Source organism: Coptis chinensis, chromosome 7 (genome assembly GCF_015680905.1).
Source record: "Coptis chinensis isolate HL-2020 chromosome 7, ASM1568090v1, whole genome shotgun sequence".
Lineage (NCBI taxonomy): Eukaryota > Viridiplantae > Streptophyta > Magnoliopsida > Ranunculales > Ranunculaceae > Coptis > Coptis chinensis.
Window position 1 is genome coordinate 81,820,627 of NC_141462.1, and position 107,823 is coordinate 81,928,449.

General features: G+C 36.1%; 5 protein-coding genes, 1 non-coding gene and 1 pseudogene across 8 annotated transcripts; 4 read left to right on the forward strand and 3 right to left on the reverse strand.

Annotated features, from left to right (window-relative positions):
* Positions 1 to 30,762: 30,762 nt before the first annotated feature.
* Positions 30,763 to 33,178, forward strand: LOC147489314 (beta-fructofuranosidase, insoluble isoenzyme 1-like). Its single transcript, XM_086570240.1, has 6 exons — positions 30,763 to 30,928; positions 31,023 to 31,879; positions 31,969 to 32,127; positions 32,237 to 32,475; positions 32,573 to 32,663; positions 32,769 to 33,178. Exons 2-6 carry the CDS (start codon positions 31,028 to 31,030, stop codon positions 32,946 to 32,948), a joined length of 1,521 nt encoding a protein of 506 aa, XP_086426366.1. The 5' UTR covers positions 30,763 to 30,928; positions 31,023 to 31,027; the 3' UTR covers positions 32,949 to 33,178.
* Positions 33,179 to 43,130: 9,952 nt separating this feature from the next.
* LOC147489315 (beta-fructofuranosidase, insoluble isoenzyme 1-like) lies at positions 43,131 to 67,820 on the forward strand (annotated as a pseudogene). Its single transcript, XR_015202337.1, has 7 exons — positions 43,131 to 43,320; positions 43,762 to 43,978; positions 58,637 to 58,672; positions 65,909 to 66,275; positions 66,540 to 66,591; positions 66,859 to 67,100; positions 67,359 to 67,820. The product of XR_015202337.1 is annotated as a beta-fructofuranosidase, insoluble isoenzyme 1-like (transcript).
* LOC147489316 (uncharacterized) lies at positions 47,898 to 52,545 on the reverse strand. The gene is made up of 6 exons (XM_086571030.1): positions 52,495 to 52,545; positions 52,285 to 52,401; positions 48,741 to 49,148; positions 48,589 to 48,654; positions 48,388 to 48,450; positions 47,898 to 48,038 (listed from the first exon to the last, which is right to left on the reverse strand). Exons 1-6 carry the CDS (start codon positions 52,543 to 52,545, stop codon positions 47,898 to 47,900), a joined length of 846 nt encoding a protein of 281 aa, XP_086427156.1.
* A 5,797-nt stretch (positions 67,821 to 73,617) lies between the features above and the next one.
* Positions 73,618 to 75,547, forward strand: LOC147489317 (large ribosomal subunit protein eL42). 2 transcript variants are annotated; one of them, XM_086569979.1, is made up of 5 exons: positions 73,618 to 73,755; positions 74,631 to 74,810; positions 74,896 to 74,948; positions 75,018 to 75,092; positions 75,196 to 75,547. In XM_086569979.1, exons 1-4 carry the CDS (start codon positions 73,753 to 73,755, stop codon positions 75,043 to 75,045), a joined length of 264 nt encoding a protein of 87 aa, XP_086426105.1. In that variant the 5' UTR covers positions 73,618 to 73,752; the 3' UTR covers positions 75,046 to 75,092; positions 75,196 to 75,547. The 2 variants fall into 2 exon arrangements, with proteins under 2 accessions (XP_086426105.1, XP_086426104.1); XM_086569978.1 differs by lacking the exon at positions 74,896 to 74,948.
* Positions 75,548 to 77,085: 1,538 nt separating this feature from the next.
* On the reverse strand, positions 77,086 to 77,165 carry TRNAL-UAG (transfer RNA leucine (anticodon UAG)). Its single transcript has one exon. It is a non-coding gene; the product is annotated as a tRNA-Leu (tRNA).
* A 590-nt stretch (positions 77,166 to 77,755) lies between these two features.
* LOC147489319 (uncharacterized) lies at positions 77,756 to 87,736 on the reverse strand. The gene is made up of 3 exons (XM_086569980.1): positions 87,296 to 87,736; positions 86,705 to 86,758; positions 77,756 to 78,181 (listed from the first exon to the last, which is right to left on the reverse strand). Exons 1-3 carry the CDS (start codon positions 87,614 to 87,616, stop codon positions 77,948 to 77,950), a joined length of 609 nt encoding a protein of 202 aa, XP_086426106.1. The 5' UTR covers positions 87,617 to 87,736; the 3' UTR covers positions 77,756 to 77,947.
* A 4,409-nt stretch (positions 87,737 to 92,145) lies between these two features.
* On the forward strand, positions 92,146 to 93,274 carry LOC147489320 (uncharacterized). The gene has a single exon (XM_086574613.1). The coding sequence runs from the start codon at positions 92,146 to 92,148 to the stop codon at positions 92,827 to 92,829; it is 684 nt and encodes a 227-aa protein (XP_086430739.1). The 3' UTR covers positions 92,830 to 93,274.
* The last annotated feature ends 14,549 nt before the right edge of the window (positions 93,275 to 107,823 follow it).

Sequence of the window (107,823 nt, forward strand, 5' to 3'; positions counted from 1 at the left end):
GTACACTCTGTGACTCTGAAATGTCAATTGAGGTAATATATTTTTTTTTTCCGTTGATTAGGGTAACGTACCTAAGTAATTCGTCAATAAGGATAACCTGTTACCATTCCGTCCAAATTTAGCATACATGGCAATGATTTTCACATGTGTCATTCATTTTTTTTTTCAAATATACACAAATAATAAGTAAAAAAAAGCAATTACACATAAGATAAATTTAACACGTGTTTATCACAAAAAAATAAAAAAAGGTCAACACAACAAAAAAGTCAACACGTGGCAAATAATACATATTTTGTATCATCGTACTACATGTCATGTATTATCGTGATATATGTCATGTATCATTGTGTAAGAGGATGAGACATGTTATATATCATGATGATACATGACACGTATCATCTGCCACGTTAGTTGACTATTTCTGATTGTCAATTTGCTGAGCTGTAAATAATTAAACAATTAAAAGATTTAAAAAATATTTTTTAATAAAAGATAATGGTAAATTTGGATGGAAAGATAACGGGTTACTCTTATTGACGAATTACTTAAGTACGTTACTCTAATTGGCAGAAAAAAAAATATGTTACCTCAATTGAAATTTCAAGATAAATTCATGTATCTTTCTGGCTATTTTTTTCTATATATAACAAAGATAAATGGAAAACACTGGAATTATGAAATGGGGGTGACAGTCTGACAGATATCAAGCTAATATTATATAGCTACTTAAAATTGCACTGCAAACGTTAAAAATTATTGCATGAGCTCTTAATATTTGGTAGTCTCGAATTCTCAATACACATGCTACATATGGAGGTTCAGTAAATTTACAACTCTTATTTATTTATTTTTTATACTAATCTTCAGTTCCATTCATTGGCAAACTTGTGCAAAAACAAAAAAACTTATTATATTTGTTCATCAATTACAACTCTGAAAAAACAAAAAACGTATTATATTTGTTCGTCAATTACACTAGCTTGTTAATGATGCCCACCCTGAATAATCTAGCTTGTTTATGATGACTAGCCGGAATAATCTAGTTTGTTAATGATGACTACCGAAAAAACTTAAGGATTTTCATATTTACACTACTGATTTTACCAAGAGCACCACACACTAATTAACCACAAATTAAATAAATGGGTCATAGAATAATTAGGACTGAAAAGAATAATTCTTTAAAATAGTTTATTAATAATCAAAACACAAATTTTTTTTTATGAAGTTTCCTAATATTCAAAATCAAACAAAAAAAAATTATATAATTTATTACTTATTGAAGATACTCATTGATATATTTATTTTATTTTCTTAAAAAAAATTGATTGAATTATAAAATTTATCAAAGTTTGGAGGAACCCCAACATGAAAATAAATAAGTCTCATATTAATTTACGAATCAAATCCATAATCTTTTCTCCACATTATTATAGTTGAAATCAAAGCAAAACTTTTCATGAAATTATTTAATCGCGCATTTGAATGTACCTATTCATTCAATTTTATAGAAGATGATTAAAATTTTGAATTTGTCAACATTATATTGAAAAGGCATATTGATTCAATGGAACGTAAGATAAAACCAAACTAATCAAAATTAAACAATTTTTCTTTATAAAAAACATAAAAATCTAGTGGTGCCTAGTCAATTTTCAAGTGGTGCCCATTTGGTCTTAGGATATGTTTGGTTTTTGTTTTGGTTGGTAAAATAAATGGTGCATTTATGAAAACCCAAAATTAATTACCAAATAATACATCAAATTCTTCTAAAGGTGCCACAAAAAATTCTAGAAAGACAAATTGAGCTAGCATTTTTTTTTTTTTTTTTTTGTGAATAGATATGTTATTTGATATCCAAAAAAATTCATACAAAGGATTTAGAGATCACGCGCTACAAATTGTGTCGCAAACACTTTCTGAATATCTTAATTAATAGCAAAACCAGTTCTCCTAAATACATATGTACATATTATTTAGTAGTCATTACTAGTTGTCATGTCATCACATCATTGTTGAATACTATCTAGAACCTCCTAAGCAGCTCGATCAACCACTTTTGATCGATGCCAAAAAACAAGTCTTAAAATGTGTTTATGATGAGTGAGATTCAATAAAAGGCGAGATAAAATGTGAGACTTTTAAGGTTCTATAAAGTGTAGATTTTGATTAAGTCTTGCTTCTGTCACTTCAATCTACATTATTTGGTATCAAAGTATGTTGATTTTTGGGAGATTTGTGCAGAAACATTGTTCACCCGGTTACTGTTCACGGCGAAACGTTTACAAGTATTAAAAAAAAATTGATTTTTTAAAAAAAAAATATGGTGAACAAGTAAGAGAAAGTCTTTGGCATGCATACTCAGACCTCAAGCAGTCAACAACAATTTTTTGACGAGTAAACAACTCAAATTCCTTTTCAAAATCTTTCGTAACGTTACCATAGTTACTTCAATTCCGTTAACACATGTTGTGGTTTATAGGGGGCAACATCGATTTAGGATTTTAGGCTAGAGTACTGATTGATATCAAAATCAGGAATTGAAAACAAAGTTGTAGTTCACTAATGACATTGTCAAAAACATCACTCATAGAAGTATCACTGCAGCTTCTAAGAATATGATTATGACGCTATTTTGTTAGGACTCGGGAGGCTAGAAATAGACACCAATACCACCATGGCATTGTGAGAGTGTAGATAAACGCCATTAGAGATCCCAAATTAAAAACTAGGACTAACCATTAGACACTATAATGCTATGAAGAGTCGAGCGGAGCAGTCACCAACCATCAAAAAGCTTAGTTGCTTCTAAAAAGCTTAGAGCATCATCAACGCATTTCTATTTTTTGTTGTGACACGTCATCATTTTTCAGCGAATAAAATTACCAAATCAAAGTTAAGTAACAGCGCAAAAAATCTGAAATTTTGATTTTGTTTTCTAGACGGCACAACTTGTCCCGTGCGAAACTTTTTTTATTTGGCACGGATAAACTTGTCTCGTGCCAGTGGAATCCAATTCGTTCTCCGCTTCGAGACTTCCAGTACTCATTCCATTCCATTTCAAGTTTTCATCATCCCCTTTCAAGTTCTCCACTCCCTTCAATCACCAAATAAATATTCGTTTTTCAACCAAATTTGTTTATGTTTTTTGCAATGGACTAATTTCGTCGAGCTGGACATAAGAAGAGCATTTTGCATGGGTCAGGGAGTTCAAATCCTCGGGAAAATGAGGGTGAACTCGTACTAGAAAATGATTTCAATTTTCCACTAAGATTGAGTATTGTTGATCATCCGATGTTGGCTCCTGATTCAAACAAGCATGTTTCGTGTTTATATAACACTGACGGAGTAAGTATGAGTTTATGAACGTTGTTCAATTGATTTTGATTTAAAATCGTGTTTAAAATTTATCGTATACTAACTGTTTGATTAAATGCCTCAACGTGTAGAAAATGAGTTCGACGAAATGGAGATGCGCAATGCCGAGTATTAAAGACTTCTGGAGTCACCTAGTGGAAAGAGGGGACGAAATGGAGCACGTAAGAGCTCGAATTTTGGGAACACCTTTTGGTCCACTGATATCATGTACGAGCATTCGGATTGATCCGTCCACTGATATTTGCATTGGCGGAACGATGGTGGCACACCACACACACTTTTCACCTTCCATGTGGTGAGATTGGTATCACACCACTTGACTTTACAATGCTAACGGGTTTAAGTGTGGGCGAGAAGAAGCCAGTTTTGTTTGATTCAAGTATCGAAGATAGATGATTTTGAAAGGTTGAAGACTCTACTGCCTTCGTTGTTTGATTTTGAAGTTATATTTGTTCTAGGGAATATGGATGGCAGATACATTTTGAACCTGCCCATCAGAGAAATATTCATGCACCGATTAGATTATGAATATTGTTTAGAACACGAAGTTGACGCTTTATATTTGTACCCAAACTCTGCGGAAGAATATGAGTTTATCAGGATTTTTTTGTTATATTTTTTGGGCCAAGTGGGTTTTACAACAGGAAAATCTGGGATTCGGGCTGGTTGGTTAGCGTCTTTGGTAGACCTTGATAACTTGGAAGATTTTGACTGGAGAGGTGCTTTCATGGCACATCTATATACAGGGCTTGATTTGTTTGTACAAACAAATGAAATGGGGAAGCAATACAACGAAAATAATTACTTGGATATGATAAAACATAAAAATGATAATGTTTACCTACGAAATGAACAATAAAACTCAAAACGTAAGTAAACTAAAACTTCTTACGTGCCTATGATTTATCAAAGATTTCTACTCTCAATCCTATGTAGATATAGTGGAGTAGGAAGTTCGTTCCACTCCTAGTCCTTCCGCATGCTGTGTTTTCTAGTCTAATTAATCTTAACTAAAGTCTAATGAGAGATTTACGAAATGGTAACTAGACTACGATGCAACTACCCACAAGATGCAATTAGTCGACTATTTAAACAACTCTGGGAATACTACGTCGATTCTATGATAAGGAGTTAGAGGGGGATTGATTCCACCTTAGCTCAACTTAATCCACTAACGACGAATCGTCGTAATCCGAATTGAACTGCTTCACAGAACAATTTGGTGATTCCTAATCCCTAATTACACATGGCATTTCTACCAATTCATAACTAGCATGTGAACGATTACACCCATTCTCATGGTGAACTAATCATTTCTAGAGTGGAAAGGAAATTATGACGACTCTACGATAATCGGAATCAAGTTTTAATCAAGGCTTCTCAACCCCCTCTAATGGAGGTTTAGCCAAAAATCATCACGCTATCATCCCCAATCAAATTTGAACAAGACATGATATAAAGATTGAAACTTTACTTGTTTAAACTCAAATGGAAACTACTCATGCAAAAAATCTATTCAATCTAATAAAGACAAATAATTAATTACGTGTATTGAACTAAATAAGTAAATGGAAAAATGAAACTAGATTACCAAGAACACTATTTTATTAATCTAATGAATAATAAAACAATGATTCAAATACTAAATTAATAATCTACTTTGTTCTAAAGTAATTAATTAAGCATGAAACTAGATCTAAAACAAGATATGAAAAACTAATTAATTAACTAATTGAAATTCTAAAACTAAGTTCTAAAACTAATTAATGGAGGATAACTAATCTAGGTCTAACTATCTACCATTAACAAAGAGCTAAACTTTTGTTTTTATATGTTCAGATCCAAAAATCGTGCATGGGCTTGGAGCCATGTTTTGGGCCAGAGAATCAAGCCCAAAACCAATTCTTTTAGTCTAGAAAGGCCTCTTCAGCTATAGTTGGATTTGATAGATTTTTTGTCCACTTCCGCTTCTCTGATTGGGCCAAAGCTTGAACCATTGGAAAGCTCTTTCCGAACCGGTCGTTTTGACATAAGGTAGACCCAATTCCGAGGTCTGAGTCCAAAAGACGGCCGCGGAAGTTCTGGCGACTTGTGTCTTTGTTTTACGCCCGCGTTGACTTTGACTTTTCAGCTTTGACCGGGCTTTAGAAAGGCTTTGTCTTCTTGAATCTTGGCCTTTAATCACAGAACTCCTTAGCAACCAACCATTGCTCCTTTATCTCATCAAAGTGGCACATTTCTGCACATAATTGACTTTGAAGCCTGAAACGCATAAAAACACGTAATCAGTATTAACTCTTAATTATTACTCACATAATTGGTCTAAAAGTATGATGGTTAAGGGGTTAAAACTACAATTTTGGGCTCTTATCAAACCACCCCCAAATAGCATTTTGCTTGTCCTCAAGCAAAGATGAGAAATTAGAATAAGTGACAAAAATGGAGTTCTATCTATCTCGTTTTATTTGAGTCGCGATTGCATTGACCATATGCAACAAGGCCTTAAACCACTAGGAATTCCCTAGTGGTCGAAGTTATAACCTCGTGAGAGTTTTCAGTGAAGGTACTCACAAACTTCATCTATACTACAACGACTAAGAAATAAAACTATTGTTTCCTTATTCATGCTCTAAATTAACTATACCTCTTACTAGCAATGCATATAGAGTAATCAAGTCAAAACCTAAGCTAATATATGCATAATAATCAATCATCTACAATAAACATATATACAATGAGTAATACTATGAAATGCCTAGCAGGTTAGTTTTACGAAACTTCGGAATAAGCGCCCTTAAGTAGGTTTTCACAATAATAGTCAAGATCAACACTCTGATTTTTCCACTCAAGTTTAGCTACTCCGGTGTGTAGTGGGCACACTTTACCTTACAATCTCAATGACAACAAAGGAAGCGGAGTTGATCAAACACATCTGCCACTTACTATCACACTAACCTATTCCTAATTGAGCTAGAGGTCTTTTATTAGGTGTTGCGGGGATTAGGAGATGGTTTAAGAAGGAAGGAAATGGATATTCAAAAGGACAAGTCGAGATAATAAGTCTTCATATTATGTAACTAGAGAAGACCTTGTTATTTACTTTTGCTTCTACACTTTGTTTCCGTCCTTAGCCATATTTTTTTTTCTTTTTCTTTGGCTTTTGACTCCTTTTATTCTATTTTTTTTTGGAGTTTTTATTTTATTTCTATTTTTATTTTTCTTTTCTTTGGATGGAAACTTCTTTTCTTTATTTTCTGAAGCAATTAACTAACTTTTGTTTACACAGGTTGTTCTCTTCTTCTTTCTTTCTCATTCTATTCTCAGACTTATCTAAATTGGGTAGGTTGATTTTTTTTATTTTGTTTTGTTTTGTAACAGGGTAAAGGATTTGTGGTTTATAAAAGGCTAAAGGCTATAAGAGTTCCTCCCATTATATGGTTAACAAGAATCAAATTGCTTGGGACATAAGCAGATACTAACTAGAATGAAAACTTACCTTATCTCCCGCTTTATTCATCATCCTCTTCTTCTATAAAGAAGTGAGGTTCCTTCGCGTCCTGCCATGCCATGATAATTTGACAGGCTTCCCGCCATTTATCATCTATTATTGCTAACCTATTAAAGCCGCCACTTGGTCGGACGGGGTGTAGGATGCAACCCGATGAGGTTGTATCCTCCACCCTTGCCAAGTCATTACCGCGAAAAAGCGAATAATACTATTGGTGGGTCGTGACGATGTCGACCGTAATCCAATCCGCGGAAGCGTGTAAAAAAAAAGCGAGGAAAGAAATATAGCATAATCACGGAATTAGAGCAGGCATAAGAAGGTACTTATGCCTCATGCTATGGGCTCGTGCTAAACTAGACATCAAGGTTCCGGGAAGGTCATGGCACATACGTCCGTGGCTAAAAAAGGAAGACGCCGCAAGTGGCATCATTCACGAAGAAAAATGCCATTCCCTAAAATGTTTAGCATGATCCAAAACATAACAGTTCCTATGTTCATGGACCGGGCTACCAAAGGCGACGTTATATTCCCCTTGGTCCTCGATCACGGAAAATGCCCCGCCCCCATATACGACTCATGCAAAAACTCATAAGTGTAGACATGCATATTATCTACCTAATAGCACCATGGGTCTTGTATTTCAGCGGGCATAGCAAGTCCAAGAACAAATGCTAGCAAGAACAGTCTCTCAAAGAAAATGCAGTTATCGTAAAAATAAGATGCTAGTGTTGGAGAATAAAGTTCAGCAGGTCTTACCATAAGCGGTTCCTAGCCTACGTATGTGATCGCCTCGCGAAACCAAGCACCATAAGTAGTGCTTTGGAACAAATCTTTGAAAGAATGTTTCGATATTATTGTAGGAGATGTCATCTCAAAACGATGCTCGAACAGTTGCAAATGATCGGGAACAACCCACGGAAAACCGGAAATTTTTCTGCGGAGGTGAGGTCGTAGCAGTGCGCTCCACTTGAAGCCAGATCGCTCGATGATTTTCGAGTTCCAGTGTTTGAGCGTGAGTCGCGCTCACCTTGGGCGCAGGTGCGCTCTGTGCAAAATTTCAGAAAAATGAGTAGGGGCGAAAGTACGGCTCCTGCAGGCAGCGAAAGCCCGAGGTGTCTTGATGGTTGAAAAATGAGACGAAACGTGGGAAACGTGGGAGTGAAAGGTGATTGATGGAAGTTTGGTGTAGTGTGGGTTGTGAGTGTAGAATGAATGAAGTTTATATAGGTTTTCAGTTGCTAAAACGGATCAGGAAGTTGCCAACAAGTTTTTATGGCAGTTTCCGGAAATACTAAAATTTCCAAACCAGAAAACGGAAACAACTCATATTCTTGATTCTTAAACAACCCTAGTATCTTTTAGGTTGAATTTAGGATAGAACTTACCTATTTTATCGAGATTTCATCCTACCATGATATTTATTCATAGATATGCCTAATCGGCTATATTCTCACCCTGACTCCGAAATAACTTCTAAAAACGAGGGTCATATAAAAATCATGCTGAAATAGATAACACCACCCCCAAACAATTTGGGAAGGTGGGATCAATATTAAACAACCACGCATAATGAAAATAACCGCATTATATTAAAATTGGCATTAAATGCCCTTTCACTACAAAATTCAAATTACGGAATTAAAACTTACATTAAAATAACTAACAATAATAAAACTACAAATAAAAATTATCAAGCTATACTATCCCTAAACACTTCGGTATTGGTAGCGGAGGGCACACGCTCAGGAGATGGCTCCTGAGCTCTCGATAGGCCAGCACCATTCGTCTTTCGGCGACGACGCTCGTGCCTCGATGATGTATCCTCAGAAGGAGAATCCCCGTGAGGTGGGAAGCCTTATAAAGCATATCGGCTCGAACCGGGCCGAGCTTCTAGCGATCCTTATCTGTTCCCACCGCTCATCCTCTTGCTGGGTATAAATCTCGAAGTTATGGTGGATAGTAGCCTGTCGAGTCCGGAGGTCTTTGCAGATAGTATTGAGTGAACGCATGCCACGATGAATCACAGCCATGCGTTCTGCATCTGACCAACACCTCTCCAAGGCATCAACATCAAAACATGTCAAGTCATCCTCGTCCTCCGAGTCATTCTCATTTCCGACGTCCTCCTCGTCCTCTACCCTATCCTCAGGCAACCTCCAAACTCGTTGGACACAATCCTTATAAATACGAGGATTTCGGTGTAGGGTGAGGTAAATCCTATCAGACGTCAGAGTCGCTCTCAACTTCAGCATGATCTTGGTTATCAAAACAGGGAGAGGTGCAATAGACTTCCCTACTCCCCTAATCATGTTAAGCAAAAACTCCAAGATGCAGAACTCGTACTTCTGCTCCTGGAGTATCCATAGAATGTGGAGGTAGTTCAGACCTATGTCACTGACCTTCTCCTTCCCTAGGACGTTCCGACCAATCCATCGAAGCCGCGGCCAATTTGGTTGGTTTCGAGGATGCTGGGCGAACACAATGCGAGCTCGCATTGTAGTTCCCTTCGGTAACAGTCGCGTTCATCAACGGCTCGACCCCAGTATATTGGGACTCCTGTAACGTGGCATCAAGATGGATTCTAGGCAGAATGCCTAGAATCTCAGCCAACAACCCAGCAGTTACTTCCTTCCTCCTCTTTGTCACCGTAACAAAAATTCTACTCCCCTCCAACTCCCTCGTGTTGTAAAACCGTCGGACTAACTCTTCGTGGTAAAAGTCGTCAGTCGAGTACCACAAGCTATTCCAATCTCTACTAATCATTTCGTCACCGTAAAACGGCGCAAAGTGGTCGCCAGTAAATGCTTGCTCCGGCAAAATTCGACGTTGTTGAGCCATTGGAGTGTTTGGAATGTAGTGGGGAAGCAATGAGGGACAACCTTACAAAAAAAAACGATGGTGGTGGTGGTGTGGTGGCGCGGCAGCTTGAATTTTTTTTATTTTTCGGTGGTTTTTGATGATTTAAATTGGTGGAGGTGGTGGTGGTATGGTTTTGAGAAGATTTGGAGTTAATTTGAACTGTGGGAGTGGGTTTAATTAGTTTTTTTTTTTTTTTTTTTTAAGGGTTTGAAGCTTTGTTGGTCGATAATGGTGGTTTGGAGAAGTGAAGAACGCGACTGTTGGTGTGAAGGTAAGGGCTAGGTCTTGTATGAGTGAGTTCCAAGCCCAATTCGAATTTTTCGAATTTTTTCGATTTTTAGCGCGACTTCAAACTAACATTGCCGCTTCGTTACCGATCCGATTTTTGCGAATGAGATATGGAAATGATCAGGAGAGAATTTCCAGTCCAATGATCCATAAATTACTCTATTCCAACCGTGGATGACATATAAGATAGTGGAAAATACCTTGAAGTGCGTGCATGACGTACGTTATGCGAACAAATGAACTCTAAATTCATAGATTATATCAACCCAAATCGAAATACAATTAAACAGCCTAAGCAACTCTAATGGGACATAAAACATTCTAGGACGGAAACACGAACACCCCACCCCCTAAACAAATTTTTTACAACAGAGTTTTTTTTTTTTTTTTTTTTTTTAAGTGGGCCTTTTAAAGTCAGATTCCCGAGACTTTCTAGATTACTATGTTTATTTTATTTATATATATATATATATATATATATATATATATATATATATATATATATATATATATATATATATATACTTTTAAAAGGAAAAACAATAAGAAATAAGGACATAATTCACCACATAGAGAAACATTACTCAAAAATCCGAGAAAACATGCAAGAGTGGAAAACGTGAATTATGTTAAATGTGGACTTAGGATCCGGTACTTACAGCCACACACTCCATAGGGAGGGCCCGGTTACCTTAATGGTGCACTCACCAATATATGAAAATGAAAGGAAATGCACCAAACACAAAAAAATTGAGTCATTTATAGTCAGATACTTGAGACTTTATCTAAACATATGTATGAACATGCAGTTTATCATATATCAACAACCGAAATAGTTGAGGATCATTCCATAAATAAATATCACAAAAAACATACCCAAACACGATTAAGCACCAAGATTTCCTATGACGCAACCTAGTGAAATGACAGCGAAGTCGGATAGACCTATAACGTAACCTAGCATTCACCTTCTTTTTCATCTTTGAACGAGAGGGTGTCCTAGTGAATAAGTGTGGAAAAGGGAATGGTTGTGGAAGATATGGTGGATATGGATAAGTTGTAGAAGGAAAGCATGTAAACAATGAGGATGTTGGTTTAGCACAAAACTCATTCATGGTGTAGGTAGGGACTGTCTCAAGTCTGAAAATGAAGGTGTCAAATGGTTTGTCCTTCTGAAGTATTTGTTTACTAGGTGGATTTAAAAAATTATGAAGCACAGGGAGAAAGCGGAAGGATCGAAAGTGCAAACTCGAGATTCCTTTGAAAGGGTGGAAGGAGGGGAGTCGAGGTGGATGTTGTGCAAAGTAGTTCTTGATAGGGTGAATCATCACCTGCTCTAAGAAACTCATCGAATTCCTCATCTAGATTGGTCATATCCACATTACTATGGTAGTCTTCTATATCTTTGAGAAAGTCATCTATCTCGTCCTCATCCATAATATGTGTATCGACTAGTGTAGGGATGAAAATGTTGGAGTCTGAACTTCCAAAGGAAAAAAATTTGGGCATATGATTATCAGGAAACGTGTTGTTGAAATAATCTCGGTTTAAGCTCTCGATCATGCTAACCTCTCCATTCATAGATCTAATCGGGTAAATGTGTCTTTGTTTTAAAAATATTTACTTCAACAGCAAGATGGCCAAAAGACATGGAGATCAAACCATCGCGGCAATTAATGAGCGCATTGGCAGTTGTCAGGAAAGGACGCCCTAAGATGATCGGGACAGAGTCGTTAGCGACTTCTGTATCGAGGATGACAAAATCAGCCCGGATAGTAGAAATCCTCGAACTTTTACCAAAGACATTTTCGACCACACCCTTAGGATACTTAATAGACCGATCAGCTAATTGCAACGTCATTTTAGTGGGTTGCATCTCCTCTAGACCTATTTGTCTATACAAATAAAACGGGAGTAAGTTAACACTAGCCCCCAGGTCTAATAACGCGGTCGTCGTATAGGAATCTCCTAAGGTGCATTGTATAGTAGGACGACCAGGGTCCTTGTACTTAACAATTCTATTATGTTCAGATAGAGTTGGGAATTGTTATGTTAAAAAGGCATATTTTGGTATATTGGTCTTACGCCTAGTAGTACACAACTCCTTAAGAAACTTAGCATGGTGTGGTAGCTTTTTAATAGCTTCGAGGAAGGGAAGGTTTATAGTTAGATTCTTGAAAACGTCCCTAATCTCCTCATAATTTGTATCCCTAGTTAACATGGCTAATTTTTGTGGAAACGGTGGTTTCTCTCTATATTTAGCATATGTAACACCTGGATATTTAACCTTGGCTTTCTCGTTTCTTAGGTTGTGTTTAACCGGTACCTCTACAGGTGGTAGGCTCTTCAGTTTCTATTTTGGTATCTAATAAAATAGCAGGTGTGTAGGGAGGACTCTTGGTGGGGTAACTATAGGCATAGTTACTTTGTTATCAACCACTGCGCCGTAAGGAGAGTGGTGATGGCATTTAGCTCACCTACATTTTCATATTCATTACTAGTATTATCGGTTACCTCAAAGGCTGTGTTTGTTGTTTTAGGATTAGGTATTGTGTGACTCGGAAACACACCTTTGGGTTTTTTTTATCTTGGGCCAACTGTTGGCTTTAAATTATTAACGGATTGTAGAAGGCCGTTGGTTAGATTGAGCCATGGTTTGGAAAAGTTTTGGCTCACTTGTATGAAGGTGTCAAGACGATCCGGTTGTGTGGGTGTAGTAGTCACGGGTGGTATGGATTGGAATTATCTCGCCGCGGAATTATTTATGGGCGGATTTTGATAGTTATTATTTACCTAACGATACCTCTATTAGCATTATAATTATTATAACTACCTTGACCTTGTGCTTGACCTTGTCGAGGTTGCACTTTGGTTGTTATAATTATTATAATTACCCCGACCGCCCTTGTCGTGGTGGAGCTTGGTTATAACGCGGCGTTGGCCTAACATATTGATTATTGTACCCTGCAGGTGTGACGTGTTGGTTATTTCTCCAACCCGAAGTTGGGATTTTATCTCCAAAGGGCGTTAGGTTCACTATTAATGGAACAAGCCTGTTCATAGGCTATAGACGATGGGAGTCGGGGATGCTCGGGACTCCAACGTAAACTACATGGATTTGAATTTACATTCATGACGGGGATATGCTTTTGTTGAACGAAATGGCCTCTACCTTTTTAGTGAGTGATTCGATTAGAGTTTTAAGCTCGGGATCGTGTTTAATTTCAAAACATATCGGCGGCCTTAATCGTATTAGAAGAACTAGCGGAGCGGTGGATATCGCCACTACCCCAGTTGTTATTTCGCTTTAGTTTGATCCTCTAAAATTTATAAGCCTCCGAGGCTCCTTTACTTAAGAAACTACCCCATTCATTATGTCAAGGACTTTTTTTATGGTGGTGTAGAAGTCCTTTGAAAAGGCAAGAACTAACGGTCTTTCGCTAGGTTATGATGTGGACACTCTATAAGGAGATCGGTGAAACGATTCCAAGCCTCTCGAAAATGATTCGTGAGGATTTTGTCGAAAAGAAATGAATCTTGGAAAGCATCTCATCCGCCTTTAGGGGTGGGTAAAAATGTTCCATAAACAATTTGAACAAGTTTAGCCCACGAGTCCATCGTAATTAGGCCAGCTTTGGGCGCTTAACCAAGACGCCGCCTTTATCGGGCTAAGGTGAAAGGGAATACCCCCGGTTTAATTTGTTCCGCACCAACCGTAGGATGGTGGAATGTTGTTAGGACTTGTTCAATCCCACGCGTGTGCCGATAAGGTTTTTCATAGTCTAAACCATGAAAAATGGGTAACAAATTAAAATATTTGGGGATTCGAAATCCCCAATCGGGTCCGCTAGAACGATGCAAGATTTGGGGCTATCGCCAAGGCTTTATAAAAGTCCAAGAGAAGAGTCTCTCCTTCGTCGGGCATCAGGTCGCAGAGTATGGTGAATAGTAGCTAGAGGTGCAATGAGTGGTATACTAGATAGCGCGTGTTTGTTGATGTTGGCGTGTAATTATGTTAGGTGTTTTGTTCGACCGCACCTTAATCTCATACAAGATTAAGACCAAACTTAACTAAACACGCCAACACTCCAAACAATCTCGATATACTAGTATAAACCTCTAACAGGAGACGCGAGGTGTGGAAGAAAGGAATACCGACAAGGCCCTTGCTTTCACTTATGAATAACGCCTTGTTTACTGGCGTGTTCAGTGTATATAACAAGTTAGAACACCAAAAAACTTGAAAAACCGGTTCGAATCAAACCCGTGGAAATCTGGCAAAATTCATTTTCGGCGCTGGTGCGCCACTTTGAAGCGCGGTGCGCTCAGTAAACTTCGAAGTTACAGTTGTTTGGAGCTGGGTGGCTTCGGTTTGGCGCTGGTTGTGCTTTCGGCTTCCAAGAAACTTTAGCGCATGTGCGCTCCGTGCAAATTTTTTTTTACGAGGAAGTTTAATGCTAAAAAAGACAACCACAGTTAGAATCGAACAAGGGTGGGTGGGTGAAATGGGACTTTAAGAAGAGTACTTATACTACGAAAACAATGCGAAAGTAAAACTAAGATGGCAGCGACGCCATTTGATAAAACATAAAAAAATGATAATGTTTACCTATGAAATGAACGATAAAACTCAAAACGTAAGTAAACTAAAACTTCTTACGTGCCTATAATTTATCAAAGATTTCTACTCTCAATCCTATGGAGATATAGTGGAGTAGGAAGTTCGTTCCACTCCTAGTCCTTCTGCATGCTGTGTTTTCTAGTCTAATTAATCTTAACTAAAGTCTAATGAGAGATTTACGAAATGATAACTAGACTACGATGCAACTACCCACAAGATGCAACTAGTCGACTATTTAAACAACTCTGGGAATACTACGTCGATTCTATGATAAGGAGTTAGAGGGGGATTGATTCCACCTTAGCTCAACTTAATCCACTAACGATTTAATCATCATAATCCGAATTGAATCGCTTGAGCAGAACAATGGGTGATTCCTAATCCCTAATTACACATGACATTTCTACCAATTCATAACTAACATGTGAACGATTACACCCATTCTCATGGTGAACTAATCATTTCTAGAGTGGAAAGGAAATTACTTAATTTACTTTCTAACGATAATCGAATCAAGCTTTCATCAGGGCTTCTCAATCCCCTCTAATGGAAGTTTAGCCAAAAATCATCACGCTATCATCGCCAATCAAATTCGAACAAGACATGATATAAAGATTGAAACTTTACTTGTTTAAACTCAAATGGAAACTACTCATGCAAAAAATCTATTCAATCTAATAAAGACAAATAATTAATTACGTGTATTGAACTAATAAGTAAATGGAAAATGAAACTAGATTACCAAGAACACTATTTTATTAATCTAATAAATAATAAAACAATGATTCAAATACTAAATTAATAATCTACTTTGTTCTAAAGTAATTAATTAAGCATGAAACTAGATCTAAAACAAGATATGAAAAACTAATTAATTAACTAATTGAAATTCTAAAACTAAGTTCTAAAACTAATTAATGGAGGCTAACTAATCTAGGTCTAACTATCTACCATTAACAAAGAGCTAAGCTTTTGTTTTTATATGTTCAGATCCAAAAATCGTGTATGGGCTTGGAGCCATGTTTTGGGCCAGAGAATCAGGCCCAAAACCCAATTCTTTCAGTCCAAAAAGGTCTCTTCAGCTGCAGTTGGCTTCGACAGACTTTTCATCCACTTCTGCTCCTCTGATTGGGCCAAGGCTTGGACCATTAGAAAGCTCTTTCCGAGCCGGTCGTTTTGACATAAGGTAGACCCAATTCCGAGGTCTGAGTCCAAAGATACGGCCTTCGAAGTTCTCACGACTTTGTGTCTTTTTTACGCCGCATTGACTTTGACTTTTCAGCTTTGACCGGGCTTTAGAAAGGCTTTGTCTTCTTGAATCTTGGCCTTTAATCACAGAACTCCTTAGCAACCAACCATTGCTCCTTTATCTCATCAAAGTGGCACATTTATGCACATAATTGACTTTGAAGCCTGAAACGTATAAAAACACGTAATCAGTATTAACTCTTAATTATTACTCACATAATTGGTTTAAAAGTATGATGGTTAAGGTGTTAAAACTACAGTTTTGGGCTCTTATCAGGATACTACAGGTAATTCAATAGGATTTAACTTTTAAGATATAAGCTTTTATTTTGTTAGTTAAATATTATATAATTTAAATTAGATACACTTTCATTTGATTATTTCAATACTGGCGGTATGAGTATTTGGCTTGCTTAAATCCTATACTAAAAGAGGATTGGGATAATGACTTATGGCCTCGCCCACAGGGATGGGCTGCAGATGGTCATGCTAGATTAAGGGATGAGATCCATAATGATCTTCAAGCTGCTAGGATCCAAATAGAGACGAAAAGTGTGAGATCTATTGTTTGGAGTCCGTGGCAAGGTTCTCAATTTGAGAATATGTATATCTATCAGCATAGTACTCTAATGTCATTAAAAAGATTCATATTGCAAGCCCCTGATATACGTGCTTGGTTCCTTGGAGATAGGATGACTATGCAGACCATTGGATATAGATACATTCCTGCTCCCCCACCCACAGATATACGTGCTATGGATGTATTAGAGAATTTGATTGAACGGTATCGCGTTGAGAGTGCGTGGCCGTGTTTTACTGATTATGTTAATGTGAACTCCAGTCTTGATTATGACACTTATTGGCAGAAAGTTTCTAGGGGAAGCCTATTTGCGGGTCCACTTTATAGAGGTGCAAACATGTATGTCGCAACTAGTCAGAGTTTTAGACGAGACGTTGAATTCCCAGAACCTGCAAGTTCTACAAGAACATCTGGAGTCTATCATGGTTATACACCCCTACCTAGTGATCCATACGACCCATGGTCATACCACATTGTTAGTTCTCAGGGAATAGAGAGCACAGTTCACTTGGAGCGTTCGGTGCTTGTACCTGACTTACAACAGTTTAATGAGGTATATTTATATTTCATTATGTTAATTTAAACACACTATGTATATTTTACTTATATACAATATTGACACAATGCAGGAAACAGTGCGTGCTCGATTATCAAATGAAATGCAAATCAACCAGGGGCTTCGAGCTAGTTTAATTGAGCACACTCAACAGTATTATGACTATTTAGACGAAGAACGAACGCAAAGAGCAAACGCTGAGCATAGGATGACTGAGATGACAAACGAGTTGGCAGCCTTGGTAATTTTATTATATGTTTTATATTTTCAAATATATTTTTTATATATCCAATTTTAGATTTCAATTGCATTGTGTTGATGTTTCAGAGATTAGCTACCGATATCATGCAGCAAAACAATGCTCCTAATAAGAGAGGGCGAAAACGGAGAGGGAGTGGCCAGAGTAGTCAGGGCAGTGCTCCATAGTGCTATATTGCACTATTTTGTAATAATTTAGTGATGTAATTATTGTTGTTGTTGTTTTTTAGGGTTTGAATAGGTTTTTGAGAATCTTAACAGGTTTAAGTATATGAATTATGTTGATTAAACAAAGGAGGCTATGTCCAATTTTTTTTATGCATTAAATTAATTATTACATTACGTTAATTTAAAGTCAAGATATTTGGGGGCTAGTGAATATATTCATTGCGTTAATTATTATATTGTTTTAATTATTATAGCAAGTTTATAATCTATACATGTTTTTTGTTATGTAGACAAAGAAATTCTCATGTGAACAATCAAGCCCATGTGAACGTGACTAATAAGCCCATGGGCCTCCAAGCCAAAACTGCATTGCATAATAAAGGACAAATATACTAAAACAAAGGGATCAATTTATATCCGTTGGCATTAATCCCAAGTGGGATCAATTTATATCTGTTGGCATTATTCCCAATAGATATATTTCTATCCATTGGAATTTATTCCCAACGAATATATTTCTATCCGTTGGGCCTTTGCCTATATATTCAAAGTCATGTTTATTCCTCACTTCAGCTTCTCATTTTCATTCTCTAATCTTTCTCAACTTCAATTTCTATCTCAATTTCAACTACCAATATTGGCGGATCAAATATTATCTACATTTCTACACCTAAGATTTGTCAGTGGTATAAAGAAGTTGGTCATTACGCTACTTTATGTCCATACATTAACATCAAATGCCCAAAACCTGAATGCAACGGCATGATGATAGTGGTCATAGCTAGCAATGATGATGGAACATTAGTCGACAAACTTCTAAAGTGTGATGTTGATGATTGTCCCTCAAATATCAACATCTATCATTCAAAAAATGTTGACATACCTGTATGTCATTTTTGCAAGGAAGTAGTAGATTTCTGCCCTAGGTGTGGCTTGTGCGATCAATGCAATCCTTCAATGTGTGGTGGAGAAACAAGTCATACCTCTTAGAATTTAAGTGTAGGATATATAATATTTGTACATTGTTTAATTCCGTAGTGTATTGTCTTTAATTGTTTTACATGTGTTTTTAATTCTGTAGAATTTTATAAGATGTTTTGTGTTTTTATTTCAAATTAAGTTGTAATGTTTTTCATTTCTAGTTGAGTTGATTTGTTTTTAATTTCAACTTATAAACAAACACATTTTTTCAATAAAATATACTTTCATTAAAACAAAATACAATTTTATTTAAAGAAAAACATACATGTAAACGATAAAAACATATTACAACATAAAACTTAAATAAATTAGTATGCTAAAACATAATCTAATACCACTCAAGTACATGTCCAAGAATATCCAAACAATATTCATGAACAAATTCAACTCTTTTAATTCTAGAAACATATGTTTCGCCGCAGTTTTTTGCTCTTCATTGCTATTGAAAGCACCAACAATCCTAAGTGCACAATGCAAGGTAAGATATTTCTTACAATTTTTGCAAATCCTCTCAAATCGTTCTAATAAGACTTTATTAGTTCTACCACCACGATTGTCATTCTATCTGAATATTTCACAAGTTGTATTCCAAATAACTCGCCTAGGTCCATAATTTGACAACGCAATATTACACTCCATTACTTCAAGTGCAACCATATGTGCTCGACACAATAATTCATCTTCAACAGGGATGAATTCCAAATTACGTATTGGACGAAGATGACGCTCCATATTTTGTGAATTGGCGAAAAAAAGATTAATTAGTGAATTGGTGATCCATTTAATGAAATAAGAAAGATGATAGAAATATGAGTGAATTGGTGAAAAATAAGTGAGGTAGTGAAACAATATATATAGGCCACAAGGCCAATGGATGTAAATATATCCATTCAGGCCCAACGGTACAAAAGACCAATGGTACAAAATCGACCCATTTGAATTTTTTGTTAAAAAAAAAGGAAAAAATGTTGGATGGCAAAACTTGTCCCGTCCCACTCTTAGACGAGACAACTTGTCCCATGCGAGTTATTTCTATATTCTTAACGAATTTGGTTTCAGATTTGACAATTGTTAAAATGAAAACGATATTTTAACAGCGTGCTGGTGACGAAAATTGCCAAATAAATTGTGAACTGTCACATTGGAAATGGATTATAACATCAATGCGTTGATGATGCTCTTAGTTGCTTCTATAAAGTATGGGACCATATTAGAAATAACACTCTTATGAGTATGTGTATGGTCATCAAAATTGGTATTTGATTTTCATAATCATATTGAGTTTTTAACTATTTAGTACCACGAACCCGAACTTTTTTTCCTCACCTATTAGTACTATTAACTTTCAATTTTTACGATTTGATACATTTAGACATTTATCTTACCAAAATGCCCTTACCTTTATATATATATATATATATATATATATATATATATATATATATATATATATATATATATATATATATAATTTGCAACTAAGAGCATCTTTAGGTAAGATACTATCTTAGCATCAACCACCAAAATTTCAATAATTTGGTGTTTTTTCATCTTCAGGAGAGACATATGTTGATGAAAACACCAAAAAAACAATAAACCAAACACCAAATCGGCCAAAATTTGGTTCCAACTTTGGTGTTGTATCAAATCTCTTTTGCAGTTTTGGAAAAACCGTACGGTTTTTTGAACACCACATGGGCTTGGGCTAGAGTGTAGGCTTCAATCACGTGGTTTTGCAAAAACCGTGTGAGAGATTTGGAAAGAGAAAAAAGAAGAAAGTTGATGTGCGACACATCACACGGTTTCTGGAAAACCATGCATGAGATTGGGATTTTAATATGGGCTTCAGTGACGCGGTTTAGAGAAAGTCGCGTGGGCTATATGGTGCGGTTTATCCAAAATTGCGTCATTTGATGTCGAATATTTGATGTTTCTCCTAAAGTTGGTTGGTGTTTTTTGGTTTGGTGTTTGGTTTGGTTCAAAATTTTGGTGTTTTCTTGGTTTCTTTCCTAAAGATGCTCTAAGTGTATCTTTCTTCATCCACCCTTGCCACAACCAACCAATTTTTATTTATTATTATTTTTTTTAATCTAAAAAGTGGGGTGGTTTAATCACCATCGGATTCACAGATTCACTCTATTGGGATTTGGGACTAGTTATTAGATGACCATAGTAACTTAAGTGATGGAGCGACAATTTGGAAATTAAAGACATGAAGACATTTTGGTCATCAGAAAATAGAAATTGGATATTTAGTACAAAATCGTAAGAAATTGGAAGATTATGGTACTGATAGGTGAGAAAAAAAATTCGAGTATGTGGTACTAAATAGTTAAAAACTATTATATATATATTTTTTAATGTAACTTCTCTTTTCTCACAGATACCACATTGTGTTGCTCCAACTCAAATAATTGGTCAGAGGATGTGTAAAAAAGCTAGAAATCACTATTTTCCGAAACAAAAGCAACTTGTGTTGACAAAATCAGTATAGTAATTGATTTGAAAACACCAATGACGTCTAAAATTTCTATTAAGGGTACTTAGGGTTGCTCTCAGTCCTATTTTTATCGGTTCCTATAAAAACCGTAGAAACCGAACTGATATACTCAGTTTTCTAAAAGTTTAAACCGAAACCAAACTGAATTTGAATAAAAACCAAGATAAAACCGCACCGGATGCCTTCGGTTGTCGGTTTAGACCTTGCCATTTGGGCCTTCTATCAAGTTTCAAATCAAAGCATATATAGGCCTACTGATCACCAGCCAAGTGAATTGTAATAAATATATTGAATAGTATTGATGCCAATTTAGATATGTTGACAAGTTATAATGTGAATCACAATAAACAAATATTCAAGTGTTCAAAAACATGAACCATTTAGCTATATATATATATATAACTCACTGTTGGATCACCCAATCTAAATTAGAAATCAAAGGCCCAAATATTGCCTTAACTAAATAGAATAGGGGTATTTCGGTAAATTATTTTCTTTCTCTCCCAATTTTCATTTATATTTTACGATCAAAACCCTTACCTTCTCGCTCTCTCTCTCTCTCTCCAAAAACTGAAAATTTCTATTTTAACTATCAAAAATCAAAATCAAACCGAACCCAAAACAAACGCCTCTCCTCCAACAAACTATTCTATTTCATTCACGTACCCAAATTTGAAATCAAAAGATCCCAGAACTCCCTATTTTCAATTTTCAGCACCCAAATTTGAAGAACCCATTTTCGATTTGTGGACCTCATCTTCAAATCCTTGTGTGCACACCGATTTTCATGCAAGAACTGGAACCCTTTCACAACTTCTCTCAAAATCGTACAAACCTCAATTTCCGTTAACCCAGAGTTCAACTTTGATGCAAGATTGCTGAAAGACCCACGGTTCATTAGGGGCATAACTACCCAATAGTTATCTTCAGTGATTTTGATATGTAGATGAGGAAGAATGTTGGGGTGTGGTGGTAGGTCTTCAATCGAGTAGAAAGTTGAAGCAGGTTTGGCTTAGGTCAAGAATCTTGATAGCAAGGTCGCTGACATTTTTGGTCTTTTAATTTGGCTTGGTGTACTTCCGATGTCACATTGCCACAGCTGAGTTTCTTTTCAATGATGTACGAAGTTCGTAACTTGGGATCAAAGTTGTTTGCCATGGCTGGCTTTCACGTTTCAAGAAAGCATGGTGAGGAAGAAAAATCAAGAAACAGGAGAGAGAAGAGGAAAGGACGAGAAAACCAAACTTTGAATTGCATTTTCGATGTTGAAGCGGGCTCGGTTCGATTGTTGTTTTAGAGATGAACTTAAACGATACAAACACGTGCACTTCTTCTAAGTTCAAGCAATGGTCACCTTTCTTGGTTTTGGACGAACAGAATCTTAAAGGTTTCTGGAAGTTGAATGTCCAACAAGAGTATGAACATTCAGTGTTCATAGTGTATGAACAAATGTTCATAGTCCAACAAGAGTATGAACATTCAGTGTTCATGTTCATAGTCCACTAGGAGTATGAACACTAAATGTTCATAGTCCAACAAGAGTATGGACATTCAGTGTTCATAGCTGATGCAGTACAATTTGCCAATGCATATGTCAATGAACTTGGCATATGATGGGTATGTCAATGAAGTTGGCATATGATGCGTATGTCAATGAAATTGGCATACGTCAATGAACTGGAAAAGTGGGTTACAAAGTCGGAAAGACATGGACGCGGCCATATTTGATTGGAAACATCAAAATAAGAAGAACCCACTGCTTTGCCATGGGCACCACCCTCTCAGGCCCTAAATCCATCGTTTTATGAAAGTTTTGTTTTTGCTATATCTTTTGATAGGAGAGTCCGTTTTCGATTTGGTCAGTTGGGTTAGTTATATTTTGATTAATAGTTTTTTAATACGTGGTTATCTCAAAACTTTTCATTTTTGGAAAATTTCGAGTTTTGTGGTAATTGGACTATGAACAATGAATGTTCATACTCTCGAACATTCATATTAAAAAACTACCCGAAATACCCTAATTACCACAAAACTCGAAATTTTCCAAAAATGGAAAGTTTTGAGATAACCACATATTAATAAACTATTAATCAAAATAGAACTAACCCAACTGACCAAATAGAAAATGGACTCTCCTACCAAAAGATATAGCAAAAATAAAACTTTCCTAAAACGGCAAAAATGTGATTTTGAAAGCCTAAATGATGGATTTAGGGCCCGAGAGGGTGGTGCCCACTGCAAAGCTATGGGTTATGCTTATTTTGACGCTTCCAATCAAATATGGCCGCGTCCATGTCTTTCCGACTTTGTTACCCAATTTTCCAGTTCATTGACGTATGCCAACTTCATTAACATACACATCATATGCCAACTTCATTGACATATGCATTGGCAAACTGTACTGCATCAACTATGAACAATGAATGTTCATACTTTTGTTGGACTATGAACATTCAATGTTCATAGTCCACATTAACTATGAACAATGAATGTTCATACTCTTGTTGGACTATGAACATTCAATGTTCATACTCCTAGTGGACTATGAACATGAACACTGAATGTTCATATTCTTGTTAGACTATGAACATTCAGTGTTCATACGTTCATACTCTCGTTAGAGTATGAACACTGAATGTTCATAGTCTAACAAGAGTATGAACATTCAGTGTTCATAGTCCACTAGGAGTATGAACACTGAATGTTCATGGGGTCAATTTGAGATACCCCTCTGTTATCTCTTCCACCTCATTACCTTCACATACTACTTCAAACAATTCACCATCCCCAATTGAAAATCTTTTAGGAGGCACAACAACAAATTCCACAAATAAATTCAAAAACCCAGTATCATCAACATCAGAATCATTCACAAACATGATACAATCACTGTCATTCTTTATACTTAGTCTATCCCCATTTAAGCAATATATTGGGTCACCATTAATCTCAAGTTCATAACGAAATGGGTTCGGGACAAGCATAAGAATCAATGCATTCAATTGAACCAAGCACAAATTTTTTGCATCAACATTAAAAATTCAATAATCAGACCCATTAATATAATCTTTAGCAGTAGTCACTATAGTCAATGAATTTTCCCCCATGGTGCACCCTCATTTGTATCTTGGGCAATGGAGTTTCAACAATTCAATTTAACTCAAAGATCTAGTTTATCATTTTCCATCTCAATCATAATTAAAACAAACATCCATATCACAAGTTCAAAAGAAAACAAGATATATATACTATGAACGAAAACTATTTCTATCTACTCTCTTAATAATCATTATCTTTAACTCTGCTTATATCAGTATCCTTAACTCTGACACCTTTAACTCTGATAGAACTCAAAACTCTGATAGACTTCAGCTTGCATCAGTATCCTTAATAATAGACTATGAAAATGCAATCAATAACAAAAAATACTTACATTTTACAGATTATGTATTCTTTTTCTCTGGACAATTTCTCGAGTCATGGTTAGCAATATTTCCACAGTTTCTACACATACTTCCTAGATTGTTTAGGACTATCTCCTTAGGGGATTTAAATCTCTCCGCGTTCTTCTTTCCCCCTTTTGTTTGGGAAATGTTAGGATTCAAAATCAATATCTGAAATAAAGATTTGAAAGTCCAAATGAAATAAATATTAATATCAAATTAAATATTAAACCTATATCAAATTAAACATTAAAATCAATTAACCTGTGAGGTATCAATCGAAGGCTCTTCAACTGGAGGCTCTTCATTATTTGCGACTCCTTCGGAAGTTTCATTCAACTTTGAAACTCCAATAGCCATTTCACCCATCTTTTCTATAAAATATGAATAAGCCCGAACAAGTATTCCCCGTGATCGTAAGCCAGCCACTTGAGAAGCAACCTTAATACAATAAGCCACTCTCAAAGGTTCATGGTTTTCATGGTCGACCACTAATCCAGTATCAAACTCCGCTCTATACGTGTTTGCTTTTTGCATCCACCGCTTCAAAAGAAAATGCATTGGAATCTCTTCGATCTCGTAACGCTGAAAAAGTTTTAACATGTGACCACAAAGTAACCCCATAAACTGAAAATGCTTACATTCACAGTCTCCCTCTTAGGTTCTTCTATTGAAACTCATTTTCCAAATGGACTTCTTTTGCGGGTCTCTGAATTTCACCATGTAGCTTCCGGTTCCATTGTTGACAATCTCGTCCCCATCAAATTTGTACTCCGTCTTTGCCTTCTCTAATTGCTCCTTAAATTTATTGAATGGATTAATTGTATAGACCTTCGTAACATGCATAAGGAGAAAAACATCTTTAGGCACAATTCGTGAACTATGCTCGGTGCGGTAATCAGAATCTCTTTCATTCCTAGCAATCAAAGCCAAAGACCTCTCATTACCATGTACAAACTCCATCAGCCTAATTGTCGAATTTACAAATTAGTCATAATGAGAATTCATCAATTCACTTCTCCCAATCGCGTATACATACCAGCAAAAAATGTGTCACTGAGATAACAAGGCACCCATTTCTACCGTATATTATACATTTTTGTCAACCAAGGATTTTCAGACAACTCATCATTCTCTATTATTGTACACCATCTTCTTTCAAAATCACTAATCCTATACGAGAAAGAAATAGTGTTCTTCAAGTCAGTTACCAGTGTCTCAATTTTAGTAAATGACAGCTTCTCTTGAAATTTTTGCATAATATGTCAAAGACAGTAACGATGACGAGTATCAGGGAACACTTTGACAATATATAGCTGTAGTCATCGCTCTATCCTAGTCAGTGATGATTGCTGTTGGCGCACGACCACCCATGACTGCAAGCCAGACCTTAAATAGCCATGTGAATGTATCTTCTGTCTCATCAAGTAACAATGCGCAACCAAACTGAATTGACTGCATATAATGGTTGACTCCAGTAAAAGGGGCAAAAGGCATAGAGTATGCATTGGTACGATATGTGGTATCAAAAGAGACAACATCCCCGAAATACTCATACTGCACTCGAGACCTCCTATCAACCTAGAAAAAGTTTACTGCAATCCCATTTTGATCTAGAGTAATGGCGTAGTAGAATTGGGGATTCTCGGCACTCTTCTGCATAAAATAGTTAAGCACGGCAGTTGTATCACCTTCTTTAGGCATTTTTTTGGTCGAACCGTAATGATGGTTCCAGCAATCCCTCTTTGTAAACCCAAGTTCTTCCCCATTAAAAACAGTTGCAACTTTGCCGACTGGTAAATCATTTTCACCAAAAATTTCAGTCAACCTCTTCGCCACTTCAGGCATATTTTTGTTTAATCTCATGCAATTTCTCTTTACTCAACTAACCAAACCGTGGCTATGGTCATTTTCATCACAACTTACATAGTATATATCTTCGTGTTTTCTTTTTGTAACACGTATTCTAGCAGGGCAACTACACCTGATAGTGATAGTATTTCTAGAAACACCCACTTCTCCCACTTCTCTTTTGTTATGGAGCCCTTCACGAGAGTAAACCATTAAACATCCCGTAGCCAAATCCACACCAATTTTTTTCCGATCCGTCGACCGAACACGAGTCTCAAATCTCTCTTGTTGACCATATTGTTTGTAATAAGTCTTTGCGTTGTCAACACTACTAAAAACCATTCCTACAAACGGAGCAACTAGTTTATGCATTTCTCTGTCCGGGGATTTATTGGAAGAAGACCCAACAACTACGTCTTCTTCCATACTGATAGCTATATTTTCTGTCATTGACTTTATTATACATGTATTTCAGTTTGATTAAATTATTTAATCAAAAGAGTGATTAAATTCAGTTTAATCACTCAATTATTTGGGTTTGATTAAATTAGTTTAATCACTCAATTATTTGGGTTTGATTCAATTATTTAATCAGTTTTGATTCTCGACACTCTTCTGATTAAAATCAATTTTGGGTTTGATTTTGAGTTTGATTTCAGTAGTGGAGAAGAGAGTGAGAGCGCGCGAGAAGGTAAGAGTTTGTTTTGGGTTCGGTTTGATTTTGATTTTTGATAGTTTAAATGAAAATTTTCGGTTTTTGGAGAGAGAGAGCAAGAAGGTAAGGGTTTTGATCGCAAAATAGAAATGAAAATTAGGAGAGAAAGAAAATAATTTACAAAAATACTCCTGTTCTATTTAGTTAAAGCAATATTTGGGCATTTGATTTCTAATTTAGATTCACGGTGAGTAAGGTTGCTGTTAGATTTTCGACTGTCAACCTACAGAAATAATCTATACGGATATCCCGTACCAAACAAAATCCGGACCTAACCAAAGAATCTCAATTCTATATGGTACTTGTTACTGACGGACCCCAATTTGTGTTGGGCGGACTCCCACCAAAAAAATGATTATTACAAGTGTGCCATTGGTTTCAAAAAATCTAAAAAATAATAATTATTACAAGTATGCCATTGGTCCAAAAAAAATTGAATTTGAAACCGCAAACTTAAACGACCCGCCTAGGTCGTTTGGACTAAGTCCCAAACGACTTGACCACACCGTTTGGGACTTAGTCCAAACGACCCGGCCACACCGGTTAAGAGTCTAAAAAACAGAACTTTGAATTTTTTTTCAAAGTTCAAATCCCAAACGACATGACCACACCGTCTGGACTGAGTCCAAAACGATATGGCCATGTTGTTTGGGATTTGGACTTAGAAAAAAATGGTCACACCGTTTGGACTTAGAAAAATCCCAAACGACATGGCTACACCGTTTGGACTAAGTCTCCAATGATATGGTCACACCGTTTAGACTTAGTCCAAAACGACGCCACGTATCGTTCGGGATTGAACTGAAAAAAAATATATAGTTACGTGTTTTGGGCTCTTGACGGTGTGTGGCCAAGTCGTTTGGGACTTATCCGAAATCCGACCAAAATGTCGTTTAAGTTTTGGGATTTCGAATTTCAATTTTTTGGACCAATAGCATATTTGTAATAATTGTTTTTTTTTAGATTTTTTGAAACTAATTGCAAACTTGTAATAATTGTTTTTTTGGTGGGAGTCCGCCCAACACAAATTGGGGTCCGTTAGTAATAGGACCTTCTATATCTAAATTCTAAACAAAAAACCGGACCCACCTTTATCTTTTTTTTTCTCTCTCTCTCCACCACAGTAATTTAAAAGAGTCTAATAATACCTCTCTCCTCTATTTTTGCTGCCCACTCTTCTTAACTTCTCTCCTATAGTCCTATAGTAACTCCACACACTCTCTCTCTCACCTGAGTCTCAATCACTTTTTCCATTTCTTTTTTAGTCTCCTAATCACTTATCGACTTAACAAAAGATTACCCAATTTATGATCTTGCAAAAACAAGCACCTGGATCTAGTGAGGCTTTACTGCAAACACACCCCAGTTTGAAATACCAACTGAAGTGATAGAATCTGAGATTAACGAGGAGAAAATGGTCATTGATGATTGATGAATTGAAGCATCGTAGTCTTGAATCTGAAAAAAGCGATGTTACCCGCGCTTTATTTGTTCTACTGTATTGACTGAAGGAACTGTGTGCAAAGAGAAGTCAACAGACAAAAGATGATGTATCTATTTGGTTATTGGAAGTGAAGTTTTTTTTTTCTTAGTGAGTCCTCCATACGCTTCCTTCACAATAAGTCCAGAAGTCGGTCGATGCTCGGTTTTCCATTGCCATTATAAGCACTGCTTGACTATCTCATGGTGGAAAAAAATGGACTTTCATATCTTTAATTTGAGCACTCATCTTGTCACCACTCAGTTTTCATATTGTCATATGTTTTGTTTTTGCTGTCATTGCACTTGCGCTCAATGGTATCGGTTAACAGAACCCCAAATCAAAACCAGACCTAATCAGTCGGTTTTGCCTTTTGAAAACCAGAAATCGAATAAAAAAAAGTTAAAAACCGTTAATTTCACTCGGTTTTGAACAGCCCTGTCGACGTACCATAGTCAAGTCTGAGTGTCTGACATTAGAAAACACAATTTGGTAACTAAGGATTATATCTCTATCCAGCTAGATTAATATCAGGCTGCCAAGGTGCTAACCCTTATCCCTATTTTACACTGCCCCAAATATATTCCAAATACACCATAAAACGCAATTGAGATCAAGTAACCAACCTCCTTTTTATCCGAAGACATAATAAAAAAAAAAAAAAAAGACGTAAACAACTTCACGTTTCACTTTGAAGTTTGAATAGAACGTTGTGGTCGACAACGTATATCTAGCCCAATTGTCAACAAACCACGTGCAACAATTTTTACAATAAGTGTTCAAGTCATACCATAATTCTAACTCTGGGCGGTAAACTTGAATTTTTGTTGAAGTCATACCATAATTCTAACTCTGGATGGTAAACTTGAATTTTCCTGTTAAATAGCCTTAAAATCTTATTTATCTTATCAAGTCATTCATCTCCTTCACCTCGTACACTTGTATATAAGAGAAGGTTCCCTTTGTTATTGTGCTCACAAACTTCAACTCTTTTCTCTTGTTTTGAATGGAGATCTCAAAACCCCTCCTTTGTTTAGTTCTATTCTTGTGTTTAAACTTCATAGACAACAATGGTGTTGAAGCTTCCCATATAATTTCGCCTGAATATCAAACTTTGAAGACAACAACTTTGAAGACAACTAATGTGGACCAGAAGCTTAGAACTGGTTATCACTTTCAACCTCCAAGTCATTGGATCAATGGTATGTTTTCTTCTTCAATAACTCCTCTGTCTCTCTTTGTTTGATATTGTTGTGAATTGTGATTTGTTCCTTAAAGATGTGAAGAAGTGATGATAGTTTCATTGTGTTGATCATAGATTTGTCTGTTTTTAATCCATTGCACTGTCATCTAACATGCATATAATAATAGAGTATGTAGTTTCCACATTCTCTCGTGAAGGTGTTTTTAAATTTTAATCAGTTTGTCATATTCAGTATGGTAACGTGGTATGCGGTCCATTTGAAATATATCGGCCTGTTTGATTTGAAAGCCTCAGTTTCGCTTTTCTGACGTATTTGCTAGATTCATTCAACAAAGTTTTGTTGGACGTTCTTCTTGTGTTTTTTCTAAAGCAAGAAACTCCACATAAAAGACATCTAAGAAATTGAACAAATCTTACCAAACAAAAAAGATAAATTGAACGAAGAATGTCCTCAAGCAGAAATAGAAATACGTAGGTTTTCTACCTAGTTCCTTACTTCCTTTTTCATGGAATATTCTCTGGTTTTTGAATTGTAATATTGACATTAAAAATCTTTGTATATATGGTCTGATCTCAACATACTAAAAGGGGCGCGTGGCAAATTATTATTTGGTCGAATTGATAGTAACTTTTTAAAAAATTTAATCAACAAGAAATAATAAAAATTTGTAAAATTTGTATATTTGGTCGAATTGATGTAACGAAAAAACGTGTTGGCCACTTGGCCTGTACATTGGTCAACCAAGAAAGTTTTAGCATCGACTTCACAACCAATTTAGCAAGTTGAAGAATAGACGGCCTTGACTCCTTAACTTGAGGATAAAACTAGTGGACCATAAGTTTCCTGTTTTTTTTCGCTAATTCCTTGAAGCCAAATACTTTAGGGCAGTATTTTTTCGATAAACAACTTTAGGCTGTATTAAATATTTAGATGCAAGTTTAAGTATTTTATTTCAAGATTTAGGTGATACAAAAAAAAACGTGGTTATTTTATTTATTTATTGGTAAGTTTGTTTTAAATGAGATATATCATCACCCAAAGACTCAAAGATTTTACCAGACTTTGCTAATCGACACCTGATTGGTTATTTCATATTCATTTAAGTGAAACCTTTTGTCTTATCTGTGGATAAGTTTTGAAATCTTAATACTATATGGTGATTGGTTTCCTTTAGATAACGCAGATATCAATTCTTATTTTCAATTTCGAAAGTCAATGGCATCTAACATCGATTTCTGTTTTTCTTGAATGGCGCATTGCAACACATCAACCACCAGACCCAAATGGTAAGCTGTTCTTATTTATCTTCTTTAGTGTTATGTTTTCAGTTTTAGTGTACTGAGTCTGATCAAAATTTTGTCTTGTCTATGTGGTTAACAGCTCCTATGTATTACAAAGGCTTTTACCACCTCTTTTACCAGTACAACCCCTATGGTTCTATCTGGGGCAACATAGTATGGGCACATTCTTATTCAACCGATTTAATTAATTGGATTCCACTAGAGCCAGCAATCTTTCCTTCAAAACCATTTGACATCAACGGCACTTGGTCAGGATCAGCTACTATTCTTCCAGGGAACAAGCCTGTGATTCTTTACACTGGCCTTGACACAAAATTTCGTCAAGTACAGAATATAGCATTTCCAAAAAACTTGTTTGATCCATTACTAAGAGAATGGATCAAACCTGACTATAACCCTGTGATAGACCCTACTAAAACCATGAACGCAAGTGCTTTTAGAGATCCTACAACAGCTTGGTATGGCAAAGATGGGCATTGGAGAATACTAATTGGACACAAAAGAGATACTCGTGGCATTGCAGAACTGTATAAAAGCAGAGACTTTAAAACTTGGACAAGGTCCAAACACCCGTTGCATTCTGGAGCCAATACAGGAATGTGGGAATGTCCTGATTTTTTCCCCGTTTCATTGAAGGGGAAAAATGGACTAGACACGTCAGTGATGGGGAATAACATTAAACATGTACTAAAGGTTAGCCTTGATCTCACAAGGTTTGATTACTACACAGTTGGTCACTATTTTCCACAGAAAGATCGCTATATTCCGGATCCCATGTCAGTTGATAATTCCAAGGGATTGAGGTTTGATTATGGAAATTTTTATGCATCTAAGACATTCTTTGACTACAAGAAGAGCAGAAGAATTTTGTTGGGATGGGCAAATGAGTCTGACACTCAGATGGACGACATTAAAAAGGGTTGGGCAGGCATTCAGGTGCGTTGTTTTAGCAGTGAGATAACATTTTCAAAATCCTCTGTCCTATACAATTTGTGTTCACATTATTGTTTACACGACTCTTGCAGACAATACCAAGGATGTTGTGGCTTGATACAGACGGAAAACAAGTCGTGCAATGGCCTATCGAAGAACTTAAAACTCTAAGAGAACACCCAATTTACTTGAGCAATGTACCACTTGCAGAGGGGGCTAAAGTTGAAATTCAAGGAATCACATCAGCACAGGTTTTTTACTGTCAGATTTCCTGAAAAAGCATATAGTTATCAGTTAATGTTGGCGTCGCTTTTTTCTTCGGTAATGTTTTAGTCATTTTTGTTCTTGTTATGTTTTTAGGCCGACGTTGAAGTTACTTTTGAATTGCCAAAGAGCTACGATATGGAGCCATTTGATCCTACTTGGGTTGACGCCGAACAGCTTTGTGGCAAGAAGGATGCCTCTGTTAAAGGTGCATTAGGACCCTTTGGACTTCTGGCCTTGGCTTCGGAAAACACACAGGAATACACTGCTATATTCTTCCGTGTTTTCAAAACTGCTAAAAAGCCTGTCGTCTTAATGTGCTCTGGTGGTAAAAGGTAAGCTCATCACATTTCGAGTTCACATTGTTTCCATTCACCACACTAAATCATAAATTTTTACCTACTCATTTGTCGTTTTCTTTGCAAAAAATAGGTCCTCTTTAAAGACAGATTTATACAAACCCTCTTATGGAGGATTTGTAGATGCAGATTTAAGCTCTGGGACTATATCTCTTCGAAGTTTGGTATGTTTTATACATTAAGGTTCTTATTGCTCATTGTTTATTGTGAATTTGAACGACTTAGTCACACACTTTTGTTTTCTTTTTGCTGTTTTGATTACATTACAGATTGATAATTCAGTCGTCGAAAGTTTTGGAGCTGGAGGCAAAACAGTCATAACATCTAGAGTATATCCAACTCTCGCAATGGGAAGCAAGGCCCATTTGTACTTGTTTAACAATGGCGAAGTACCTGTCACAGTAAAGAAGTTAGATGCATGGAGCATGCGCAAACCACGACTGAACTAAGATGTAGCTTCGGAACTAAGACACTTTTGAGACTTGATGTTGGTTTATAATTTGAATATAAACTGAGAGGGGAAAAGGCTAGATACGGAGTAGGTTTTACCGACTTTGCTAGTCGGCACCTGCGATACGGGGTTATTGGGGATTGTTGGATTTAAAATTGTCAATAACTTCAAGTAGTTTGTCCAATCTTCTCGTCCTTACAAATAAATCAAGTCTCATTTTGATATCAAGCTGTGAAATCTTTTGTTGTGGATTTTCTTTTTTCTGTTTATGTAGCTTTCTTTGGACCTACCTCCATTATCTCCATTCAAACGTAGACCATATTATGAAATATATTATGTGTATGTTTTCACCAAAAAAAATATATATATATCATGTGTATGCAGAGAATTCTTTGCTCATGAAGCTAGAAGGTAATACTTCCTTTTGTGATAAAAACATTTGGAAGGCATTCGTGGATCTGCAGGCTACTTTAGTTCAAATTTTTCTAAGCCTTTGATAATTTGGATTTTATGATCCCCTGTTTATTGTTACATTCTTGCGTAATAAAGGAGGAAAATTCTCGTTGTGTTGTTTACTTCCTGCATTCCGGTCTATCAAGCCGAAGAAAGCGTTACGTTTTGATCAAGGATAATGGAAATAGGTGTTATCACAAATTAAAGAAATAATCGTCCTCCATAACGACTTTTAATCTTTAGCTTCTTATGTTGATCAAGACTTTTCTTACAAATTAAAGCAAGATTGCTCACTACTAGAAAAAAGAGCGTGTTGTGTCAGTTTTACAGTCTCACATTTCTCGCGTACTCTCAAAATTAACAATATATATTACAAGACATCGTATCAGTAGTATAAAAAACATGACTAATTGATTGAAGAGCACTACTTCCGTGTGCGAGATGTATGGTGCGCAGGTAATATAGACCTTTGGATCAGTACTTTTGCCGTCCAATACACACGCACCCGTGGTATGAGTGGCCCAGATTTGCCAGCACACCATATGACCTGCGCACTATAGATTTAGCCTTGATTGAAATTGTATATATCACCAAAAACAATCATGATGACGAATACTTGCTAATTTAGGTGTAATTTTACAGTGCAACACCTGGGAAGCTAAGTACGTGTATCCTATCTTGAAGGTAAAGTAGACCCTCTATCTTGGCCCACCACCATCAGTCCACCACCACCACCACAACTCCACCATAGCTTTCGCCCTCAAACATCACAATCACCTGCTGCACTTTGTCTCAGGCTCTCAGCAGTCCTACCTTAGTGGCTCGCTAGTGTTCCTAGCTACCATCATCATGACATTCTATCCTGACCAAATTTCTCCAGAGCCCTTCGTACTTCTCTCTGAAAACCTTGTTATTGTATCAACTTTCAAGTCTCCATAACAACTGAAATCATTTGCATTTATCCTATCTCTATTTATCTCTATTGGTGTAATAGTGCTGTGTCCGTATGTAGTACGACCATTATCAATTTATCATGACATTCTATCCATATCAACCTTCACTTTTATATATACATTACACCGCGAATCATTTTTCTTTTTTTTTTGGTAAATTATAAGTTACACCATGAATCATGGACATGCAAAGATTTAGCGCGCAAAGCTATTAATATGAATAGCAAAATTTTACAAAATAAGTTTACCACAGATATCCTGTAACGTAGTAGGCTGCGCTCACTTGACAAACCTGTAACGTAGTAGGCAAATCTTGATTTTCTAGTCTTTGGAATGAAATCTGGCTTATGAGTTATGATCCAAATCATTCAATCCCACCATCGTATCTCATTTTCCTTTTAACAGAGCTAACTCTTTGCGTTTCCAAAATGGCGCTCTTTAAATCTTAATTCTTTAAAGAGGTCGGATCGTCTCCACCCGGGTGGAAAACGAGAGGTCGGATCTTCTCATGTGGAAAAGTTTAGCTATTACACCTTACAAAATATTTTTGATATGTGTCCCTTATTTAACACCCAAAGTAATAGTGTTACTTAAAAAAAAAAAAAAAAAAAAAAAAAAAAAAAAATCGATGGAAAATGAAAAAAAAAATCTCCACATTTTTGTTTTAAAAAATGTTCTCTCTTCTTCAACAATATTCTTATTATTACTTCAAAAAACCACATTTAGATTTGAATGAAAGTCGAAAATACAATCATAAATTATCACATAACTTCACAGCATTTGATTAATACTTAAGAAATAATCCAAAGAACTGATTAAAACTCAACTTAAAGTAAAAAAGATGAAATTATTCAAAATTATGATTAAAGCTCAAAACCCAATTATCAAATTACAAATTTGTAAATATCAAATTGATCCCGTAGAAAGGAATTTAATTAATTTTCAACCTAATATTGAAAATCAATATCAATCAAAAGTTATTGATGTTTATTACAATTAGTGTTTTGATGACTTGATTATAATTAAATTAGGTATTTGTTACTGACGGACCCCATATTGTGTTGGGCAGACTCCAAAAAAAAAACAATTATTATAAGTGTGTCATTGGTCCAAAAAAGTCCAAAAAAAAACAATTATTACAAGTGTGTCATTGGTCCCAAAAAGTTGTTTTGTGTTGGGCACCTCCCAAACCAACGTAAATTTTTCCTTTTCAGCCCTTCTCGATCTTCTATTCTCTTCTCTTCTCTTCCACCATCCTAAATCTTAAACCATGAAAAACTATATCCTAACACTAACATTAAACATTAGGGCTGAATATGCACGTGACTAGGGCTGAATATGCATGTGTACAGTGGCTGAATGAGAAAATTCGAAAACCCCAAGCTTAAACGACCCGGCTAGGTCATTTGTATTGCACACCAAACGGTCTGGTCACACCGTCTATACTAAGTCCAAAACGATGTGGCCATGTCGTTTGTCATATGGACTAAAAAAAACTTGCCGGTGTAGCCACACCGTTTGGACTTAGTCCCAAACGACATGGCCACATCGTTTGGACTAGGTCCCAAATGGTGTGGCATGTCATTTGGGATTTGAACTTGGATAAAAATGACTTGTCTGTTTTTTGGCCTCTTGAACGGTGTATCCAAACGGTGTGGCCAAACCGTTTGGTTTGCACAACGAACGATCTAGCTGGGTCGTTTAAACTTGGGGCTTTCGAATTCAACTTTTTGGGACCCAATGACACACTTGTAATAATTGTGTTTTTTTTAGACTTTTTGGGACCAATGACACACTTATAATAATTGTTTTTTTTTGGGTCTGCCCAACACAATATGGGGTCCGTCAGTAATAGGACTATTAAGTTATGTTTTGATGTTTATTACAATTAATTTTTGTAATGATTTTTTTTTTTTTGGTTTTAAGTAACACCGTTACTTTAGGTGTTAAATAAGGGGACACGTGTCAATAATATTTTGTAAGGTTTCCACCCCGGGTGGAGAAGATCCGACCTCTTCTTTAAAATAGGATTAGGATGAGGTTGGCACGTTTATGTCATAAGTATATCAGACCTTTTTCTTTTCCTAAAATAGCTCAACTGTTGACTTGCTATCCATTTCTTCTCTCTTTTACACTACAAGTGCTCACAAATGTAAGAAAAAGTCATTCATGTTAGAATTAAACATACTTAGAGAGAACACCACACTAACTTAAGTAGATTGAATCATGAAGAGAATGAGATAGAGAGAAATCTTATTAATTGAGGTAAGTCTGAATGGGAGGAGGTTACCTTTATATACAACTAGATAACCTTCTTTCCAAGATCAAAGATTACCATGATAAACACAAAGATAAATGATTACTAGGATAAACACCAAGATAAAGGATTATCAAGATAAACACATATGAGGAGGTGTCCCATATGGGATCAATGGTGGGCATCCATATAGGCCCACGGATTTCATAATACTCCCCCTTGGATGTCCGCCATTCTTGTGGAAATTCTGGTGGATGCACCTTTTGTAGCATTCTCCTGGATGCTCTATAACTATCCAATGACAGTTGCCTCATTAAAACCTTGCTAAGAAAACCCAATGGGAAAAAACCAAAACGAAGGAAAAAGAGTACAACATTACTCAGAATCATTGTGACTTGCTTAATACTGCCTCATTAAAACCTTTACTAGGAAAACCCAGTGGGATAAAACCTAGATAAGGGAAAATAGTACAGTGCATATGTCCTCAGACACATTCTTCAGGATGCTCCCCTTGTTCTATTACTCCCCTTGATAAAGACATGCAAGTCTTTATATGGCTTGGTGGTGAACTCTGCGCATGCTGATCCCATATACAAGCTTTTGAAATGTATGCTTCGGTAGTGATTTAGTGAAGAGATCAGCAAGGTTGTCACTGGAACGAATTTGCTTGACCTTAATTTGCTTCTTTTTTTGAACCTGATGAGTGTAAAAGAATTTAATTTGGCGCAATGTGTTTTTTTCTATCTCTTTTTATAAATTCTTCTTGAATCTAGGCTATACAAGTTGCATTATTCTCATAAATAATGTTGAGAACACTTGTTATAGAAGGTAATTGACAAAAACTACGAATATACCCAATTAATAACCTTAGCCATACACATTCATGACTAGCTTCATGAAGAGCTAAAATTTCAGATTGGTTAGAGGAAGTTGCCACTAAAGTTTGTTTAGTGGAACACCAACAAATGACAGCATTACCACTAAGAAATACATAACCTATTTGGGAGCGACACTTGTGAGGATCTGACAGAAATCCTGAATCTGCATATCCCACAAACTTGGAACCTTTAGAATCCTTTGAGTAAAACAAACCTAAATCCGTGGTTCCACGTAGATATCTTAAGACATATTTTACGCTGTTCCAGTGTCTTTTAGTAGGCACTGAGCTGTACATGGCTAACAAATTTACATAAAAAGAAATGTCCGATCTAGTGCATTGTGCTAGATACATTAATGCACCAATTGCACTTAAGTATGGTACTTCAAGACCCAATACTTCTTCATTCTCTTCTTTAGGGCGATATGGGTCTTTCTCTGTATTCAGTGACCGGTCGACCATTGTGGTACTTAATGGATGTGCATTGTCCATATGAAAATGTTTCAAAACATTATCGGTGTAATTAGTCTGGTGGACTAATACACCAGTAGAACTTCTCTCGATCTGCAAGCTGAGACAAAGTTTTGTTTCCCCAAGGTCTTTCATATCAAATTCCTTCTTTAGGTATTGAGCAGTTATCTCGAGCTCTTCCAGAGTTCTAATCAAATTTATGTCATCCACATAAACAGCTAGTATTGCAAATCCATTTAAGAATTTCTTTATAAAGACACATGGGCAAATTTCATTGTTTGCATACCCTTCCTTAGACAAATACTCACTAAGACGATTGTACCACAATCTTCCAGATTGTTTCAAACCATACAATGAACGTCTTAGTTTGATTGAATACGTACTCCTTGATTTTGCTTCAGGCAAACCAAATCCTTTAGGGATTTTCATGTAAATATCTTTGTCTATGTCCCCATACAAGTAGGCAGTCACTACATCCATGAGTCTCATATCTAAGATTTTGGAAACTGCTAAACTTATTAGATATCTGAAAGTTGTAGCGTCCATAACAGGAGAGTATGTTTCTTCATAATCAATCCCAGGTTTCTGCAGAAAACCTTGTGCCACAAGACGTGCCTTATATCGAGAAATTTCATTTTTCTCGTTTTATTTTTGAACAAACACCAATTTGTAACCTACATGGTTAACACCTTCTGGGGTTTGTACTATAGGTCCAAATACACAACGTTCATTGAGAGACTCTAATTCTACCTTGATGGCAGCTTCCTATTTTGGCCAATCAGATCTTTGTCGACATTCTTTTATACTAATATGTGGTTCAGTTTTGTCATTGCATTTGGATATTTTAGTAGCTACCGTATATGCAAATACGTCATCGATGGTCATATCTTTTCTGTCCCACACTTCTCTCTAATACGCATGGAATATTGAGATCTCATCATTTTCTGGTACCAGTTCCTCTTCAGAGGTTTCCATAGTTAATTTGTTCATAACCTCTACCAGGATTTTAGAGGAAGTGGGTGTTTCATGCATAACCTCTTTTGGAGTGTTTTGCACAACTTCTTCTAGAGTATTATTGGGGCATAATTTTTCAGTGGAACTCCTCTTCCGGGGAGCCGAGTCTTTGGAACCTATAGGTCTGCCACGCTTCTGGCATGCAACAGATTCATTTGCAGATATATATATTCAAATTTTGTCCAACGAGGACATTAATCTTAGCAGGTGTATTCATAGCTGGAACATGTGACCTAGTCACTTTTTCTGCATCATTGAATGCATCGGGCAATTTATTTACAAAATATTCTCCTAACCTCATATTCACACTGAGGAGTTCTAGGATCTAAATGAGACAGAGTGGGAATATTCCACTTCAATTCTCGTCGTTCTTCAGGACGGGTTGTCCTGCTAGGACAAGACGTTCTTCAAGAACTTTCTTATCTCCCCCTAACGGCGGGAATACTATCTCATCAAAATACGATCCATACATTTTTAGAGAAAAACATAGAAAAATAAATAAATTTAATAAATTAATGTAACCTAGACAATCACAGAATAATAACTAATTCATTCTAATTCCAAATTCAAAATAATATCGAACTATCACCTAATGAGGAAAAATAAAAATTAAGAACAAACAATAACTAAATTGTCTACCAATCAGACAAGTAATAGTAAAATTTAGATCTTCTGGATCTAGTTTGGTAATGGTTCAAACATAGCATCAAATGCTTCATTACTGAGAGGTCGGCCATTAGCATCCTCGAAGAAATCATTACAATTCAAGGGTGTAATGTCTAATGGTATTCCATTATCAAATCCTTCCACCACATTTGTCTCCATCTCCATGGCATTAACAGAGGCCCTGTATTTTTCTACCAAATGTGCCAGTGTACGACAAGTACATGACCAATGCCCAAGTTCTCCACATTTGTAGCAGGTGCTCTCTGAATTTTGATTTTGATCTTTCTTATTAGGGGGCGCAGACCACCTCTTTTGTTTTTTGAATTTCGTACTATTATGTGGGCATATATAACTATCTCTTATGGAGTAGTTATTATATCCACCTCTTTTAGATTTTCCTTTGTTTTTACCAAGGTTGGCATTTTCTTTAGGAATTGTCATCGCTCCAGTTGGTCTAGAGTTATAGTTCTTTGATTAAAAGGTTACTATTTGGCTCCACAACAAGGAGACATGTTATAAGATCATAATATTTGAAGAATCGTCTCTCTCGATACTGCTGTTGCAGGAGCACATTCGAGGCATGAAAGGTAGAAAGAATTTTCTCTAACATCTGCTCATTAGTTACCTTTTCACCACACAATTTCAACCGATCATCGAATCGATTGTTTTGATCCTTAGTTAACAACCTACATCTCTATAGTCATTGTTAAACTAGTATGAGAGATTAACACCCCCACAAATCTCTTTGATAGGGTTTCTAATCTCTAGTTCATCATTATGAGGTTTATCTCCAAACACTCACAATAATGAACTTAAAACTCTATTCTAAACAACAACCAAACTACTAACAATCATCCTCACGTGGTTTCATAAACCCCCTCTAATGAAGATTTAGCCTTGTGTCATCGGATTAATTAAACTAATGCAATAAAACAAATACATTAAAGTAAAAAAGAATTAAATAACTAAGCTTTTATTGAAGGTTTCTAATGGTGGCTACAAAACTAAACTAATTAACTAAACCTAAACTAAACTAAAGAGGGAGAGAGAACCCTAATTACAACTAAAATAATGTGGGAGTCGCCAAGTTAGGTTTAGCTTTAACTCGCTTTATATAGGAGAGGGTTAGGGTTATATTTTCGTGCATGGGCCAAAAAGGGGGGACTTTGGGCCTCTAATGTGAGCCCAAAGTCCATTAGGTTAAGTCTAAAGAGGCCACAACTACTGAAAATTACTTTAGTACCTTTTTCGTCTACTTTTACAGCTCTAATTAGGACAAAGATAGGTCCATTGGAAAGCTTATTCCGAGCCAGTCGTTTTGACATAAAGTAGGCCCAATTCCGAGGCCCGAGTCCAAAGATACACCCATTTGAAGTTATGTTGACTTTTCTATTTTTTTTCTACCCGAATTGATTTTGACTTTCCAGCTTTGACTAAGCCTGAAAATGCTTTTTCTTTTTGATTCTTGGGCTTTAAACATATAACTCTTCTACCAATCATCTTGACTCGTATTCTATGCAAAATGACATCTTTAAGCACATAAATAGCTTCAAAACCTGAAATACACAAAAACACGTAAATAGTACTAACTCTTATTTATTATAAACATAATTGGCCTAAATGTAATACTATTAAGGGATTTAAACTACATTTTTGGATGCTTATCAATTTCCACTGCCACGTGTTGGTTCCACTTATTTACTCTGCATGACATTGTTTCAGTTCATGTCTTTGCCCTTAGGCTTTGGTTTGGATGCTGGTGGCTCCTTGATTGAATCTTTGTCAACACCACCCTTGAGCCAACGTGTATACTTGCATTTGTGGCTCAGATTTTTGGCCCAACTGATAGTTTCCTTGGCATTACAGGCAGTCTTCTCGTGACCCAAGCGCCCGCATTCGTAATAGAATGCTTCCAATCTTTCAATTTTAATCAGAAAAGTGAGCAGATTAGACTCATGATCTTGAGCTTCCGCATAGAGAGGCAGCGGCTTATTTGCATGGAGAATGACACGAACACACATGTATGCACTATCATTATCGAAATGGCGTGTTGGATCAACATATTTCACTTCCCCTACTGAAGAGCCAAGGCTCTTCCCTGTGTCAGCTGTAAATCTTTCCAGTTGAAGCTTAAAAATTTGAATCCAAAACGGCATTGCAAAAAAGTTAATATTTTCAGGAGGTTTATCCTGTTCCCAAGCTTTAAATGTCAGAACATGACCTCTTATGATCCATGGACCCTCATCCAGCACATAAGCCAGATCTTTTGTAGATTTGAATTCAAAAAGAAAAAGACCGGATTTGATGATAGTGAAGCTAAACTCAGAGAAGCTCCATTGAATTTGCAGTTGTTGCTCAATATAATGATTTGCAAATTGTCTATGGGTGATGAGTTTCCCATAAGCCTTTAATTTCCAAAGTTGAGCAACTTTGGCATCGATTTTTGGTAGTTGTGGTAACTTATGAGGTGGACTTGAAAATGATAATGCTGATGTGAATTTTGGGCTCAAATCTTCAACATAGAACTGGCTACCCGAGCTATTTGATCGCGACATCCCCACCAATCACCAGGATGCCCTAAAAGAGATGAAAAGGAGAAGCTAGAGAGAAGTTAAGACTTAAAACATAAGCAGAAAAATATAACAAACCTAAAGAAACTAACAAAAGGGAAGTAGGCTTAAAAATGTAACACAAATTGAGACCCAAAAGATGGGATTGTAACAGATATAAGAAGAAAGAGGTTGTGAGAGGCAGAAAAGAAGAGAATGATTAGGATTTATATTAGAAGGGGATTATCAGAGCAAAATTTTCTATATCAGTGGTTTGATTCCGCTAGGTAGCCCATGGTTACTCATAAAGCGGACATATGATGAGAATTAAATACTCGTAAATAAAATTAGTGATTGGAAGTGATGTTCACATCTCTAATCCGCATTAGTTTCAAATTTGCAATACACAATTCTTAGGAGTTCATTCCATATGCACCCAAAGCCATATTTTACTATAATCCATTTTGTGTATCATCTCATGTTTCATTTGTTGCAACTTCCTTTTAGTTGACTCCATCTCCATAATACATCTAAAGCCTTCTTATTGAACTTGCAAGTATTTTATGCATGGTTTTCTAAATTCTTCACCAAAATATTAGTAGAAAGTCACGTAATTTACTATCTGCAAAGCAAGATTGCTATTAACTATTGAGTAATAGGTCTCATTTCAGATAACACAAACCAATTCAATACCAAACTATCTTACAAATGAATGAATGAATGACGCACAAGTGTATACTCTATTCTTTTAAATCCACAAGTTTTTCAATTATATCTGACAATTCTTTTCCTTTTATTGAATGCCGCCTTTTGACAAATATGTTGTTATATATCTTATTTAGTTGCAATCCATTTCTTGTGTGTGTGTGTTTTAGTGTTATATGGTTCCGATCATCCTTTTGTCTTATGTTTTTGTGTTTGTGCTAATGGAACAATTCATATGTATTACAATGGGATTTATCACCTATTTTACTAATACAACCCGTATGGTTATGTTTGGGGCAACATAATATGCATACATTCTTATTCAACTGATTTGATCAACTGGATCCCACTCGAGGCAGCAATGTATCCTTCAGAGCCATTCGACATCAATGGCGCTTGGTCAGGATCAGCTACTATTCATCCAGGCCAGGGCCGGCTCTGAGTTCCTTGGGGCCCAAGGCGAGCACAAAATATAGGGCCTATTCAATTACAAAACCTTTAATTTGGTTTTCGGTGTAAACTTGTAATATCATCAGCATTCAAAGGCAATGTTTTGGCTTGATTGGGTTAGAACTTTGCATTTTTTTCATTCCAGCGTATGCATTCCTCTCCATTTTTAAGAATTGAACGAGCGATGATTTAGTTTTTGGGCTTGGACCATGTAGATCGTTGGGCTTATAATCTAATACATGAATAGATTATTCAATTATTGGGCTTGGACCATGTAAGTATTGGTTTGGGCTGGCTTGGAGGTATGTAACATACAAGTGTTTATTGTTTATCTAGGGGCCTTTTTTCTTGACCTAACTGTGGGGGCCCTAGGCGGCTGCCTAGATGGCCTTGCCCCAGAGCCGGCCCTGATCCAGGCAATAAGCATGTGATTATGTATACGGGCATTGACTCATGAAACCGGCAAATACAGAATATAGCGTTAGTTTCCTAAAAATTTGTCGGATCCATTTTTAAGAGAATGGGTCAAAGCTAGCTACAACCCTGTGATAGACCCTAACAGATTTATGAATGAAAGTGCTTTTAGAGACCCTACAACTGCTTGGTTGGGCAAGGATGGATGGGAATTGGAAAGTTTTGATTGGACACAAAAGAGATACACTACTACAGAATGACACATATACCACGGTCAATAAGAACGTTTATACCACGATTCTTCCAAAAACCGTGGGAAATACTTATATACCACGGCGGAAATTTCTTTGGTCATTGGTTTACTAGTATATGCCACAGTTACATGAAAACCGTGGGATAAGTTGAGTCATATACCATGGTTAGTTTTTTTTTCCAGCATGAGAGTACTTCACATCCCCACTACCTTAAACATAAACAGTAGTATATAAATTTTACACTTTCTACCGTGGTTTATGACTTTATGCCAAATAGTCAAATACGCGAAAAAAAAATACACAGTACGAAACTCATTCAAATTGGATTCCCCACTACACCAAAAGGGTAATTTTGTAACGCTCTCATTTTTCACTTGAAACGTTTTTTTAACTGTGACACAATTGTTAACGTTTATAAAGCGTTAGCATGTACTTTATATGTTACTTAAATTTTAGATAATTATCGGAATTAATTTGTCACGGTTGACTAACACATGGATACCGTCAGAAATAAAATAAAAAAGAAAAAAAACTGAAAAATAAGAAACAGTATAAAACCAATCCCGCACTCCTCTCTCTCACTTTCAAAGGAGGGAAGTGGTTGGCTCAAACCAGTACTTCTTCATCTAAAACGAAGGTAAGTTTTTTTTTCTTTCTTCTTTTGTTAGTTCTTACTTTCCTTCTTCTTCTTCAATTCTTCTTCTCTTTTTAGGGTTTGGAAAATTAAGGTTTTTATTTTCGTGCCTTCCTCTTCAATTCTCTTCTTTAATTGGATTTCAGATTTCGGTTTGAGAACGAGTTAGCACTACTACAAAAATGGCCATAGATAGTTTTTATTTAATTGCATATATAAAAAAACCCACTACTAAAAGAAGGGCTTTTTGTGTCACTTTTTAAGTGACACAAGAAGTCACTTGTGTCACTTTTGAAACTAATTCTGGAGTGACCTATAAGCCCCCGACACATAAAGTTCTACCAAAAGTGACACAAAAGCTTTACTAAATGTGTCACTTTTTGTTAATAAAAGTGACACTTAAGAATAACCTCTTGTGTCACTTTTAAGAAAGAGTGTCACAGTGCTTATTAAAAGTGACACTAGTTGTATTCGTTTAGAACTAGAGTGAGACATAATTTTGTTAAAAGTGACACATTAAGTATACTAGTTGTGTCACTTTTGGACCAGAGTGAGACATAAGTACGTCAAAAGTGACACATTAAATATACTAGTTGTGTCACTTTTGGACTAGAGTGAGACATAAGTACGTCAAAAGTGACACATTAAATATACTAGTTGTGTCACTTTTGGACTAGAGTGAGACATAAGTACGTCAAAAGTGACACATTAAGTATACTAGTTGTGTCACTTTTAGACCAGTGAGAGACATAAATACACGTCAAAAGTGACACATTAAATATAGTTAGTTGTGTCACTTTTGGACCGAGATGAGACATAAGTACGTCAAAAGTGACACATTAAATTATCTTAGTTATTGTCACTTTTTGGACCAGAGTGAGACTATAAGCACGCCAAAAGTGACACATTAATTATATACTAGTTGTGTCACTTTTGGACCAGAGCGAGACACAGAAGTCGTCAAAAGTGACACAAAAGCCCCTTACTTCTTGTGTCACTTTTGGGAATCAACTCCATATAACTTCATTATGAAAAAAAAGCGACACATAAGAGTGGTCGGTTGTGTCACTTTGAATAGATATTATGTCACTTTTTTTCAAAAGTGAGACAAATGAAAATAATTTTTTTTTAAAAACATTTTCTCATTTTAGTATTCAATCGTATTCATTTCTCAACCTGCATCCTATCGTCATAACCAAAATCCCATTAACCACGCTTTTATGACATAAACAACATCCACATACATTTATCAAAACATCACAACCAAAATCACTTTTAACTTTGCTTTTATGATACGGAAACAACATCCACTCAAGAAGAAAGAAACAACATTTAAAACAATTAACTTCTATTGATTTCATCGATCAAACCAAGTATTTTTCATCTAGTTTGACTCTCAACAAAAGAAGTCATTCCAATACCAAAAGAATCATAAAAAAAAACAAAAAAAAAACTACATAACGCCAATACTATCCTAATATCTTAGCTTATTGTGCGACTTCCAACACCAAAACCTAGTCGCCATCTATTCATCTGTTAATCGATCCATCGATCCATGACACCTGCATCATATCATGAAGTCGTCATTCCACTATGACTAGTATATAAAATTAAAAAACAAGTGAATCAAGAAGGGTATATTATACAAGTAAGAAAAAAAAAACGATAAGAAAAGTATATATATACATAAACAAAGGGAAAATATGGAAACCCACTTACCCAAATTAACTACTCGATAAATTGTTGGATAAAGTCGATGAATTCAAGACGAAGTTCATCTATTTCATTGGTGTAACTCTTCTTGCTAGAGAACTCCAATACCTGTTCGACGAAAAATATATTATAAATATTATGAAAATAAATGATGCAGGCAATGCATTGCCTACCATATTTACAAATGCACCAATTTATAAGCTAGCTAAGACTATATGAAAAATAATGCTACTTTGTAGTCACCTTCTTTTTTATCGGTGGACCGGGATCCTCTACTAAAATCTCGTGATAAAGCGCAATACATAATATCCGCATACAATCCCTCCTTGTTGTTGTGGGCACTATACATAATTAATACTTGCATTAACGCATACACAAATTGAAAGATACTTTGTATTGTATTCCAAAGAAACTAAGCTTACTGTCACATAGTTCCAATTTGGATTTGGATTCATCTTTCTCTTTCCTTTGGACATATTTGATGTCTTGATCGAGCACTGAAAATGAAAATGCATTTGTTTCATTCTCATTATTTTCAAGATAGAATCAAATATACAATGAAAAATACAATAAATAAAGACTAAACTCACGTGTTTACTAATAATTTAAAAGCTGGATCCGGCGGCCCACGAAAATCTTTTAAAGAATCCAACCAGTACACTTCCATTGATGGTATGTCAAGAACCATTAAGACCCAATGCCCCCTACATGACCAGTTATGTGGATACAAATTCAATTAAGTACTTTTAATTATATAACCAATCGGAAAAAAATAAATAAAAATAAAAATAAAAATAAAATAATTTTAATTATATGAAAATAATGTATATGTACTACAAATGTATAAACACAGTTACCCTGTGTTGAAAGGAATTAAAAGCACACGATCACCGTGTTCTTCAGCCAACTTCTGAATATATCGAGCCTTCTCATCATCTTTTGTATAAATAGTAAAACTTTTCGGGTTACCAAATGCATACTTTGCTCGAGCAATTCCAAAAGTCGATATAAATATCTACAACATATATATACATTCCGTTAAGTCGTCGCGATATGAAAAGTTAAATTATAACTAACACAAATAAGTTCACCAAATTATTAATACCTCATGTAGGAGATAATGCAGCTACCATTTAACATTCTCTTCTCACACACATCCATCAACTCATCTTTTGAAACTTCATTACTTCCTCCATCTCATCATGGAAAAGAGTTCCAACCATTGGAACTTCTATAAAAGCGTTTTTTCTTTCACTATTTTGTCGACACAATCCACAAACTTTTCTGATCTTATATTGAATACTGCCCGCGGAAGTGGAATACGCTTCTCTACCTAACAAAAGTTGATGAACAAAATTGATATTTATATAACAAAATTAAATAAATTACCATACAAATATCCATATCCTTATACTACCTCGTCACTTTTAAGTATCACAAGTTCCTTAGGCCATGCCACAAACGAAGTTTTGCATCTTTAACAAATACATGTTCATCGCCCGCTTTGTTTGGGAGAAAGGCATCACCACACAATGCTTTATTTATTGAGACCTTCATATATGACTCTCCCAAAGGCATGTTGTGAACAGTAAGTATCCTCTGGCCCCTTCCTTGCTAAAACACGACCTTCGGCAACAATGTTGTCTTTAGATCCCAATGCCAATCTACAATCTTGGTCCTATAACAAATAAGCAAAACAAAGACAGGATTATCTAGTAACAAATTTGACACAAACATTTAATCAACCTTTTTAATTAAGAAAATATTTTTTTTACCATCCCATCTTTAGCTTTAAGTTTTTCGGAATCCACAATGCTCTTTCTGTTGTCTATTTTTGACTATACGACAAAGTGTACATCAAGTTAGTATATGTGAAGCACTTGGAATAAAAGAATGAAAAAAAACTACGTATCATTCCCTGCATTTACTCCTATAAAAAATAAGCAAAACAAAAACAACATTATCTAGTAACAAATTTGACACAAACATTTAATCAACCTTTTTTAATTAAGAAAATATTTTTTTACCTTCCCATCTTTAGCTTTAAGTTTTTCGGAATCCACAATGCTCTTTCCGTTGTCTATTTTTGACTATATGACGAAGTGTACATCAAGTTAGTATATGTGAAGCACTTGGAATAAAGGAATGAAAAAGCTACGTATCATTCCCTGCATTTATTATACCACAATGAATATAACATGGTTAAGGCAACTATAGAATGAGCTTACCTGTACATTTTTCGACTTAAGTTTTACTGAAGTCACACCTTTTTTTTGTTGACCACCATCTTTTCTCTATACATTAAATATGAGTTTAGTTAAAGAGAACACTTGAAATATGTAGAAAATCAAAAATACAAATTTAAAGCCAAAAAACTTACCTGCTTAGACTTGCCAATCACCTTATGCCTATTATCACTTTTGGCACTATTAGATTCCACATTTTCTAATGGCAACGAGTTGACGAGTTTTGGTCCTTGCTTGAGCAACTCGCTCAACAGTTCTGTCGTCGCTGGTGAATTAGTCTCACCTTGTTCTTTAAGCACATGTAGCACCAAAATTTTCAACTTCTCGTTTTGAGCTTCTTTCTCTTTCAACTTCACTTCCAAATCCTCGTGATATTTCTTTGATCTTTTATTAGGAAGATTGAAGTACATAGTGGGAGTCGTATATTGTCCACCCGCCCTAACTCGACCACTAGGCTCTGGAGTTCCCAATGCCATAGTAAGTATGTCATTCTTTCCTTCCGTTGCCAAAACCCCCTCCTCTACCTTATTTTTCAGCTCCTCCTGCAAAAATAGATATAAAATTCAAAATCAACGAATGAGCGACCACAGGCTGTTCTAAGAAGAGACGAAGACGGCGGATTTTCAAGATTGTCATTCTGTTTCTGCAAGAGTAGTATATCGTTAAAAACCATCATAGAAAACTTAGTCAATGTGTAGGAGATAATATCGATATGTAAATAATTAAGCTAATTTATGATCGGATTATTCTTATCTTTCTTCAGACAGAGAAGATGAGTAGATACCGATATATTGGAATTGTAGATCTTGCCAACACCTCAACTTCAGTTGGCGAGATACGTGTCAAGCGTGTGGTGACTCGAGATCTGGTGAAAGTTATGGTTCAACTGGATTGTGTACCATATCTTCATAACTCGATTGGCGGCTCCACTGTTTGTTTCCACCTGCCTCAAGGCTCGAGTAAAACCCATCTCAACTATAGTAGCAATAGTTGCTTCATCTGGAGGTGGAGCCATACTTATTCTATATCTATACTATAATAAAAAAAAAAGAAATATTACTTTGTCGTAGAAAATAAGATAGTATTATACTATTATAGGTAAGGTGGTTCAATTGGATGAACTAACCATAAATAGAAAAGTATCTGCAAGAAATTGACCAAGTTAATGCATATAGAGTCCAACTTAGCTCAACACCCTTTGCTTGAGGTGTTGTTAACCTCAAAGTTGTGATACGAAAACCTTACAGTAAGTGGCACAAGTGTGGGCAGTACGCCAATACCACAAGACCAAGTCTAACATTTGGACAAGACGAGGAAAATAGCCAAAATGGCAAAACACGGTACAAGAAGAGCAAAATACTGAAAATAGTGTAAAGATCTCATTTATAACTGTTTGAACTTGCAGTAAATACATATATCGGTAGAGTTTAATTCTGTGATGCAGTACACATGCAGTACACGGTAGACATGCAGTAAATACATTCTGTGACATGCAGTAAATACACATGCAGTACACGGTAGTAAATACATGCAGTAAATACACATGCAGTACACGGTACACATGCAGTACACGGTACACATACAGTACACATTCTGTGATGCAGTACACATGCAGTAAATACATATATCGGTAGAGTTCATCCAATCCTGTAGACAATGATCCTGGAGCATCCCCAGAAAGAGCCCGTACATACGTCCTGGAAGTAAATATTCTTACAAAGGACCTCAAAGCATTGCAATCCTTAACGGCTTGCAGGCCTTTGTTATTCAAGCACAATGCATCCAAGCAGCGTGGTATGCATGCAATGCCTTCAGCAGAGCAAATAACACCACCCATTACAGCCTCCGAAAGCGGATGGCAAATCGGCAAACATCTAAGACAGGAAAACAAGTAGGATCTATGAGCGTCGAATAAATAGGCTGCTTTGTTATCGGAATAAATAAATAGGCTGGTGGTATGCAACCAATCCATCGAATAAATAGGGTCGCCTATTATCCATTTCGCCAACCTCAACATCGACAACTTGTTTTCCTTACCAAAACTATGAGAGTCTTCACCCTGTTTCATGGAGCCACTTTCAATATAACAAACTTACGTCTTGAGGGCGAGCAATAGTGTCGTCTAACCCCCAAGTCTCACAAAAAGCGATTCTGCCGGGTTGCTATAATCCATAAATGCCTCAAGAACATGAAGCTGCAGTATCAACCAAATGTAAATGTTGGGGTTCCGTGTCTTTAAGAAGAGGAAGAAGAGTAGGTATTAATCCCGCTTCACGCAATACCGAAAGCAACCGAAGAGGATGAAACCAAAACAGTTACTAGCGACAGGAGAGCCTCGGCAAAAAAAACAAGAACATTTTGAGTAATCACCGGTGATGGAATCGATAGTCTTCTCGCGATGAAACTTGGTAGAATGCCACGGTGCCCACCGGATGTGATAGCAGTCAACACTGCTGCCTGGCGTGATCTATCTTGGCAAAGGGCAACCAATGCTAGAGTAGACAGAATTCGGATCTTTTCGGGAACCATATCTTCATAACTCGATTAGTACCATATGATTACCTATAGCAGGTATTATAATGTAACTGGCGTAAATTTTATCTAATAATCAACGTGTCTTTGTGCGTCAAAGGTCTCTGTGTACAGTAATTCCTCTCAATTTTAAGCTTATAAACAAAACTTGAGTACAAGTTTCAAACAGTGTAAAACAAGCCAACTGCTCACTATAAATATTTCAATTTCGTTACAACCTAAACTGCGATGTGGAAAATGGTGCTAATTATTATAATATCTAAACTTATCACGGATGACAATCTATTATCAATTCAACATGTCAGTCCCTCCGTATGATATGGATGATCTCTAACAACATGCACACACTCTCCATTTTGGGATTCCGGATCCTCAATGATGCATCCCTCGAACCAAGACAAACCATTTTACCATCATGGGTAAAATCACCACACGCGATGAAAGTTGTTACTATGGCCGAAAACATATTCAAAAAGACATTCTTGTCTCCATTCCACATCCATCTTTGTGGAATCCTCCCGAACCAACTAAGACCACATATCCTCTTGGATGCCACCTAACCCACTCAATACCCCTCCGGACCTTCAAGTGTACACTTGAGACTACGAAGTGATGTCCCACACTTGAATAAGTCCATCAAACCCTCCAGAAGCGAGGAGCTTCCCGTCAGAACTAAAGACAGTTGCTTGCTTTGGCTTACTCAATAGGGGATACCCTGATCTTTATTTCCGGGTATGCGTCGAGGAAGCGAAAGATCACTCCACTTAAAAGGAGAGGAAGCTTTCAAGAAAGGAAGCCTTGGAGGGATAAGCGGCGAAGTCAAAGGTAGCAAGCAAAGGCTGTGAAAAGCCATGCCCGTAGAAGCTTTGAAAGCTATCTCTCAAAAGGGGTTTGGAACCGAACCCTGATGGAAAGGTGCCTAGAAGTGCCTACTACTAGACTACATTCAATCTCGGTCGGGCGTTCATCGTTATGCTTGCTAGTTCAAAAAAAAAAAAAAATCATAAATCGAAGCTAGATCAAGCTAGATAGGGAACCACATCATCTAGATCAGTACAAAAATACATCAATATATCAAGCTAGGTATCCTACACAATATCAAATATGCTTCGCAAACACACATACAATGATGAGCTTGATACTTACAATCTTTTGAACTACCTCCTTTGTGGCATCATCAGCATATTCACCACTTTTGTCTTGTCGAGCTAAACGCCACAAAAGAGATCTATCATCTTCATCAATAGGTATCCCAGCTTCTATCTATTATCAATTACAAATAACCAAACCAACCAAGTAATATTAGATTACCTACGTTGGTTTTATCTAACAAACTTAAATATAATATCTACTTACCATCTTATCGACAAGGCCATCATAACCTAATTTGCTTAGTCGAGCAACCATATTTCAGCAATAACACCGTAGAAAGACATGTTCGAAAAAATTGGGTTTTGATCCTTTGCGCTTGAAACCTGTGGTGTTGTTGCTGTCAAACTCACGCCACTATTTTGATTTACTCGTAAAGCGTCTTGCCGTTTCGTGGCAAAACGATAACCATTAGTGACATAGGTAGAATATTTGTAAACATGTGCCAAAGGCCCCTTCGATACCCACTTCAAGGTGTTTGACACCTTGTTGTCAGGATTTCCCCTCTCCAGCAAAACCTGTGCATTGTTGTGTAAACATTTTAGTCCTAATCTAAGTTAAATTAACATACAAAAATAACAAAAACAAAAAAAAGACCAATTTATAATATACCTTGTCTCTAAGCCAATCACTAAATGAGCGATTGTGTTCAGCATGCAACCATGTGGGTTTTTTGATTTTACGAGGTTGTTGTTCCTTCCGGATAGTTCATATGTTCTCTATCATGTTAGGCCACAAAATAAACTAGTTAGCCATCGAATCGAAACCAAGGAACTAAAATAGACTTTTAAAGTGAACAACTAAAGAAACCTTACTCGATGTATTTGAACATCTCTTGTGTTTTGCAACACATAGAGATGTGCCTGGTCCAATGTTTTTCTATCTACTTGACTATGGGTACTTCCTCGGGGAAGATTTCCAGATGATATCAAATCTGTGGTAGTGTTATCTTTACGGAGAGGAATCCCAATTGCATCTAAGTCAGGTAAGAATTAAGCTACAAAATTCAATTGCTTCCTCTGCAATGTAATTCTCAAAGCAATACAAGCTTCCTGGCCGATTTCGACATGTATAAAGCCCTTTAACACGGTCATGTACCTAAGAGATTGAACAATAGTAATGTTTATAAAGAAAAGCATTAAGAAATATTGAAGGGTAATATATAATTCATTGTACCTCTCAAATGCATACATCCATCGGTAGAATACAGGACCACAAAGATCAACTTCTCTGACAAGGTGCACTGTTAGATGAATCATAACGTCGAAAAATGATGGCGGAAAATACTTTTCCAAAAACATACCGCGTGAGCACAATGTCTTCCTGAATTTGAGGCAATTTTTCCTTATCTATTACTTTCGAGCAAATAGCCTTTAAAAAGAACATAGCCTAATAATTGCACATCTCACATTCTTTGGCAAAATTGTTCTTATTGCAACCGGAAGAAGTTCTTTGCATCAAAACATGACAAATCGATGCGACTTCATATTTTGCAGTTTTAGATCTTGCATCGAGACAAGAGGCCTAAAATTCGAAGAGTATCCACTTGGGACTTTTAACTCATGCAAAGTTTTGCATAGTCTTTTTTTCTCATCTCTAGATAGTGTGTGACAAGCCGGAGGCAAGAACGATCGCTTTTCCCCAATTGTTGGAGCCAATTTCGTCCTTAGACCCATTTCTTGGAGGTCAAGACAAGACTTAATGGTGTCTTTATTTTTTACGTGGAATGTTAAGTAGGGTCCCAACAATCTTTGTCACATACATTTTTCTCCGTGTGCATAAAATCCACATTATGTCGGAGTTCTAGATATCTCCAGTATGGAAGCTCAAAAAAAACTGATTTCTTCTTAAAACAATTGGTAGCACCCGTAATGGTTCCCTTTGTTCCCCATATGACTTTGATCCCTTCAACTTCTTCTAGTACTTTCAAAACCGTTTAAGGGTTCGTGTGCCTCCCGCAACTGCTTTTACCATTGAAGGCTTTTTTTGTCTTCGATATGGATGATAACGCGGAAGAAATCTTCTATTGGCTGTGTATACGTTCTTCCCAGAGTGCTTAAGCCTGGTTGAAGACGTGCCCTCGCCGCAAATAGGACAAGCAAAATAACCTTTCACAGTGCACCCAGAAAGATTGCTATACGCAGGAAGATCATTGATTGTCCATAACAAAACAGCTTTAAGTATAAATGATTCATGACGGTACACATCATAAGCATCCACCCCTATCTCCCACAAAACATGTAAGTCGTCAACCAAGGGTGCCAAGTAGACGTCGATATTGTTTCCAGGTTGATTTGGACCTGATATCAACATCGTAAGCATCATATACTTTCTTTTCATGCATAGCCACGGTGGGAGGTTGTATGTGACCAGCATAACAGGCCATAAACTATACTTAGTACTAAGAGTACGGTGTGGATTGACTCCATCGGCTGAAAGTGCTAGGCTTAAGATTTCGGATTCTCACGCAAAAATTCGGATATTTTTCGTCAACCAACTTCCATCTTTGGAGAGTCCATGGGTGGCGATCTTACCATCAACCACCCTTTCATCGACATGCCATGTCATTGACTTTGATGTTTGGGCAGATTGAAACATCTTCTTGAATCTTGAATTGGTGGAAAATACCACAAAACTTTTCTTTGGTACTCCACCTGATTTGTTTGGTCGCTCTCTTGTTCTCTTTATATCTTGAGACTCCACAAATAGGGCACATAGTTTCATCTTTGTATTTATCACCCCTATAGAGTATACAATCATTTGGACATGCATGTATTTTCTCGTACTTCATCCCATAAACAGATAATGTCTTCTTGACTCCATTCAAGGATTTCGGCAAAAGATTTGGTTGAGGAAGCATCTGTCCCAGTAGCTTCAATAACTTCGAAAAACTTGTGTCAGACCACCCACTATTTGCTTTCAGATTAAATAAAATGATAACTATTGATAGCTTTGTGAATTTTGAGCAACCCTCGTACAAAGGCGTTTCGGCATCTTCAAGCAATTCCTTAAATTTCTCGGGATCAGTCGTATAATGGTCCTCTGCAGCCTTCGCCATTTCTCTCATACGTTCAACATCTTCAGGAGTCTCAATCTCATCATAATATCCAACATCTTCAGAAGTCTCAACCTCATCATAATGTCCAAAAGTGTCTTGTTCTGTAAAACTAGTCGGGGTCTCGGAAAATAGAGAGCTTTCGCCATGAAACCGCCAAATAGTGTAACCTTGGCTAATACCACGTTCGAAAAGATGATTTCTGACCTCAGTCTTAGTTAACTCGTTGATATTTGAACAATCTCTACATGGACAACGTATGAAACTTCCTTCTTCCTTTCCAACACTAATTAACCTTTCAACTCCTTGAATATATTCGCTTTGTTAACCGGTCCTTGGACATCCAAGACTTATCCATATCAGTAGCAAAATGCAACAACCCGATCTCTTAAAGAAAAAACAGAGTCAAAAAAAAAAAAAAAAGTACAAAGACAAAGACCACACATTCAAAAATAAAGTATCATGGCAAGATGATATCAACACATGACACATTAGTAGGAAAAACATTAAGTAAGTCTAAGATGATATGATAATGGTATTATGCAAAATCAAATTACATTGGAAATCTAACTAACCAATTTAGGCTACTCTCAATAACCAAATAGAAGCTAAGAAGCACGGATACCGACATGCGACACAGATCACGACCATTACGGATCGGCGGACCGCGGCATTTTTCAAAAAAATATAGGAAACGGATACGTCCTGGACACGTTTGAATAATATATATATATATATATATATATATATATATATATATATATATATATATATATATATATATATATATATATATATATATATATTTCCAAAAGAAGGGGACGGATTAATGAATATTAATGAATGTTAATTGTGATTCAGAATACATCATAAATGCAGTACTAAAAATCTTTATGCAACATGGAGTTCCACAGCTGACTTCTCTAGTGGAACATAACTGCTGGAAACTTCATTGAACTTGCGTTACAAGAATTCACACCGCATATACGTTGTACCAGAAACCAAAATGGACTCTCAGAATGACAATCTCGCTGAAACATAAGTGTTTCACTCGAAAACAGGACCGCCAAATTAGATGAGGTGGGCTAGGGTTAAAAAATCTCTTCGCACTATACTCGGTCAACAAAATGATGTACCATTCCACTTTTTTTTTACTTCTGAGTTTCTAAAACAGAATAGCCAGGCAGGGATTTACTAAATCATATACCATAAGGAGAAACAAATTAAGTGTAAAGGGTGCACCTGCTTCCCATTTGCATATGTTGTTTTGCATTTTTTATATAAAACCAATTTTTATTTATTGAACCAGTCCAAAAGTGGCTCTTACGAAGTAGTTTTAGGCTTTTAGCAAATGTAAGAAAGTGGGTGCATTAACTGGTACCCTGTAAAACTTCTCATCCTGATGTTTACAAGGACAGGAAATAACTAAATTACAAACAATATATATCAACAGCCAACAGATTGAAAATACAACAATCAACATACATGCGACAACAGAGGAATTGAATTGGCGTGCTTTCGGGCTAAAAGATGGCCATATGAACCGATATCACTTGCAACATTCATAAAATGCACAACTGCACTCATTCATTATTATGCCCATCAGAAGATGGATGAATTAGTTGAAACATTAGGGCACCAAAAGCAATGCAAAGGGTCCTAACTGACAATTTGTCAATGAAATTCTATATACAGACCTAACCATATATCTTTGATCCAGTACACCATAAAATTCCTATAGATCTATAGAAAATGCTAGACACAATGACAAGTGTAATCTCTTTCGATTTCATGAGTCTCCTAAGTCAGGGTCGGCCCTGCCTACAGGAAATGATCCATAAAAAATATAACAATCCAGTCCAGTCTAGGTTCCAAGCATTGCTTCTTCACCAAAATCCAAAAGAAGAAATGGGCACAAATGAATCAATTAAGTACAAACAATATTTAAAGGTCCATTAAAAAGAGATTTAAGTTTCACTAATGCATACTGCAGTCATAATACTAGTATTTCCCTAAAGCAGTGTCCAAAAGAACCGTTCAGTCAAAATACAACAGTGACATATCAAAACTAACATAGTTATCTAAACTTGATATATTTGATAGAGCTCAAACAATGCAATCCAAAGCCCTTTCAGCAAGAAACACAGGGTAACATGGCAATCAAAGAGCAAAATACACAAGGATCCGCATCACAGAATACCCTGTCAAATGCCCTTTTCCTATGAACAGAGAAGGGTTCTTACTGAAAAAAAAAAATTAAGTAAAAACAAAAATACTTCAAAAGAATTTTTGGTAAAGATCTTGAAACATGAAAAGAATGCAAAAAAGTTGCTCGGAGGCCAAAAGCGGGGATAGAAGAAGCGTTTTTTCTTTATAATACAACTTTCGGTGGGTAACCAAACAATAAAAGCGTCGCGAGGGAAAAAAGAAAGGGCACAACACATTATCAAGCGGGGAGATTAGAGGTGGTCGACGATATGTTCGAAATCCCACAGCTTTTGACAAATGACAAAAGCAAAAAAATCCAAAGAAACAACTAAAAGAGCAACATAATAGACTGCTACCACACAAAAACAAAACTTTGATCAGATTAATAGCATCCAAAACATAAACAATTAAATAAAAACGAAAAAAAAATCTTACCTTTATTTTTTTGCTAGAGAGAGAGAGAGAGAGAGAGAGCTGGAAAGCGAACCGGAGAACGAGGGATGGACGAGAGATGGGTGAGGAGCAGCGTGGTGCAATAAAACACCGGTGAGAATTTGGGAAGAAGAATGGTTACGAGACAGTTTTTCTTTTATGGTTTTTTTCTTCTGTTTTTTTTTTCTTTTTTAACCTAAGTGATGAGTTACGAAGTGATTTAAACACCTTCAGTTTCTATTTCTATTCTCTTTCTATTCCGTTTCCTTTTAGGTTTAGAAAGTTAGTTGTTTTTGGGAGGGAACTTAAAAATATAGCGGCGCGCACAAAATCATAACTTTGAGTTTCATGGCATACGAAGTAATTATTCGTACTTTCATTACTCTTTTGGTTGTCGCTTATTTATTTTGATAATTTGTTAATTTTTGTTTTCGATATTTTTACATCCAGAAGTGACACATCAAGGCAAACCACTAGTGTCACTTTCAAATAATGGGACACAAAAAATAAAATTACTTGTGTCACTTTTCCTAAAAGCAACACATCAGCCCTCCTTCTATAAAAAAGTGACACATCAAAACTCTGTGTGTCACTTTTTTCTAGTAAGTGACACAAGACAAAAAAAATAAGTGACACAAAAAGCCCTTCTTTTAGTAGTGAACGCTATACTAAAAATAGGCATTGCACTTGGTAAACCCAGCGCTATCCTAACCTGGTACGTTTCCACGTTTGGTGTCCCAAAATTCTTCTAAACGCTATCTCAACTTAACACGTGGGTAAACCTGGCACTTAAACTTCATACACGCACGTGACAGATTCAGCAGAGGATATATATAACCCATTAACTTGGTGAAAAAAGAAATAGAAATCCCTAGAAACAAAATCAGAAAGGAACTCCAATTGTTCATGGGATTTGAAGTTGGAACACCACCGAATCGAGTTTGCTACTACAAGACAAGTGAATATACTTGTTTCCACTTTCCAACGCCTCGTTAATACTCTTGGTACTCCTAAAGACACCCCCGAGCTTCGCGACAAGTTGTGAGTCTTCATCATCATTTTTATTTCTTTCCAAGTTTTACGTTTCAAAATTTTAGTGAATTTTTTTGCATCAATTGGTATAGTTGGTGTTGTTTTCTTATTGCAGTCATCATTTCTTCTCTGTAATTCCAAATCATCTCTATTCAAGCATTACTCCTGAAGAGAGATGGCAGAGACTCCTGAAGACATAAATGTCTCTACCGTAGGCTCACCAACAAAGCACAAGATCATGGAACCTGAGGAAAAATATAATTGGCTATACCGGATATTCATAATATACCAGTTAAGATTAAGAGAGCAAATGATTTTTATATGGAATATGCAGGGCTTGAGGAGCAACCAAGTAATGTAGAAATTATACTTTGGTATGGACCTAATTGGATCTAAGGCAGATGATTCATTACCCTTGATGGACCAAAATTCACAGGCTCACCATGTTCCCCAAAAGAAATGAAACTGTGAGTACTTTTCCTTCTAAATGCAATTAATTATTTATTTCATTTTATATTTCATTTTCAGTATAGATTAGAACATGCCTTAGTAGAGCGCCTTGTGTACCCAAGGTGCAGCTCAGCTGGTTTGGAGTACACCAACACTCGTGAGATTGACATGCATCTGACATTTGAGTTTCTTAGGACTCTCTAGATAGGGGATTGCTGATTTGACCAGACTTGGGTACCTAGGCTCCGGACCATGGGCTGGTTCCAGCACCCCGGCTTTAAAGTCCCTGACCTAGTTTTGCAAGCTAAGAAATGGCTAAGCAATGGTGTTGCCTAAACGAAATTTTATTTCTTTCCCAAAGTACTTTGAATAATTTGTGTTGTTTTCTTATTGCAGTTAATAATGCAGACAGAAGACAAGGTTACATATTGGACGGTTGGTGAAAGATACTACAACCAAACTTAAACAAGCTAGTGAAATAGATCAATATACCGAAGTTAGTGTAAGTCTGGATCAATTACCTCGGCGTGATTGATTCTTTTGATGTTAACTACCGATTAGGTTTCCATGGTTTTCAAAAGTTTGCTTTCTTCAGAATGGCGAGTGGTTCTTAGTTCGATTTTTTTTCCCTATCTAATTGCGGGCAAGCAAAAGATTGACGATGCTAAGCTTGCAAAAGATTTCAGGCAGACTTTAAAAGAGTTTGAAGGCTCAACGCGTCTTGCAACCGAAAGCATGAAACATCATATTGATGTCCCAAGTACTTCCCCCTTCAAGGTATTTTTTTTCTCAAATGTCCAACACAGATTCAAGTATAACCATAATATGATGTAATTCTTATAAATGTTTTGTGTGGCATACTTGAGTGCAACTGCAAACACATTGTACTTGTCTCTTGGTTCTAATAGCAAAAAACAAAGAATTTTTAAACAGTTGATAACTAAAGATTGGTGTGGGCTTGGGATGCGAAGGTTTATAGTTTAGCTAAGGATTTTGCTACATTTTAACTTTGAGCGGTGAAGTTGCCTTTGCAATTCAAAACTTACGTCCCAAACTCCTAATGGCCCATTAGCACGCACCTATATAGGGTCATTGTTTAATCAAGTTGTTATTTTATTTCGAGACTTCGGTAGCCACCCATCATACACAAGTCGTGGGTTCAAACCTGTGCCTCTGTTTTTCTTTTATCGATCCACAATCTGGGGGTGCGTTTTAAAAAACGCATGACTCCATAACCAAGGATGAGTTTCCAAGATCTCTAAGCGAGATTGGGGCAATTGGGTCAAGAAGAGGATACACAAACGGTACCCAAGATCTGACCCAAGTCGTCCACGTCGGGTGTGTTTCAAATAAAGTTATGGAAATCTACTCTCAAGTCGGCGTCAAGAAGAGGAAATCTACTCAAGAAAGTTATGATATTTCCCATATCCTTTGTTTTAAATGATGTGTACCTTAGCTGTTATGGGCTTAAAATGTGTTCTTTGCTTGTTAATGTTGCTTCACAAGGTATTTCAGTTTGTTGTAGTGTCTTGTCACTCTAGTGATGGCGATCATTAATTTGTCGTTTTAATTGCTTTAGTCCCTACTTTTTCGCTCAGCACCTTATTGGTTGGGATGTGGGAGGACTGTCTATTTCATCTGTATGTATATTGTCTCACCCACATTATTTCGGTTGCTTTTGTGGATTATTTGGTTCTTAAAGGTTTGCATTGGACATTCTTTTTATACTTGTGGAATTTGACAGGTACCACACTCCCCCTTTCTTACACTTGCAGGATTTGGAATGGATTGTTACCAAATTTCATAAACTTATTGTCAATTTCTCCTTTTCTCTCCTTGTTCATGTCAGGATTCATCACTTGGAAGTTTAGTTCAATTGGCCCAGTATGTGTTTGCATATTCTTTACAAGGTATCATGGGCTGACATTAGCTAGGTAACTTCCTTTTTTTTAAAATGAACTCAACAATTATATTCCTTGGTTGTTATTTAACTAAAATGGGAATTGCTAGCTTGCTAGGTCTGTTTTTGTATTCATAGATTCTTTTTTCTATATGTTAGGCCTGTTTTGTGACCATAGCTACTTTAGTCTATGTATATGATGCTCGTGCTTGTTGTGTTGTTTGGCTTGTGTTTCCTCTAGTTATTTGTTAATGTCACTACACCATAAGTCCATAACTGTGAGTTAGATAGTGAGTCTGTTTTGGTGCTTGTGTCTTGCTTGAGCACGCGGGGTGGTTTCTTTTCGTGTGTTTTTGCTGTTTGTGAGGTTTGGAAGGGGGGTCTATTTCAGGTGGCAGACCTTGTACCAATATAAGTAAGGAGTTTTGTGTTGTGTATCATGTTAGACCATACAAATATTTCAATATGCCATTACCATGTGTTAGATATTTTGAATCTATTGCAATTTATGCATATGAACTTTTTTTTTTTATTGGTTTGCTTAAATATTTTTGTACTCTTGTTAATTTGTCGGATTGAAGTCTACTTGTACCTTGGACAATGAAAATGAACTTACCTGGACGATAGTTCGTTTATAACTTAACTTGGGTTTTTAGTCTTGTTAACATTAATTGATTTTCTAACTTCATGAAAAGAATTATTTGCTTCCCAATGTCTTATAGAAATGCATTGGCGCTAGCCTTTTGTGTAGTAGTGGGATAAGCTGGTAGTATGGTACGTTTTCCGCGTTTGGTGTCCCTATATATATGATCTCTTCTATTATTTTAAATCCCTATTGAGGTCTCTATTATGTTTTTTAAAATTATAACATTCCATTGAATTAGAATAAGCATGAAATCTTTGAATAGTATAGATCTTGCATGATGTATAAGTAGTTTTTATGGATTAATCGTGCTTCTATCTATGTATTATGTGTACTATAGTGTGGAGATATAGTAATTAAGTACTTTCCTATCATTATAGGTGAACTATGTAAAATGGTAAATTAGGAGGTTGAAGTACAACAGATCCATAAGCTCGAAATGAAGAGTGCTCAAATAATTGAGAGGTTGATGATTCGAATCCATTTGGATCCAATTTCTTTTTTAGTCATTAATTAATAATTTAAATATGCATATGAATTTTCTAATTTTATATTAACAAAAACAATAGCATTTTCCTAACGCTATAGAAATTTAATAAAATGAAAGAAATGCTATCATTTTGAGATAGAAGCGCTATGGAATATATTGCATTTTTAACAAATGCTATAAAAAACGCTATTATTTTGATAGCGTTTGTAGACAAAATGCTATTAATTTGATAGCGTTTTGGACACAAACGCTATCTTAAAAAGTATAGCATGGTCATAGATAACGTTTTGTAAATGCTACGAAATAAATTTCATAGCGTTTTTCCTATGCTATCTATGCACTTTTTTGCAATAGTGTAGGTTTCTCAATGCGACGCTCTACCTTTCTAATTTGGAAAACTAATTTTGGTAAAGGATTTATGAACATAGGTTCGTTGTTTGTTGATTCGCTCTTAATGTTCGCTAAAATTTTAAATTGTTTGATGAAAGTTTGAACTTTGTTCTCTTCTATTTTTCACTCTTCGCAGATCTTGTTTCGATTTCATGGTTGGACGAAAAAAGGTATGAAAACGGTGGAATTTGGCAATTATGTTGTTATCTTTATTGTTTATTCTCCTTAAAGATTTTTTTCCTGTTGAAATGTAGGTCTCTGATATGTTTTTAGTAGAAGTACTTGTGATTAGTGAATGCTCTCTGTAAATAATTCTGTGTTTGTATTCTGGCACTTGTATCTGGATGGGTATGGTTTAACTCCAACCTCAATTTTGATTGCTTAAAATAAGTTGTTTTACTTATAAGAAACAAGTTTTATTGGGTTTTAAAAGCAACTGTGGTTTTCTTAGTGGTTACTATTTAAATAGGTCTACATTTTTAAGACTCGGCCATTCCAAATGTGCCAAAAATCAGATCTTTGGTCTGATTAACATATGGTTGCATTGGAGTTCGTGGGGTTTTTTTTTAAGTGCCAAAAAATATGTGATTTGATTGTGTTCATCACACTGCTAGGGGACTGTTGATGCATGCGATGATCATGATTTGTTGATTAAAAATAGTGTAGTTTTCATAGAAAGTAACACGTGTGTTTACACATCATTCTTGTTGATGTCGGTTATAGTATAAACAAGCTCCACTCCTATCACTTACAAGCTGGATGGTTCTAGATAATGCATAAAAGTTCTATACCAGATAAATATACTGACCATATGTATATATAGTATATCTCAAATTGAATATACACTTCCATTTCTATATTAAGAAAAGTTGACACGAGTCTTGGAAGCTGAACGTGACTCCCCTAGAGAATTTCAGCCACTACCGTTTTATTACATTCAAATATGAAAGCTTCTATTTGATCAGTATGTAGTTCAAGCTGAACCTCATATGTTTGCAGTATTGCTTCTCTGATGCATTTATCCTTCTTTTTTTTTGGACAACAATGCTTTTGATGACATCCCAGATGTATATATATATGGTGAGTCACATGACTGTTTATGCCCAGTTTCTTTATGCATTTGGATTTTTCCGACTGTTCTCTTTAATGTTCGATTTTCTTAAAGGTAAGATCTCTGATTGAGGACATAAGGGATGTGAGGTTTCATAAAGTTGAGACTGGCTTCCAGAAAATCTCTGCTCGAACGCATGCAGTCAAGGTATATTTATTTTTTTACTTGTGTGAATTCAATGCTTTCAATGACTGTGAAGTGGGTAGAGTTGGTACTTACCTTGTAGGGTTTATGTTGGCTGCCTGACACTTAAATGTTGTAATCTATATATACTGAAAACATTGCTTCTAGTCATTTGATTAAAACAAAGAAGGCCCCGGTTATACTTTTGAACATATATTCCACTTTTAGTAGCCAATTTGCACATGTTAGAAATTGGAAGGGAATAAGGTCATAGAATTCAACTGTTCCCACCTTGGTATATTTGGTCAAAGCTAAAATAAGTTTGATTAAATTACGATGATCACAGAAAATCAGAAATATAGAAATTATTATTTGATAGGATGGTTACATAGCCTTTAAGATTACCATAAAAGTGATCCACTAATTGGACTCATTAGATATAGGAGTTTTCCTCCTACCTAAACGGTGCATGCATGCATGCATGCTCCTAATATCTTTGTGGTGGTAAGGGATCTATCTAAATGAAACCGGCCAATAGTATTGTAGGTTTGTTGAATTTCGGCATTAAGTCATGGCCAAAGTAAGTGTTTTCATATTTTTTTTCTTTCACTTCGTCAAGTATTGACTCATGGCTGGTGTAGTTATTTTTTATTTTTTATTTTTATTTATTTTTTAATTTTTTCCAATAGGTGGTGTAGTTGTAGTTAAGTTTTGCTGTCATTCATTGAGAATTACTCAAGTTTGATTGCTCTACCTCATTGTAAGCTTGTAGCACTTTACACTACTATTTGACATGTGCTATCTTTAAACATGTGTACATCACATTAGGTCTCAAGCCAATAATCTTAAATGTTGTTGGTAATCTACTAAAGATTTAAAAAAAAGGCGGCATTCAATCACTTATATTCCTAAACTAGCTTTTTGGTTTATGTTGTGTGAGTACATGTTCTTTATTTTATGTTCTATTAAGGTTGATAGTTGATATTCATCAGTCAAGAATGTGGAAGTTCTTATCGGTTTCTCTCTTGCAGGTGATTCAAGATAAGGGATATGTCAGTCATGTAACTTAACTAGAACTAAAGGAGACATACACGCAAGATGAACTTGACGGTGTTCGACTCGATATTATTGGTTCATCCGGGGAAAATGGGGTGTTTCAAATCGGGCGAATGATGATGAGTTTTAGCTATGTTCGGACCCCTCCAGTTTAATTTATGAGTCTTACCTTTTTAATTTATGAAAAGGAATTTGAAGTTTGTTTTCTTAGTGCACTCAAAAAATTAATGAAAGTTTTTTTTTTTATTATTATTATCTTTTTTTGCAATGTTTGATAGTTTATTGTACATTTTGGAATTTGTTGGGAAGATGGAAATGTTGTATGTAGGCAAAGGTGTAAATTTTGTTATCGCGAGTTCGGTTTTTAAGTGGAAGACTGTTACTAGCATTATTATTAAAATATATATATATACCACAGTTTGGCATAAATCGTAGTGTTTAGTATAACTATATACCACGGTATTATAACACATACACTAATATAAACTACGGTTTCAATAGTTTATATGCCACGATTCTGTTGACAACCATGGTATATAATGGGCATACAAACCACAGTTCTTTGAAAAACCGTGGTATCCATTAAACATATATACCACAGTTTTGCTATTATTATATACCACACCATCTATTGTCACGGTTGTATAACAGTGGTAAATGTATTTATACCACACTTAAAAACAGTGGTATAAGTGTCATTCTGTAGTAGTGATAGTCGGGGAATGTAAAAGTATATAGAAGTAAAGATTTTATAACATGGATCAGGCACAAACACCCATTGCACTCGGTTGCTAACATAGGAATGTTCGAATGTCCATATTTTTTTTCCCTATTTTTCTAAAGGGAAAATAAGGAGTAAAAACTTCAATGATCGGGAATCACGTCAAACATTTTTTGAAGGTTAGTACGTCTTGACCTTTTGATGGAGCGATATGTACTAGATACTACTTTTGCTGATAATTCCTCGGGGTTGAGGATTGATTATGGAAATTTCTATGCATCTAAGACGTTCTACAATCAAAGTAAGAATAGAAGAGTTTTGCTTGGATGGGCCAATGAGTCTGACATTAAGATGGACGATATTAGAAAGGCATTCAGGTAAATTTTCATTCCATTCATCCTTCACCATATTTCTTCAAGAATATTTCTTCTATGTTAATATATGATCTCAACCGTTCATTCATGTGATTTTAGGAGTACTCATGATATATGTTTTTCAACTGAAATTAGACATGTATTTTTTTTTATTGATTTTGTTTTCATATATCTAATGGTTTGGTCTCGTTAAAGATATCATACAAGATGGTGTACTTTCAGGAGTAAATCATGTCATTCATTCTTTTATTTATTTCTAGATTACTATGTCTTGCAGACAATACCAAGGACATTGTGGCTTGGTGAAAGTGGAAAATAGGTAGTCCATTGGCATATCGTGGATGCAAAAACTCTTAGGGGACTTTTGACTCACATGAGCAGTGTAACCCTAGTAGTGGGAGATCGAACTGAAATTCAAGGAATCATGTCTGCACATGTTTGGGTGTTATATTTCCATTGTCTTATTTGTCCCCATAAATCATTTTTTGTTATAACAATTTTTTTCCCTCTAGCTTCAAGCATATGTTGATTTCATTTTCTTATATTTTGTTGAGAAAATTGTCATTTTTTTTTTTAATATTTCCAGGCTGACGTTGAAGTTACTTTTGCTTTACCAAGTTTAGAGGATGCATAGCCATATGACCCTGCTTGGGTCGATGCGAAATGGGTATGTGGTTATAAGGATGTTTGTACACCAGACAGATTAGGACCTTTGGAGTTTTGACCTTGATTGGCTTCCGACAAGATAGAGGACTATAAAGCTATATTCTTCCATGTTTTTAGAGGTCAGGACAAATCTGTGGTGCTTATGTGTTTTGGCGGTAAAATGTAAGTTTACTTCTTGTTGCTTATCATTCGAAGCAGTAGATACTAATTCTCCTTTTGGTTTGCAATAAAACCAGGTCTTCAATTCCTTCAAGACATATGCATATAAACCATCCCATAGAGATTTTGTAGATGTAGATATAAAAAATGGGAGCATATCTTTTTGTAGTTTGGTATGTTCTCATCATAACTGCTCTGACGATTTGTTTTTATTGATTTTGAATGGTTTCTCATTTTTCTGCTCAATGTTTTTGTTTGTAGATTGATCATTCGGTTGTAGAAAGTTTTGGTGCTGGAGTAAAAGCATGGATTACATCCAGATCATATCCGACTCTAGCCATAGGGGCGGACGCTCATTTGTTTTTATTTAACAACGGGACTGCACCCATCACTGCAACGAAGTTAGATGTGTGGAGCATGGGCACATCCAAAATGAATTAAGGTAGAGTACGTTTAGGATGTTTAGGTGTTGATATAGCTTATGGTTAGAGTTAATGGAGGACTTGATGTTGTATTGTATTACGTAGCTCGATTTTAATTGGGAGGGGAAAGGGAGGATGTTCAATGTAAACATTGTAAACCATCATAAAGGCGATGGTTAATAGTTTGCGGTTCGGAAGTTTTTCTTATGATAAACTTAGGAGAATTGCTAGCGCCCTGACCATTAAAGGGGTAGGACCATTCTCACCCGCTAAATGTCGAAATAAAATACGTGTTGACATATTCCATACGTTTACAATTTTAATTAGTGAAACTCATAAAGAAAGCTTGAAACAAAAAGAAACTCAAAAAGAAAGATTGAGGGTTTTAGCCAATGGTGGGAAACGAGACAACCTGATGGAAAAAGGTAATTTGTATACTTTGTCTCTTCTTCTCTCTCATTTTCATTGGTATACGTTATAAAAAAATTTAAATAGTAGTTTCACTTGGGATCGCTATGGCACAAGCGCAGGGGATATCAAAGCAACCCCAGCAAGCGAGCACCACTTACAAAGATAAAAAGATTAAACATTTCAGTCATCAAATATTTCAAATTAGTAGCTACTGCCATGAGGCTTTAACTTGGGTGATGGCACTCTCATTTCTATTTGATAATTGTTTGGGTTTTCCTCTGTCTCTCCTAGCCTTGAGTGTCCCCATTGAATTTCATTGAGATTGAGTCATATTTAATTAGGAACAATTTATTGCAGTAATTGTTCTTGTTTTGGTTGAACAAAAAAAATGTTAGCAATGATGTACTTTATTGTTTTGGATTAATTTGAGTCTCTTAATTTGAACCAATGCTGTGCTTATCAGGTATCTAGTTAGCAAGTTTATTTTCAGTTTAATTTATCATCAATGAAATAGAATTTAGATAATTTCCTAAAAATTTTAATCTTATCTATATTGAACAGAGTATATGGATTACGTCGACGCCATGGATAGTCCAAGACACTTGAGTTTTGAACAAACAATAATGGATGATGCAATATACATTGATGGAAACGTGGTTGCGGAGAATTCCATCTTCAATGACAGCATTAGAAGTGAAGAGCCTAATGTTTACATGGAAGAAGTTGACGGTGAAGTTGACAGGGAGTTCGCTGAAAATGATAATGCAATAGTAGATCCCTATGTTGGTTTGGAATTTGAATCTGAAGAAGAAACTTATAAATGTTACAATGACTATGCGAAGATTATTGGCTTCAGTATTCGTAGACAACACATGAAGTATTCGAAATTGAACAATGATGTGATTGGTAGAATTTATGTGTGTTTTAAAAAAGGCAAAAAACGTGTTGCAAAAGGAGTTGAAAACCCACGACCAAACACAAGGATAGATTGTAAGGCAATGATGAAGGTGAAGAGAATCACTAATGGAAAGTGGATTTTGCTTGACATTGTTAAAGAGCATAATCATGAAGTGGCCTGGAACCGGATAGTTCACGCTTTTTCAGATCACAAAAGAAGATTAACACACCGGAAAAGAACGTAATTAGAACTCTCTCATCAATAGGAGTAGGTGTTCCGAAGATCATGACAACAATGGTGAAGCGGGTGGAGTGAAAAATCTGACTTTCACAGATAAGGATCATAGAAATTTCCGTGACAAAGAAAAGAAAGAATCAATGTCAACTGGGGATGCACATATCATTTATGAATTTTTTTTGTGTACACAAGTTTCAAATCCTCGCTTCTTTTATGCTATGGAGCTAGATGAAGGGAGACACTTGAGGAATGTTTTTTGGATAGATGCCAAGTCAAGGATGGCTTATGCACACTTTGGTGACGTTGTTACTTTTGACACTACATACTTGACTAACAAATATTCCATGAAATTTGTCCCATTTGTAGGAGTTAATCACCACAGGCATCAATGTTGCTTGGATGTGCTTTACTAACGGATGAGACTATACCATCTTTTGTTTGGGTCTTTAAAACATGGTTGATTGCAATGGAAGGAAGAGCTCCTAAAGCCATTATCAAGGATCAAGACCAGGCGATGAAAGCAACAATCAAATAATGAAGTTTTTCCAGGAACAACACACCATCGTTTTTTCTTGTGGCATATTCTGAAGAAAGTACTTGAGAAATTGGGCAGTGTTTGTGTAACCAATCTGACCTTTATGTATGAGTTTAACAAGTGCATTTATGATTCATTGACAGTCAACGAGTTCGAAAAACGGTGGAAAAAACTTATTGAAATATATGAGCTTGGTGATCATGAATGGCTTCTAGCATTGTTTGAATGTCGTACATAGTGGGTTCCGGTGTGATTGAATGATACTTTTTTTGCAGGAATGTCAACGTCTTAATGAAGTGAAAGCATAAATTCTTTCTTCGATGATTATGTAAACCGTAAGACTTGTTTGAAGGACTCGTGGATCAATACAATTTAGCTCTACAAAAGAGATACAATGATGAAGAGAAAGCAGATTTTGAGACTCGCCAAAAATCCCCATATTTGAAGACAACGTCGCCTTATGAAGCTCAGATGGCATCTATATACACGTTTGGAATATTCAAGAAATTCCAAGAGGAAATATTACGAATTCCTTCATGTAATAGAAGTACAATCCAACTAGATGGGGAAAAGGAAATACATGTAGTGCAAGAGTTGGTAGTGAAGCCAAACGGTAAAAAGAGAACGAAGGAATACACAATTGTGTGGGATGACTCAAAAACCAATGTTTTTTGTATTTGTCATCTATACGAGTTCAAAGGTTTTCTATGCAGACACGCAATGGTTGTTCTATTTGCAAAAGGGTGTATGAGATCCCACCTCACTATGTACTAAAACGTTGGCCGGAGTAAGGATGCAAAATCATTGGATATCGTTTATGAAGATTCTACTAGAGTAAACGAGAATAGTCCAGAGTTTAAAGCGAAATGCTTTAGTGACCTATGTGTGGGCTGTATCAAACTTGCTGAGGAAGGTTGTACAACTATCCAAAGACAAGTATATACTTGTAAAATAGATTTTGAAAGAAGCAGCCGAGAAATTGTCATCTTTAGATAATGTCACTGGTTTTTCACAACAAAGAGTTCAAGATGGATATTAAGTTGAAGGCATGACGCCCATTGTAACAGTACACGATCTCGTATCCACAGGTTCTAGAGGTCGACCATCTAAGAGAATTAAAACTAGGGTGGAAGTGAGCCAAGCAGGAAAAGAAAGAAAAAAACAAGTGCAGTCGTTGTAAACAACCTGGCCACAACATCAAGAGATGTAAAGAGGTGAGACCTTTGAAAAGTTTATAATTCTATATAGCCTTTTTATTAACACCGGCTATTGGTTAGCTAATGCTTGTTACTTCAAATTTGAATATCTTGTAGGTACAACAACAACAACCATTGAGTGCTCTCGCAATTGAAAATGGTGATGACTACTACAACATAGCAGTAAGCTTGCGACAGTAACGATTGGTGAATGGTGATTGGAAGAAGATTTATGGATTCCTTAGACTTAAAGAAGAAGAAAGAACAAATACAATCAACATATTTTTGTGAGAAGATGTAAATTTTGTAGTGTGCAGGAGTCATTTTGTGATGATGTCAATATGGACACCAAGTATTTTGTAAAAAACTAATTCTCTAATTCTCATGATCAATGATATGATACTTTTGTAATTTTTTTTTTGTACAGTGAAATAGTGTTACAGAGTTACAGTTCTATGGTTTACATATCAATGAGTCTTGGTGGATTTGAACCACCATCATCTTGAGATATTTAAGTTCGTCTCTTGAATTTCTCAAATGCTCTTCCAATTTGAGCTAAAGACCCAGTCACACAAAAATAAAACTCAACCAAGGAAATTCACCTAAAAAAACAAAATAAACAAGAAGATACAGAAACATCACAACAAAATAAGCATTTTTCCAATTCACAACAAAGTAAACACCTTTAACAAATTAAAGTCACAACAACCGAAAATTCTTCTATCAATTTTTGAGAAATTTATTTCTCTGGAAGACATACCAGATGAAATTTGATTTGGGGCGGATGCTTTCAAAGCCATGAGAACTAGAAGAAACGAATACGGTAGTTGCCAGGATATATATCTTCGCGATTGAGTTCCCGACCCATTGTTGGATAGTCTTGGAGACAAAAAGTGAAAAAAGGAATGAAGAAGATAACTCGGTTTTTCATTCTATTTGATATGTTTTTGTTTTTTTCTTTTGAGCCTAAGTTTTAAGTTTAGAAAGATTTCACCGGTTGAAACGTTACCCTTGTTTCCTTTCTCGTCTTTTAGCGGGTGAGAATGGTCCTACCCCTTTATAGGGTCAGGACGCTAACAATTCTCTAAACTTAGTATCACTTTTGTGATTAATAATCACCGAAAACTTTTGTTTATAGTTTCCTTTAATGCAAATGTTTCATGAAGTTTGAATTTATTACAAATTGATATAGGAGTTTGGTGACTTGGAAGTGATTGTTGAGAAGTACAGTACCTTCGGGGCAGTGGCGGAGCCAAGGGGGTCCCAGGGTACACCCTATTGTACTCTCAACTTTCTGAAAACAACAAAAATATAGTTATCACTTTACTTAATTTAATGAGTACTCAACTTATTCCAACCTAAAAACTAAATAAAAAGGAAAGCCAAACAAAAGGTGCACACTTACTTAGTACCCAAAAAAAAAACAGAGTAAAACTAAACAATCACTCAAACCAAAAAGCCCACCCATTACTGAAAAAACACATAAACCCCAACAAAGAAACCCCTCATGTCTTCTACTCTCTTCTACCCAAACAAACAGCTACTGGTTTTGTGGAGGTAACTAGGTAAGCCTTATATTATTTAATTTTTTTGTCTTTATTTTTTGTACTGATTCCTAAACCATATTATTTAGTTTTTGTATGTTTGTGATTTATTTTTTCTTTTATTTTGTGAATATCATTGGTGGTTTATTTTAATTAGTGCAATTTTAATTCGGTTGATTGGTGGTTTATTTTAATTGTTTAAATAACTATGTTAAAGTATTTGATCAAAGAAAAGTTGTTGCCCTATCAACCAACTAGTAACACAGATAATGTTGTTAGTGTTGAAGTATGATCCTTTGCAAAGTGAAGTCACCAAGAAACTGAGGATGGTAGTGTTGAACAACCTACATAAAAACGGGTTCAACGTGAAAATTGTGAAAAACTTGATTTGTCTAGTCTTCTGGGAGACTCCGAATTGAGAAACAAGATTTCATATTATCATAAAGAATTATCTGTGCAATCAGATAGTGGATGAATATTTGAATAATTGTTGAGTAACATACATTGAAAATTAAGTATTTTTATAGCATTGACACCGAGTTGATCTTGCAACGCTTCCAGAAAATGAAGAAGGATGACAAAAAAGAAGGTCGCCGATGACAGCTATAAACAAGTATTTGTTTAATTTGGATTATTTATTATGTTTTTTCTAATACGTTTATTGCAACCATTTTATATGGTTTTTTTATGTTCGAAATATGATTGTTTTGTGATCAGGTTTGAATTATTAGTTAAATAAAAATTAGTTTTTTTCTTTGGTTGTCTGGTCGGCTCACCCTCACTCAAATTCCTGGCTCTGCCACTGCTTCATGGTGTGATTGTCGAAGAAACAATTGTGAAGCAAGATCTCATTAGTTGTTTTTTGAACTACGACTGAGCTTAGTTGGACACTTGAACTGCTGCCCTGTTAGCATTCACAATCCTGTCCGATTGGCAAAGTTCGCATTTGTTCCCTGTGTAGGGCATTCCAAGTGGAAATAAAACAGATATTAAACAACTGAAAATTTTGTCACTAAATGTGTTTTGCATATTCAACACAAAAACATCCTACACTTAACATAAATTTTGTCACCCAAGTACCCAACTGTTAGATAAGGTGATTGTTTGATTGATAGCAGATACATGATACCTTCTGTCTCTTCTCTATCATCAAACATATAAACAAGTAAACAACAACCTTAAATTTGAATTATGCTCAACGTTTAAGACATGTTTGAATGGGCCTACTTCAGGTGGGCTTCAGCGTTACGGAACGATCCAACGATATATTCCAAAACCTTCGATATTTCAGCTAAGTCGAGATTTGGAAACCCTAAAAGGTAACCCGGGTAAGCTGGCAATATAAAAGCTAAATCTTGGTTCGGCTAGGGTGAAAAGAGAGGCAGAAAGAAGAGCCAAATCTACTTGCAGCCATGGTAAGTAAATATCTATTATGTATCTTGTTAGTTGACATATGGGTATGTATATTTTTACAAAATGAACAAAGATTTATATCCGTGGTGTGTGTTGATTTAATGTCATGTTTGAAAAACAAATGTTTTTGTTACGAATTTCAATATGTACATACACGGGCATAAACACCACTGCTCTCGATATAAATGATTGCAACATTTTTTTTATTTAGTTCTACATGATGGGAGAAATGATTCCTTATTTGAGAAGAATGGTGTTGTTAAACTGTTTTTGACACACACACTGTTCTCTGTACATTGTCATTGCTTCACATGTTTAATGGATGTAACCTTGTTAAATGGTAGATTCATTAGTATCAGCCCATGTTGCTACTATAATTTCATTGATAGATTGGAAAAAAAAAGTGGAAAACCTTGAATGATTGGGCACTTTGTTGTTTTTCTTTTTCTTTTTAGTATATGTAGACTGTAATTGTTCAAGTTAGCATAATAACAGTGAAGGGAATGAGAAATGGAAGCTAATAAAGGGCGAAGTGAAATTCTTGTTTGGGAGTAAACTTTCTGTTTGCATGTAAGACTTAACAAGTAGAATCGTAGCTGATGGGCCCACAAGAGGTAGTTAGGTTAGTTATACTAACGATCTTCTAAAATTCCAATTGGGCACGTGCACCACCTTGCGACCATGCGGCTTTGCCAGTGTCGAGGTTAGGTTATGTGTGTTCTACAGTTATATTAGAAACGCTATTTCTGTGGCTTGGAAAAAAGTAACCTCTAATTGCTTTTTTCTTGATTACTTGATTTCATTGTTGTGGTTTAAGTTGTCGACCTGGATGTACAATATGACTAAGAAATAATACCTGCATGTCTATATGATACAGGTTAACGTTCCGAAGACAAAGAAGACATACTGCAAGAACAAGGAGTGCAAAAAGCACACCCTACACAAGGTTACTCAGTACAAGAAGGGAAAGGACAGTCTTGCTGCCCAGGGAAAGCGCCGTTATGATCGTAAGCAGTCTGGATATGGTGGACAAACTAAACCAGTCTTCCACAAGAAGGTAATTATTTATTTCCTGGTCGCAAAACAGTAAATTAGTCTCAAGTTCTTCATGTAAATTTCTACATGCTCGTATTCTTAACTAGGAGGGAATGGGAAGTTCCAGTTTTTTCCACCAGTACTACAAGTTGGAAAAGAAGTGTGTTTATTCTAACCTTTACTGTTCTTTGGTGTTGTGTGGAATCCTAATTGAAACTTCTCATTGCAGGCCAAAACCACCAAAAAGATCGTGTTGAGGCTTCAATGCCAGAGCTGCAAACATGTCTCCCAGCACGCAATCAAGGTATGATATTACAAACTGATACTGGTCATACAGTTTTGTTTGTGACTCATAGTATCTTTGAATATTTTATACTTATTATGTTTTTGTTCTTGTGGTTTTGCAGAGGTGCAAGCATTTTGAGATTGGTGGAGACAAGAAGGGAAAGGGAACTTCTCTTTTCTAAATGGGCCGTTTCATTTTGTATCTTTATCATCATTTTCCAGCGTGATGCTGTTTTGTTGCTTGACATTAGTTTAAATGGGAAATTCTAGGCTTATATTTTGGTTTATTTTATTCAAATACAGATGTTTATGAAGTTTTTATGAGGTGTTCTTCAGATGTTTTTTGGGATTTGTCTGTGGCTGCTCTTTGCTTATTAGAAATTTTAATGTTGTGACAGTACTAGTAAACTGCCAATTGCAATGATGTTAAATTTACTCTGCGCTGGAATAGATGCGTCTACTTTTTTCTTGTTATAGAGGGATTGTCCAACCCCATTTTTCCAGCACTAATTACGTACATTTTTCTTATTTGTTCGAGTGCAACTCGACAATCATTCTACTGACCCTTTACCCTCTCTATAGATTGATTGTGTTGTGTCTGGATTGTGCCAGAGTGAAATGCTTTAATGCAAAATGGTGCTCTTATGCGGTTCTTGCTTCTTGAACTGTAGTTTGGTGAGGTTGGCACTTGGCACTTTGGGTTTCATGTATTTCTTTGAGCTTGTTACTTTGTTTTGCATTTTGCATCTCTGATAATTTTTAACGATTGTTTTGAAGAAAGCTAACAGATTCAACAAGTAGAATCTGAACTTCATTATCTTTGTTTAGGTTGATTTAGATAATGCACGCAGGGTTGTTTTCAATCCATTTGAGGCTTACCTCAGAACTATGTGCTCTGAAACCCGGCCTGGTTTTTAACATGGTTTTTAGTCTGGTTCCCCATCATAGCATGTGAAACTATGAATGCTTTAGACTTTTCAATCTATTTGAGGCTTACCTCAGAAGTATGTGCTCTGAAATCCGGCCTGGTTTTTTACATGGCTTTTAGTCTAGTTACCCATATCATAGCATGTGAAACTATGAATGCTTTAGAAGATGGCAAGCACCTTTTTCTTTTTCTGTAAGCAAACAGATAGCTGAGACTGAGTTAGAAATAGTGGCTTGTTTGTAGAGGAACATCCACCTTGTATGTTGAACCCTTTGCTTCGGAGTTGGGACTTCTTAGAGGAAAATGCAACACCTTTGTATACTGAACCCTTCGTCTGGGAGTTGGGAGGAAAATGCTGACACCTTTGTATATCGAACCCTTCTCCTGGGAGTCGGGAGGAAAATGCTGATAAAACACGATTGAGCTTTAGTGCTGTTTATGCCTGACTGTTGCATTAAAAAAGTAAATCATTGTGGAATACCACAATCAATGTTCTTTTCTGCGGGCGTAAAATCTCCTTTATTTTCTATATTTAAGTGATATTAGAGTAGGTTACAAACTTAAAAAAGCATGCAATAAATATCATTACAAGATCAAGATAGAAAGCAACAGTGGAAGAATAACACCACTGTAGAAAAGAAATAAAAAACATTCACAGAGAAACAACAACGGCAACAGAAAGGGCAGCGCAATTTGTAGCAGGCCTCATGCCTGTCCTCTACCTTTGCATAAATACTTTTTTGAAAAATAAAATCATAATGAAAAGCACGACTTTTCTGTTTATGCCTGACTGTGTTGCATGAAAATGTAAATCATTGTGGAATACCACAATTAAAGTTCTTTTCTGCATGCTTGATCGCCTTTGTTTTCTGATATTAGGGTAGGTTACAAATTTGAAAACACCAGATAGAAAACAACAGTGGAAAAGTATAAGTGTATAACACCACTTTAGAAAAGAAAAGAAAGCCCAAAGAAACAACAACAACAACAAAACAATTTGACGCGTTGTACAGAAAGGGCAGCGCAATTTGTAGCCTCCACTACCTTTGGCAAAAAAAAACAAACAAAAAGAACAAATAGTTTTTGACGGCTGTGGGATTTGAACCCACGCCCTTTCGGACCAGAGCCTAAATCTGGCGCCTTAGACCACTCGGCCAAACCGTCGACTTGATGTTAGATGTGCTTTTACAAAGGATATATTCATTGTCATTTGAGAAACTACACACAAAGTAGCCGGTCTTTCACAAAAGTTCATGTTTTATAATGGGTGCGAAAACATAAAAACTTCAAAGAAGGAATTTCAGCGAAACAATACTTTAGTAATATCATTTAAAAAAAAAAAAAACAGACAGACTCTTAAATCTTAATCTATTCAACAGTTCTACCTGGATGAGTACTATTGTACTAGTTTATAGTGTGATGAACTTATTAAGGCGTGGTTTTCATGTTACACAATAACATGATTTGACTATTCACTTTTTCTAAGAATGAACTGGTTCTGTAGATTATAATACGCTTTGAATGTGCCAAGGGTGGACGTGGTCATGTGTTCATGTCCTGGTCACCTGGTGTAGTGGTGTAAATCCATCTCGTAGTCGATCGTAGCATATTGTCATATATGGAGAAAGTTTTGTAGTTTGTTAGTTCCAATGATTTGATTGAATCTCAATAGTGTAACTTCCAGTCTATTATCTCCACTGTTCTACAAATTTACATAGCAGTTAACGACACTATCAAAAGTGGAACTTAGTAAGTGTAGGCAAATATCGTGCCTTTAAATATTTTTATTACTTCAATTTCATTCAAACCATCATTTAATCTCAATGATCTTAGAACAATTAAGAGAAATTGTTCTTAGACATCACAGTGAGAACATAAATTGTATTTGGTTACATTTTACATGTTTGAAAGTAAACAAAATGTTCGGTCTCTGTCTACAACATCCTTCAGAGTTGAGCAATCTGCACTGACTTTTTGAGAGCTTCTTGAAGACTTCTCATGATTCTTGGCTCGCCCGGAGGTGATTGCTCTTTTGAGGGTCCATTCCTTATTGCTCGGAAAACAGGACCAGAATTTTCGGTGGCAGGAAAAACCAAGCAATCTATGTAAACAAGTACTTCTGTCGTGGCATCTCCAATAATAATGAAGGCTACTCTTGCTCCTCTAGTAATTTTGTCTACCTTTGATTTTCAATCAAGTTAACCATTTGCAATTTTCGATAAAAGAAAAGCGGATACAAAGTAAGTGTTGTACAAGGAAGTGAGAAACTCAAATAGAGAGTAATTCTGGTCATAGTACCAAAGCAAATAAACTGCAGTACTTTACAATGTAGATATTACCAGTTTAGAGGAACAACTTGCGTGCCAAAGTTACGTAACATTCCACAACCCAATTCTATAGTACAATTATAAATTCTAAAAACGACTAAAAAGGGTATCAAACATTACACCTTTTGACAATATGGGGACCAATTTTTTTTTCTTGACAGATTGGAGACCAAACTATTTGATTTTTGTAATATAGGAACTTCTGTTAAATTTCTCTAACACCGTTTATAATTTGTATTCATTTGTATTTTATTTTTCAACATTGCAAATTAGAAAATTTATATTAATTTTTTTCAACATTACAAATTAATTTATATTAATTTTTTTTTCAACATTACAAATTAATTTTCATTTGTATTAATTTATAAAATGAAAATTAATACAAATTATAAATGGTGTTAGAGAAATTTGATGGAAATTCCTACATTGCAAAAATTAAACAGATTGGTCCCCAAACTGTCAAGAAAAAAAGTTTGGTGCCCATATTATCAAAAGGTGTAAAGTTTGATACCCTTTTTTAGTCATTTTTTCTTATTAATTCCAACATGCTTACATGTATAGTATATGGGGGTAAAATAGGCCTATTGTTTCTACATTTGTTTTGGTTACACTAGGAACATTCGAAGTGTTCCTAACAGCGAGCATATATATGGCAAAATGGTGAGCTGATTCAATATCGGAAACATTCATTGATCTGACCAGGTCTTAAACTTGCTCTCAAGAAAACTCAAAAACATGTCACTTGGGTGGTTGGTGATGGAAGCAAAATTGATCTTTGGAGGGACACATGGTGTGGTGAGTCACTCAGAAACAGATTCCAACTCTCGGCAGAACAACTGAGTAATTGCTCAAGCAAACTCGGTGACATAATACAGAATGCTTGGCACATGGCAAGTTGGGAATGATATGCAGCTGGTTCTTGATATGGCATGCATCAGTCACAACGATTTGCCTAAGGTATCTAACAGAGTTGAGGATCACAGAGTATGGAAACCATGTTCTAAAAGAACCTTTACAGAGGCCAATGCTTTCTAACAGATTCAATACAAGGGTGACAAGGAATGGTGGTGGCCAATTGTTTGGAAACATGCAGTCCACCGTAGACTTTCAACTCTAGCATGGATTTATAATTACAGAGTTCCCATTGACAGTCTAGTACAGCAGAGAGGAATCAACATGGCATCAAGATGTTACTTGTGTCAAAAGGATAATGATGACTTACAGCACCTCATCTGGGAATGCAGCCTCAGTTCACAACTATATATGGTCCTGGCTATGCTCTCGTTTTAGCTTTCAATGTGATTTTAACAACTTGCAGCATGCGCTTAGGAAATGTACTTCTTTAAGCTCTTTTCTAAAAGACATGTGGGCTACTAGGGTACTAGGAACTATAGTACTAGTTTGGAAAGGAAGGAACAAGGTGGATTTTGAAGACCAAACATTCTCAGTGAACAAATGCAAAAGGCAAATTTCGAAGTGGCTGAGACACACAGTTTTACTCTTTAAGGGATCAAAACACAATCATCCGGCCTACTGATGCTCAAACACTCATGAAATTAAATCTTATTCCAAGACCACCAAAGATACAACCATTTAAATGGCTTCCCCCTTCTCTCCATTTTATTAAGATGAATACAGATGGGTCTTCAAAGGGTAACCCTGGCCCTCGTGGTATTGGGGTCGTTTACAGAGACAGAAATGGCCAAATACTTGGTGCTATGTGTAGTGGGATTGAGTCGACATGGCTGAGTATTATGCTATAGTGGGAGGTACCGAGAGAGTAGTGGCAGAGGGTTGGTTGAACCTTTGGATAGAGACAGACTCCACATCTGCAGTTCATGCTTTTGGAAACGAAGGAGCAGGAGGTGGTTTCTGTTGGAATCTCTAAGTGTATTTTGAAATACTTGTGAGTGTGTGTAAAGTGGAGGAGATAAACTACGTGTGTTCTCTCCACTTTAGTGCATTGTATTTAGTCCCACATTGGTTAACCAGGAATTCCTCTACCATAAGCCACCCAAAGCCATTGTGTTAGGAGAGAGGACTCACCCAAAGCCACCCGCACTCACCAAGCTGAGTCGGGTCGGCTTCGGCTTCAGCTTACTGTCTAGTGGGTAGTGGCTGAAACCGATTTTAAGGAGAGAGTTATATTGCTGTTCTAGAGGATAGTCCATGGCTTTTCTAGTGCAAAGTCGCCGGAAAATTTTGGTTTTGTTAACCATTGAATCTGTAAGGAAGGCGCTTTGTTGCCTTTTCGCACCATTGGAAGGGGCAAAATCTTTCCTTAAGGACCCATTCTAATTTTGGTTGGTTATTACCTTTTATTACGTCCTTGTCTCTCTTATTGTTTTCTTTATCCCATACAACAATCTTAAGGAAAGAACAAGATGTCTACACTGTGACACCACCTAGTAGGATTTGGATCAAAGAAACTAGTGCGAGTCATGAAAGTTACTTCGACTATGAGAGATGCTTTGCACCTCTATTGAATGCTAGCGATTCGAACTTACCCAATGTGTCAAAGATTGAATCCTTCAACGGTTCACACTTCAAGCGATGGAGAGAAAGGGTATTCACTAGATGTACTCAACTATGCAAAGTATCTCGATAAAGCAAAAGTGGAGGTTCTAATGATTTCGAAAGAAATCAAAAAGTCTTGCTTGGCTCAATGGGAATAAGGTATGTCGTCATGCTATTTTGAGTACCTTTTTCGGTGAAATTTTGATATTTATTGTTCAAATAAGAATGCACATGATATATGGAAGAGTTTGAAAAAAAAATACATAATAGAGGATCTTTGGTACTTTCGAGAAATATGCTATTGGGACTTTTAAAGTTCCGGATGAGAGAGGATAGAAATGTTCGTCTCAAATCCATGATTTTCATGTATTGATTAATGATTTGAAAGCCGGGGTATTAATTTGCGAAACCTTTGTTGTTGGATGTTTGATTGAGAAACTCCCCGAGTCTTGGAAACACTATAAAAATAGTATGAAGCATAAGTGCAAGCAGATGATTCTTGAGGATGTGATCATTCACATTCACATAGATGAAAAGAACAATACTCGGGATGATGTGTTGTCTAAGGAATTCCATTCTAAAGCCAATATCATTGAAGGTAATCCCAGCAAATCTAACAAAACCTCTAAAAAACAGAAGTACAACAAAAATAAGAATTTCAAGGTCAAAGTCACTTCTTTTAAAAGGAGTGGTACTGGCAATGGAAATTGTTATGTTTGTGGTAAACCTAGACATAGGGCTTTTCAGTGCAGGCACAAGAAAGACACTGATGATCCTCCCAATGCTAATAAGGTTGAGGGAGATGATATTATTGCTGCTGTAGTGTCACAAGTGTTCATGGCCCTTTGGGAAGAAGAAGCGGGTACTAGATTACGGTGCCACCCATGCGTGTGTGGTGATGTTGAAGCCTTCTCGGACTACATACTAGTGAAAGATGAAAAAGTCTATATGGGTGACTCAAGGTGCATTTCTGTTGAGGGAACAAACAAGATTCTTCTGAAGTTAACTTCAGGGAAAACCCTTTCACTTAGTAATGTACTGCATGTTCCTGAGATTCGTCAGAATCTAATTTCTGTGTCCTTATTGGGAAAAGTTGGCGTCAAGGTGACTTTTGAGAGTGACAAGTTCGTTCTGACGAAGAATGAAGGTTTTGTTGGGAAAGGTTATTCTAATAACAGTGGTCTTTTCATGTTGAATGTACTTGACAACATTATTATTAATAAAGATGAATCTGCTTCTGCTTACTTACTTGAATCTTTTAATATATGGCATGGTAGACTAGGACATGTGAATGTTCAGTATATGAAAAGAATGAAAGCATGTGGTTTATTGTCTGATATTTCTTATTTTTCTAATGATAAATGTGAGATATGTCGAGACTAAAACCACAAAGAAACCTTTGAAAGCTGTTTCTAGAGATAAAAGCTGGATTGCTAACTCTTATTCATCATAATTTGGGTGAATTCGGAAGTACCATGTCTAGAGGGGGAAAGTTTTATTATATTACATTCATAGATGACTTCTCTAGGTACACCATTGTATATTTACTTAGAAACAAGCATGAAAAGGGTGTGATGTTTCTCTAAGTACAAAGTGAAGTTGAAAACGAAACCTTTTAAGCTGTTTGTAAGATTAAAAGACTTGGATTCCGATAGGGTGGAGAATATGAGTCTAACCCCTTCCGGGACTTTGTGACAAGAATGACATTATTCATGAGACTACTCCACCATACTCTGACGAGTCAAATGGAGTAGCGAACGGAAAACAGAAAACACACTAAAAGAGATGATGAATGCTATGCTTGTAAGTTTTGGAGCTTCCCTGAACTTGTGGGGGGAAACAATCCAATCTGCTTGCCATTTACAGAATAGGATACCCAACAAGAAAACAGGGAATAAGACACCATATGAATTATGGAAATATCATGTACCTAACCTGAAATACTTTAAAATGTGGGGGTGTCTTGCTAAGGTTCTTGTGAACGAACCTAAAAAGAGAAAATTGGGACCTAGAACTGTTGATTGTATGTTCATTGGTTATGCTCATAATAGTGATGCATATAGATTTTTAGTAGTAAAATCGATAATAACCTTGTCGATGCTAACACTATTATAGAGAGTAAAAATTGATTTCTTTGAGAATTTGTTTCCTTTGAAAATTGGCATTGAGAGGTTGGTTGCTCTAGTGAACAACAATCAAGCGAGATCGAAATTTCGAACAAGAAATTCGGAAGAGTAAAAGAAAGAGAAAAATCCATCAATTTTGGTGATGACTTTTTTACGTTTCTTCTTGATGATGATCTGTGGCGATATAATGAGACAATCGGGGTTCGAGATACACCTTTTTGGAAGGATGCTATAAACTCAGAACTAGATTCGATTATAGCTAATCACACATGGGAGATAGTTGATCTACCTCCTGGGGTGAAACCTATACGTTATAAGTGGATCTTCAAAAGGAAACTGAAGCTAGATGGTTCCATTGAGAAATACAAGGCTAGACTAATAGTCAAGGGATTCTCCCAAAAAAAAGGTATTGACTATTTTGATACTTATGCTCCTATAACTAGGATTTCTTATATAAGAGTTCTAATGGCTCTAGCTGCTATTCATAATTTATTTATTCATCAAATGGATGTAAAAACTGTATTTTTGAATAGTGATCTTGATGAAGAAATATATATGATGCAACTGAGGAATGCTTATAGTACCGGGGAATGAGCAAAAAGTATGCAAATTGGTTAAGTCTTTATATGGGTTGAAACAAGCGCCAAAACAATGGCATGAAAAGTTTGTGCGTTGTCATGATGTCTAATGTATATCACATAAATGATCTTTGATAAATGTATTTACTTTAAATCTTTTGATGTGAATACATATGTGATTATCTGTCTATATGTGGATGACATGTTAATCATGAGTCCTAGCCTTGATGTTGTGAGAAACACCAAGATGTTCTTATCCTCCCAATTTGAAATGAAGGATTTGGGAGAAGGCGATGTGATTCTTGGAATCAAAATTATCGAAATAGTGATGGCTATCTGGCTTTCACAAGAGCATTATGTTGAGAAGTTTTTGAAGAAGTTTAACTTTTATAATAGCCTTTTTTATTAATCGACACCTTATGAGGCAACTAGTGAACTTGGAAAAATGATCAACATAGTGTCCTTCGATCTAGATATGCCCAAATTATTGGTAGTCTCATGTACTTGATGAATTGCACTAGACGACATTGCTTATCGCGGTTAGCGGGTTAAGCGGATACACTTATTGTCTAGCCCGGGAACATTGGGGAGTGCGTTAGAGACTACCAAAGTACTTGAGAGGAACAATGATTTACGACATACGTTTTAGACGAACTCTACCGTGATAGAGGGTTATTGTTATGTTGGATATCGATTCTTATGATATCAAGTCCACTAGTGGTTATATTTTCACTCTTGGTGGAGGTGCAGTCGCTTGGAAATCTTCTAAAGCGGAGACCTTGATAGTTCGTTCAACCATGGAGTCAGAGCTTATTGCTTTAGATAAAGCAAGTGCCGAGGCCGAGTGGCTTAGAAACCTCTTGGCGGATCTTCCTATTGGTACAAAAGCGCCTCCTCGGTACTTCTTATGCATTGGATTTGTCGGTACGCAATAGCAAAGCAAAAGAGCAAATTGTATAATGGGAAAAGCGGGCATATCCGTCGAGACTTGATCTATAAAGCATTCTTTGGCTGAACGGAGTTGTGGCTTTAGATTATGTGAGGTCGAGTTAAATTTGGCCGATCCTCGACAAAACCGCTTAACGAGGAGACAAGTGGTTGAAACGTCGGGGGATGGGACTTTTGCCTTAGATAGAGAGGCGGCGGCGAACCCCACTTATGTGATTGGAGATCCCATGAAGTAGGTTCAAAGGGAAAAACAAGTCACCTTGTCGCCTCACGGTATGCTATTGTCTTTCTTTGACGGGCGTCCCTATGACTAGATAGCATTTATTGTATACTTTGTATAACTTGAATTGCAATGAGAAAAGGATGAGTTATTTTACTCTTATTGGAATCCATAGTCCATTTTTTTTATGAGATAGTGTATTTTAACTGCAATGTACACTTGATGGATATCCACCTACGTGAATGTAGAAGCTGGGTGGGTTCTTATGAGTATTGGCAAATACTCTACAGAGCATTCATGGAACAGCGTATGAGGGCCAAAAAGCTAACATGAGAATAGGCATATAATGAAAGAGCAATGTGGGTGCATGTGATCTATTTTACTACAAGGGAATGTTGGTTCAAAGATTTTTTAATCCACCACTTTCACGTATTATAAGACTTGTTACCCTATGACTGGTTCAAGCACGCAAAGCACCAGTATCTTATGCATTGTTTTTTCGATTCTCTCTGGCATTTCGTTAAATCATTTCTTTTGTAATATCCTATTCCAAAATAGTGGGGGATTGTTGGAATCTCTAAGTGTATTTTGAAATACTTGTGAGTGTGTGCAAAGTGGAGGAGATAAACTATGTGTGTTCTCTCAACTTTAGTGCATTGTGTTTAGTCCCACATTGGTTAACCACCACTAGCAAGTGAGGTATATAAGGAATTCCTCTACCATAAGGGCGTGCCCTTAGGGTACAAATGCTTTTGTGTTAGGAGGGAGGACTCACCCAAAGCCACACACGCATGCCCGCACTGAGCCGAGTCGTGTCGGGTCGGGTCGGCTTGGGCTTAGGCCTACTGTCTAGTGGGTAATGGCTAAACTTGTTTTGCTTTTGCAGCAAGTTTCGGTGGGTGTCCTATTTCAAGTTGGTTTCTGCTACCTTATCAGTTTGTGAAACCGATTTTGAGGAGTCCTTCTCCCATCTGGTAACCGACTACCTTCCTCTATATAAACACTGTTGTGCGTCCATAGAGGGTATCCTTTCCAGACCAGAGAAACATAACTCGTGAATACCAGACATCCCTTCACCCCACCCCACACGAATCAGAGAAACAGAACCTCATCCTTATTCTTCTTCTTTTCTTCCTGTCAGCCGCCAGAGAGAGTTATATTGATGTTCTAGAGGGTAGTCTGTTCTAGTGCAAAGTCAGGCTGTTGTTAACCATTGAATCCTGTGAGGAAGACGCCACTATTGCCTTTCTGCACTATTGGAAGAGGCGAAATCTTTCCTTAAGGACAGCCTAATTTGCGCCTTGGTTATTATCTTTTATTCTTTCTTTGTATCTCTTATTGTTTTCTTTATCCGGGTACAACAGTTTCTGGCTTTGCACTCTCTGCATCATGTGACTATCTCTTCTACATGGAGACAGGTTAACTTTGCTGCTGACACAATTGCAAATCATGGTGTTACATTAGGTCCTAATGTGTGTGAAAACTATGTAGGTGGGCCTCCCTTCCTGTATAAAGTCGAGGACCCCCAGGTTAGTTAATTTAGATTCGAAGGCATGTAAATAGGTACTAATCTGGGCTACAACTCAGTTTAGGTACCTATATGTTTTTTTTCTTCTCTTTTCACTTGTAATTTTTGCTCTTTCTTCTTTAATAGAATAGAAAAAAAAAAACACACATATATGGCCAGCCAGTTAATGTTTGTGTTCACTTGGGCTTAAGGGATGGACATGCTATATTGTAAGTGAAGATAGCAACTTTTAATGGGTCTGGCATTCCCTTGTATTCTCGTATGTCAATTAGAGGACGGAACCATAAACCATTGAACTATGAGTGCACCTAACATTCGGCTGCAATGCCGAATAGTCAAACACTAAATCCCAAACGTAGTCCATCACTGAGAACACTAGATTTCATAGGATATCTCATGGATATATTTTTTGTCTAATTAAGGGAAAGCAATTCATATTAAGAAAATATATACAGATACCTTCAATGGCATAGGAAGCGGCAGAGTAGCTCCTTGGCAAAGACTATTCGCCCACTGTCACAATCCATAGGTTGAATCAAATATTAATTATACAAAATTGCTAACTGAGTATAGAGGTGGTGCATACTGCATAGTACTTATTCCATAATAATTTATCCGTTCATAGTCCTGTTCCTTATTGAATTAATGCATTGTCCAATTGGAAATGATAACAGATCGAAAGAATGGGTCGTTAGAAGTAGCTCTAATAGAAGTCCTACTAAATTCTTCCAAAGAGAAAGAATTGTTCATTGGTAACGTGGTTTAGTATAAAAGCCTAAACTAAATTCTTCCATTTTCCTTTTCCATATCAATTGTGTTTCTGGTGAGTGTCTACCAAGACGCAACAGTAGTATAGAGCAATACAAGACAACCTACAATTCTACTAGGCTATACCCTTATACCAAGCAATGCTATAGGCGCACAATTCAACAATTAGAATCCATCTTAGTAGTACTAACAATATCTATATGTTGAGAACTGGGAATGGTTTGAGTAGATTAAAAGCTATACATTATTGCTACATCAGTTATGCCTGGAATATCAGTATACCTGGAAGAGTAAGCTTTCAAATCTAGGAATATCAGTATTGGATGGAAGTTTCATAGTTCCAAGTTGCACTCCATCCTCTTCTTCAGCTTCAACTATACTCTCATTCTTTGATGATGCCTTGGCTACAGCAGCCAAATTCTGATGACTACGAGAAAATGTATCACTAAACCTTATCACATGATTGCTACTAGGAAAGCAGCTCTTCTGATAACTGCAGTGAATCGATGGAACTGGAACTAAGTGCACGCGACTTGTGCCGCAAGTTGGCTGGATGAGTTGCGTCACTGTTACCGCAGTAACCATAGCTTCGGAAAAGACCATGGAGTATGGGTGGGATAGAATGTCACTTGGTTTGGGTTGTCATGAACATCCAACCTTCAGCCACAAATTTATGAGGTCAGGACTCAGGACATAATCAGCAATTTGGTACGTCCCACAAAGAAATTAAAGAGTCCCGGGTCCAGAACCGGATTGATTCAAGACACCAATATGCCAATTTGAATGCCAAAATTTGAAATATTGGCATACCTTGATCCGACGTGTGAGTTTGTCCTTTTGTCTTTTATAGCAAAAGCTGTCGTTTTTCGCATCTCCATATCAACAACGAAAAACTCATTTTAAGCAAATTTTTTCAGCTTCAAGTGGGCATAATATTTTAAGGATCTCCAATCAATCAATGGATGCATACAAACCACTTCAATTTCAAACGACATCAATACCATACTTTAGGATTTCATAATTGTTAGAATTTTGATAGCTCCAAATCAGATTCTACTTGGAGCTCTGAAAAATTCTGAATTTATTAAATTCCAATCAGGGGCGGCTGAAGACAATCAGGGGCCTAGGCAAAGTTCAAATGCCAATGGATGCGAAGAATTTTTTTGGTTAGAGAACGCGAGGAAAACAAATGGTTATCTAACGTTATTTAATATATTCCAATGTACGTTATCTAACCCTTAAATACTAGCATGTGTCCTGTGCTACGCATCAGTTCGCCAAGTTGTAAAGAACTAAAATAAAAATTGTTAAAAAAACTAAAGAGAAACAATTTTTTGTGAATCTCTCATTAAGAAAAGAGAAACAATTTTCTAAAAATGGAGAAGATATACAATTCCTATACATAAATTTTAGCTTTTAAATTAAGAAGACTATTCTACAATTATTGAAGAAGGAGGTGGTTCAATTTTAATAGAGATCAGGGAGCCAATTGTAATTAATAAATAGGAGAGATGTAATTTAAATAAACGTAGGGAGGTGGTTCTAAAATCTTAAAATTGAGAGATTAGAAATACACTGTTCGGTTGAGAAGTGTGGTTCCTACAAACCGGCTATCATATAGTGTAGAGAAGGGCCTGAAAAACGATGTGGGATGAATTATATTGGGGCCCCTTGGGCTGTGGGGCCCTAAACAGCTGCCTATTTTGCTAGGGGGTTGAGCCGCCCTGATTCCAACCTATATTAGTATTTTGCCATTTCGTTTTTCTTAAAAAAACTAAAGTATTTATCAAAATTTTGACATTCAGCTTGAAATTGCAAACACTAATAAGACTATATTTTAGAAAAAATAAGACTTCCGGTCTAAAAAGAATGTGATTTCATCCCTTCATATATATGTTTATATATGTTTGCCACACTAGGGCTAACCCTTTGTTTGAATGGGCCTGATGCAAAGTCTGCAAAATGAGGTTTTTATTTCATATTTTTTCTTTTTCTCTTTAGAGAATGGGTTTTTTGTGTGGGTTTCTAACACTATAGTAGATTTTTTCGAGCTTAATGGGCCTTTTGTTTTGATTTATATTAGGGGCTATGTAAAACCTTACACGATATTGGCCCAGGCGGGCCGCCCCTGCATCCACAGTTCCACACTGCAATGCAATAATGTCGTATACTGGTATGTGGTATGGTATCCATTAGACCTTAACAGTTAACACTATAAAGCTTAAGATATCGGCATGCCTACTACTCTATTATTCGAGACTACAACGTATTATGCTAATTTATAACATTTTTGACAAATATCATTATAAATCTCAATATATTTTCAACACTTTGTACTAGGGTGTAAACAAATAAGTTTTGGTTATGGTATGCCTGTATCGAAACCCAAATCCGAAAATTCAAACAGCCTATTCGAATCCAAGGGAAATCAAAAAGTAGTATCCGAATCCAATTTTAGATACCCAAAATGTATAAATTAATAATTTATAATAAATGTTAGCTTAGAATCCTATCCGATATTATCGTGGATCCGTATTAAAAACCATTTTGGTCACAAATCCGAATCCGATACATGGAATTTTTGTTTAATACTTTAACTAAGAAATTGGGCTACAAAGTTGCTTAACATAAAAAATTACTTTTAATGACCTCGAAGTATTATTTTTGGGTTTTAATACCAATTTGGTTATTTTCATTACTAAAAGAGTAAAAGTTGTTATTTTTTTAAATGTTTTCGAATTTGGGGATATGACTCGAGACCGCCTGGCCAAACTTTTTTTTTTTTTCAAACTTTTCCGTCTTCTCTTTTTACCCTTTAACTGTTTTTCATAGAAACATTTCACACTTTATGTGATTTATATTCTTCACTTAATCAGGAATTTGGTACGTCCCACAAAGAAATTAAAGGGTACCGGGTCCAGAACCGGATTGATTCAAGATACCAATATGCCAACTTGAATGCCAAAATTTGAAATATTGGCATACCTTGATCCGACGTGTGAGTTTCTCCTTTTATCTTTGATAGCAAAGCTGCCATTTTTCACATCTCCATATCAACAACGAAAAACTCATTTTAAGCAATTTTCTTCAGCTTCAAGTGGGCATAATATTTTAAGGATCTCCAATCAATCAATGGATGCATACAAACCACTTCAATTTCAAAAGACATCAATACCATACTTAAGGATTTCATAATTGTTGGAATTTTGATAGCTCCAAATCAGAATTCTACTTGGAGCTCTGAAAAATTCTGAATTTATTAAATTCCAACCTATATTAGTATTTTGCCATTTCGTTTTTCTTAAAAAAAACCAAAGTAACGTATTTATCAAAATTCTGACATTAGGCTTGAAATTGCAAACACTAACAAGACTATATTTTAGAAATTATAAGACTTCCCCTCTAAAAAAATGTAATTTCATCCCTTCATATATATGTTTACCACACTACACTCAAGTCTCTACTCATCCACACAGGGCTAGCCCTATGTTTGAATGGGCCTAATGCAAAGTCCGCAAAATGAGATTTTTATTTCATATTTTGTTTTTTTCTCTTTAGAGAATGAGTTTCTAACAATATAGTAGATTTTTTCGAGCTTAATGGGCCTTTTGTTTTGATTTATATTTGGGGGCTATGTAAAATCTTAGACAATATTGGCCCAAGGCCGCCCCTGCATCCACAGTTCCACACTGCAATGTAGTAATGTCGTATATTGGTATGTGGTACGATATCCATTAGACCTTAACAGTTAACACTATAAAGCTTAAGATATTGGCATGCCTACTACTCTATTATTCGAGACTACAACGTATTATGCCAATTTATAACATTTTTGACAAATATCATCATAAATCTCAATATATTTTCAACACTTTGTACTAGGGTGTAAACAAGTAAGTTTTGGTTCTAGTATGCCTGTATCGAAACCCAAATCCGAAAATTCAAACAGCCTATTCGAATCCAATGGAAATCAAAAAGTAGTATCCGTATCCAATTTTGGATACCCAAAATGTATAAATTAATAATTTATAATAAATGTTAGCTTAGGATCCAATCCGATATTATCGTGGATTGGTATTAGAAACCATTTTGGTCATAGATTCAAATTCGATACAGGGAATTTTTGTTTAATATTTTAACCAAGAAATTGGGCTACAACGTTGCTTAATAGAAAAAATTACTTTTAAAGATATGGAAGTATTATTTTTGGGTTTTAATACCAATTTAGTTATTTTCATTGATAAAAGAGTAAAAGTCGTTATTTTTTAAATGTTTTCGAATTTGGGGATATGACTCGAGATTGCCCGGCCAAACTTTTTTTTTCAAACTTTTCCATCTTCTCTTTTTACTCATTTGGAAATAAATGAGAATTTAATGGAAGACTATACTAAGACGTTGAATTCACTACTTAATGAATTTCTATTTATGATAATATTAATATTTGTTAAAATTGGAAATAAATTTATTACATACATTTGATCACGTCTCGCAATCAATGTCTTTTTCATTTTTGATCTCTCACAAACTTAATTTTATCGAGAATTTAGCTGCCTAAATTGAGTAACTTTTAATATCTCAATTTTTTTAATCAGTTTCCTTTTTTGTGTGAAATTCAACTTTTGGTTTTGCATGAACCCACTACTTTTTTGGTTAGCTAGTAGGTTCTAATTGTTTCCAAGCAATAATATTTTCGTCTATTTCTGGTAAAATTGGATAAAAAGTGTCAGTTCCATATTCTAGTCAAATTAAAGTATTAATTTAAAAAAAAAAATTCATAGGAGTCTTAGAACTATTAAATATTTATAACTGACTCCTCTAGGCTAATTTTATGATACTTTAACACCCAAATTTTATATTTTTCCAATACGAACCGAATTGGATTTCGAATATCCGCTTGCACACCTACCTACTTTATACAACATCATGATGACTCCACTATATGACACCACCACCTCTTTTCACTCTATCCAAAATCTATTGCCACGTCACCTCTCCCCCCCCCCCCCCTCCATTCTCCTCTTCCCCATCTTTCCTATATAAACCCCCCACACCGACTTCCTCAACACTTCTCCATCACTCTCTCTTCACTCTCCCTAAAAAATAAAATAAAAAATAAAAATCACCACCTCAATATGGAAAAAATTAACACTAGTCGACACAACAACCGAAGCTCTCCATCATCCGAACGGTTTCTGGGTCTCTTTTCTCAAAACCCTAACAATAACAGACCGATAATCCTAGGTGACGAGTTTCAAGAAGATGACGTATTCTGGACTGGTAATTTCACTGAATCAGATCACAACACATCATCATCAACACCATCTCTTTCTAATAATCACATTAATATATCAGGTGGAATTATGTCAGCATTAAAACAAAATTCCGGAGAAAAAAACCGATTACTTTGTCGAAAAATATCATTACCTTCATCTTCATCTTCAACTTCTACTTCATCATCATCATCTCGTATGATTCCGACAATTCCGAAAAGACAAAACTCAACAAATGAAAAAGAGTATTATAATAAATTTATGTCTGCACCTGTTATTAATAATATAAGACATTCAGCACCTGTAAATGTTCCGGTGCGACCGAAGGTAGTGAAAAGAAGAGAGGGGGATGATTATGATTATGATGATGATGATGATTCGGATAAAGAGATGTTACCTCCACACGAAATAGTTGCTAGAAGTTCGAAGAATAATCAATCGGAAATGACGTTTTCGGTACTTGAAGGAGTTGGGAGGACTTTGAAAGGGAGAGATTTGAGGCAAGTTAGGAATACGGTTTGGCGACAAACAGGTTTTCTTGATTAGTTATTATTTTGATGATATGATATTGAATGTGTTTTGGTTTCGAGTATAAACTTGATTAGGAGTGAGGGAAAAGAATATAAATTTGTTAAATTTTAGGTTTGCCTTGTTTTGTTGGATATTGACAGTGACATGGAAATGTTTATATAGACTTTTTGTTAATGAAATATTATATTTTAGTTGGAATTTATTTCAATTTTATACACCCTTTGGCTGTTGTTTTGTTAAACTATTGGCATTTTAGAGGACTTTATTATTTACTAGTGGAAAATTTTAACATTCTAAGTTTGAGAATAACAAGTAATGATATTTAATTGTGAAAAGTGGTTTGATGCAAGTGACAAAGTTTACATTGTTTAAGAGTTGTCGGTTTAACAAAGGGTTGATGTTCGTTTTTATTTGATTGGCAAGCATTATATTTTATTTTCATTCTCACAGTTTGATTTTTTTTTATTTTTTTTAAGTGTGTGTTCCGTAAATTGTGTTACTTCTGATTTGGTGGTGTTCCACAATGTCTCTAGTTATATGCTTAGGAGGTAACACAAGCAATACTAACTCAGAGGAAAGCATAATACTGAAAAAAGGCTAAGTGGGCTGAACTTAAGATACTAATAATGGTGGCAAGAGTCCTTCTGTAGTTTTTTTGTGAAAGAATATTTGGAATGTTTTCATAGTATTTGTTAGTGTGGGAGATCCAGATACTAGATAAGCTTTTTTTTGACAGTCCTATACTCAGTACTCCTACCCTTTGCGCTTCATGCAACAGAGAATAGGAAGTGATTCACCACTTTATGCTATTGTGGTTGATGGAGTTAAACGCGCTGCAATGGAACAGTCATTTTTGTAATAGTAGACTGATTCTGTTCTTGGCCAAATAGAAGTCGAAAAGTTTAGTTTATATGCTGTGATCAACTTGAATCTTTGTAAAGTGTTTTACTATCGTTGGTAAGCGAGATATGAGTCACCACTTCAGTGAGCTTCATGCAAGGTCCTAAGAGGAGCAACTTTTAAGCATTTTTAGATGTCTGTCTTTACAAGGGATAATGGTTGGATGGAATAGAAGAGGTACAAAATTAAAGTTAGGAACATCCATTATGAATTAAGTTACATAAACAAGTGAATGCTATAGCATCTATCTCATGACCCATGAAGTTATGTGTATCACTTTAAAGGTTATATATGTGAAAGCCTGAATCTGATAATTGATAACCTGATTTGTGAAAGGCTTACAGTGGTCTGTTTTCTAAGGTTTGTGTTATTCTATTTATGTGTTTCGATGGGCCTGATATTTCCTGTTGAAGCTTCCATTAGGCAGGGCTATTAGAACAATTTTTGTTGTGGTTTGAGCTTAACCAATCCGTGGTAATTATTGCCAAAACATGGAGAACCAGAAATGAGGTTGTTTTCGCAGGAGGGGTCAATTACTAATTGCATAGGTGATCCCAAACATATCTAAAAACAAAATTTATGTTGGAGCATTGTGCACGCTTAGATTGGAACATTTGTAAACCTTATCAGTTCCATCTTGAGGCAAGGGACAGGAGCTGAACATCAAAGCTGAAACTGATTAGTAATCAATGATATTGTCAACATGAAAGTAACTTATTAGCAACTGAGAGATGAAAGTAGGGAGCTGACAGAGAAAGATGCAATAGAGTTGGAATCAATACTTTGCAGGTTGAGCACTCGAAGTATTGGAAAGAGATGGAAAACTAGGTCAAAGATGCTCTTGATAGCTTGGTTGGAGATAAAATTTACTGGGCCTGACGGATAACGTTATACTGGTGTTAAAGAAATGTTGGCCCTTTATACATTGTGACATTAATGAATGGTTTGAGGCTGGGTGAACTCTTTGTTTCCGTCATCTTCTTATTCTTGTTAGTGAGAGTGGTCTTGTTTTGGGGTTTAGAGATGTACAACAAGAAGATCAAATGAAGGACTTGAAGGATATATTCATCTGGTATAAGGCTGTTGGGAAGTGCATGTTAGCTTCAGCAGTAGTATTATTTTATGGTGTTAGTCTTGCTCCTGATATGTCATGCTACGTTGAGTTGTAAGGCTATATGATATTATGCACGGATACTCCTAAAATGCCATTGCATCCGTATTGGTCGGACGATACCGATACGGGTACTAGATACTTCTAGGATACTTCTAGGGTACTAGAATTTCTAAAAGACCTGATCCAATAGTTTTACTCGATTGAAATGTAAATTGTTCTTGAGGCTTCAAGTTGTATTGACTTTGACATGTGTTATAATAGTTTTTCACATGTTCCTGACTAACTTTACTCAAAGAACTATTAACATAATTTTCAGAATACACATATATTTTAAAATATATATTCATATTAATTAGCCGTACCCATAGACCGTATCCGCCATATCGTACCCCATACCAGTGTCGCTGTATCGGTACCTATACCCGTATCCGTGCATCATAGGCTATATAGTTAGCTCCTTTCCACAGCCTACTTATTAGATCTCCTTTTGGTTGTGCCATATAAAGCCAAACTGGTGTGGGCTTTGCCGCTTTGGTTATTTAGAGATTTCCCAAACGGTTGGCAGTGTGGGAAAATAGATAAATTTCAAAGTGTAGGAGAATCATTTTTAATATGCCAACTCTCTCAAGTTTTCCTTGCACTTCTACTCCTACCTTTTATTTCTACTCGCTACTTGGCTAACGTTGATTTGCATTGGAATACACGTGCCCATTTCTCAATACAAATCAACAATCATTAGTTAGTACGTACAAATAGTAGGTAGGAATAGAATGACTGATAGATTAGCTATTGGTTTTCACAATTTTGACCTTTGTTACTGTTAGGGAAGATCAAGAGTGACGATATATGGGCTACTACTCAAGGTGACGCTCACGGGTACTCCCTTATCTCTTGGCCTCTTGGGCAACATTTGCAACCTTTAGCAACTTTTAAGCCTTAAAAACCTGGATGACTTGGATATATGCTTATTGAAGAAGTCAATTAGTCACTTTAGAAGTGGATTTGGAGATTTGGTAGAGAAAAGATGGCATATGGAAATTATTAGAGATGAATATGGAGGCAATTTGTGGGATGGTACATCAAGAAGATCTCTGATACTTAGGGGTGTTCCTTATGAATAGGAGTGATGGTTCCAATATGATGATGGAGGAACAATTCAGCTTCAAGGTTGGAAACAGGTCCAAGGTTCTTTTTTAGGAGAATATATGGTGCTTGAATAAGCCTGTAAAGTTGCCTCACTGAGTTATATGCCATTTCCCACAACAAGGTTGGGACGATACAACAACACACTTGAGAGTGATGGTAAATTGGTAACCAAGCAGGGGAACTAAATCTTAGAAGGGAATTGATTGTAAAGAGAGATGCAACAATGATCATCCTATTTAGAGCTTATCGATAGTGTATGATGAACGACAACCCTGATACTACCCAATCACCCCCAAGTCTGTTTATGAAGTGATAGATCGAGGATAGGAGTATTGTAGAACCCACATTGGCGTCCCTATAGGTGTGGGATCCATGTCCTTTTAAATGTTTACTTCTTCATTTGGGTTTGAAGAAATGGTTTAAGGTGAGTTATGGGTGTGTTACGTGTTGCCAAGAAGAGGAATCAGTTCATTATTTATAGATGGACTGCCCATCCACCATTGAGTTATGAAGATGGTTTTTGCTCCACCAGTCATCTCATGTGGAAGGTTCAATGTCATGCCATTTTCAGGGCTGTGTGGCTTGAGTGATACAATAGAATTTATGACAATCATGTGATGAGTGTATAATAATAGTACATGCCATGACTAGATGGGAAGATGTAATATTGGCTATACACAGATGAAATATGCATGTCAGATGGGTTGCAGTGTACCCCTTCTATCGAAAGATTGTCTACTAAAATTCATGTTTTGCTGGGGAAGAAAAAGGACTATACTGGGCGGAGTTGTTTTTGCCAGTTCTTGAAGGGGCATAAGCCAATTTTGGGTGTCTGCGCTTTTTGTGGTCTTTGGCTGAGACAACTGACCACTTGTTTTTCCCTTACGAAATAGGCATAGAAATTGGGTTCAGTGGACGCCCTCGCAATATGGAATGCAACTCTAGCTTTAAAAGGGAGTGTCTTGTTAACATAACTTGCACTTTATGGGCTTTTACGAAATATCATTTTTATTTATTATTATGAGTATTTTCAATTTGTCCTAATTAGATTTATATTCAGTAAGACTTGCTTTATCATTGCACTCTTGCTAAAAGGGCTATGAGAGGATTAAAACTTCAAGAATTGGCTGGTTTTACAATTTTGGACTCGACTTGGTTTTTTTTTTTTTTTTTTTTTTTTGGGGGTTGGGGGTAAATTAAAAAATTCCTTCCAATGGGGGTTGTAAACTGTAGCGAATAAACTAATAGCTAATAGAGCAAGTGGGGAATTCCCTACCCAGATACAAGTTGTTAAAAAGCTCGAGCGTCACTTGGAGTGACGCACGGATTTAAAGTATGTCTGGACGTCTCTCTTTAATTCTGAAGTGTCGATTTCTAACTTTTAATCCCGAGCGCCATTTGGAGTGACGTCCATAGACAAATCACCTTGGGGTTGGTGGTGTAAACTTTACTCCTAAATTAAAAAAACTTTCCGATAGGGGTTGTAAACTGTAGTTAATAAGCTAATAGCTAATAGAGCAAGCGGGGAATTCCCCACCCAGATACAAGTTGTTAAAAAGCTTGGGCGTTACTTGGAGTGACGTGTAGAATTAAAGTATGTCTGGACGTCCCTCTTTAGTTCTAAAGTGTTGATTTTAACTTTTAATCTCGGGTGTCATTTGGAGTCACGTCCCTCTTTAATTAAACTCAGACATCACTTTGGGGCACCAATTTATAGACTATATATCTACATTATATAGCTCCCAATGTTTATGATCAATTTGAAGCCTTTTTATTTCTTGTAAACCAAAAGAAAAAAATTATATATATATATATACCTGCCCGTTATATGAACTCCACTTAAACGAACTCTAAAGAAACTCCACTATGAAAAACAATGAATTAGAAGCTGATTTTTGGTGGAGCTGTTCTTCCCACAATACACAATATAAATCATCCTTAGAAAAAATCAGCACTTTTGAAGATGTCTAGACGTATCAAAATTTGTTTACAGTGTTATAAAATTATCCAACGGTCTAGATTTTTCAAATTTCAAAACAACATTTGACAAGGTTAAACATTTTTGTTTGGGGCTGATTGTTTGTAGGAAAATTCTCTATTATAAGAAGACTATCTTCACCAAACATTAGCCCTCAATTCATCTTATAAATCTATTGGAATTCATTTGGAGTTCATATAACAACGGACTCGATATATATATATTCAAACTAAATCCTCTAAATTCATGTTGAATATAAACATACACATACTTTAGTGTTTTTTTTTTCTCGGTAAAGTGATACACATACTTTAATTTGTCCAACAGTTTTCATTTGTGTTTACCAAATTGATAGCATGGTCCACTTTTGCGTAAAATACTTACGAAAAATTGCAGAGAAAAAACCTAGAGGTGATCTGTCACAGCCCGAATTTCTAAACAATTAAAAAAAATGAATAATTGAAATACAAATATCTCAACCATCACTTGGTTCAATTGTCTAAAAACCCAGACTATGACGGGGGGATACAACACATGTCAAAACCTAAAACCCACATCACAACAGGATCAACTTAACAACAAAAATCTCCAAATTCCTCAACTATCACTTTATTAAAAACTTTCTTCCATCCCAATACAAACATAAACAAACTTTAAGAATAACAATTTACAACATCGTATTCTCATGTCATATAAAAATGTAACCTACGTTATTACATCCTTCCAATAGGAATCAGACCTAAAAGAAAACTAACGAACTGCTCCAGGCAAGAATCCCAATCACACGCCGCGGTTCCACTGCCTTCCACCTATGTTCCCAAGAACACACCCACGTTGCCAAAACAAAGCAAACATGGGTCAGCAAATTGAATTTGCTGGTATGAGTAGACTAAATACATATAAACATTTCAAACTTTACTTATCCAACTAACACTTTAAATCTATCATAATCTAATCATTCTCAGCTTGGAAGACAGGTAGTTCCGTCATCTCAACCGGCATAGTTTCTTCCCAAGCAAAACTTCCATTTTATTAACTTCCATGTTATTAATTCATTCTAATAACTCCTTTTAATATCTAAATAATTGAATTACACTTTACCGATGTCCCACAGTATAAGGGTAGGGGACGGCGTCCAAGACAAAATATTATTAAGTCCTACCCTCCTGCAAAAGAAAAAAGAACTTCTAACAACTCCTATATATGTATTCAAAGGTAAACCCAAGCACACTCAAGATAACCAAATCAATTTCTCTTATTAATTAATCAATTACTTTTCTTATACACCCACCATTTAGTAGCTACTCCACGATTTGCACTCCACACATTTGCCAAATCACACATTCCTGTGTGCCTCTCTCCCACCAAATACCACAATATCATAGCCATCTCACGGGCTTTCATACACATATATTTCACGGCCTCTTTGGGCACAAAACTCAGGTCATTCATGGCACATTCAATGAATACCTTAGGTTATTCCCGCCACATTCAAGGAATACCTATCATATCACTAATGGGCCATTCATGGCACATTCAATGAATGCCCTGGGTCATTCCTGCCATATTCAAGGAATACCCAATCCTACATTCCCGTACACTCAAGGAATACAACTAACCCGCAAGGCGAATACCTTAGTTCCTCTTTAGGGCAGTCCACTGCAATCTGGTCATTCATTGCACATTCAATGAATACCCGGGTCATTCATGGCACATTCAATGAATACCCTTATATAACACTAACGGGCCATTTATGGCACATTCAATAAATGCCCACCTAACATTTGACTTCATCAGTTATAAATTCAATTCCAAAACTTGAGGCGTGGAGAGTTCTAAAAGGGTGCGGTAAGTTTTGTTTACGCATTATTGAAATTTATTGTATATATTATTTCAGAGAACGAAGGAATATCTTGATTCAAGTAATTTTGGTTTACGCGTTATTAATTTCATGGAGGTATAAGTGTCATAACGTTGTGTATCGTAAAAGACTGAAAAATCACAAAGCAGTAAATACACGTACACAAGTATATTTAGAAAGGTCCTAGCCTAAGTTAAACATGCTAATAGTCCTAGACTTATCCTAATAGACCGAATCATAATTTAGGAAAAAGTCAAATTTGGGTCAACTGGTCAAAGTCAACCCTGGTCAAAGTCAAAGTCAAAGTCCACTCTGGTCAACAGTCAAAGTCAGAGTCCATTCTGGTCAACAGCCAACCTTGGTCAACCATGCCTAAACTCCAAAAACCCAAAAGCCCAAATCCTAAGGCCCATTGTCTAAAGTGAAGTCCAAAAATTTAAAACCAAACAAAACATATAAGCCCATCACGATTTGGCCCAAGCCCAAATCGTGATGTACTGTTCATCTTCTTCACTCCTTTTCTCCAGCCACCACCGACCACCATAACAGCCACCACGGCCACCTCTAAAAAAAGGAACCCGGCCGGTTTTGCATCCTTTGTCAAACCCCTACCTATCTATACTAACAAAACACGATTTCATCATACTGCAAAAATCCAAATCGACACCATTGATGCTCTACAGAGCTCCAATCGTCCCCTCTCCAGCACCCAAACAACCATTAACAAAACCTCACAACAAAACAATCAAACCCGACAACAGTTAAGCAACAACAAACACGAAACGGTTAGGTTCTTGCTTGAACGCCATTAATGGTCATTCAAGCTTCACAAAGACTTCCCACACGAAACAACCACCTCTACTTCACCACCACCGGTCCACAACTCCCGGTTCATCCATCCCAACAACAGAAAAGTTCAGTAAAACTATACAGACCGAATTCTAATGAAAAACAAGAAAAGGGCGTTTTGGGTTATGAGGTTTACGCCCTTAACCACCGGTGTCGAATCTTCGACATCTCAATGCTAAACTCGTCATAGTTTTATTTACTGTATTGTTGAAAAAAAACATATCTAACATAGTCTGCACCATTAACAGAATCGGCACCTTAACAGAGTTTTACAGTACTGTGACATTCGTATAACTCAGTCGACACCATTAAAGAGGTTTATACTATTTCAATTCTGGAAACAGTATTACTGGGATGAATAGCAAAAACACATATAACAAAAAAACTTCAGACTACTCACCGATTTAAAACCGAACAGCCCGAACAGCTCCCCGAAATCGAAACCCCGAAAGCTCGACGTCTACTGTCACGCGAAAAGATAATCTTCCTTGTTCAAAACTTTTTCAGTAAAACTCTCCCATCTTTTTTTTTTTTTATAAACCCTCGTTGTGTTTTTTTTCTAAAACTCTCGTTTTGTTTTTCCCTAAAAACTCTACGTGAGAAACCCCTATTTTCTAGTTTTTATTTAACTTCTCAAAAAAAAAAGGATAACTCTTATCTAGTTATTTACGGGCTTTTATCCGTAACTACGGGATAGCCTATCTCTATTTTATCTATTACATTATTATTATTATTACTATTATCTTTATTATTATTAGGAAAACAAAGAATAAAAACACGGGGTGTTATAATATACACACCTTAAAAGGATCTCGTCCCGAGATTCAAGGTAGAGTGTAGATTAACCAAACAACAGTACGCCAAACAATTTAAAATGAGACATACGTGTATACGCAAGTATACACACCTTAAAAGGAATACACATATACGATATCATATAGATATACATACTAATATTCAAATCACATACTTTGAAAGTGTGTATATATACGTATTGGACCCAAGAAATACGTATATACACTAGCATACACAACTCAAAAGAACAAACGTAATTAATTTCTTCAATTGCCAACACTTAAGTAAACTCATTATTTCACAATTTAGCAAAACCTATATTCTTCGAGTTAAATCATACTAAGAAGGCAATGTAGTTCCTCTCACACCGAGGCAGTTAGTTCCACTCTTAGTATTTCCCAACTAATCCAAGGCGTTTAAAAAAACATATTATAATTTCCTTTTTAACGATCTTCCCTATCAAAACTATTTGTTTAAAAACTCATATGTTTCATCCACCACCTTAGTGTTTACACATATATCAACATTTCTCTCAGTGTCTCACAAACACCACATGTTGAAAATAAAATATAAAGCGATAGACCGATTCATATTACCAACGGCCTACACTATGTCCACCATCACACAGGATCAAACGCTTACAATGTGAGGCATGCATCTTGGCTCACACACCAACGATATGCAAGTATACCTTTGGTTCACACACCAACGATGCATACTAACTCTCTACCATCACATAGGATCAAACACCAACGATGTGTGGTATGCACACTGGATCACACACCAACGATGTACATGTATACACTGGATCAAACTCCAACGATGTATACCGAGAGATGTTATGTATATTGGATCACACACCAACGATATACATAACTTGGACAATATCAAATATTTCAAAGCCAACCTTTATCAAAAGGGTTTCTTTATTCCTTGGATAATTCCAATTTACTCAACTATGAAATTTTAAAATAACCATTTCTTCTTTAGTCAATACTTACTTAAAAATAGAAAACTCCGTTAGGAAAACAACACTATAACATGCAAAAAAATTCGATTATAAATTTCATAAGAAACTAACCGTTAAAACAAGCATTTTATTTTCCTAATCATATCTCAACATTCCACTATAAAAGTACACACAAAACAACAAGCCAAACCAAATACCACAAAGAAACACTCCTACTACCCATTCACCACAATCCGAGGATCACCTAGACCTTCACTATCTAGGCTAACCTAAGCTCTGATACCAAAATGTCACAGCCCGAATTTCTAAACAATTAAAAAAAATGAATAATTGAAATATAAATATCTCAACCATCACTTGGTTCAATTGTCTAAAAACCCAGACTATGACGGGGGGATACAAAACATGTCAAAACCTAAAACCCACATCACAACAGGATCAACTTAACAACAAAAATCTCCAAATTCCTCAACTATCACTTTATTAAAAACTTTCTTCCATCCCAATACAAACATAAACAAACTTTAAGAATAACAATTTCCAACATCGTATTCTCATGTCATATAAAAATGTAACCTACGTTATTACATCCTTCCAATAGGAATCAGACCTAAAAGAAAACTAACGAACTGCTCCAGGCAAGAATCCCAATCACACGCCGCGGTTCGCCTTCCACCTATGTTCCTAAGAACACACCCACGTTGCCAAAACAAAGCAAACATGGGTGAGACAAATTGAATTCTTTGGTATGAGTAGACTAAATACATATAAACATTTCAAACTTTACTTATCCAACTAACACTTTAAATCTATCATAACCTAATCATTCGGCTTGGAAGATGTGTAGTTCGTCATCTCAACCTAAGCATAGTTTCTTCAAAAGCAAAACTTCCATTTTATTAACTTCCATGTTATTAATTCATTCTAATAACTCCTTTTAATATCTAAATAATTGAATTACACTTACCGATGTCCGGCCATTTGTATAAGGGTAGGATTGGCGTCCTAAGACAAAATATTATTAAGTCCTACCCTCCTGCAAAAGAAAGTTAGAACTTATAACATTTGTCGATATCCTATATGTATTCAAAGGTAAACCCAAGCACACTCGCATAACCAAATCAATTTCTCTTATTAATTAATCAATTACTTTTCTTATACACCCACCCTTTAGTAGATACTCCACGATTTGCACTCCACACATTTGCCAAATCACACATTCCTGTGTGCCTCTCTCCCACCAAATACCACAATATCATAGCCATCTCTGGGCTTTCATACACATATTTCATGCCTCTTTGGGCACAAAACTCAGGTCATTCATGGCACATTCAATGAATACCTTAGGTCATTCCCGTCACATTCAAGGAATACCTATCATATCACTAATGGGCCATTCATGGCACATTCAATGAATGCCCGGGTCATTCTTGCCCACATTCAAGGAATACCCAATCCTACATTCCCGTACACTCAAGGAATACAACTAACCCGCAAGGCGAATACCTTAGTTCCTCTTTAGGACAGGCGGATCCAACCTAACTCGGTCATTCATGGCACATTCAATGAATACCCGGGTCATTCATGGCACATTCAATGAATACCCTTATATAACACTAACGGGCCATTTATGGCACATTCAATAAATGCCCACCTAACATTTGACTTCATCAGTCATAAATTCAATTCCAAAACTTGAGGCGTGGAGAGTTCTAAAAGGGTGCGGTAAGTTTTGTTTACGCATTATTGAAATTTATTGTATATATTATTTCAGAGAACGAAGGAATATCTTGATTCAAGTAATTTTGGTTTACGCGTTATTAATTTCATGGAGGTATAAGTGTCATAACGTTGTGTATCGTAAAAGACTGAAAAATCACAAAGCAGTAAATACACGTACACAAGTATATTTAGAAAGGTCCTAGCCTAAGTTAAACATGCTAATAGTCCTAGACTTATCCTAATAGACCGAATCATAATTTAGGAAAAAGTCAAATTTTCGGGTCAACTGGTCAAAGTCAACCCTGGTCAAAGTCAAAGTCAAAGTCCACTCTGGTCAACAGTCAAAGTCAGAGTCCACTCTGGTCAACAGCCAACCTTGGTCAACCATGCCTAAACTCCAAAAACCCAAAAGCCCAAATCCTAAGGCCCATTGTCTAAAGTGAAGTCCAAAAATTTAAAACCAAACAAAACATATAAGCCCATCACGATTTGGCCCAAGCCCAAATCGTGATGTACTGTTCATCTTCTTCACTCCTTTTCTCCAGCCACCACCGACCACCATAACAGCCACCACCGGCCACCTCTAAACAAAAGGAACCCAGCGGTTTGCATCCTTTGTCAAACCCCTACCTATCTATACTAACAAAACACGATTTCATCATACTGCAAAAATCCAAATCGACACCATTGATGCTCTACAGAGCTCCAATCGTCCCCTCTCCAGCACCCAAACAACCATTAACAAAACCTCACAACAAAACAATCAAACTCGACAACAGTTAAGCAACAACAAACACGAAACGGTTAGGTTCTTGCTTGAACGCCATTAATGGCTGTTCAAGCTTCACAGCACTTCCCCTCACCTGAAACAACCACCTCTACTTCACCACGCCCAGTCCACAACTCCACAGTTCATCCATCCTAACAACATAAAAGTTCAGTAAAACTATACAGACCGAATTCTAATGAAAAACAAGAAAAGGGCGTTTTGGGTTATGAGGTTTACGCCCTTAACCCCCGGTGTCGAATCTTCGACATCTCAATGCTAAACTCGTCATAGTTTTATTTACTGTATTGTTGAAAAAAAACGTATCTAACATAGTCTGCACCATTAACAGAATCGGCACCTTAACAGAGTTTTATAAAGATCTTGTGACATTCGTGATAACTTCGGTCGACACCATTAAAGAGGTTTATACTATTTCAATTTCGGAAACAAGATATTCTTGGGATGAATAGCAAAAACACATATAACAAAAAACTTGGACTACTCACCGATTTAAAACCGAGCGGCCTAAGCGGCTCCCGAAAATCAAAAACCCCGAAGCCCGACGTCTCATCGTCTTAAAAAGATAATCTTCCTTGTTCAAAACTTTTTCAGTAAAACTCTCCCATCTTTTTTTTTTTTTTATAAACCCTCGTTGTGTTTTTTTTCTAAAACTCTCGTTTTGTTTTTCCCTAAAAACTCTACGTGAGAAACCCCTATTTTCTAGTTTTTATTTAACTTCTAAAAAAAAAAGGATAACTCTTATCTAGTTATTTACGGGCTTTTATCCGTAACTACGGGATAGCCTATCTCTATTTTATCTATTACATTATTATTATTATTACTATTATCTTTATTATTATTAGGAAAACAAAGAATAAAAACACGGGGTGTTATATGATCCACCTAGAGTTGATCCGGAATTAGATAGGAATAAGTCGGAACTTGACAACCCATATTGATGCAGAATGTAGGAGTTATGGTGTATATTATATAATTTCTTAGAGTTTTGTCAGACATTTTACTCTCAAATCTAACTTAGACAAGGTTTATTTTCAAGAAAGAAGAAAATGTTTGTTATTGGACTCCATTTGTGGTCACATACTATGGCTCTTGAACTTCTGACTGGGAGCCGAGACACTTGTAAATCTGAGGAACATATATGATGTAGTTTGTCGTCATTGAGGGTGCTCGATCAGGATCTCAGATGTTCCCAGAGGGCCAAAATTTTCGCCCAGTTCTGGCTTGAGCTTGGGACGGGTATGACAAAAATAATTATTTTTCTCAATCTCCCATACACAGATACCAGCGAGTACACCATGCATGTTATTTATGCTTTTTTTGTACTTAGATTGCTTACTTCTATGTTATTATCTTTTTTTTTCTTACTTTTAATAAGATTGGACCACTTATTCTAATTTCAGTAATTTATAACATTTTTTTTTCAGTATATTGTACTAAGTAATTTGTCTGAGTTTTTGGTTGTGTGATTGTGTATGCTGTTTTATTTGGTATTATAGTAGAGTCCTCGCATTGTTTAGTACATGTCGTGGAGAATAATAGTGTTAATTTCATGTGAGTGATAGTCCGAATGTTTTTATCGAAAAAAAAAAAGATAGTCCGAATGCATTATCCTAGCCAGGTTCCTTCGATGAATTAGTTAACAAATCCAACGATTGGTTGAAGCCATACAAAGTTGGATTGCATTTCATGGGGGGCGTTGTAGTGTCGATCCTGTGAGTTTCTGGTGGCCCGAAGCCAACAATTAAAATGTGGCTCTATGTGTGTCCATTCACATGTCAAAAACAAAAATTGACGCATTTTTTATTTCGCGTTATTATTTGTTTTCTCATCTTTTTAGTCAAATTCTTTTTTGTTTCATGTAACAAATAATATTTTATGCATATTTTGATGTGGTAATATGTGAAGTAAAATGTGGATTTAATATTTTTATTAACTATAAGTTACAGTTAAGCCTATAATTATATTGTTCTTAATAGTAAGTGTATATTTCAAGGTGTGTTAAATTGTTTTGTGGACTCTAGTGGTGGCCTCTTATTTTGCCAAAATAATGGTGGCCCAAAGCACTTGCTTGTGTGGCTTTGCCTCAAGACGGACACTCAGGCCGGCACTGGGGCGTCGGGATGATAGAGCAAGAGAAGGTATAGTTATTGGATTCCAGGTGACCTTGTCAAATGCTCTTCTCTTCTGGTCTTTTGGTGTCTCATGCTTGGGAACATTATCTACTCATTACTTTATTTATTAAATTTTCTTCAAGCTGCTGTCACTGATCTCAACAAGAAATCAAGTGCCTCACATAAATTTCATGTCCGCCGACAGTTCATCCCATTTAATTTCTTCCTCTACCCCCTTTCTATATATTTATTAGTAGGTGAAAGTTTGTAAGTTTGAGATATCATTTTGTCCAATTGAGCTACATGTAGTAAAAGTAACCACAGGAACTACCAGTGGATTGCTCTATAACTTTTCAATGTTAGGCCGTGTCCAGTTTTCTGACAATTATATCTGTGAAATATGAATAATACATGTCTAGTTTTATATATGGTTAATGAGTTACTGCCACCCACCATGGATTATTTCGTCAAAATGTCAGTTACACACTCAACTGAAATAGCGCTTTGGATGGATTGGCTAACGCAGGTTGTATTCAAGATTGAAGTTGCATATTCAGAGAATCACATATCATTTAAAAATTACGCACGCTTAACTCCTTGAAACAACACTCCGTTTACACAATTAAGATGTAAAGAAAAAAGTATATTATTTTGCATTGATGCTGTGCTACCCACATCTTGAACAAGACCATGTACTTGGTTAGTTGATTCGAGCGTCTCGTTTTTGTTTTTTCATTGTAGCAGATTGGTTTGTGCACCAGTTGAGAGTTCTG

Excerpts from the sequence above, each read along its gene's own strand:
- LOC147489314 (XM_086570240.1), top strand. The coding sequence starts at position 31,028 with ATGTATTACAAAGGCTTTTACCACCTCTTTTACCAGTACAACCCCTAT. Across the intron at positions 32,128-32,236 it reads AAGGAATCACATCAGCACAG|GCCGACGTTGAAGTTACTTT; the intron begins GTTTTTTACTGT and ends TTATGTTTTTAG. Across the intron at positions 32,476-32,572 it reads ATGTGCTCTGGTGGTAAAAG|GTCCTCTTTAAAGACAGATT; the intron begins GTAAGCTCATCA and ends TGCAAAAAATAG.
- LOC147489316 (XM_086571030.1), bottom strand. The coding sequence starts at position 52,545 with ATGGTTGCTCGACTAAGCAAATTAGGTTATGATGGCCTTGTCGATAAG. Across the intron at positions 49,149-52,284 it reads AGGAGGTAGTTCAAAAGATT|GAGGAGCTGAAAAATAAGGT; the intron begins GTAAGTATCAAG and ends CTATTTTTGCAG. Across the intron at positions 48,655-48,740 it reads TGATTGGCAAGTCTAAGCAG|AGAAAAGATGGTGGTCAACA; the intron begins GTAAGTTTTTTG and ends TTTAATGTATAG.
- LOC147489317 (XM_086569978.1), top strand. Across the intron at positions 74,811-75,017 it reads AACCAGTCTTCCACAAGAAG|GCCAAAACCACCAAAAAGAT; the intron begins GTAATTATTTAT and ends TTCTCATTGCAG. Across the intron at positions 75,093-75,195 it reads TCTCCCAGCACGCAATCAAG|AGGTGCAAGCATTTTGAGAT; the intron begins GTATGATATTAC and ends GTGGTTTTGCAG.
- LOC147489319 (XM_086569980.1), bottom strand. The coding sequence starts at position 87,616 with ATGGTCTTTTCCGAAGCTATGGTTACTGCGGTAACAGTGACGCAACTC. Across the intron at positions 86,759-87,295 it reads TTGAAAGCTTACTCTTCCAG|TGGGCGAATAGTCTTTGCCA; the intron begins GTATACTGATAT and ends GGATTGTGACAG. Across the intron at positions 78,182-86,704 it reads CGCTTCCTATGCCATTGAAG|GTAGACAAAATTACTAGAGG; the intron begins GTATCTGTATAT and ends TGAAAATCAAAG.
- LOC147489320 (XM_086574613.1), top strand. The coding sequence starts at position 92,146 with ATGGAAAAAATTAACACTAGTCGACACAACAACCGAAGCTCTCCATCA.